The following is a 115,588-nucleotide window of genomic DNA, read 5'->3' as shown; positions in this document are numbered from 1 at the left end:
GAGGGTCCAAGGCCTGCACTTTGATAACACTGCCAACGACCTTACATTTCAGTGAGAGAGGAAGAAAAAATAGAATTAATAAGGATGTCAGTGGCACTTTGTAAGCTGTTTAGCTGATCAAGTTGAAGATGCACACACCTTGAGTCTGCGATTTTACCCTTCAGAATATGATCAAGAAACTTGTATGTGTGCCTCAAAAGATACAGATGGAGTGTTAAAACAGAGCTGTTATTTTCCTAGTTCTTTATACTTTTATTTCCAAATAATTTGCAGAAAAGTTGCAAGGATAGTACAACAACTCCTATGTATCCATGATCCACATTCACAAATAGCTAATATTATGCCAGTTCCTTTCTTTATATTTATATTTTCTTCTGAATCATTTGCGAGGAGGTTGCGTATATTAAGCCCATGTGACCCTTAATCTTTCAGTTTGTAGGTCCTAAAAACAAAACTAGACAATGATCAAATCCAGGAAATTTCATGTTAATAGAAGAATTTAATCTAAATTCCCTATTCCAGTTTTGTCAACTATCCTAATAATGTCTTCTATGTACATTTTCCACCCCTCTGGACAGGATGCTGTCCAGGATCATATATTGTATCAATTTGTCTCCTCAATGTAGTGGCCTCTAATCTTTTAGCGTTTCTGTTCTTCAGGTTTTCTCATTATGCCATTGACATTTTTCAAGAATACAGTTCAAAACAATGCGAGCCACTATACAACTAGTAGAATGGCCAAAATCCAAAATACTGAAAACACCAAATGCTGACAAGGAATGGAGCAAGAGGAACTCTTACTCACTGCTAGTGAGAATGCAAAATGGTGCAGCCACTCTCAAAGACAGTTTGACAGTCTTACCAAACTCAACATACTCTTTCCATACCATCCAACAATCAATTGCACTTGTTAGTATCTATTGAAATGAGTGCAAAATTTATGTCCACACAAAGACCTGCACAGAAATGTTGACAGGAGCTTTATTCATAACCACCAAGACTTGGAAGCAAACAAGATGTCCTTCAGTAAGTGAATGGATAAAGAAACTGTATAATTTATCCAGAAATGGAACATTATTCAGCACTAACAAGAAATTAGCTATCCTACCATAAACAGACATCGAGGAAACGTAAACGCATTTTACTAAGTGAAAGAAGCCAATATGAAAAGGCTACATACTCTATGATTCCAACTGTATGCTCTTCTGGAAAAGGTAAAACTATGAAGGTGGGCGCTCAAAGGGTCGGTGATTGCCAGGCACTGGGGGGACACAGGGATTAATAGGCGCAGCACAGATGACTTTTAGGGTGGAGAAACTATAATGGTGGATGTGTGTTATCATACATTTGTCAAAACTCATGCAAAGTACACCAGCAGGAGTGAGCCCTAATGTAAGCTGTGGACTTTGGGTGATGATGTGTTAATGCAGCTTCACTGATTGTGACAAATGTGCTGTTCTGGTGCAGAATTTTGATATTGGGGAAGGCTGTGCATATGCGGTGGCAGGGGTGTTGGGGGAGGTCCTCAAAAAACGTGACTGCCTGTTAGCCTGTGAGTTGAACACAGAAGGTGACTCACTCACTCCCTTGTCTTGCCTCTTCTGCTCCTGGAAGAGACTCCAAGGACACAGCCTTGAGATAGTGAGGTGGTTGGTGTTGAGAATACCTCTACAGTATACTTGACTAAGCCCATGTTAGACCTCTTTATAAACTTAAGACATGGCAGGCAAGTGTGGAGATCCAACGAGGCTGCCCAAGACAAGCCCTTGTATGTAAGTTCCCTTTGCCGTTAAAACTGCTGCCCACCAGTGGAGAGGCCTGCTTCTTTCTTCCATCTCTCCCTGCCCCCTCCCCTTGCATTCAGTGTCAGATTTCACTCAAGAAGCTCCCCAGAGGGTTGTGAACCAAGGGGGGATTGGGCAGCATATGGAAAATCTCCATACCTTCTACTCTATCTTGCTGCAGATTGAAAACTGCTCTAAAAATAAAGTCTATTTTTAAAAAGAATACAGGCCAGTTATTTTATAAAAGGTCTTTCACTGGTGTTTCTCTGATGTTTCCTCAGGATTAGATACACCACAGAAGCAATATTGACTTGAACACCACAGAAGCAATATTGTCACATGGAAGGAACACAATGTCTGCCTTTATCAGCGATGTGAATTTTGATTACTTTGCTGGGGTTGCGTCCATTTTTCCACTTCATTTTTTTTTATATAAGTAATAAGTGTTTTTGGTAAGATACAGCAGCTAGCAGAAAGCAGAAATAACCTATCCAATAAACAGAAGAGTAGATTTTTTTTCAAGTATGTGCCCATAGAAGAATATTTTATAGCAGGAGAATATGAAGGAATCAGAGTTACACCATTCAATTTAAACAATCTCTGACAAACAAACGCAAAGTGATTCCATTTGTCTAGAATGTAAAAATATGCTGACGTACACAAAATATTCTTTAGGAATGCAAAGAATATAGTCTGGTTCATACAAACACACAGAGAAAGGAACCGTAAACCAAACCTTTGGAAAGTGGTTTCCTGTAAGGTGGAAGGAAGGGCATGGAATTGGGAGAGAGTCCCATGGGGATGAGGGGATGGGAATGACTATGAGGATGCCCACTGTATTGTTTTTTTATGCCATATACTTTTTAAGATATTATTTTACAGTTACTTGTTATTTGAAAAAAAATTGTGAACTATCCCTTCTGAGTGGAGAGAAGGAGGCTGTGGAGAAAGCTGAGCTGGGAGTGGAGTTTGCCGGGTCCCTTGGGGGCTGCCTCCCATTAAGTCCAATGGATGCTGTGACGTCTACTGAAACATTGTTTGGTCCTGGTTGGTCACCATCGAGGAGTCATTTCTTGTTACCCTTGCCTAATCCCCTCCAAGTCCGGCAGCTCTATGCCACGTCCAGACCACTCTGCTTTGACAGTGGGGTTTGGGAAGTCTTTGGGAGCCACTTGGATCCCAGGCTACTCCCACATATTGCAAGCCAACCCGCCAGCCCCAAAGAAGATAACTCTAGGGGAGGAGCCACGAAGGGTATGAAAGGCTGAAAAAAGGCCACCTGGGGCTTGAGTATGAAGAGTTGGGGGAAGGGAGTGTGGAACAGTAAAGGTTCAGTGCACTGCCTTTGAGGAGTGAGATTGTGTGTGGGCAGGTGGAGGTGGAGGGAACAGTTGCTTCCCATAATAATTCAGCACAACTTGTAGAAGGAAATGAAACTGGACAGTTTTGTGTGGCTGACCACCGCTTATGGGTCTGTTCAGCCTCAACAGACCTATGTCTAACAGTGTCTCCTCATTAAGAGCCAATGTTCCCCAATGTGACTTTAATGACAAATTCTCTTTTGTATCATGAATTTATTCATTCTTTCAAAGCACTGTTCAGCATCTACTCTATAGCAGGTCCTGCCCTTGGTGCTGGAATGCAAAGTTGAATCATAGATACATCCTTGACCATGAAGAACTTCAAGTTGAGTAGAGATAAGACATCTATTGTTTTTTATTTGTTACATAAACCTGTAGTGAACTATTGCATGCCAGGTACCTATTAGAGAAACGATTAGCAACTTTTCCCTCAGAGAACTCAAAGGCTGGAGAAGACAGAGAAGTAAGCCTTCAATGACCCTCCCATTAGAGCTGGAGTGGAGATATGGACAGAGTGCTGTGTGGGCCCTGAAGAGGGCCTGGTAACCATCTCAAACTGTTCTGGCTGCTGTAACAATAAATGCTTTTAAACACAGGAATTTTTCAAGTATGGGTGGCTTTTAAACACAGGAATTTATTTCTCACAATTCTGGGGGCTGAGTAGTTCAACATTAAGGTGCTAGCAGATTCGGTTCTGGTGAGAGCCCACTTTCTGGTTCGTGGATGGCCATCAGCTCACTGCGTCCTCACATGGTGCAAGGGGCCAGGGAGCTCTCTGAAGTCTCTTCTGTAAGGGCATGAATCATATTCATGAGAGCTCTGTTCTCGTGATCTAATCATGCAAATGACCCGAGAGTCTCCACCTGCCAATACCATCACATGATGGAATATCTTCCAACACAGGACTTTGGTGGGTGGGAACATCGACGTTCAGTCTATGGCACTAATCTAGTCTATAGCAGGCAGCCTAGGGCTCAGGAGACGGGTGGTTGATGAATCTCTGGTGTCACTTAGATGGGTTTGATACAGCAATTATAATAGATCGTGATCACATAACCACTGATATTCTCTGACCTAGGAATTACAAATGAAATACCTCATGGGGATGTTCAGTTATATCAAAAGTGAAGTGCACCAGATATATGGAGATTGTTGCCTACTAGAGGGGCCAGCCCTGCCTAAAGAATGTCCCAATGCCGGGCACATGCGTGACTCAGTCGGTTAAGCGTCTGTCTTTGGCTTGGGTCGTGATCCCAGAGTCCTGGGATTGAGCCCCGCATCAGGCTCCCTGCTCAGTGGAGAGCCTGCTTCTCTCTCTCCCTCTGCGTGCCACTCTTCCTACTTGTGCTCTCTCTCTCTCTGTCAAATAAATAAATAAAATCTAAAAAAAAAAAAAAAAAAAAGTCCCAATGCATATCTCTGACTACTGTTACCCTGAAAGGGCCCAAGGATCTGGTGCCATGAGACCTTCTGATCTCTGAAGAGAAACTGGAAATCCAGATTACACAAATTCTCCTGATTAAAGGTTGACAGCTCTAGCAATAATACAAAATGTAAGACACTTTATAGACCAGGCATTCTGGCCATTGCTGGTTGCAACCTTTAACTGAGCTAGCAAATGACTCTGATCTTTCAGAGAAATGAGCCACAGCCACAGATCAGAGACAGTGGGTTGACTCCTCAGGCCCCTGGAGAAGAAACAACAGGCTTAAAGCATACAGGAGAGGGAAAGAAACACCCCAAAAAGTGCAGCTGAGACATCATGGGGAAGCAGATGCTGTTGACAGTAAGGCGACAGAAAGAGGATAGGAGAATGGAGTGTCTAAAACAAAGTCATCAAAATAAATAAATTAAATTTAATTTAAAAAGTCATCAATTTTCCCCCTGAAGTCAGGTCTCACTTGGGACATTTTGTTTCTAGACATCTCAAACTCCCAAAAGGAGGATAAGGGACATGGGGACATGGGAGAGGGGGATATGGGGACAAGGATATCCTAACACTTATGACTGCCATATAGCATGATCCAGTTCCTGATACACAGTTGCTGACTTTTATTGGAACCATGGACAAACTGTTGGCCAATTATTTCACAATTTTATCTTTTTATTGTTTCATAACCATACCCACCAGCTGGTTGCACAATCCAGCCCCAGGATACAAGTCTCAGGACTTTCTATGTCAGAAAACTTAAAGACATGGGAAAGATAAGGATTTGCTGCAAATTAGAAATATCTACATCTGTAGGCTGGAAACTTTATTTTTTTATTTTTAAATAACTTTGTATTTTGACATAGAATTTAAATAATTTTGTATTTTGACATAGAATTCCTATACCTAATTCATTCATTTGACATAGAATCCCTATCCCTAATTCATCAATAGTTAACATTTTGCCTTATTTGTTCCATAATTTGCTATTTGCTCTCTCATCATGGACATGTAAAGTATACATTATGTATAACATATAATTATATATATAAATAGATACACATTATTATTACCATTTGAGAATAAGTTATGTATCTTTACCCCTAAACGTTTCAGTGTATTTCCTAAGAACATAGCCATTATCAAAATTAGGAATTTTAAATATTTATATAATATTATTATTTTAATCCATAGTCTATATTCAACTTTGGTTAATTGTCTCAATAATGTCTTGTTTAGTGCTCCTCCACCCGCCTTGGTCCGAGACCATGCATTGTACTTAGGTGTCATGTCTTTTCAGTGGAGGCTTTGTTTTTTCCTTGCCTTTAGCACATATCGTTTAATACTCCTAAAAGCTATTCCAAATTATAAGTATTATATTTATTATTTTTTTTTAAAGATTTTATTTATTTATTTGACAAAGACGGAAAGAGCACAAACAGGGGGAGCTGCAGACAGAGGGAGAAGCAGGCTCCCTGCTAAGCAGGGGGTCTGATGCAGGGCTGGATCCCAGGATCCTGAGATCATGACCTGAGCCAAAGGCAGACACTTAATTGACTGAGCTACACAAGTGCCCCCCAAATTACAAGAATTTTAATAGAATTTTCTAAATATTAGAAAAGTAGGGGCATCTGGGTGGCTCAGTGGGTTAAAGCCTCTGCCTTCGGCTCAGGTCATGATCCCCGGGTCCTGGGATCAATACCCCAGCAAATTCTATGTGCACACTTGGACAGGAACTGAAAAATAAAGTATAGGCAGAAGCCTGTCTTTGTAAAAATAAATCATGCTCTAACGTCAGCCAGTATGACTTTTTAGAGCCTCCATTTCCTTCTAGCTCTGTGGTGAGTCATTTAACTCGTCTGTGCCTCAGTTTTCTCTTCCGTGAAATGTGGATAATAGTATGCAACTTGGATTATGAGGCAGAAGTGAAACGCTGATGACAAAGCATTCAGCTCCACTACAACACAAAGGCAAGTTCTCAAATCTCAGAGACAAACTACAATCCATACTCTTTGGGCAAGTTTTTATTGTAAAGTGCCAGATAAAAAATATTTTAGGTTTTGTGGGCCTTGAGGTCTGTGTATCAATGACTCCTCTCTGCCAGTACGCAAAAGCAGTTACACACAAAGCGCGGAGGATAGGAAGTGGCTGTGTTCGAATACAATTTTATTTGTGGACACTGACATTAGAATCTCATGTTGTTTTTGAAGGTCACAAAATACCATTCTTCTTTTGATTTTTTCCTCCAACCATTTAAAAATATAAACTTAATTCTGAACAAACAGGCCATACAAAAATAGGCAGCAGGCCAGATCTGGGTGGCTGGTCTTTGTCAATCCCGTGCCTCAATTCAGTTAAGAATGCCTGCTGTACATTATCACTTTGGATCTATTAGCTGGGAAAGTGGGAAAAACTGGATCTGCCATGTGATAAGGATTTTAAAAAATCTTTAACTTCATTTTGCAATAACTCAGACTTAGAAAAAAGTTGAAAAAAAAAAAAGCAGTCCAAAGAATTCCTGTTGAGTCCCCAAATGTCAACATTTTACTGTATTTGTTTTATTGTTTTGCATGTACCTAACTACTCATTTTTTTCCTGAACTGTTTGAGAGTTGTAAAGGTGATGCCCTTTTGTTTCCTAAAAACAAAGACACCCTCTTATGTAACCATAGGGCGAGTAACCAAATCAATAAATTAATACAAAAGTATTATTTAATCTTCAGACTTTGTACCCTTATCAAACTCAAGAAATTAACTTACAGGCCTAATTCTGACTCCATCAACTGTCCTACTAACATTCTGTATGTGCCAAATGTCTTCCAGTCATCACTCTGCTAACTTCCCCAACTACCCAGTGAGTTTGATATTATTTTACAAATGAAGTAAAATGATTTACCAATTTACCATTGAAGGAACTAAAGGCTTGGAGAAGTTAACTAAGGTACTCACAGTCACACAGATATTAAGTGGCATAGCTGGAATTTTAATTCAGGTGTGTCAGCTTCCAAAGCCCTTGCTTTTCCGTACCGGATGAGGGTTGCAGAGTTTGAAAAGGACTTCACCATACAAGGGGAAGCAGTTGGTGTTTTAGGCTGAGAAGAACCTGAGAAGGGAGGGCCAGCGACTATTTCTCAGTTTCTCAAGGAATTGCCCAGCGGGAAAAGAAAAAGGTATGAACAAATGGAACTTCAGCTATTTTCTTGCATAGTAGAAAAGGTTTTTGACACTTTTTAAAGTAAAATATAACTTTTTAATTTATTTTAAAAATACAGAAAGTGACACAAAATACATGACTTAATGAGTTATATTATGGAGAAAACCCTTGTAACCACCAGTTGGAGAAACAAAACTCTCTTGCCTCCCAACCCCCCGAAGCTGCCCTGCACGGGCTGAATCCCTATCTCATCTCACCACCCATAAGTAACCACTATTTTTGACTTTTATAGTCATTTCTCCCAGCATTTAAAGACCAAATTGAGTTTTTTTTTTTTTTTAAGGATCCACACGTTGTACAAAATAGTGTTAAAGGAAAAATTATTCTGACACTTGTTAAAATGTAAGGAAGACTTCTTTCAGGATGTTGTAATGGAAGGAGCAGCTGGGTGGTTCAGTGTGAAGCGTCTGGGTTTGGCTCAGGTCATGATCTCAGGGTAATGAGATCTGGGATGGAGCCACGAGTCAGGCTCCCTGCTCAGCCGGGAATCTGCTTTTCCCTCTGCCCCTCGAACATGCGTGCTTTCTCTCTCATAAATAAATAAAACCTTAAAAAAAAAAAAAAAAGATGTTGTAATAGGGGAGAGAGATAGGTTTCTTTCTTTTTTTTTTTTTTTAAGGTTTCAATTTTAAGTAGAGCAAAGATAAGGACAGCTGGGGATTTATAGCTGGTCAGCAGAGTAAGGGGGTTGTGGGTAGAAAATTACAACAGAAAATTCTTGCTAAGGGCAGGTCAAGGACTTAGAAGTCAAAGTTAGGGGATGAGGAACTTGATCCAGTATCAAGAGTCGGGGAATTTTCCCTAAACTGACTTAGCAGGATTCTTTGCTAAGACCAGACAATGCAGGCCAGGCAAGGACAGGAGGAGCCTAACTAAAGTTTAGGTCAGGAGAGAATCTGTTAATAGCATAATTTAACCTTACATTTTATTTTTCAAAATAAGGAATTAACAAAATAAAATATTTAAAAGAAATGAATTTTGTGCTCTCAGTTATAACTAATAAAGCTGGAAAAATTAAATATATGTATATATTTAAAAGTTTTATATATATACACGTATATAGAAAGCAAAATAGAACTAACTTATGATCCAGCAACTGCATTTCTGGGTATGTACGAATGTACTCAAGAATACAAGAACACTGATTCAAAGGGATACATGCACCCTTATGTTTGCACAGCATTATTTACAATCCAAGATGTGGAAACAGCCCAATGTCCATCAATTCATAAAGAAGAGGTCGTATTTATATATATATATATATATATATATATATATATATATATATATATAAATACTATTCAGCCATAGTAAAGAATGAAATCTTGCCATTTGCAAAGACATGGATGAAGCTAGAAAGTATAATGGCAAGCAAAATAAGTCAGAGAAAAGACAAATATATAATTTCACTCATGTGGAATTTATTAAACAAAACAAGCAAAGGGGGAAAAAAACCAAGAGAGACAAAGCAAGAAACAGACTCTTAACTATAGAGAACAATCTGATGCTTACCAGAGGGGAGAAGGTGGGGATTAGGAGCTCACTTGTAGGGATGAGCACAGGGTGATGTATGAAGTGCTGAATCACTATACTACACACCCAAACTAATATAACACTATGCTAACTAACTGGAATTTAAGTGAAAACTTTAAGTAAGTAAATAAACTGGAGAAAACAACAACAACAACAACAACAACAACAGCAACCAGAAGTGATTTCCCTCTGAAACTCAGTTTCCATTAGACCTGAGACCCTTACAAGTGTCAGTGAAGGGAAGTGGGATTTTTAGAGCTCCTGGGGAACCAGCCAGGAAAGGATTCTCTTAACTGAGGCTGCAGAGACCTTTTTCTTTCCAAGTGTAAAAAGATATAATACTATTTCATACTCATTTGACAGATTCCCTGCATTTCAAGGATGCTGGAGGTGTTGCTTCTTTTACCTCTCAAAACCCAACCACGAAGCAGAAATTCTGCAAACTTGGGTGCTTTGCGGGTTGGTATTCAAAACTGATTTTGTCACAGCTGAACCATACCTCTAAAACTATCAGTAACCTAGCACAATGGTTCTCACATTTTAGCACGCACTGGGCTAACCCGGAACATTTATAAAAATGCAGATTTCTGGATCCCATTCCGAGAGTTTCTGATTGAGACTTTCTGGGTGATGCCCTGGAACTTTCATTTCTGACAAGTACCGGGTATAGAGTTGGTTCCAGGGGCCACACTGCGGAGCCCTGGATTAGTTTTGCGGACAGCCGGGAACGCAGGGCTAGCATTCTATCTCCTCCACTTAGGTGTACCTGGTCTCAACTTCCCCTTCTGTGCCCTCAAGGAAGCAGGGGAGCCAAGACGACCCTTGTTAAAGTTCAACCCCGGGGCGCGTTATCAAGCTGCTGACAGTCAGGCCTTCTGACTGCCTGTCCAAAGGGTCGTGCGGTGAGGCAGCTGCAAGCTATCCGGGAGATAACGCTATCCGGGAGTCACGCGACCGCCCGCGGCCCCCCGGCTCGCCCAGGCCCCTCCCCGCCCCCACCCGCGGCCCTGCGGTCGCGGGGCGGAGCGAGGGGCGGATCTGCTGTGCGGCTGGCGGCAGGGCCGGTAAGGGGCGGCGCCAGGGCACGGGTCCTCAGTCAAGTGACGCGGAGCAGCTGGCCCGCGCGCTGACTGCGGAGCGGAGAGGCCGGAGGATGGGCTTGTGGGGGGTGTTTCGCATTCTCTCTCTACTGGTGCCGCTGCTGCCGGGTACCGCGTGCGGCCTGCGCGTAAGTCCACGGGACCCCGCGCGGGGGTTCATTGAGAGGGGGCAGGCTGGCGAGGGACCGGGCTGGGGCTGCGGCCGCCCTCCGGGGTCCTGCAGGGCGTGGGCCTGGGACCCCGGACTGTGCCGGGGCAGGCGGGCAGCTGGAGGAGCGCAGGCAGTGGACCGGCCCTCCCGTCGGGGGCGGGCCGGGCGGGGCGCGCGTCCTTCCCGGTAAGCTCTGTCGCTCGTGTGTTCCGCCCCGGTCGCCCCTTCCGCTTGGACCCACTTCCCCGTTGGTGCAAGACGGGGTGAGAGAAGGTGCGCCCAAACCTTTCTAGCTTTGCAGTTTTCCGGGAGGGAGATTCCAAGGAGCGCATGGCATTGCAGGGCGCCTTGGGCTGTGGCTTGAGGCGCCCTCCCTTGCCCAGTTCGGGTGCTGCGGAGCGCTCCGGAAGGAGAAAAATGGGGTCAGGAGAGGCCCCAGCGATGGGAATGTTGGATTGATTTCCTTCGAGGGGTTCTCCTTTCAAACATTTCGTCCCTTTCCCGCCACTCCCTGCTGCTGCCTACTGTTTTTGGCTTGAATTTTCCCGATCTTCAGTGTTTGGCGGTGCAGGCCAGGGGTGGGCAAGAGATAGGCTGCAGGTGGCAGCCAGCGTTGCTGGAGGTCCGGCCGAACAAGTAGGTGAGGTGGGGGCCGGGGGAGCAGTGCAGGATTGGCGGGAGGATAGCCTCAAATAGAGCTAAAGCATGGGCCGGAGGGGCCTCCATACCGCTGCCTGGGGAGGTCAACATCACAGCCGCGGAAAGATGGGGGGGGGGGGGGGCGGACAGATAATTGAAATGGGCACCTGGCCCTCCGTACGTTTAGCGAACCAATTGTGGCTCCCCCCAAAGTTTAGGTGGGCTGCTTGATGCTAGGGCGTGTTTTCAATAGAAGGAGAGGAAATTTGGGCCCATTTACTTGTAAATTTCATCTCTTGATGAAAAGCTTTCGGTAAGTGCTTAGGCAGAGAAGTCATATATTAATTTAAAATCAAGGTTGGAAATCTTAAGTTGTTGAAAAACAGTTGCTGAACATAGCTTAATTTGGGGTTCTAGAGAAAGGTCACCTTAAATTGAGTGCTAACTTCTGTCTGCCTACATCTCTGGTTTCCCTGCTTTTGTGTGCGTGTGTGTGTGTGTGTGTGTGTGTGTGTGTGTGTGTGTAGGAGCCCTGGGTGAGAGCTACCCAGCTCTGAGAACCACTGGCCAGGGTGGAGCCAGGGTGGAGTTGGGGAACGATGGCAAGGAACAGTGGCAGAGAAAATGGTAGGGGGGTGGCAGTGTGGGAGGAGAGAGATCAGGCAGGGTTTAGGGTTGAGGAGCTGGTGGAAAGGGCAGCCCAGTGGGGAACGTGGTGCCCCATCGTCCTGCAGGGGGGTGCCCAGAGCCTACACAGGGAGTCCAGCTTCACCCCAGGAATTTTTATGTCAGGTGTCTAGGTGGCCTTTCTGGCCTGGAGCTTCAGAAAGATACCAGCAAACTAGCTTTCCAGGGTTTCCTTGTTTACTTGTATGTAGAACTGCGGTTCTCAGACTTTAACTGTCCTAGAAATTAAAATAGAAACTTTAAAAAAATATTTATTAACTTATCTAAGAAATAATAAATCATTACATGTCAACGAACTATATCTCTTGAAAAATAACAGTATTTCTCCCCAAACTTGAGCCGGAGGAGTGGCACAGTTTTACATTTTTGCACACCTCTTTCGCGCCTGTCGTAATAGATGATAGCTGGGTATGTTCAGTTTTTTTTTTTTTTTTAAAGATTTTATTTATTTATTTGACAAAGAGAAATCACAAGTAGATGGAGAGGCAGGCAGAGAGAGAGAGAGAGGGAAGCAGGCTCCCCGCTGAGCAGAGAGCCCGATGCGGGACTCGATCCCAGGCCCCCGAGATCACGACCTGAGCTGAAGGCAGTGGCCCAACCCACTGAGCCACCCAGGCGCCCTGGGTATGTTCAGTTTTGCCATATCACATGTCATAGAGCCCCTGGAAAACTCCACCATACACTCATGAGAGAATGAGAATGCAAAAGGCAGTTATAGCTTAGTAGTATTAGGAATATAATTCTGAGTAAATGTACCTCCGGAAAGGGTCTCCCTGGACCACACTTTGAGAACCGCTAATTTAAAATAACACTTTTTTTAATCATTAAAAAAAAAAAGTTGACATGCTTTGTGGAAAAACTTTTAAATATTCAGAAAACTGTAAGTAAGAACATGAGAACTGCCCACCACGTTACAATCCACTGTGTTTGTATTTTAATAATAAAGCGTAGCAACCAACTGGTATTTGAGTGGCTTGGATTCGAGGCAGGCTGGGTAGATGTGAGTGGCCTTCAGGTTTTGAATGGGGACAAGGAAGCTCTAATATCCCACAAAGCTGATGCCGGTTCCTGGTTGCAGGCGGAGCCGACCTGGAAACTTCTGCTTGGCCACTGTCCTTTCTAAGGAACTCACCTTCCAGAGCCCGCCCACACAGAACTGGCAGGGGACCCTCTTAGGAGCAGAGACAATGGCGATCTTCAGGCAGCTGTCCCTGGGTACAAAGGCTGCCTTGGCTGCAGGCACGGTCTTCGTGTCCATGATTGTGTCCCGCTCCTATCTGGCGGGGAGCCTTGAGCTCAGGGCCTGGCGTTGGCTGTTCCGCCTGCAGCTGGCCCTGTTTGCCAACTCGCTCATGCTCATTGGCTCCCTCTACATCTGGCGTAGCGCAGTCAGCAACCTCAGCCACTCCCCTGCCGCAGAGTCCACCTGTTTTCAGCTTTGGAAGATGGCTGTTGGGGCATTTCTCGCCCTGGCCCATTCCAGTTTCTTCACCATGCTCTTTTTAGTGGCAGAGGAGCCCTATCTCTTTTCCTTGGCAGCCTACTCCTGCCTCGGGGCCTACATCATCATGGTCTTCTTTCTCTGTACCCTCAGTGGCATGGAGCAGGCCTGCCAGCTCTTGGCATGGCGCAGTGGTAGGGTTGTGGGCAGCCTTGACAAGACAAGGAAGCTGGCAGTCAGGCCGGCCCTGGCCGTGGCAGTGACTGCCGTGCTCAGCGTGGCTGGGCTCCTGAATGCCGCTCAGCCTCCAGCTGTGAAAACCGTGGAGGTGCCCATCCATCAGCTGCCTCCCTCGATGGACAGCCTCAAGATCGTGCTCCTCTCAGACATTCACTTGGGCCCCACAGTGGGCAGGACCAAGATGGAGATGTTTGTGAGCATGGTGAACATGCTGGAACCAGACGTCACAGTGATCGTGGGTGACCTCTGTGATTCGGAAGCCTCCGTCCTCCGCACAGCCGTGGCTCCTTTAGGTCAGCTCCACTCCCGCCTCGGCACCTACTTCGTCACGGGGAATCACGAGTACTACACGTCAGACGTCAGCAACTGGTTTGCGCTGCTGGAATCCCTGAACGTCAAGCCCCTTCACAACGAGAACGTGAAGATCTCTGCCACAGGGGCCCAGCACGGGGGTGGTGAGGGGGAGGACTGGATCTGCTTGGCTGGGGTGGACGATATCGAAGCAGACATCCTGCACTACTCCGGCCACGGCATGGATCTCGTCAAGGCCCTGGGGGGCTGCAGCCCAGACCACACCACCATCTTGCTAGCTCACCAGCCGCTGGCTGCCAAGAGAGCCCTGCAGGCTCGGCCAGATATTAACCTGATTCTCTCTGGGCACACGCATGCTGGGCAGATCTTCCCCTTGAACGTGGCTGCCTATCTCTTGAACCCCTTCTTTGCTGGCCTCTACCAAGTGGCCCAGACTACATTTGTATATGTCAGCCCAGGCACGGCCTACTATGGGATACCCATGAGACTGGGTAGCCGGGCGGAGATTACAGAGCTTATCCTGAAGCGGGCTCCCTGAATCTGTCCCTGCCTCACGGCTTTTCGGTGCCCTTGCCCTTCACCATCCATCCCTCATTAGAGTGGGTTGCCTGCTTTCCCCCCTCCAGCCTCTCCTGCCCAGCCCTGCCAATACATGCTCGGTCACAAGCCTGGCTTGAACAGTGGTTTGTGCTGGGGCTGCCTGTCAAGTCCAGGCTGGTTTACTCTGTAGGTGGCCAGTGGCTTCTTTATATGTATCTGTGAGACTACTCAAGTCACATGTAAGGACAAGCATCTATTTTCCACATGATGGGAAGTAAGCTCTGCTCCTCTGCAGAGCTCAGAAGGCTGAATGGAAACGTGGGGCTGCTTGAAAGGGATACCTCTAGAAAGCAGAACAGAGAGGAACACTGGCGTTTTTAAAACCCCTTTAGGACTTAGGCAGTTTTCAGGATCAGTGATCCAGAGCTTTCTGGGGAAAGGGCAGAGCAGATCTGGGAGAGCAGGCAGGAGGGAGGCCCCGTCTGGCTGCTGGGGAAGAATGTTTCCTTTTCCCTCTTGGTTCTGTCAGAGTCCCCGTTTATTGAGGGCATCAGCCAAACCCTCGGGGACGCAGGGCTCTGGCTGTTCCGGGCTCGTGTGCTGCTCTTTTATCGCCTGTGCTCCTGGGCCTTGGGCTGGAAAGAAGCAGAAGCACAGTTGTAGGCATTGGTAATGCACTGCTGCTTAGGGATTCAGAGGGGGTTTGCCTCCCTGGGCTCCTTTAATCCAGTACTTGGGTGAGGTAATTAGGGATAGGCTACCTTTCCCTCCTCGAAGGTGAGAAAAATGAGGCTGAGAGAAGCAGGGCGCTGGCAACATGACAGGGTATGGAGGGGACCCTTGGCCGAAAGCCAGGCCTTCTGCCTCCCTGTCCATGGTCTGGTGCTTAAGGAGGGGCATCTGAGACCAGTGAGTGCAGAGCTCAAACACATGCTGCTGTGCCAAGAGAATGAACAGGGCTCGAGAACCTGAGGGTCTCTCAGCCTGGAAGGGGTTTGGCTTGGTTCAGCGTAGGCTGGCTGTGACATTGGCAGAAGAGTTGAGAAAGTAGACCCCCCCACCCACCTCCCAGATTTGGGTCTGCGTTTTGTGAGATGCTGAGGCACGCTCTCTACCAGGAGAAGTTGAGTTTGCTGGGGGAAGGGGCACAGTTTTGTACTCTTGCAGGGCTGGGAGACCTTCCCTCCCCCTGGGCCCTGGCTGTGGACTGCTGGGACTGTCTTCCCGGCTGGGTGGCTTCCACGCCAGCACCCTCCTGTCCATCTCTCACCCTGTCCTGACCCCATCAGCATTGTCCTAGGGCCTGGACATAGAACCATAGCGCCATGCTGCTGGGCTCTGGACCCTGGAGTGACCCGCTCCCTGCTGGCCAAGCCTCTTGTGCCAGAGGCAAGAGACCCTTCAGCCCTGAGGTAGCAGTCAGTAAGCTCTCCTGTTGGAAAAGGCCTCACTGAGAAGCCCAGGGACCTCGGCTCAGCACTGACTTTTTGTAACCGAGAGTCTCTCCAACGGGGAACAAAAACCCCACTCGGCCTGGAGAAGCTCATCCTGCTGCTCTTTGGTCAGGTAGCATTAGGGGAATGACTTGACCTCACCAAGCCTCACTTTCCCTCACCCTAAAATGAGGATAATTCTGTCTACCTCAGTATTGTTCCACCAGGTTGGTATTAAGATGTGGAGTGAGGTACCTGTGGCCCAGGCGCACCGGAAGCGCTTGGTGGCGTTAATATTTAACCATCACAGGGGCCAGCTGTGCTGGGCAGGGGGTGCCCAGGGAACGAATGGAGTGGCCGAGCCTGGGGAATGCTGCCTGTGGCTAGGGTCCGGTGAGGTGTCAAGGCAGCACCTGCTGGGGGTCTGTTTTTCTTGGCCTGTGCCACAGTATCCTTGCACACACTGTGGCCTCAGGGAGTTCTTATATTTTCCTCCTGTCTTCCTGGTGTGTAACAGAATCCTAGGCGCTCCTGGAGACCCCCTTTCTCGTTGGCAGGCAGACGAGGTACTAACAGTGAGCCTTCCAGGCAAATTTAAAATCAGTCTTTGCGTTGGGATTTCAGCGGTTTCTTTGTTTTATCCCCTTGTGCTTAATCGTCCTGCAGCCAGGAGTAAGTTTCCGAACCCTCTCCTCCCTCCCTTGTGACCTGATCCCATTTTCTGGATCATTCCAGTTGACTTTCCAGCTCTCTATTGCTTAGATTTCACCAGACTCCTTGCTGCCATTTATCTTCCAGCCTTAGGTGCCGCTGGTGGCGGTTGACCTTTCTGGATATTCTTCATCTGTGTTCTGAGCTGCCTGAGATTAGCTTCCTTCTTTACTGTTTATCTTGCATCTTTGTCTCCTCTTTCTCCCAAGTACTGTCATTTTGCGGTCTTGTGTACCCTCACTCTTGTTCTGAAGTCCTTGCTTGCCTGATTGTTTTCAACTCCCAGAAGTAAGACAGGTCCTTCCTGTGTGTCCTGGTAAGACTGAGCAGCACCTTTTCCTGCATGGTTTAGATCCCGTGGTGAGGTGGAATTGTTCCCAGCGGAAGCTGCTCCATTACTGTGCAGATGTGGCCCTGGTGGGCCACTCTCCGCGGCACCCTTTGCTCCTGTTCCCTCTTCCTCGATCACTCACTTTCTTTGTTTTGTTCGTGTGTGGCTGGGGAGGTGGTGAGGAGCATACACTGGAAGCTTGGGAAGTCTTTCAGTTTCCTTTCAGTTTTTCTTTTAATTTGTTAAACTCAAAATGAAGCATAATGCTTTTTAAAAATTAACAGCAGCTGTAGTTTGGGTCTAGGTTTCGTGAGAAACTTGTTATAAAATCTTAATAAGTTAATGCTGAAATATATGACAGTATATTTCACATATGTCTGTTTTTATGCCAATACTGCACTGTATTGGTTACTGTAGCCTTGTGATATTTTTTGGAATCAGGAATTGTGAGTCTTCCAACTTTGTTCTTTTTCAAGGTCATCTTGGGTACTTGGGGTACCTTGAAATTCCATATGAATTTTTCTATTTCTGCAAAAAAATGCAGTGGAATTTTTTTTTTTAAGTTTTTTTTATTTATTTGAGAGAGAGACAGTGAGAGAGAGCATGAGCAAGGAGAAGGTCAGAGAGTGAAGCAGACTCTCCATGGAGCTGGGAGCCTGATGTGGGACTCGATCCCAGGACTCCGGGATCATGACCTGAGCCGAAGGCAGTCGTCCAACCAACTGAGCCACCCAGGCGTCCCTGCAGTGGAATTTTTTTTAAGATTTTATTTATTTATTTGATAGAGATTACAAGTAGTCAGAGAAGCAGGCAGAGAGAGAGGAGGAAGCAGGTTCCCCGCTGAGCAGAGAGCCCCATACGGGGCTCGATTTCAGGACCCTGAGACCATGACCAGATCCGAAGGCAGAGGCTTTAACCCACTGAGCCACCCAGGTTCCCCAATGCAGTGGAATTTTGATAGAGATTGTTTTGAATCTAAGATCGCATTGGGTAGAATGGACATCTTAATATTCAGTCTTCTAATGTGTGAACACAGGATATCTTCTATTTATTTATTTCTTTCAGAAGTGTTTTGTCATTTTCAGTGTATGATTCTCATCTCCTTGGTTAGGTTTAGTAAGTATTTTTATTCTTTTTGATGCTATTGTAAATGAAACTGTTTTCTTACTTTCCTTTTTAGATAATTTATTGTCAGTGTATAGAAATGCAGCTGATTTTTATATGTTGATTTTGTGTTCTGCAGTTTTGCTGAATTTGTTTATTAGTCATAGCAATTTTTGGTATTTGGTATCTTTTATTTCTTTTTCTTGCTTTGTTGCTCTGGCTAAGACTTCCAAAACTACGCTGAATAGAGGTGGTAAGAGCGGGCATTCTTGCCGTATTTCTGATCATAGAGGAAAAGCTCGTGGTCTTTCATCATTGAGTATGATGTTAACTGTGGACTTTCATATATGGTCTTTATTATGTTGAGGTGATTTCTTCTAGTCCTAGTTTGTTGAGTGTTGTACTGTATTGTTATTGAGTGTTGAACCTTGTCAAATCTGTTTTCTGCCTCAATTAAGATGGGCATGTGGTTTTTGTCCTTTATTCTGTTAACATGGTGTATTATAATTACTGATTTTATATGTTGAACTATCCTTGCATTACAGGAATAAATCTCACTTGGTCATGGAGTACTATCCCTTTAATGTGTTGTTGAATTCAGTTTGCTGGTACTTCGTTGAGGATAGTTGTGTCAATATTCATCAGACATAATTGGCCTGTAGTTTTCTTGTTATGTCTTGTCTTGCTTAGGTATTAAGGTAATGTTAGCCTCATAGAATGAGTTTAGAAGCATTTCTCCTCTTCCATCTTTTTGGCAAAGTTTCAAGAAAACTGGTGTTAATTCTTCTTTAAATGTTTGGTAGAATTCCTTAGTGAAGTCTTCTGGTCCTAGGTTTTTCTGTGATTTTCAGTTACTGATTATTTTCTTTCCAGTTATTGGTCTCCTCAGATTTTCTGTTCCTTCATGATTTAGTCTTGGTAGTTTTATGTTTCTAGGAATTTTTTCATTTGTTCTAGATTACCCAGTTTATTGGCATACAATTGTTCATAGTAGTATCTTGTAATCTTGTTTATTTCTGTGGCATCAGTTGTAATATCTCCTTTTTAATTTCTGATTTTATTGAGTCTTCTCTCTTAATTAGTTCATCTAGCTAAAGCTTTGTCAGTTTTGTTGATCTTTAAAGAAAAACCCAATTCTCAGTTTCATTGATTTTTTTTCTTTCCTATTATTTTTTGTTGTTGTTGTTCTGTCTTTCATTTATCTCTGCTCTGATTTTTATTATTTCCTTCTTTCTGCTAGCTTTGGGTTTAGTTTGTTCTTTGGTTTCTTGAGGAATTATGTCTCTTATAGTTCCTTTGTTTGAATCAGGACCTAAAAATAAAACCCATATACTCTATATGATATATTTCTTAAATCTAAGTCTAGAAAACATCTTTCCTCTTTATGTCATTTATTTGTTCAAGTTATCTTAGTATTTCCTACATTTCGGAATTGTGGTGGTTAATGTGTTCTATTATCCCTCATGTTGTCAGTGAGCTAGTAGAGATAGAGATCTGTAAAAGTTATAGCTAGAGGCTGGATAGTTTCAGGTTCACCATTTTTCTTTTTTGGGCAGGAAGACTTCATTGCTTTCAGTGATGCTAACACTGACCCACAGGTCTAGTGTTGTCAACTTGATCTGTCCACTAGAAAGTTCCTCATCATCTTTTTTTTTTTTTAAGATTTTATTTGTTTATTTGACAGAGATCACAAGTAGGCAGAGAGGTAGGTTGGGGGTGGGGGGAAGCAGGCTCCCTGCTGAGTAGAGAGCCCAATGCCGGGCTCAATCCCAGGACCCTGGGATCATGACCTGAGCCCAAGGCAGAGGTTTTAATCCACTGAACCACCCAGGCGCCCCCTCATCATCCTTTCGTCTAATGTTTCAGCAGTCATTGATGATTATGCCTTTTTTTTTTTAAAGTTTGCTACATTTATTATAGAATTTAGGGAGCCGGAGTACTAAAAAGGCTTTCCAGGAATAGTTAATTACCTTCTATATATTCAAGAAATGATGGTGTATCTTCTTTTATCTCTGTTCTGAATTCTGAAGGAGTTTTTGGAGTACTCAGAAATATAATCCTGCCATCAGCTCCCAAAATAGTGATTTTTTAATTGCATAATTTCTTCTGTATTTACTAACTATGGTTCTTTTACAAAGAACTCTCCTCATCAATTGGTTTCTGTGAAAAAGGGTATAACAAAGGCAAGACGGATGCTGGACTCTTCCCTATTATTCATCAATTGTCAGAATAAAGAGTTGATGCACCAGCATACCCCAAGGATGTCCAGTAAGCTTTTTGGGGTGGGAGGAAGTAACATGAATTTGGCTCTTTTCTTATATCTGATGTGCTTCAGTCTACTGAAGTGATAATTTTTTTTTTAGATTTATTTATTTATTTGAGAGAGAGAGAGAAATCAAACAGAGGGCGTGAGAGGGAGAAGCACTCACCCCAGCAAGCAGAGAGCCCTGTGCCAGGCTGATACCAGGACTCTGAGATCATGATCTGAGCTGAAGGCAGATGGCTAACTGACTGAGCCCCCCAGGCACACACCCCTGCGTGATAAATCTTTTGATGCTCAAAATCTCCCACCTTTGAGCAGTTGGGGCCCTGCTTCTCTATCATTTTGTTGTGACCGGAATGGTTTTTGATAGTTTTAGGGTTATTTTGTACATATTCTGGCCTAGACTTGGACTAAGTAATTTCCTGAAGGAGCTCTGGTTCCTTTTAGTGGGAAATACTTAGAGACCATAATTTAAGTGCTAGAGGAGCTAGTGTCATTTCTAAGTCGTTTCAGTGTTTATTGCTAGGAAATAAATATTTTTTTTAGAAAGAAAAAAACTATATTAGAATTTCCAATTTAAATGTCAAGTTAAGAGTTTTTTTGAAAAATAAACTTTATTTTTTAGAACACAGCAGACTTGAATGGAAGGTACAGAGATTTCTCACAGAACCCTGGTTACAGGGTTTTTACTTAACTTTCTTTGATTTTATGTTTGTTTCCATTTTACACTGAAAATTCTGGTTCCTAACAACCAATGTAATTATTTATTTACTTTATTCTACCTACATATATTAATGGATTCAAAATAGCAATAAACTATTATTACTAGGATGAAATTTACTGGATACAGTTTTGTTTGTTCATTTGTTTGACCTGAATGCAGCTTAAGATACATTTTTATCCTTAGGCTAAATATCATCAAAATAGTCTTTCACATTCACCTGACATGATTCTTTCCTGTGTGGAAAGAAACTTAGGTCTGATATTAACTTTGAAGAACTGTTTTATAATTTTAAGATTCATTTTTATTATTATTATTTTTAAGACTATGTACTTACCTTTTCTCTGAGCTGAGGAGGCAGAATTAAATCTGTAACTGCCTGTGAGTCCTGGAGGATTTGGGGAGCTGGTCCCAAGCTGTGTTCATTTCTCCTCCATTCTGCCATTTTCCTTCCTCTCCCGCTGTAATTTGTGTTCCATTGTCATTGACGCTCTTCATCTGCTGTCTCTTGGAACACTGAACAAAAATCTTTGCGGAACCAGAGAGGCAAACATACATAACAACACTGATAAAAATAGGACGCATAAGCCAGAGCAGGTCATCCACAACTTCCTTCGGATCTGCATTGATTGTCACTCTTCCCTGTGGCTGTTTGCTTCTTCAGCCTGTCTCATGTCTGCTGCTTCCCTGACACCTGGCTGTTTGAAAGGCTGTTAGCTCTGGCACAATCAAAGTTTGTTGTATAATCATTGGAAATACCTCTCTGTCTTTCTGTTCTGTGAGCTGAGGGGTCTGGGAAGCCCATGTGTATCAGTACCCTTCTATCACCATCTTCTCCACTCCCCTTCATCCCTTGTCCCTCAACCCTAGGGCATTAGCAGCCTAGGAACGTTGGGTCTGTGCCACTCCCGAGCTGAGCACCTCCTGTCAGGAATTCTCCAGGCTCTTGGGCCCCGGGGGTGAGTGAAAGGCCATACAGGGTGCTGGGGTTACAGATCCATTGAACAGGTGCTTTACTAGGGTCCTACTGAAGGGCTGGAAGATGTTGTGTCTCCGAATGGTCAACATGACCCCTAACTTGTGACGTCACTGAGCACCTTGTTTTTCTTTGTGTTGAGGAATGTGCATAATGTAATGCTAATATAATGGTTTTTAGTCCTGAGTATTAGAAACCCTGGGCGATGTTCACCTTTCCTGGTGACATAAATATTGGTATTGTGTTGAGTTTTCTTAAAGAGATGCTTATTTACCACTGAAATAATCTAAACAGAATAACTTTCAAAATGTTATGTCAGACAGTATTAGGTCTCTGCTGTATAAATGGTTCAAGGGTATTTTGTCTGTACTGCTGTCTTTTTTCTCCAGTATTATATGCATTATACACAGGGGTCTTGGGAAGGTGGGTGGTTTGCCTTGCTTGCAATTGCTTTTTCTAAGTTTCTGTGACCTCATGCATTGTAAACAGTGATGCTGCAACACCCCTGCACGTGTGTAATAAAATGATAGCTCTTCAGTATTCCATTCCCGTGCCAATTAATTTAGAAGGCGTGGAATCTGACCACAGGTCATATTTTTTGTTCTTTTGTATTTGGGGGGGACTAAGCTCTGAAGGCGGTTTTCCCCTTTCCTTCTCCCCTGCCATTTCTCAGTTGCTTCACTTCTGTCAGAGGTACCACAGCCCAAAGATGTTAAGGAGGCCGGCCCTTTTAGACTAGATCCCCTCAGGTCCTTCAATGTTGAGAGGAGTCACTTTGGAGCTTTGAAGCGGATTTTCCCTATTTACCTTGGCCATGACAGCCACCATTTGGAAGCTGTCTCTTAGGTGATGTGGCTTCTGTGGCTGTCCCCATCACTCCACTGTGGGCTACTCTTCCAAGCCTCAGTTTCAGGGACTTGTCACAGTTCCTTGGGTCCAAATAACATGATGTTGTTTATCTGTCAGACCAGCGTGACATCCCATGAGATGTGCTGATGACCGGGGTCTCTCGTGGGAGAGAGTGGGGCAGTGGGGGTGGGGTGGGGGGGCTGGGACTAGAGAGAGAATGTGTACTGCTATCCTGCCCATTTACAAACAAACCATTCTTGATCCTTTCTACTGAGAGTTTTGAAAAGAGTAGAACATTAGCCACAAACTCAAACCCTGGGTTTTCCACTTGGCTCTTCCCTGCATAATGCCTCTGACTTGTGGTGGGGGTTCAGGGTCTGTTAAGTAAAGTCATCCCAGTTTGCACTCAGGACAAGGGAAATCACTGTAGGATAGGTGCTCCTTGTTGGACCCATGTAGAAGGGCCTGGGTGGGCCGTGGCTCCCTTTCTCCCCAGTCTCCTAAAGAGCGGTAACTGCCATCACATTTTGGGACACCTGGTATGTCCACTTAGGTGTATCCAGCCATCCCCAGAAGGCCATTTTCCCCAGGTACCCCAGTCCTAATGGGGAAGGCATCACAGGGTTCTTCCTTGAGAGATCCATGCAACCCTCCCTTCAGTCAATTGGCATTTGTTGGAGAGGCTGCCCCAGAGCTGGGAACTGGAGGAAGGAATCACAACTTTCCTTTGCAGTGGCTGATGTCAGCCTTTTGCTCAGGAGTTCTTGATTTTTTTTTTTTAAAGATTTTATTTATTTATTTGACAGACAGAGATCACAAGTAGGCACAGAGTCAGGCAGAGAGAGAGGTAGAAGCAGGCTCCCCGCTGAGCAGAGAGCCGGATGCAGGACTCGATCCCAGGACCCTGGGATCATGACTTGAGCTGAAGGCAGAGGCTTTAACCCACTGAGCCACCCAGGCACCCCTCTTGATTTTTTTTTTTCCTTGTTAGACACGTCAGGCAACACCCTAGCACAATCGTCCCACCCACTGGAAGTGCTGTGGTCTGTTGCACTCTCGCCTAGCTGGTCATTGTGGTGCTTATGTGGTTCCTTACTGGGTTTCTCAGGGGTACCAGGGCCCTCCTCAGCATGGCGTTCCTTCCTGATGGGAGTGTACTCTAGCCTGTCCTTGGGGATATAGTCAGATGGTGGGTTGTCTGGTCAGCCACATTCTCATCTCTTTGAGGCATCTCACAGTTCCTCAGGATGCCAAGCCCATCCTGGCATGTCCACTTCATTTCCCGTAGGCCAGCATCATGCCCAGGTTCCAAGGATCCAGATTCCAACAGCGTCGCAACTAGGTTACCTTTATCTAGATGGTAACTCACAAGTCATGGAACAGTGCACTCTGAGAGTAAACTTCCCTCTAGCCGGCCTTACGGTCTGTCCCTCAAGGTCCTCTCCCAGTGTGCCCACATGGCTAAGTCCTGAGCCTTACCCTTCTAGCTGGAGACAATAGTCTCTTTAACAATGGCCACAGAAGCCTCTGGCATCACAGAATGCCTGCTGTGGATGTTGATCCCATCTGGCAATCTTTCTTCAAAGCCTCCAACTGTGAATAAAAATCAGCCAACCTCACAATCCTTTAATTACCAGTACCTCCCACCACCCCGCGCCATTCCAGGGGTAGAGCTAATGGAGATGCCAACTCCTCCCGCTCCGCCTGTGGCTTCTCTCAATCCAGCACAGGTGAGGACCTAGAATTCGTATTTGCATAATGTGGGGTGTCCCCACCCACTTAACACCAGCCTGCAGGGTTCTTATGGCTGTCTCACAGATGTAAGAGATCCAGGTCTAGGTTCACAGCCTGAGGATCTGCTCTTGAGGCCAATCCTGGTACCATTGCCTTAATTTGGGTTCTTTAGAAGCAAAACGTGAAGCAAGGGCTTGAGTGCAGGTGATCTGAGAAGTGATCTGAGAATGCAGACGTGAAGCACAGGTGGGAAGAAACAGGTCTGTATAAGGATGTGTTGTGGTTCTCGCTGTGGGCAGTAGGGCCAGGGTTCTGTCAGCATCTCCTGGAAGGTACACAGAACATCTCCAGCATTGTCCACCTACAAGATGCAGCTGTCCACCCCATTGGCTGAGGGTTGGCCCAAGGAGCATGGGCGCCCCACCAGTCCTGCATCCCTGGATGAGCAGGTTTCTGTTTCAGGGCAGGAAGGCACAAAGCCCCAGGGTGTGGGTCTGAGCTGAGACACTGTCAGCACAGAGCATACTGAGCTCACACACGACTGGCCACGGGCTGCAGCTGACATAGGTATGCTTTAAAAGAGCCCTTCTTGGGGTGCCTGGGTGGCTCAGTGGGTTAAAGCCTCTGCCTTCAGCTCAGGTCATGATCTCAGGGTCCTGGATAGAGCCCCATGTTGGGTTCTCTGCTCAGCGGGGAGCCTGCTTCCTCCTCTCTCTCTGCCTGCCTCTCTGCCTACTTGTGATCTCTGTCACATAAATAAATAAAATCTTTAAAAAAAAAAAAAAGCCCTTCTCAGCCTTCTCTTTTTACTCTTGATGTATGGAAGATCTTTCTGCAAGGGCAGGAGCATCTCGTCAGTCTCAGAAGCCGCGTCGTGCTCCATCATGCATGTGTGCGCGCCTGCGTCCCACTCACGGTCAAGGCTTTTACCGCAGAAACCAGCATTTATTTCATCAGGACACTCTTTTTTAAAGATTTATTTATTTGTTTGTTTGGAGAGAGCGTTCGCCCGAGCACAGGCACAAGCAGGGGAAGGGGCAGAGAGAATCTTAAGCAGACACGTGCTGGGCATGGAGCCTGACCCAGGGCTCGATCTCATGATCCTGAAATCATGCCCGGAGCCAAATGAAGTCTCTCGCTCAACCCACAGTGCCACCCAGGCGCCCTTCATCAGGGCGCCTTTTTAGTTTTATTTATATGTATTTTTCCAGTTTTACTGACAAATGACTCTCCTCACTGTATAAGTTCAAGGTGTACAGCATGATTTTACTTACATATACTTGATCACCACAGTAGCTAATGTCAGTCTTCTCATGCCGGACACAATGGAAAGGAAAGAAAGAAAAAAGGAAGAAAGGAAAAAGTTTTCTCCTTGCCATAGATTTTGTAGGATTTACCCTCCCCTTTTTTTTTTTTAATCTAAGATTTTATTGGTTATAAAGCGTGCCTGGGTGGCTCAGTCAGTTAAGCAGCCTACTCTTGGTTTTGGCTCAGGGTCCTGGGGTCGAGCCCCACATCGGGCTCCTTGCTCAGTGGGGAGCCTGCTTTCCCCTCTCCCCCACTCATGGACATGCTCACTCACTCTCAAATAAATAAAATATTTTTAAAAATTTATTTATTTTGGGGGGATAGGGAGAGGAGAGGGACAAGCAGATTCCGTGCTTAGTGCCGAGCCTTATGGAGCTCAATACCAGGACCCCAATATTACGGCCTGAGCCAAAATCAAGAGGTGGACATTCAACCAGCTGAGCCACCCAGGCACCCCTAGGATTTACCCTCTTAACAGCTTTCCTGTATATCACACAGCAATGTCAACTGTAGTCACCAATGTTGTACATTTTGTTTCTAGTGTTTATTTATCTTTTAGCTGGAAGTTTGTATCTTTTGAACTCCTTTCTCCAACCCCCTCTTTTTAAAATTTTGTCAACATTTTATTAGGAAAATTGTCACACATAGAGTTGAAGGAATTTTATGCTTACCATCCGGATTCTACCATTAACATATTACTGTCAGTCTATCCCTCCATTCATCCACCCATCAATCCATCTTATTTTTTAGATGCGTTCCAAAATAAGTGGCAGGCATCAGTGTACTTTCCACTCCAAGCGTGTCGTGTATCATTAATTAGAGGTGAATATTGTTTATAGCTCTTTTTCTCCTGTTAAGGTGAACTTTACAATGAAATATACAAATCTAAGGGTACCCTTTGACGAGTATTGAGAAATGCACACCCTGTGTAATCTGAAATCCATATTCAGCTAGCTTACCATTACCCCAGGAAGTTCCCTCATGTTCCTTACCAAGCAGTCCGTGCCTCTCCTGCCCAAAGCCAGCAACTACCCCTGATTTTTTTCCCAGCATGGATTAGATTTGCCTGTTCTAGAACTTCATATAAGTGGGCTCATACAGTATGAACCTTTTGTGTAGGGCTCAAACTCAGCATGACAGTTTTGAGATTTATCTGTATTATTGGCCGTACCCATCATTCTGCTTTATTGCTGAGCACACTATTGTATGAGCACACCAAGCTGCGTTCCTCCTGCTGATGGATATTTGCTTACTTCTCGTTTTAGGCAATTATGAATGAAGCTGCTGTGAACATGTGTTACACATCTTTTCATGAACATATGCTTTTGTTTTTCTTAGAACCAAGAAAAAGGCCTTATTTTGAGGTGCGATTTGGTTTTTTAACAGTGTGGCAATTAAAACAAACACACAAATGAACAGAGAATATCTTGTGTCCATATCAGGTTCCACAGTGATCAGCTTGGCTCCGTGTGCTCTTTAATTTGCTCTTTTTCTTTTTCATCTGTAATAACCTCAGAGTTTGTCCTTCCACCCAGAAAGACTTCTGTATGTATGTCTGATGAGAAGTTTTTCTTTTGTGTAATCAGCATGCTTTTGTTTTAGCCAACAGAATGAACAGTAATTCTTTTAATTCCACCTCATGCCTGGTCTCTGTTCAGACTTTCCGTGTCTCAACATTGGATTTTTTTGCAGTTCATTAGAATCAGGATCCAAACCAGATTCCCATGTTGCATTAGGTCATTATGCCTCTCAAGTTCTCTTTTATTTTCTAACAATATTCTCTTTATTTTGTCTGATTTTAATGCCATCTGTCTATTGAAGCAACTCTATCATTGGACTTCTAGAGCGTCCCACATTTTGGATTTGGCATATTTTACTTCCTTGAGCTATTGGTAGACTGAGGTTCAGTTGAGGTTCAAGTTCAGTAACAAGGACTGCTTCTAGGTGGGACTGTACTTCCTGTTGAATCACAGCATGAGGGACATAATGTCTGCTTGTTCCATTTTTAAGAGGCTGACATGAACCAAGGAATCATGTACTTGTAACTCACAGGGGTTAATATCTGTGCTGTCTTTAATTTCCCTTCAATTTCCTCTTTTAAGTCTCTCTCCTTTTTTAAATGCCCCCAGTTTTTCCACCTGAGACCAGCAGGAGCCTCTTCAGGTTAGCCCCTGTGTCCTACATCTAACCACCACCCCTTGGTCCTGGGGGTTCCTCCTGTCCACTGCCCACTTCACTGCCGCCACCATGGTCCATGACTCTGCTTCCTTTTGCTGCTCCGGGAAAAGGCCAGAGTGCACGACATTTGAAAACACACACTTTCACATGACCTTCCATGTAAGTTGCTCTCCACAGCTCTTGGCGTGAAGCCCAGGCCCGCAAATGTGCATGTCAGGCGCGTTTAGTCTGGTTCCTGTCCGCCTTCGGTTCCCTGCCATGCACTGTCTGTATTGAGGTACTGGGGCCCCTTCTCAGCATCCCACACACTGTCTCCTCTTCCTGTGTCCTTCCCCTTGCCCACATCTTCCTTATCCTGAGGCTTAGCTTAAGCTGGTAGTTCCCAACACTGTCTGCACATGATCATCATCTGGGCAGTTTTAAGAAATGCCAATGCCTCCACCCAAGATCAATTAAAATCTGAATGTCCAGGGGTGAGTCCTGACTTTGCTATTTTTAGAAGTTTGCATAGCCGATTCTGATGCGTGGCCAAGGTTGAGAAACAGAGTTCCTCCCTCTGAAAAATTTGTCCTCACGCCTCACTCCCGGGTTACATGCCATTTATTACCACTGCAGCATTCCACTCCAGCCCTGACCCCAGCTTTATTGAGGTATAATTGATACTAATACTGTGTAAGTTAAGGTGTGCAGCATGAACAATTTATCCGTTAGCATCTAGGCCTCACAATGTTGATACCTGGTCTAGAAAGAAGCTTCTTGTAGATTGTGGCCACATCTGGGTGGCTCTTTCTGATACTTCTTATAAATGGACAGTAGGGAGATATTTGGGCTGGATTCTGGGGTAGTTTGAATGCAGAGAAGGTGCTCCACTGAGTGGGACAAAGGCCAGAGTCCATTGTCTGCTAAGATCACATCTTGGCAACTTCATGTGCTCCTCTGAGCCCTTTCCCCTAGACAAGCAGGCTGCAAAGAGCCCCCTGCATTTCCCAGTGGCTTACCCCCTTTCTACCTGTCTAAAGAATTTCCCCACCTCATGTGCCACCTCTGTACTCACAGAATGGTAGAAAACCCTTTTTTGGCACCTAATTACATACATGCTGTGAAGATGTTTTTAAAATCATCCATTGGGGCACCTGGTCTAAGAAGTAATTTATATTTTTCATGAGTTTCTCCAGGAGTTTCTTGCCTTTACTAGAACAAAGTGATAAGCGATTGACGCTCTGGCCCTTTCTTTAGAAATGTTTTTTTTTTTTTTTTTTAAGAATTTGTTTATTTATTTGACAGAGAAGAGAGGACAAGAGCAGGGAGCGGCAGGGAGAGGGAGAAGCAGGGAGAGAGAGAAGCAGGCTCCCATGGAGTAGAGAGCCTGACATGGGGCTCCATCCCAGGACCCTGGGATCATGACCTGAGCCGAAGGCAGATGCTTAACAGACTGAGCCACCCAGGCACCCAAGGAATGATTCTTAAATTAGCGGGTTTTTTTTTTGGTTAGCTTTACTGAGATGAACTCACATATAGTACAGCTTTCCATTTGCCTCTGAGAGGTTTACTCCAAGTTGTTTAACTTTTCATCAGAGTGCTTTAATTCCGTGGTTAGCTTTCAGGCCGAATGTCTAGGACTTCGGGTCTTACAGTTGTTTCCATATATGACTTCAAGGGAAGCCTTCAAAGCTGTCATGGACTGTGGTGCTGCTATGAAAAAAAAAACTTACCAAAAAAAAAAAAAAAAAAAAAGCCTAAAGCTGCACAAGGAATCTTACCAACAATGAAGGAAAGCAATTAACTGGTTTCTTAGGGCGCTGGTCTTGTTGGCACCTGTGACCCCTCACTGTCTTTTCCCGTCCACCAGAGGGCAGTGTTCTATTCTACCTAACTGTTGGCTTCCCTTTCACATCCTAGCATTTCTGAACCAGTCCCCAGTGTTTCTCGAAATTTAATTTGCCTAGATTTTTTTATTTTGCTAGACATACACCTTTCATTGCAGCCCAGTGGAGACCTACATCAGGTGCAACTCTATATATGTATGTACAACAGAATCTTCGTAAAATAATACTTGTCTTTACCAGGTGCTGTACACTGGATATTTTCTGTTCTCTTTCATATAAACAAGTGCCGATCAAAAAAAAGTTTTTTTAAGTGTCAGTCATCACCTAAATTAGGTTCATGATTCACAAATTGGATTGCAGCCCATAATTTGAAACAGACTGCCTTCAAGTTCACTTAGTCTAACATCCTGCGTGTTTGTGGAAATAGAGATGTGGGGTTAGGAAGGGTGTTTGCCTCATCACTGCAGGACTTGGAGCCCCAGCTGGGATGGCTGACTTCTCATCTCTTGCTCTCAGCCCAGTGACATGACTGTCACGGTCCATCCAGTGCTCCAGCCGATCACAGCCACAGGGAAAGAGGGTGTCTATATATGTGTTCTGTTCCCAGCACACTGGGCTTTGCTATACCAAGAAGAGACTCACCGTCAGCAGGGTTTTCTCTTTGGTAATATAATTTCTGTGTCTCAGCCGTCGATTGTCACACTGGTGCTGGACAGGTAAAATCTTTGGAGTCCTGCCCATGGGTCCTCCCTGATGATTTCTGTTGCCTGGGTGCATTAGCCACTGGCTTAGTGGTGCTCTGTTTTACAGCCCAGAACCCAGGCCTTAACTCCATCAGCAAATTCCGCAGATGAAAGAGGCAGGGGGCCACTTGCCACGGTCAGAGTGTCTGCTTACAAAATGCGGAAGGTGGAGGTTCTCACATGATCCCCTCCTTGCTCTGTAGAATGCTTCCCAGAGGACATTCAAGATCGACTACCATCACAACCGCTTCCTGAAGGATGGCCAGCCCTTCCGCTACATCTCGGGAAGCATTCACTACTCCCGCGTGCCCCGCTTCTACTGGAAGGACCGGCTGCTGAAGATGAAGATGGCTGGGCTGAACGCCATCCAAACGTAAGTAGGAGGGCACCAGGCTCTCCCCAGGGCCAAGACACCCACACCTGGACAGAGGTACAGCCCCATTCCCAGTGCAGCTAGCGGTTTCGTTTCTTGGAATGGGACATGGTGTAATCTGGTGTTCTGAGAGGGGCTTGGCATGAGCTCAACTAGCCCTTCTTTGGATACTTAACCACCCACTGGAAATCACAAAATGAATCTCAGCTGGTGAAGGCAAGGGGGAGTAATAGTGATTGAGCATTTGTCGTGTGTAGGGCACTTTCCATGAAGGACTCCATTTCTTCAGTCCCATCTACAGCTGGTGAAACTAGGATTTACCCAAGTGCGTCTTTTTGGCCAGAGGTCTCCCTAGCATTTAGAGATAACTGTGTGTGTAGGCAGCCACAACTTCCCTGAGCTCTTGGGGGCATAGGCCATGGTAGGTAGATTCCTGAACCCAGTTTCCCTTTGTGGTTCTGCGGGGTAATTCTAGAGCCTCGAGTTACAGAATTACCCCAATAACGATCTCTCGTCATGTCTTCTGCTGTTGCATGGTGACTAACTGGGGAGAAAGTTGGGGCGGCTGGCCACTCTGGTTTTTACACTACTGATGAGGATTGCAGATAGCCTCTTCAAGATAAGGGGTGAGAAAAATGCAGAGGCAGATCCCTGGGGCCGGGGACCTACCTTAGTGCAGTTTAACACTTAGCTCTGGGGGACTAAGGCCATGGGATTGTGGGAAAAGGCCACGAGCCAGGGGTCATCCGAGAGACCTCTGTGATGGCATTTGTGGCCTAGGCTGAAGGCCGCCAGGGGAACGGGTGGAAGTTTTTGTCATGGCTTCCTGTGTGCTGTTCCTTATAAAATCTTTTGCAGGAGGATACAGGGTCAGAGGTTTGGGGTTTTTGTTGTTTTTCCTTAAAAAGTATTTTCAAGAAAATAAATATACCTCTTATTATCTTAGCATGGATATTTTCATTTTCCCTAGGCCTTACACAGGCATAAATAATTTTTATATAGTAGTACTTCATGTTCATGTAATTCTGGTTTTTTTTTTAAGTCATTACACAGGAACAGGGCTTCCTTGTGGGTCATAAACTTAAACATGTCCTCGCCACCAAGTGTGGTTCCATTGGGAGGCTGCTGGAGGGAGCCGTGTGAGCATCTGAGGGCTTACACTTATACTGATGGTTCAGAAATGCCCAGATTTCTGAGCTGTTTCCAGGAAGGGGCTGTGTGTGTCTCGGCAGGTACGTGCCCTGGAACTTTCACGAGCCACAGCCAGGACAGTACGAGTTTTCCGGGGAACAGGATGTGGAATATTTTATTAAGCTGGCCCATGAGCTGGGACTGCTGGTTATCCTGAGGCCTGGACCCTACATCTGTGCAGAGTGGGATATGGTGAGTACAGCTGGGCTGGGTTCTGCCTGGCTGGCGTGCACGACCAGCTGGGCTGGCGGCTGGAGATCTGGGGGACAGTGAGTGAGAGCAGTTTCAATAAGTCTCTAATTCCAGAGTGCACTGAGCCTGTCCCTGTAGCTGGGTTAGGTGTGTCCTTTACCTTGGAGGTGTCTCAGCAGAGAAGGGCTGGTAAGGGTCAGAAGGCAGGCGTCCCCCTCTTGGTGCTCACTCACATGGCTCGGTTTCCCCATTGTAAAAAAAATGGGTCGTGGTATGGGCTCTGTCTCCCACCCAAGGTAGTCACGAAGCCAAGTGGATAATCTATACAAAGGCTTTGATTCTCCAAACACGGCAGGTGTGTAAAGTCATCTGACTTTAACTCTTGTGTTTCCAATTTCCTTGAAAGTTGCAAACGAGAAAGCCCAGTTAATACCCCTTCTTCATGAAACTTTTTTTCTTCACTGTTAAAATCATTCCTATCCCCTCCCCCATCCCCAGACTTTATAATGGCTTTTCTCTTCCTCTTTTCTCCCCCATCCCCACCCCCATCCTAGGGAGGATTACCTGCTTGGCTCTTATTAAAAGAATCTATTATTCTCCGTTCTTCAGACCCAGGTAAGTTGTTACAGATGTCTTGAGATTACTTATGATATCTTTGGACATTTTATATCTAAAGTACCAGGTATTTGGAAGCTGGGGTACTTCTGTCCCTCTGAAAGCTTACTGGAAGTGTGAGGGTTAATCACTGTCCACTGCAGGCATTGCACGTGTGGGAAATAGGGCTCACTTGAACTATTTGACCAGATCTTGCTGATAAACTGGTAGCTTTGAACTGGCATTGGGCCCTGTTTGTGGTTTACCGACTCACTTCAATGCTTTCTCTGCCTACTTTCTCAATAAATTACATGGCCAGTGATAGCATCTAGCTAATCAAAATGGCAATTCATTTGTCTGCCTTTACAGAGTGATTTGTAAATGAAGTCTTTTGCTTATCTTTTTAAACAACCAGAAAATATTTTAGCTGTAAATAATCACCCTGATCGGTGAGAAGCTCCCATTTGGCTGCATTTCTGTCTTCTGAAGACTTCAGTTTTTCCTTGTGATGTTAGTGTTGGAGATGGTGATAAGAGCAGCTAACTTTGATTAAATTAAAATAAAATAAAATAAAATAAAAGGGAAAAACAGCCAGTAGTGCACTTGCTGGGCCATAAGATAGCTCTATTTCCAACCTTTGGAGGAACCTCTCTACTGTTTTCCAGAGAGGCTACACCAGCTTGCATTCCCACCAATGGTGTAGGAGGGTTCCCCTTTCTCCGCATCCTCGACAACATCTGTTGTTTCCTGACTTGTTAACTTTAGCCATTCTGACTGCTGTGAGGTGGTATCTCACTGTGGTTTTGACCTGTATTTCCCTGATGCTAAGTGATGTTGAGCATTTTTTCATGTGTCTGTTGGCCATTTTGATGTCTTCTTTGGTGAAATGGTGATCTGAAGGGGCACATGCACCCCAACATTGATAGCAACAATGTCCACCATAGCCAAACTATGTAAAGAGCCCAGATGTCCACTGACAGATAAACGGATAAAGAAGATGTGGTTCATATCTAAATGGAATATTACTTAGCCATCAAAAAGAATGAAATCTTGCCATTTACAATGAGTTGGATGGAATAAGAGAATATAATGCTAAGTGAACTAAGTCCATCAGAGGAAGACAAATGCCATATGATCTCACTCATATGTGGAATTTAAGAAACAAAACAGACGTGTATAGGGGAAGGGAAGGAAAAATAAAGACAAAAACAGGAGAGGGAAACCATAAGAGACTCTTAACTATGGGGAAGAAACTGAGGGTTCCTGGAGGGGAGGTGGGTGGGGGATGGAGTAACTGGGTGATGGGCATCAAGGACAGCATGTGATGGAATGAGGACTGGGTGTTCTGTGCAACTGGTGAATCACTGAACTCTACCTCTGAAGCTGACAATACACTATATGTTATTATATAAATCAAATTCAAATTTATAAACTTGAAAATAATAAAATAAATAAAAAGGAAGAAACAACCTGCCCTACTCTCACAGAGGGAAAGACACACCATTCAGGCATTCTTTTCTTCATTCAACAAACATGGGTTGGATGCCCCCTGGGCTCCAGGCTTGGAGTGTAGTGGCGAGGACAGATACCATGTCTGTTGTTCCTTGTCCACTGAGAGCTCATTGAGGAGGTGGCTCCTTGCAGGAGAACTTCCGTGAGACTTCCAGAGCACACAGCCACCCCGTTTTACATCATCATTGAAACCAGCATATCCTGGTCTCAGCTGCCAGCTCCAGTGTAATGAGGCGGACTCGTGTCTGTTTGCAGGAATAGGTATGGAGCGGAGTTAAACCTGTCTTGTTTTTCAGACTACCTTGCAGCTGTGGACAAGTGGCTGGGAGTCCTCCTACCCAGGATGAAGCCTCTCCTCTATCAGAATGGAGGGCCGATCATAACAGTGCAGGTAACCTCGGAGACGAGCAACAGCGGGCGGTGGGGCTGGCTTTCATCCATCTACAGTATATGCAGAAGTGATATGTCTCTGAGCCACACAGATCTGTTTCTTTGCGAGGCAATGCCACAGCTGGTGATTTTATTGAAGTTGCATTGTGGGGAAGCATTATCATTTTAAATGCTGCCATATACCAGGCTGACTGCGCTATAGATGCTATTCAGTTATTCCAGCCACCGTCTCTTTTAGTAGAAGAACTTTAGAGAGGTTGAGGGACTTAGCCAAGGTCACCCAGCCGGCAGGTGGCTGAATCTGGATGGCAGCCTAGGTCCCTTGGTCCACTGATCCTGTAGCCTCTTTCTCTAGTGTCTCTGGCTGCAGGGATGCAGGATAGACTGAATGCTCTGGTGTCTGTCCTGGTTCGGCTCTCAGTTCATGCTGGCATGGGAAGAGGATGCGGTGAATTGGTGGGCCGTTCTTTTTTCCCTCCCACTTCCTTCCCTCACTCCCCTTCTTCCATCTCTTCTTTGCTCTGTAAAGACTGTGGTATTATGGAGTAGATCATGTGCCAAGTATTTTCCTTGTGAAAAACTGGGACCTTGACCTACGATACTTTGTGATGTTTGCAGAATTCCTTAGGCTAAAACATTAAAGTGTGTCCATTGGTCATTTGCCAAGGAATAGATGTGATGCTGGCTGCATCCTGAAACAGTGGGGTGCTTGACGACAGAAGTGTGGCCAAGATTTCCTGCTTAGGGCCAATTCCAGGGGCAGTGGTAGGGACGTATACTGTGGGAAGGGAGCATGGCCGCTCTCTTTGCCTGCAGGTGGAGGTCGAATGAGGCAGTGAGAAGGTGGACCTGGCCAGAGGGACCATGCCGCCACTGCACAGTAAAGAGAGGCCAGGTTGCTGCTCCCAGAGGGGTGACCGGGGAGTGCCGAATGCCCCCACCTGTCTTGAGTCTGCACTGGTTAAGGTACAGGAGCCCATTTTTCTGTATGAGGACTTCAAGGCTGCAACTTGAGTTGCCTTTGCGTGGCTGGGTCTTCTTCTTTCTCTTAATCTCAGGTTTTCTGTAGTCTTTCTCGTTTTCTAGTCTCTGCTTCTTTCCAAGTCACTTTGAATTTTTGCTCACAACTTTTCTGTACCTTTTGGTTATCAAAATGTCACACACAAAAAGCATAATCAAACTCTGAACCCTGGCAGAGGAGAATGATGTTGGCTACACTGGGGACATTGCTTGCAGACTTGGACGGGCTGAACTTGACTTTGGGTCCTCCCCAGCCTCCTCCTCTTTTGCCTGTCACACTTCCACCTGCTTGACTGCCACCTAGTCCGTTTGCCCCTTGACCACTAACTAAGGAGTCAGTGAGGAAATTATAGAAGAGTATGAGAAAACAGAAAAATCCAAATTGTCACCTAAATGGCAGGAGCCAGAAGCAGAGCTCTTCGTATTTCAAGGAGATTTCCTTGAATTTTTTTCCCATGCCTTTAAAAAATTTCTTTTTACAGAGTCAGTTTAAACTGTGTGACCAGTTTCTTACCCGATTTTCCTATTTTAGTCTTATTTCATAAGCATTTTTTTTTACATTATTAAAAATTCTTTAGTACGCCTGGGTGGCTCTGTTGGTTGAGCATCTGACTTTGGTTCAAGGTCATGATCCCAGGGTCCTGGGATCAAATCCCACGTTGGGCTCCCTGCTCAGCGGGGAGTCTGCTTCTCTCTCTCCTTCTCGCCTTTCTCATGTTCTCTCTCTCTCCCCCTCTTTCTCTCACAAAGAAAATCTAAAAAAAAAAAAATTCTTCCTACTGTACACCAAATTCATGGGTGGCCTCTTGTCATTTGAGGGCAGTCCCAGTAGGCACTCTGTCTGGACACCTACCCAGTTGGCTTAGTTGGTGTCCACGTGACTCTCAGAACCTTGGTTAGTGCCTCTGTTTATGATGTACTTGTTGCGGTCTGTCTGTGTTCATCCCTGACCAAGGGCGTCTCCATTCTCTTCTGTGCCCCGTGTATGTGACTTGGAGCTGTGATGTCACGCCACAGGTCACTATTCCTCATATGCCCACCAGCTGGCTCTAGAATGGAATAGAAAGCCAATGGGTCAGAAAATTGAAATTGCTTTGCAAAATTCTGGTACGCAAAAGATTCTGTAAAAGCTGATTTCTGGGGACGCCTGGGTAGCTCAGTCAGTTAAGCATCTGTCTTTGGCTCAGGTCATGATCCAAGGGTCCTGGGATTGAGACCCACTTTGGGCTCCCTGCCCAGTGGGACCCTGTTCCTCCCTCTCCTCTGCTGCTCCCCCTGCTTGTGCTCTCTTCGCGCTCTCTCTCTCTCTGTCAAGTAAATAAATAAAATCTTATTTTAAAAAAAACAAGCTGATTTCCATCTTGTCTACATTCAGGTCATGGGGCAAAATGATGGCTTGACTCAGTTCACCGTGTTTGTGCTCTTGTCTGGGTGCCTGGAGAGTACAAAAAGACCCCTGTTTGTCTGCAGGCAGGGCAAAAATGAGGCTCTTGTCTTGAGGTGCAGCGAGCCAGCCTGGTCCTTTATTCATCCTAACGACCCAGCCATGTAGCAAATATTCTGTTCTGGAGGGATTAGCTAGTCCAGTGCCATCTAAGCTGAGTGGCCTGTGAGGATGTTCATCACAGTTTGTACCAAGACCACACCTAAGGTAAGTGAAGCCACTGATGCCTATTAATAATACCCAAGACGAAAATGATCAGGAGTGGGGCCCTTTCACTCACAACTTTGCTTCCTCTGGTGTATGGGGTATTCATCGCCCTACTTCTACCTGATGTTGTGGAAGATCAGTGACAGTAAAGGTCCCCAGTGCCTTGTGGCTTCATTAAGGAGCTCACAGGATGAGCCCGTTACTCTTTTTTTTTTTTTTTTTTTTTAAAGATTTTATTTATTTGTTAGAGAGATACAGAGCGCAAGCACAGGCAGACAGAGTGGCAGGCTAGAGGCAGAGGGAGAAGCAGGCTCCCTGCCGAGCAAGGAGCCCGATGTGGGACTCGATCCCAGAACGCTGGGATCATGACCTGAGCCGAAGGCAGCTGCTTAACCAACTGAGCCACCCAGGCGTCCCGAGCCCGTTACTCTTGATTGAACAAGGACCGCCGTGGCCTGTTTTTGTAAACAAAGGTACATGGGCACCCGGCCCCGCCCAGTTGTTCTTGTGTGGTCTGTGGCTGCTTTTGCACATCAGTAGCAGAGTTCAGCGGTACACAGAGACCCGTGGCCACAGACGCTAAAATACTTAACCTGTAACCCTTGACTGAAAAGGTTGACTGACCCCTTGCTCTAGAAAAATCAAGTGTTCCTCTGAATCTCACCATGACTTGTCTGTCTTTTTTTCCTCTCACCTTCCCTGTCTGCACACCACCCCTGTCTCTTTCTGGTTGACTCTAATGTCGAATATGAGTGTCCTCTGAGGAGCTCTGGGAGCCCTGACTGGGTGCCAAGCATTCATGAGGTGACTTGGCTAATCCTCATGACAGCCCCACGAAGGGGACTCGGCCTCTTACCAATGACGCTGTTTCACAAGCAGAGCCCCGTGGGCAAGAGATAGCACAGCTGACACTTGGGCACGGACAGCTGGGCCTCCGATGCCCATGCCCGCAGCTCTGAGCTGCCTTGCAAACATGGACCTTTTTTTCTAATCTAGCCAAACTGTATTCGTGCATTTATTATAAGCCTGTTTATTTTAACATACACTCCTGATAATAGTCATCATGATCCTGCATAGTCAAGGCTTGAAAAAATAAGTGACCTTAGGGGTGCCTGGGTGGCTCAGTGGGTTAAGCCTCTGCCTTTAGCTCAGGTCATGATCTCAGGGTCCTGGGATCGAGCCCCACATCGGGCTCTCTGCTCAGTGGGGAGCCTGCTTCCTCCTCTCTCTCTCTGCCTACTTGTGATCTCTACCTGTCAAATAAATAAATAATCTTTTTTTTTTTTTTTTTAAGTGACCTTAAATGAGCTTTGGGCTGGGCTGCGGTGGTGGGCAGACAGGAAGACGAAACGCAAAAGCTCTGGCCCACTTAGTTGCTCGAGCTGACCCTGGAGCTAGCTCTGAACTTGTGGATGGCCAGAGGACAAAGGAGCACATACCCATTTAAAGAGATCATGTTAAAAGAGGGGAGAAAAAGAAAATGAGGAAAGTATCTTGCCAGTATTTGCAAAGCTTTTCTTCAAGTGGCTCTCAATGATTTCCAAAGGCACACCTGTAGGATCAATCAAAGTGTCCGGAGCCCCAAGGAGGGGTTTCCTGCTCTGTGTGAGGAGCAAAGTCCTCATTTTCCAGGGTATTTCAGGACCAGTGAAGCTCTTGGCGCTGGGCATACTCACTACAGTCTGAATCTGCAACATGAAAGTATTATCAGAGGGATCCCCTCTGTCTGGGGAGAGAGTCATTCATCGAACTGTTGGGAAAGCAGCCCTGTGCAGAGGGGGGGTGGCATTCAGTTCATCTCCGCCCTTCACAGTCCTGTGCCTCCTCCCTGACTGTCCACGGGCCACACAAAGCTACTGGCCACACAAAGCGAGACAGGGAGTACTCGCTACCTGTCTTCTTCCCGGAACAGTGCCTCTGCCCCTACAGCTGCCCCGGGCAGCCCCTATAGGGAAGCTTCCTTACTGGTCTCTGCCAGCCACCTCTCTTCTGGGGGTTCCCAGTTTCTTGTGCTTATGTTTAATGACTCTGGATCCCCAGGATCACAATTTATTTTGCCTTAAGTGCAGGTTGAAATTGGATGGCCAGGTATTTTTCTCATTTTTGTAAAATTGTGAACTCGGACACCCGTGTGTGGTGTGATCAAGTATTAGGATGGGAACCACCGCCCAGTATGGGAACTAGCATGTGGTCAGCACCCGAGAAGTTTCCCTGGTGTCTTTTTCATGGCCATTCGTTTCTTGATGTTTCTATTTTTAACACCTGTGTATGTACCCAGAGTTACAGTTTGGTTGGGACCGTTTGAAGTTTCGGTGGGGGACATGCCGTCTGTATTGTTTCCCTCACTCAACGTTGCGGCTCTAAGACTCTTTCATGTATTGGGTGGAGCTGAAGGCCATTCATTTTATTGCTTTACAGCAATGTTTCTTCACCTTGTTTTCACTGTGGCCCCTAAAGAGTCTCTTTAGACACTTTTGTCTAATTCCCCCCCACCCCGAAGAATTGTAATGCTTTCCATCTCCTGTATAAGCGTATGTATATCGGTGCTTTACAGATAAAAAAGAGTAAGGTGTTCTTTTCTCCTATAAGAATCCACGTTCACCTCTTTCGGGGTGCTGTCCACCCCCATCAAGAACTCGAGAAAGTGAAAATGCGTGGCGTGGGACAGAGTCTCCCCCCCTCAGCACTGTTGCCCTCCTGCACCTGATAATCCTTTGTTGTGGAGGCTGGCAGGTGGGAGGTTTGGGAGCCTTCCTTGGCCTCTACCCACTGGGGAAGCCAGCAGCGCACTCTCTCACCTCCTGCCGCTTGTAACAACCCAGAAGAGCTGCAGACATTGTCATGTGTTCCCTGAGGGGGCGGGGGCGGGGGGAATAACTCCTGGTGGAAAACCACGGATGCTACTGAACACAGACTGAGCATTGGTGATGGAGTACGAAAGGGAGGACCGCCCAAATGTTTGGCAGTAGATCAGGGAAATGATGGTACATCCTTATCCAGCATTTGCCCTCTTGACTGCCATGGACATTTTGCATAGTGTGTTACAGTGCGGAACTAAGGTTACAAGTGGTGCAAGTAATAGGATACCAGTTCTGAGAACAGAGAACACTGACTGTATCGTGTATATTTAGGGTGCGTGTACATGTTTCAATCTGGAAGACTAAGTCGGAATGGTTGTAGCACTTATCTCTAGCTAAAGGAACTAACACATGATTTTTCTATTTTCTTTGCATTTCCCCGCATTTTCTAATATTCTTCCATGGGGAGATCTTATTCGTGTAACATTTAAAGTATCTATTATTTAGTATAGGCTAGAAAGTCACTCCAATCCGAAACCGACCTGGTGGTTTTTGTTTTTCTTTCTTTGGTGGAGTGGGAAGTAGTAGAAGGTAAGTTTTTATGCTGAGCGGCTCTTTGGAAAATGAACTCAGAGGATCAAGATTAGTAAGTATTTTTGGCAATCGTTGGGCCTTGTCATCTCACAGATGCCCAGGTACGGTCTGCTGGCACTAGAATGAGCATATTGGGCTCTCCTGATTCCCCCGCTTATTCTGTGATTTGTAGGTTGAAAACGAATACGGCAGCTACTTCACCTGTGATTACGACTACCTGCGCTTCCTGCAGAAGCTCTTCCACTACCACCTGGGCAAGGACGTGCTCCTGTTCACCACGGATGGGGCACTTGAGCCGTTCCTGCAGTGCGGGGCCCTGCAGGGACTCTATGCCACAGTGGACTTCGGACCAGGTCAGTGTTTGTAATCACAGTCAAACCCAGCTCAGGCCGTGCAGGCTGGGCAGTGAAACCCACCAGTCGCTCAGGGCAGCTGTGTTTTAAATGGGTACATTGAAGGAGATCTCTCAGATTTTCTGTTACCAAGGAACAGGTGAAATGGAAGAATGAATAAAGCAGCCTCCAGTGTACAGGTGATTTCATTTAAGCTGATTGGCACTTTAGGGGCAAGAGCTCTGTTTTTAGCACTGGTGAGCACACCTGGAGCCCAGAGCCCAGAGCTCTGTTGTCTTAGGGACTGCTGCCGGGAGCTCTGCCCCGAAGCAGTCACCTTTCGGGGCTGTCCCTTCGGGCCTGTCCGCCCGGAGTGCTGGGAACTTCCCTGCCCTCCTGTTCTGAACTCAGCGCTATGAACAGTGAGGGCCCACAGGTGGTCAGTAGATGCCACACAGATTGTCTCCTCTGGCTCTGGAGGCTCTGGGAGCAAGGCTGGTGGGGGGCTCCTGGCTGTCGTAAATGTTAAGACATTTAATGTTAAGAAAGCAGCTTTCATGAAGGACCTGCCACCGACAAGGTAGCGTGTACTCCTGAAAAGGCTCCCAGATTGGACTTGCTTTTACCTTGCTATGCTGTGAAGGACGTTATTGGGACAACCTAATTTTTTTGAATCAATTCTGTAGATTAGATAATAGGATTGTCTCCATGTTAATTTCCTGTTTTTTATAATTTTATTGTGTTTATGTAAAGGATGCTCTTGCTCTTAGGGAACGTGCACTGAAATATTTAGGGGTAAAGGGCCCTCCTGTGTGCAACTTACTGACAAATGGCTCAGAAAAAAATAAGTGTGTTGAGAGAGAGAGAGACAGAGACACTGATAAAGCAAGCGTGGCAAAATATTAACAATTGGGGAATCTTGGTTCTTTGGGATTATGAGTTCTTTATTCTCACAACTCTTTAAGTTTGAGATGATTTCAAAATAAGTGTTAACTCCCTTCCCGTCTCCCCTAAAAAAAAAAGGCCTGCTCTTCAAGTACCCTGATGACCCCACTGCCTTGTTGGCTGAGAGGTACGACAGCCCACTCACATTCCACATGCAGCGCTGGGTCTCTCTCTCAAGACAGGTGTACAGAAGACTGAAGTTGAACTTTGATTTTTAATTTTTTTTAATTTTTACTTATTTTTTTAAAATTTCTTTTCAGTGTTCCAGACTTCATTGTTTATGCACCACACCCAGTGCTCCATGCAATACATGCCCTCCAGGGACGCCTGGGTGGCTCCATTAAGCCGCTGCCTTTGGCTCAGGTCATGATTCTGGGATGGAGTCCCGCATGGGGCTCCTTGCTCGGCAGAGAGACTGCTTCTTCCTCTGCCTCTGCCTGCTTGTGCTCGCTCACTTTCTCTCTCTGACAAATAAGTAAATAATAAATAAAATCTTAAAAAAAAAAAAAGTACGTGCCCTCCATAATACCCACCACCTGGCTCCCCCAACCTCCTACCCCCCCGCCCCTCCAAAACCCTCAGATACTTCTCAGAGTCCATAGACTCTCATGGTTCATCTCCCCCTTCAATTTCCCCCAACTCCCTTCTCCTCTCCATCTCCCCATGTCCTCCGTGTTATTCCTTATGCTCCACAAGTAAGGGAAACTATATGATAGTTGACTCTCTGTGCTTGACTTATCTCACTCAGCATAATCTCTTCCAGTCCCGTCCATGTTGCTACAAAAGTTGGGTATTCATCCTTTCTGATGGAGGCATAATACTCCATAGTGTATATGGACCACATCTTCCTTATCCATTCATCTATTGAAGGGCATCTTAGCTCTTTCCACAGTTTGGCGACCGTGGCCATTGCTGCTATGAACAGTGGGGTACAAATGGCCCTTCTTTTCACTTCATCTGTATCTTTGAGGTAAATACCCAATAGTGCAATTGCAGGGTCATAGGGAAGCTCTATTTTTCATTTCTTAAGGAATCTCCACACTGTTTTCCAAAGTGGCTGCACCAGCTTGCATTCCTACCAACAGTAGTTTTAAAGGCATTCCTCTACATTAGCAAAAAAGAAAAGGACTACTAGCTTTAAGTGAATCTAGTGTTTCTAGACACAGGATGCGTGGCAGCGGGCATTTGGTGGTGAAATAACACATCTACAAAGAGTGGCAGAGGAAGTGGCCCGCTGGTTTCCTCCCGCTTTGGCACTTTTCCCACCACAGTAATGAAGACGTGCATTATCTTTCTGTTGGGAGAAACAATGGGAAGGTTATTCTGGGTTTGTTCGAAGCAGTACATGTGTGGGGTGATGGCGCAGTGGCTGCGGCTCTGGGATGAAGGGCGGCCCCCTGGAGGGCCCGTGGACTTGGGGCATGTGGGGCTTATGGGGGCCTCATTCATGTGTGTGGGACGGGGGCAGTGCCAGGGTCAGGTCACAGGAGGAAGTGCATGAGATCAGAACGGAGAGATCCGGATGCCGCCCGATGCTTAATAGTAGGACATTCACAGCCATAAAGTAAAGAGGATTCCACTCTGGATGGGCACGTTCTACCCTCTGAAACCTGGCCTTACAGAAAGCAAGAGGTTATTTGGAGGTCTTGTCTGCTGTAGTCTCCACTCTGGGTACTTGCTTTGGGAAGTGGATTGTGAAGTCTGGGGCCAGGGTGTCCATGGTTTTGGCTAGAGAGACACCCTTTGTGGTTGCTCGGTCACTGAAGAAGGGCAACCTGCCCCTCTGTGGGTAGAGCTTCATTCCGTTTGGGGGGGGGGGGACAAAGAAGACCCCAGGGGCAAGCTCACATGCAGGCATCTTAATGGGATATTTTAGAAGGAAAACTTAGGAGCACGTAGCCTGGGATGTCTGATGATGTACAAATTCAAAATCAGCGTATATGCCATGATTCTGGCAGAAAGACCACATCCAACCCTTTGATTTGTTAATTACTGGGCAGATACCCATGTTACTATTATTTGTGTGATGCTGTGGAGGTTGCAAGGAAATAACCTCAAAGCAAGCCCATCGGGGCACCTGGATGGCTCAGTGGGTTAGATCGTGATCTTCGGCTCAGATCGTGATCTCAGGGTCCAGGGTCCTGGGTTCAAGCCCCACATCAGGCTCTCTGCTCAACGGGGGAGTCTGCTTCTCCCTCTCTCTCTGCCTGTGCTCGTTCTCTCAAATGAATGAATAAAATCTTTAAACAAAACAAAGCAAGCACATCCTATAGGAAACATCTAGGTCAGATGTCTATTTGAAGAGCGAACACAAAACATGTGTCCAGGCCTTGGGGAAACTCAGACAAGCCTGTGACATGATCTCCTGAGGCAGTGCAGTCAGGAGAGGCTAAGGGCACCTCTCAGAGAGGAAGCAGCATTCCGTGGTCCCCACATGTCTAGTGGGTGGATGGTCCGAAGCCAGCCTACAGCTGGCTGGTAGGTGTTCCAGGCCCACAGTGTGTGGCGAAGGGGGAGGCCTCAGGCTGAAGGTCTGTGAAGGGCTATTTTTACTTAACTTCTTATCATTCCAATGACTGACCTTTCTTCTCTCTCTCATCATTTTCAGGTGCCAACATCACTGCTGCTTTCGAAGTCCAGAGAAAGAGTGAGCCCAAAGGACCATTGGTAAGAACTGGAGGTGAGGTGTGGGTTGAGGTGAGGTGGCTTGCTACTAACTAGGGGGGTGAGTCCTTGCTTTCTCTGGCCGTGGGGTCAGGCTTCCCCACCTGTGCACAGAGCCTCTGCTGCTCAGTGAGCCATGGAGAACCTGCATTCATAGACTCGGGGTGTGGTGGGGGGGATTTCCTAGACCCTGAGACAAGGAGGCCCCAGAAGACATCCAGACTTCTTTCTCCTTCTTGAGACAAAGGGCGTGGCAGGGTAATTGCTCAAGAGAAACATGAAGTGAGTGGGGCCCACCTGGCAGAATACTTGGATGAGTTCCCCTCACCTTAAGTCAACCTGGGACTTAAAAATCTGGACTGACTTAAAAGGCGAACTTAGATTGGATAATTTTATTAAAATATTTTGCCACCCAATTCTTTTGCCCAACGAATTTTCCTGCCTCATTTAAACTCAGGGTTGGCTGACAGAATTTTGTTGCAGGACAACTTTTCGGGAATATCTGTATTGTCGGCACCTAAAAACTGTATTTGGGCAGTGCTGTCATTGGAGCCCCCCACCCCTGGTCTCCCAGCTCTGGGCTAAGCAGGACCTGTAACGTGGTTTTCCACCCGTCCTTTGGTGGAGTAGAGAGGGTGAAGGGTACTGGGAGGTGCCAGGCTCCGAAGGTCCTAAGTCCATCCTAAGCTCCATGTCCTCTTGTCCTTCTAGGTGAATTCTGAATTCTATACTGGCTGGTTAGACCACTGGGGCCAACCTCACTCAACAGTGAAGACTGAAGTGGTGGCTTCCTCCCTCCATGATATACTTGCCCGTGGGGCGAATGTGAACCTGTGAGTGTCCATTTCTGGAGGGCAGGGCCCCCTCCACAGCTGTGGGCTCACAGTGAAGTATGTCTATTCTCTTGTTTCCTTGTAGGTACATGTTTATAGGTGGGACCAATTTTGCCTATTGGAATGGTAAGAACAATCCTACAGGTTGTGGAAGCTTATGCTAGAAGGTTTCTGGTGCTTGATTTGAGGGTAGGGAGTACCTACAGACAATTTTTATTTTCTATTTTTGTTTATTCCCAAATTTCCTGATATTTTAAAAACTGCCTATATAATTTTTTAAGTCATTAAAAAAATTTTTAAGGAACATGTGCACTTAGAAAACTTACTGGTTTTTTTTTTCCTAATTTTTTAAACTTTACTTTTTTTTTTTTTTTTTTTTTTTTAAATTACTCTCTACACCTGGTGTGGGGCTCAAACTCATCAACCTCGAGATCAAGAGTCATGTGCTCTTCCAACTGAGCCAGCCAGGTGCCCCAGCAACCTTATTGTTATAAAACAAGTAGCTGGGCAATAGTTTACTTGCCCATGTATTCTGCTATGATCTTTTTCTTCTTCTTCTTCTTCTTTTTTTTTAATGTTTTGTTGACATAGAATTCACACACCATAAAAATCACAATTTTAAAGTGTACCATTTAGTAGTATTTAGTATATCACAAAGCTCTGCAACCATTACCACCATCCAATTCCAGAACGTTTTCACTACCCTAAAAAGAAACCCCTTACCCGAGAAACTCCCTACTCCCCATCCTCCCAGTCCTTAGCAAAACTCATCTGTACTGTCTGTCTTTATGGATTTGCCTATTCTGGACATTTCTCATAAAGAGAATTATACAATATGTGGTGTTTTGTTTCTGGCTTCTTTCATTTAGCGTAATCTTTTCTAGGGCCATCCGTTTTGTAGCGTAGGTCAGCACTTTATTTTTTTTACTGACAAACAATATTCTATTGTATCAGTGCACAGTGTTTTGTGTATCCGTTTGTCAGTTGATGGGCATTTGAGTTGTTTCCACTTTTTGAGCATTATAAATAATGTTGCTATGAATGCTAGCACGGAAGTATTCATTTGAATCCTCGTTTGACTTCTTCTGGGTGTATACCTCAGTGCAATTGCTGGGTCATGTGATATAACTAACTCTGCTTCGTGTTTGAGGAACTGCTATGGTATTTTCTGAAATGACTGTACCATACCATTTTTAATTCCTATATGGTCTCTTTTTATTTATTTGTATGTTTAACATTATTATTTTTTAAAGATTTATTTATTTAACAGAGAGAGACACAGAGAGGGAACACAAGTAGGAGGAGTGGGAGAGGGAGAAGCAAGCCCCCTGCCGAGCAGGGAACCCAATGTGGGGCTCGATCCCAGGACCCCGGGATCATGACCTGAGCCAAAGGCAGATGCTTAATGGCTGAGTCACTCAGGCACCCTCTTTTTATTTTCTTTAGTAGGAAAAATAATGACAAAATTCTCTTCATTGCCCTTGATTTTTGCAGACACACCACGCTATGTTCGTTTTCTTTCCCCCCTCCAGCTCATTGCTCACCCCTCTCCACACCTGCATTTTTCTCTCTGAATCATTGAAGATGCCCCTCAATGCTGAGTTTTGGAAGCTTCATTTGGGCCTGAGTCTCCGAGGATCTGTAATTGGGTGGTACAGCTCCTGTGAACTGCTGTCTTTCGTGCAGGGTAGGATGGGCTAGGAGAAGACTTTGCTTACAGGTGTTACTGATGTTACTCCTATTACCAGAGCCAAGAAATGGAGATACTGCAAAACTCAAATGTCACTTCTTAAAAGATCATAGTACACCAGGCTTGCTCATTGAAGTCTTAGATCATGTCTGTGTGTCCATGCCTTTTTCATTCAGTAGATAAGGATTCAACCTACCTTCCATTCATGGAACTGTGCCAAGCATCCAGTCCAGGAATAAGGACTGATATTTTTGGGAAACTTTACAGTCCATGGTACTATTTTTTTAAATTTTGTGTTATTTTACTTAAAATGATATATTCTTCTTTTTAAAAAAGTAAGATAAGAACAACCACTCAGAAAATGGAAGTTGTCCTTCCAGAAAAGGTCCATTGCATTGCTCCCAACCCTGCCAGAAACCATAAAATTCTCTTTTCTGCCTCTGTTTTCCCATTTAGGCCTCATAGCAGTCTCATCTGTGCAGGAGATTATAGACCCATTTTACAGATTAGAAAAGCAGGGTACCAAAAAAAGCCCACATGTTTTGCCTTCAGCTGGCAGAGGCTAGGGCTGGCTCAGACCTGGGCCTTGAAAGCTGGTCGTGGGCTCGTATCACCTCCTGCATCCTGAAACCCCACACCAGCCCCACCTGTGTTTGTGGGTCTCTCTCACCTGCCCCAGTGCTTGGCCTCTTTGGGGACAAGGAGGAGGGCCAGTCTGTGCTTCTTAGCAGCTGCTCTTCAGGCCAGATCCCCACAGAGAGTAATGAGAGCAAAACCCTTGGCGGGGAGCTCCCTGCCCATTCTGCCCACAGTTGCTCCACTTGCTCACACAGGCACATGCACCACACTCTGCCAGTGTGCATCCCCATCTGTGAGTTACATCGTTCAATTCAACTTGGTAACCACTGAATGAGCTCAGCGCAAGTCAGTGAGGCCACACCTACCTCGAATGTTCAGGAGGCTAGTGTGGTGCCATGAATATGTGCATAGGAACTGGGGGCCTGGGGTAGGGGGGCAAGGTGACTGCCACATTAGAGCTAGAGGAGGGGCCGCCAAAGGGGTGAGCTCCTCACAACAAGGGATGTGGTTTTATTTTCCTTTGCATCTCACAGCAAAGGATGTGCTTTAATGTATGTATCCCCACAGGCCGGTGGACCTGTTGGCAGGCTGCTGCCTCTGATAATACAAAAGATGGGAAAGGTCATAGGACTGAGTCAGTTCAGTTGCCTGAGTGGTCCAGGTCCTCCAGAAGGGTGGATTTTGTGCAAAGAACTGATGAAACCATGAGCTGATCGTCAGCCTAGCTCATCTGTCACCTTCCCCACCAGTAGGCTCACCCAAGGCAGCTCCATCATTTGTGGGCTGGAGGATTGGTCAAAGGAACTTACTACTAAATCATAGATGAACGATCAGATTTTGTACCTCATTTGCTTAAAAATTAACTTGGCTCTAAGATGATCCAAAGGCAGCTTTATTCTCATACCCTTGTGTTGTCAAATGCTCTCTGGAGTAGAAGAAAAAGGGCTGGCCCAGAGCCTTGGTGGTTTGCGGAGGGCAGCATCAGCATCACCTGGGAGTCTGTGAGGAATGCAGAGTCCCAGGTCCCACCACAGACTTACCAACTCAGAATCTAAGGTGGGGTGGGGCTCAGGAATCTGGACGAGCTCTCTGTGTGGCATGGGTGAGTTTTCTAATAGGAGCAGAGGATCACTGCCCACTGTTGGACCCAATCTCCTACCTGTGAACGTCTGTGACAAGGGGAGGAGCATCTGCTCGAGGCTCTGTCGCTGGAACGATAATTGCCAAGCCATCTACTTTTCTCGTCTTTTTCAGCATTAGTTCTCAGGCTCTGTTGTGGGTTTCATCTCCTGGGAGACAGACTGAGGGTGCCCAGCAGGAGGTTTTATTGGGGCGCATTCACCTTTCAAGAGTGTGGGTGGCAGACGTGGGCAGAGGAAGATGTTGAGCAATGAGACAGCTCTGAAGGTGGCTCAGCTGGTTCTAGAGGGAGGTCTACAGCTTGGACAGACAGGACCTGGGTTTTGCAGCACCCCCTTGGTCAGTCATTGGGTATGGGCTCTCCCCGGAGGGCCATAACCTAGGCAAGGCCACACAGCAGAGGCCTGGGAGCAGAGGGACACATCTGAGAGCCAGCAGCAGCTAACCCTCCTGGCAGCTGGGGCCATGAGGGCTTGACGTGCTCCTGAAGGGGATATGAGAGGACACCGCAGCACCTCTGACTGCAGATGTTACAAAGACCTTAGGGTTCCACTTGAATCTGGGGACCGATGTGTGTTTCCGTCATCTTCCACTTTGTGTGTTCTGATAACCCCTCGGTTGTGTTCAGCTGATCCTTGGTCCGAGGGCATGGAAAAGATCCCAGACTTCAGGGTTATTAGTGAGAGGTGTGGGTCATGCTGAAAGCCCTGCCACTCCTGGTTGTGAGACATGGAGCTGGGTTCAGGGAGAGCTTCAGCTTTCCTGCTGGTTCAAGGGTGGTGACATCCGCTGAGATCTCTGCTAAGAACTCTGGCTGAGAGAATGGGTGGGGACAGGGCCTTGTAGACTCTCAGGTGCTTGGTGAGGGCCACATGCAGGAAGAAATGCATTTCTCTAAATCCTGACTCCTCAGGCCCCTCTCTATTGCTTGACAGTTGGTTTTTAATGTGTCCTTTATTTTCTCTCTCCATGGCCCTGGGCCCGTAAATCCCAAAGAACTTGTCCCGGGGGAAAGCCTAGTAATTAGCTGGTAACTAGTGGCATATTTTTGTCTTCTAGGAGCCAACATGCCCTACAAAGCACAGCCCACCAGCTACGACTATGATGCCCCACTGAGCGAGGCAGGGGACCTCACTGAGAAGTATTTTGCTCTGCGAGACGTCATTCGTAAGGTGGGTGCTTGCTGTGGGCTGGTCTGGGACCAAGCCTGCTTTGGACCAGGCTGGTGACTGCCTGGTGACTGCCATTCTCTCAGCCAGAGTTCTTAGCAGAACTTAATAAAGGCTGGTGTTTAAAAGGGCCTATGAAGGGAGGCCTCAGATGGATTTGGCCTTGAGTCTTGGCCTCTATCTGATTCAGAGTGAGTCTGTGGGTGCGTTCCTCCACTAGTCTGTTCATCCTAAAACCGGAACAATAGCGCCTTGGTTAGTTATCAGGATTAAAAGAACGGCCATTGGCGGGGCACCTGAGTGGCTCAGTAAGTTAAAGCCTCTGCCTTTGTCTCAGGTCATGATCCCAGGTTTCTGGGATCGAGCACCACATCAGACTGTCTGCTCCGCGGGGGCCTGCTTCCTCCTCTCTCTCTCTGCCTGCCTCTCTGCCTACTTGTGATCTCTGTCTGTCAAATAAATAAAATCTTAAAAAAAAAAAAAAAATGGCTGTCGGGCATCCAGGATGGACCCAGCATGTCTGTTGTGCACCAGGCAGTAGCCATTGCAGTTACCTGTACTGAAGGTGGGAAGGTGTGTGTCCACACACAGAGCTGAAGCATGCCGGAGAGCAAATCCGGGCTTTTGTGAGGCGCCGTGCGAAGGGGAGCTATCAGCAATACTTCACTTTTTTCATTTGGGGTAAGTCATTTGCTGCTTCCTTTCGGCCTGCAAGCTCAACTGCTCAGTCCCACTAACGTTGTGACCTTTTGAGGCATCCAAAGCACCCAGGTGGGGTTTCCTGTCTCTGCTTTGGTTAAAAAAAAAATAAAAGAGAGAGAAAAAAACCCACAATTTTTCTGCTCAGTCACCTGAGTTTTGAAGTTAAAAAACAAAGGTTTTCTGCCTATAAATGGTATGGACTTTTGTTTTAAGTATGCCTTAGTCTCAATTTAAGACTAAGTGTTAAAAATTATATTAAGGAGGGCATGAATTGTAGGGAGCAATCCATGTGTTATACGCAAATAGTGAATCATGGAACACGACATCAAAAACTGAAGATATACTGTATGGGGACTAACATCATAATCATAAAAAAATTATACGATGAAATATTTTAAGCATATTGAAAAATATCAATATGTAACTACTCATAGAATTTGTCCATTTCATCTGGATTTTCAGATTTGCGGTTGAAATGTTGTGCACGCTAATTTTTACCATGGCTTTCGTCTCTGCACAATTTAGAGCGTTGACTCCCAAATTCTCTCGTATGTTTATTCTGTTTCAAGCCTCACTGTTCCTATCTTTGGTGTTTCCTTCCTTTATCTGAAACTTTGTAACCCAGCCTTTCTTCTTCCCCCCTGTAAATATTTAACGTTATGTATTTCTTTCAAGTACCTCTGTAGCTCCAATTCCTGTATTGATATGTAGTATATTTATTATAATTTGCTTCTAAAAATGCCTATTTGGATTACTCTTTGGACCTGGAAATGTTCAGAAGTAGTTCAAAAGTAGCAATTATTAAATATAAGTATTTTTTCTGGTTCACTGGTTTCTAACATACGTGCATTCTTGATAGAGAATGTGGTCTGTATGATACCAATCCCTTGAAAGGTCTTGAACCCAGTCCTAGAGCCTGGCGCGTGTCAAATTGAATCAATGTTCCATGCTTTCTTGCAAAGACTGTATGTTTTATAATTGTTGGATAGAATCTATGTCTGTGTTCCTTAGATTGAGTTTATTCATAGTGCTGTTGATATCTTTAATGTCCTTCCTGGCTTTTTGTCCATTTAGTCTGATTTATTGAAAGAATAGTGTTACATATGTCTCTTTATACTTGTGTCAGTTTTGGTTTTTTTTTTTTTAAAGGTTTTATTTATTTATTTGAGCGAGCACAAGCAGGTTGGGGGGCAAAGGGAGAGGGAGTCCAACATGGGGCTCGATCCCAGGGCCCTGAGATCATGACCTGAACCAAAGGCAAACACTTAGCCGACTGAGCCACCCAGGAGCCCCTAGTTGTGTCAGTTTTGAAGCCATGTTATGAGGTATGCAAACTGAGAATTAAATTCTTCAGTATCATTTATTTAGTATCATTATGTGGTAACCCTGTATCTCTGATAACGCCTTTTGTCTTTAAGTCTTTTTTGTCTAATACTAATAAAGTTTACCTGCATTCTTTTGGTTAATATTTACCTGGTGTATCTTTCACAAGACTTTAATTTCAATCTTTTTTTTTTTTTTAAGATTTTATTTATTTATTTGTCTGGGTTGAAGCAGCAGGCAGAGGGAGAAAAGGCTCCCTGCTGAGCAGGGAGCCTGATATGGGACTCGATCCCAGGACCCCAGGATCATGACTTGAGCTAAAGGCCGATGTTTAATCAACTGAGACACCAAGTGTCCTGAATTTCAGTCTTTCAGTATCTTTTTTTTTTTTAACATGTCCCTCATTAACAAGAGATAATTTTGAAAAATTTAGTTTGAGCATTTTTGTTTTCTAACTGGTGCATCTATTCATTCTCATTCATTATGATTCTTGATACACATTGATTATTTTCAACTGTCTTATTTTATAATAATCTATTTTTCTACCTTTTCCATTTTGTCTTCTCTTGATTACTTTCTGAGTCTTTTTTTTTTTTTTCCTTATTTTATCCCTCATCCATGCCCAGCATCTTCCTCCCAGTTTGGAAGTTATTCACTATATTTCTGTTCTTTTAGTGGTTACTTGCTAAAGTGTAAAATATGTACCCCCACCTCCAAAAAGCACAACTCATAAATATCCCACTCAGTGAATTTATACAAGGTGGACACACCCCTGTAACCAACACATAGCGCCCCAGAGGCCATGCTCATGCTCCTCTCTAGTCATGAACCTTCCATCCCCAGAGCCAATCACTACCCTGACCTCTGTCACCATAGGTTAGTTTTGCCTGTTTTTTGGACTAAAATGGGTTCATACAGTATGCCCACCTTTATGTCTGACTCTCAAAACACTTTAAGATTCTGTTTTAGCTTATAATAATTTTTTTTTTTTTTTTTTTTTAAGATTTTATTTATTTATTTGACAGACAGAGATCACAAGTAGGCAGAGAGGCAGGCAGAGAGTGAGAGAGGGAAGCAGGCTCCCTGCTGAGCAGAGAGCCCGATGCGGGACTCGATCCCAGGACCCCGAGATCATGACCTGAGCCGAAGGCAGCGGCTTAACCCACTGAGCCACCCAGGCGCCCCGTTTTAGCTTATAATAATTTAAAAAACTAATCAGTACAACCATCCAACCAAAACTTTGTCTCATATTAACCCCAGTTACATCTCTCTTGACTTATATGTTATTAATGTCATGCAGTTTAATTCTCTTGGGTTTAGAGTTCATATATTTCAATTCTTTCTTGAAAAAACCCTGGAAGGCATTATTATAATTATTTCAGACACTAATTGACCTGACCCACATTGTCTATTTATTCAGAAGTAATTCCACAATTATTTAGCAAGTTCCCTCTATATCCCAGGCATGGTTTTAGCCACTCATTATATATGACACCTCCTTGTGGGTGAAGCAGGAGTAAAGACTTTAAGGTGGTAGGACAGCCATGTGGGACATCGAGGGTGAGAGTTCAAACAGAATGTCACCAGTAAGAGGGTGGGCATGCATCTGGCATTTTAAAGAATGAGCAAGGAGGCCAGTGTGGCTGGAGCCTAGTGAGCCAAGGGGAGAGAGGTAGGAGATGGTCAGAGACATAGCAGGGAACTGATCCCCTAGGGCCTTATTGACTTTTGGAGGATTTTGGCTTTGACTCTGCGTGAAATGGAGAGACACTGTAGAGCTGAACAGAGTCGTTAAAGGATTGCTCAGGCTGCTATGTGGAGACTAGACTCTGGGAGGCAAGACAAGGATAGAACAGGAAAATCAAAGGTTTTTGCAGCCATTTAGGTGAGACGGGATTGGACCAGTTCAAAGATAGCTGTAGAAAACTTTCTCGAAATGGAATGGGTCAATGTTTCTTGCCTCTGACATTCTGATTGATACTACTAAACGGCCCTTCAATGAAATTGTACTTCCCCATACTTTTACCAATACTGTGAATTATCAGGCTTTTTGACCTTGCCAGTTGATAGGTATAAAGGATCATTTTAAAAGAAAACACTGAATTTCTTTAGTGATGAGTACTAGAGTTGTACACCCTTTCATGCATAAATTGTCCATCCACGTTTCTTTTTCTGTGAACTACTTATGTCAATTCTTTCACAATTTCTCTGTTTGCCTGTTTGTTTTCTGTGTAATTTACAAGAGTTCTATTATTGTGGTGTTTTTAACAGTTTGGGGGTTTCTTCATCTTTTTTTTTCCTGTAAAAAGCAATCCTGAATTTTTACATAGTGAAATTTACCCCCTTCTCTCTTTCATGGCTGCTTCCCTAGTCTAGTAGTATAAATAAATTCCTGTGGAGCACTTAAAATTTTTGTGATTTCATATTTTATGTGGAAATATTTGTGTATATGGAATTGCTGTTTTTGCTGTTGGGAGTGAGGTAGGGATTTAACTTTATTCTTCTCTTAGATTATCAGAGACCTTTAACTGTCTCCAGGTCTGTTTTGCTCCCCAATCTCTTTCCACTGTAAACCATCACCACTATATTTTCTTCTTAATAGATAGGTGACTTTATCACCAAGAACATTAATGCTGTTGCATACACTCTGTTGAGGAACATGAAGAAAGTGATGTATTCAGATATGCATTTCAAAAAGGGTGTTGGATAAGGCAACAAAAATGAATGTGTATTTATTGTTTTTAGTAATCTCTATACCCAACAGGGGTAGATGAAGTCCCAAGATGAAGAGTCTTATGCTCCCTTAATCGAGCCAGCCAGGCACCCCAAATGTGTATTTAAATGAGTAAGAAAAATCATTACAAATTTAAAACTTTGAAGTTTAAAATAATCACAAACATCACAAAACTTAAAAAAAACCACACATTTTGGATTTATTAACTATTTAAAATATAACTGCTATCCTTCTTTCCTTACATTCTTTTGGCTGCATACTATTTTTTGTCTCTGTTATGTTTGTAATCTTTTCCTCTAGAGAGAATGGAAATCTTTCTCTCCGGCGTGGCTGATTGAACTTTGTCTTTTAATCTGTACTGAAAGTTTAGAAAACAGAAAATTTCACATTTTGTTACTGATAATGTTTAGGATCATTAACAAAATTGGGGGAATCTCCAGTTCCTTCCTACATGAGCTGCAGTATTTGGAGGAAATTGCTGCAGACAGGCTCTGGCCCTATACATTTGAAACCCTGTGTCTCCTCCAGAACCTCCATACTTCTGAGGCTGGGTGCCTCAGGGCACCATCAAGTGATACGCAAGTGAGTCAGCATATTGGGTATTAGGAATAATCTGTTACTGGTAATTTACCTATCCATGGAAGTGACAGTGAACTATGTAGATATATTTTACACCCAAATTAAATAAATCTCCACCTCAGCTCTCCTTTGAATTCCAGAAATGCTTTAGCAGGGTCTCTTACGTCAGTAAAAGGGTTATGCGACACAGAGAAGCTGGAGCAAAAGGAGACAAGGGTCTTGGCCTGTTGTGGTTAAATTATATTACTTCTGCAAATTTTATAAACACCTATGACCATGTGAGCGCACTGCCAGGATCCTCCCTGCAGACATTTCTGGAGGCAGAAGATGAGCTACAAGGCTGTTGCCATAACCTAGGAATGACATGGTGGCAGGGGCAGCAGGTATTGGAGAGGAAGTCTCTAGATTTGAACAGTGTTAAGGAGGTAAAATTGATGAGACTGAACACCTGCAGGTATGAGAAAGTATGAGAAATCATTGATTTGTCCAGGTTACAGCTTTGGTTGGATAACTGGATGGGTATTATGGGCAGCAACCACTATAGAGAATTGCAGACAAGATGCAGGCTGGGAAGGGGGAGGGGGAAGCAACTTCTCTTCTGGGCTTATGCAGCTCCAGATGCTTCTGGGGACATCCAGGTGGAGGTGTCTATCCAGCAAGTCCCTCTCTTAACTTAAGAGGGAGAAACTCCGGAAGAAGTCATTAGGACAGGGTCCTCAGTGGAAGTAGAGGCTGATGTCCAGGAGAGGTTGGGATTGCCCATGGAGAGTTCAGTAAGAAGGACAGGGCCAAGCAAAGGCAAACCCAGGGGATCACAAGCATTTAACCCCAGAGAGCATAGTAAGATGAACCCTTGAAGGAGACAGTCTTCAGAAAGCTTTCCCTCTTCTCTTCTTTTAGGTTTGGAAGAGAGAAATTAACTACTTTAAAAGTGGGCTCTTTCTTAGGAGACTTTGTAGATGTTCAGTTGGGTGTTTTGTTAAATGATACTCAAAATATTTGCTTGCATTGAGGAAAAGAATAGAATCATAAATACCCCTATATGTAGCTCTTCCTGTCTCTTCCTTCAGCAGAGACTTAACAAGTAGAATGGGTCTCTTTTTTATATCTATTTAAAGAGCAAGTTGGGTGTCAGTGGACAATATCTTCCACTAACATGGACGCCCAGGGATAATTTCCCATCAGGCTGCGCAGACCTGTGCTCAGTGATAAAAGGCTCCAGGTGGCCCTTTGCAAACGATTCTTTAAGGTATGACAAAGCTCATGACATTTGCATTTTCTAAGGTATTCTCTTTGGTGTGGGTAAAACTCAACCAGACATGGTTAACACTTTGACCTCGAGGATGAACCATAAGATGTAGGGCAGCAACCTCCTCCTCCCTACCAATCCCTGAGAGGGGCCTTACTCAGGGGTGAGTTTATTTTTGTATGCTTTTGAATGAATTTAAGACCCGTTTTTGAGGAGTTTTGTTACACTTCTTCATAGGGATTCTATGAAAGATAAAAATCCAGATGGCTTTTTGGAGATGGGTCATTTTACAGAAATTAATCAAGGTGTATGTTGAGGACCTTGATAATTGGAGCAAATCTTAGGACTCCTTGAGGTGGGCAATGGGGCTGGGTGGGGATTCAGAATGCTAAAATGACCACAGTGACTTTTAGTATTTCAAAGCTAAATGAAGGGTAGCCTGGGTGACCCACTTGGATAAGCATTTGCCTCTTGATCTCAGTTCAGGTCCATAATCTCAGGGCTGTGAGATTGAGCCCCACATCAAGCTCCGTGCTTAGTGTTGAGTCTGCTTGAGATTCTCTCCCTCTCCCTCTACCCCTACCCACCGCTCACACAATCAATCAATCAATTTTCCAAAAAAAGGAAACTTAATGAAGTTTGAAACTTGACCAAGGACCAGTCTGCACCGGCTGATTGATTGTCCTTCTTGTTTCATGGATGGAATGACATTAGCTCAGTGAGTAGACACAAGCTGTCTCTTACTGATCCATGGTGCTGTTGGAAACATGGTATTTTATGACTGACAATTAAGGATGACAAAATGAACATTACATAACAAATCGTAGATTTTTAAAGCATTGCCTACACTCTTGTGGCTCTAGTCTTTTCCTTTCCTACAAACTTGGGTTTTCTAGTCTGTCTTCTGGTCATTTCTCTAAAATGCTGATCTGATCAGGATGCCTTCCATGGCTTGGCCCCCTATTACCCTCAAGCTTCATTTTTCACTTCTCCCCTTCTTCTACCTTTCGGATGGAGGCATAATACTCCATTGTATATATGGACCATATCCATTCATCTTTTGAAAGGCATCTTGGTTCTTTCCAGAATTTGGCAACTGTGGCCATTGCTGCTATGAATATTGGGGTAGTGATGGCCCTTCTTTTCACTACATCTGTATCTTTGAGGTAAATACCCAGTAGTGCAATTGCAGGGTCATAGGGAAGCTCTATTTTTCATTTCTTAAGGAATCTCCACACTGTTTTCCAAAGTGGCTGTACCAACTTACATTCCCACCAACAGTGAAAGAGGGTTCCCCTTTCTCCACATCCTCTGCAACACGTGTTTCCTGTCTTGTTAATTTTGGCTATTCCAGCTGGTGTAAAGTGACATTTCAGTGTGGTTTGATTTGAATCTCCCTGATGGCTAACGATGATGAACACTATATATTTTTTAGAGATTTTATTTATTTATTTATTTATTTGAGAGAGAATAAGAGAGCATGCACAAGCCAGGAGAAAGGGCAGAGGGAGAGGTACAAGCAGACTCCCCACTGAGTAGGGATCTCAACGAAGGGCTTGATCCAGGACTCTGCAATAATGACCTGAACCAAAGGCAGATGCTTAACCAACTGAACCACCCAGGCGCCCCTTGGTATACACTAAATTAAGGTTCATATAAAATGCTCCTGTCATGTAACCTAGTAACTTCTCACTTGGGCCTTTATTAAAAAGATTTTTTTAGGGGTTCCAGGGTGGCTCAGTCAGTTGAACGTCTGTCTTTGGCTAGGGTCATGATCCATTGGTCCTGGGATTGAGCCCCACATCGGGCTACCGGCTCAGTTGGGAGCCTGCTTCTCCCTCTCCCTCTGCTGCTTCCCCTGCTTGTATTCTCTTTCTCTCTCTGTAAAATCATTAAATAAAATCTTTTTTTAAAAAAAGTATTTGGGGGGGGGGGGCACCTGGGTGGCTCAGTGGTTTTAAGCCTCTGCCTTCGGCTCAGGTCATGATCTCAGGGTCCTGGGATCAAGCCCTGCATTGGGCTCTCTGCTCAGCAGGGAGCCTGCTTCCCCCTCTCTTTCTGCCTGCCTCTCTGCCTACTTGTGATCCCTCTCTTTGTCAAATAAATAAATAAAATCTTTAAAAAGATATATATTTTTTGATTGTTGACATTTCTTTTTTTTTAAGATTTATTTATTGATTTGAGTGAGAGCATAAGCAAGGGGAACGGCAAAGGGACAGAGAGAAGCAGACTCCCCACTGAGTAGAGACTTAATCCCAAGACCTGGGGATCATGGCCCTACCTGAAGGCAGACACTTAACCAACTGAGCCACCTAGGTGCCCCAAAAGGATTTTTTTAAAGCAAGATAATACTGTAAACATAAAGTTGTTCATTGCAGTGGACGCCTGGGTGGCTCAGTTGGTTGAGCAGCTGCCTTCGGCTCAGGTCATGATCCCAGCGTGCTGGGATCGAGTCCCACATCGGGCTCCTTGCTCGGCGGGGAGCCTGCTTCTCCCTCTGCCTCTGCCTGCCACTGTGTCTGCCTATGCTCGCTCTCTCCCTCTCTCTCTCTCTGATAAATAAATAAAATCTTAAAAAAAAAAAAATTGGAAATGATTTAACTCTTAATACTGAATGGATGGTCATATCCATTTGAATATAATATGCAATAAATAAAATTATTGTCAATATTTGGTCATGCCAGAAGTACTTTAGGTAAGTAGCAGTAACAAATTGCTACTATCGGGCGCCTGGGTGGCTCAGTGGGTTAAGCCGCTGCCTTCGGCTCAGGTCATGATCTCAGGGTCCTGGGATCGAGTCCTGCATCGGGCTCTCTGCTCTGCAGGGAGCCTGCTTCCTCCTCTCTCTCTCTGTCTGCCTCTCTGCCTACTTGTGATCTCTCTCTGTCAAGTAAATAAATAAAATCTTTAAAAAAAAAAAAAAAAAAACAAATTGCTACTATCTCTAACCTTACGTGGTATATATGCATAAGGGGAGGGCCAGGAGGAAAAGTGAAAGAGAAAAGGTTCTGTGGGTTGTTTTTGTCTTTGGAAATATGTTTAGTTAATAGAAGATACTTTCTGTTGTACTATTATTGTACAATAAAGGAAGTCAGATGGAACTGTAGAAACACAACTTAGAGTCAGGAACCCAGCTCACTCCTTTACCCTCTTGATAATCTTGAGCAAGTTCCTTAGTCTAGCCTCTAAAAACAAAATACAATACTGGCTGTGAAGGCCTTTGTGAGTGGAAAATGAGATGACAAAACTCCAGAGAAGCACTCTATCACTGTGAATGAGGTTAATGGTGAATGGAAGTGAATAGGTGAATGAAGGTTAAAGAAGGATGTCCGTATAGTGAGTTTTTCTTCTAATATGGTAGTCCTTGTAGACTGGATTCTACTTTGACTTTCTATGTTAGATATGACGTGGTCACTGCTTTGTGCACGTGAATAGGGAACTTTGGAAAACAAATCAGAGTACTCTCAGGTCCCCTCTGTGGATTTGTGTTTTCTGCTTTTCTTGACCAGAAGGTGAGGTGGAGGAGGAAGAGATGGGTAAACGGCCAAAGGAGAATGAATGTGTTCTAGGACTGTAGGGAAGACTGGAAGAGAGCTTTTGTCTGTCTGTGATCAACAGTAATAACTCCTTGGTCTTGCATTCATTTTAATACAAATCATGAAGATCATTGTAATGTACTCTTTGAAAAATTCCACAGAAGTATTGATTCATAGAGTATTAGAAATATAAAGGACTTCTAGTTCAAGATGGCTGACTGACCACATACTAATCTCTTCTGCCTTTCAAATGTTATTAAATTATTTAAAAAAAAAAAAAAATTTTTTTTTTTTTTTTTAATGAAACCAACAAGGGTGCCTGGGTGGCTTAAGTGTCTGCCTTCAGCTCAGGTCATGATCTCAGGGTCCTGGGATTGAGCCCCGGCTCAGTGGGGAGTCTGCTTCTCCCACTACCCTTCCCCCATGCTCATGCTCTCTCTCTCTCTCTCTCACTCCCTATATCTCAAATAAATAAGTAAAATCTTTAAAGTGAAGCCAACAAGAAGGAAGCTATCTATGCATGAGAGATTTTAGAAACTTTCTGGAAACAAAAATAGGTGGAGGGGGCTGAGGAAGTAGCATGAGGAACTCTAGGTTCCCAGTGAGTGTGAGAGAAGGTTATAGAAACAGGTAATGAAGTAGATTGTCCTTAAAGAACCCCAGAGAGGGCACCTGGGTGGCTCAGTTGGTTAAGCAACTGCCTTTGGCTCAGGTCACGATCCCAGAGTCCCGGAATTGAGTTCTGTATCAGGCTCCCAGCCTCACCGGGAGTCTGCTTCTCCCTCTGACCTAGTTCCCTCTCTTGCTCTCTCTCAAATAAATAAATAAAATCTTTTAAAAAAGAAAAAAAAAAAAAGAACCCCAGAGAACCAGGATCCTAGAAGTGCAGGTGTGTCAAGAGACAGAATGAAACAGCTAAAACTAAGAAGGCTAATTTCCCATCAGGTCCTCCACTCTTCCACCCTTCTTCCAAACAAACTATCAGGGAAGTATCTTTTTAACAGTCAAAAAATCAGAATTTTAAATAAAAGTGCAGCCTGAGAGCAAAGACCCTACATATTATGTCTGACTCCCAAATTATCCTAAAACAGAGTTCCCCACTGGACAAGCCTTGCTTCTGCACATAGGGCAGGACTGGCATAGAGAGGATGGTTATGCAAGTGCTGGTGCCTTCATTTGCATTACTATTAAATGTGGTGGGATGGCCAAGGGTGGCCAAATGTTTGAGGACATCCATAAAACCTGTAAAGGGAAAGAGAAAGACCAAAATGAAATAAACAGAAAAATAACATAAAGGCAACAGAAGGCTCAGGGACAGGAATGAAAGATCTTAAGCAAAACAAAACAGAACCTCTCAAATTTATGTCTTTCAGAGACATGAAAAGATGTTTCCACAATATAAGAATGTGATGCTTTGAAAAAGCATATTTTTGTTCCCCCAAATAAAAAATAACCTCCTAGAAATTAGAACCGGAAGACAGAGATGGAAAAGTGAAAAGATGAGAGATAGGGACAATCTAGAATGTCTAATTTACCTTTAAGGGAAAAAGATGGAGAAAAAGAAGATACCAAAGAATTTTTTTCCAAAACAGAAAAGGATATTTGAGTTGCACAGAATACTAAATTTAAAATACATATCCAAACACATCCTTGGAAAAATTTAAAACAGAGAGAATAAAACACTTATAAGCTTCTAGGGAGGAAAAAGCCAATCACCTTTGAAAGAACAACAAGCTTGGTATGAATCATACTGGATGATACAGGGAGGACACATCTTCCTGTCTGAGGGAAGATGATTTTCAACATAGAATTCTGTAGTCATCCAAATTATCAGCTAAATGTGCCATTTTCAGACATTCAAAGTTTTAAAAAATTTTCCTTTCACATACCAGTACTTGGGAAGTACTTGAGATTGCTCCAGTGAAATGAGGTAGTTATAAGATCCTAGAAACAGAAGCTAAAACCCGGAGAACAATAAAGAGAAGTCCCAGAATATCAAGCCTAAAGGAGAGTCAGTCCCTCGGAGTAAGAAGACTTGAGAGTTCCAATAGGGAGTTTCCTAGGGGGGATGAAGTGTTTGAAAAAACTTGATACCATCTTTGGAAATTTGGAACAACCTATAGAGGTGTTAACCTAAAGGCAGACAGGAAAAAAGAAATGCAATTAGAAACGCCAGGTGAGGAAAAAAAAAAAACACAAAAAGCTGAACAAGATAGGACATGCCATCATGGTATATAATACTTAATTTTGCAGAGAGTCATGTTTTTATAATTATAATCATGTGAGCATGAGCACTATTGATTGATGTTGAAGTTAGAGTCAAAATAGAGGTGAAGGGAAGATGCATGGGTACCGGATAGACTGTTTTAACCTTGACAATATAAAGGTGTAGCTGATGGTGTGGGGTGGGAGTAGTGAAGAGAGCTCGGGGAAGGATGCAAATAGCCTTGACTTAAAAGGTACGGACACAAAAATAATCTTGACTGATGGAACTAAGGAATAAAGGTATATTACTTCAAGCTACAAAGGTGACCAGTAGAGAAACTGAAAATGGTGATATAACCAAATTGTCAAGAAAGAGAGATATCCAGAATAGTACAATGGAGCTAAGTTCTCATGTATTAAATCAATGATAATGTTTTAATAGATCAAATAAGAAATCTCAGATAAGTATATTATTTAGAGACCAGAATTGTGAAAATGGAACAACTAAATGAATTTAAAATGGTTTCCTCTGAAGACTAGAGCTCAGAGAATAGTGAGTCAGGGAGACTATTGCTTTTCATTACAACAGTCTCTTATCTTCCTTCTTAAAGGGAAACTGAGGGGCGCCTGGGTGGCTCAGTGGGTTAAGCCGCTGCCTTCAGCTCGGGTCATGATCTCAGGGTCCTGGGATCGAGTCCCGCATCGGGCTCTCTGCTCAGCAGGGAGCCTGCTTCCTCCTCTCTCTCTCTGCCTACCTCTCCGTCTACTTGTGATTTCTCTCTGTCAAATAAATAAATAAAATCTAAAAAAAAAAAAAAAAAAAAAAAAAGGGAAACTGAAAGGAAGAAAGGGAGGAAGAGAAGAAGGGAGGCGGAAAGAAATGTAAGGAGCCTGAAAGATCATAATGCAACCTACGTGGAGATGGACACAGACTTTTTTTTTTCTTAAGATTTTATTTATTTGTCAGTGAGAGAGAGAACACAAGCAGAGGGAGTAGCAGGCAGAGGGAGAAGCAGGCAGAAGGAGAAGCAGGCTCCCTGCTGAGCAAGGAGCCCCATTCGGGACTCAACCCCAGGACCCTGGGATCATGACCTGAGTCAAAGGCAGACGCTTAACCAACTGAGCCACCCAGGCATCCCTGGACACAAACTTTTAAGACCTGGTACTTACCTCTTCTAACTCTAATGTAAATGTGTGTGTGTGTGTGTATTTAATATTTAATTTTTATTTTAATTTTACTTTTTATTTAAGAATAATTTCAGAGTTAAAACCAAAGAGTTTTAAGAATAAAAGTAGTACAAAGAGCACTCGAGTATCTCACACCCAGATTTACCCATGTCAACATTACACTCTGTTGCTTCATCATTTGCCCCTCACCACCTCCTTGGGTTTTCTAAACCACTAGAGGGTTGCATACGTCATGATCCTTTATCCCTAAATACTTCAGTGTGTGTTTCATAATAGGTAGGAATATGCTCATATATAAACCACAGGAGATTTAACACTGATACAAAACTTTAATCTACCAGAACACTTCTCCCTACTAGGGCTACCTTCTTTCAGCTTCTGTCTTGCTGTGGGCCTTCTTCCTTTTCTCCCCCCACCCCATCTCATCTTCTCCCCCTTGTTTTTGTTGTTTCAAAGTCTTTTGTTCTGTAATTATTTGAATGATTCCTGGAGCTTAAAATGCAGGCAAAATACACAGGCACACACTTAGAAGTAAAACCTTTACCCGGTCCTGTCATGGAGAAAGTCTTTTATTCCTTTGCCTTTCCAAGAATTGCTGGCACTATTGTTTGAGTCTTTGAGCCTCCTTTTGAAAAATGAACTGTATCGCTGTGTTTCTGAGGGTTTAACAGCTTTTTATCTTCTCCTTTTTCCACTCCGGTTTATAGTTTGAAAAAGTACCAGAAGGTGTTATCCCTCCATCGACACCCAAGTTTGCATATGGAAAAGTTGCTCTGAAGAAGGTAAGAGGGCACGTAAACAGAGCTGTTGAGAGTGGGGAAGTGGAAATCGGCAGTTGTGAGTGAAAGTGTTACTCTGGGGCATTGGTTCTATTTTTCTGTGAGTTTTCTGTGAGACTGCTGGGGTGGGTGATGTTTCTGGGAAAATGGGGACGTGAGATGTGAGAGGGTATGTGTGCGCGTTGACAAGGTGAGCACACGGGGCATGAGCAGGGGGAGATGGGCATATGGGCATTCTTAGACCATGCAGGTCATTTTGGTTCAATGATTAGTCATCCAAAGGAGCTTCAGGAGCCTTTGTGGGAATAACATGGCACCTTGTTATGGCTGGTGAGGCCATAATTTACTTTTTTTCAGGGGTTCTCAAAAGTCACAGGCTTTTTCATAGATCTCTGCACAATTCAGTACACTCCCCTTCATCTCAAAATCATGTCCTAATTTTTGTGCCCTGTGGTTTATATGGTAAATGAGCAATCAAGGGGAAAAGCTAAAAATTAATCATAAATAAGAGACATTTTATTCTAGGAAAGAAAAAGAGGGGAGATTTCATTTCCTTCTCAGGAGTGACATAAACCAAAATCAATTTGTTTTGACCATCTTTGTTTTCAGGATTTCCCCTTTTATAATCCCTAACTCCTACATCTGTTAACTCACAAGAAAAAAAAATGAGCAGTTACATATTTCTTAAGAATCTTGATTCTAAAATAGTGTAAGTTTTTATCTTTAACCAAAATGCCAAACATGATTGTATAATTTTTCCGTTCCTAAAGCCCTTTGATATTATGGTTGGTTGAGCTCTCGTAACATTTTCCACCTAGTGTCAGATACGTGTGTTACATTCTACAAAGACTGTGGTCTGTCTGCCTGATAGGAATCTTTATTTAGTTTAATCAGACATTAATCACACTTGTAAAGGGAGCACCTTCTACTTTTTCAGTGCTGCTGCTACTTAAGGAAAAAGTTGATTTGTTTTGGAGCTGTGAGAAATTTATTTTTATGCAACAGAAAATAACTGCAAATATTTAATACAGCAACATGGCAAAACAAAGGAAAACCAATCTCGTTTTTTTAATAAGATTTTATTCATTTCTTTGACAGAGAGAGCTCAAGTAGGCAGAGAGGCAGTCAGAGAGAGAGGAGGAAGCAGGCTCCCCGCCGAGCAGAGAGCCCAATGCAGGGGCCCGATCCCAGGACCCCGGGATCATGACTTAAGCCAAAGGCAGAGGCCTTAACCCACTGAGCCACCCAGGCATCCCCGCAAAACCAGCCTTAATACCAAAAATGCATTCTGTTTACCATGAAGGAAAATTGTGTAAGCAGAAATTGCTTTTCATTATTAAGGAAACATGTACAATTTCAGGTAGCAAGTTAGCATACAACTGAATTAAATTAATGCTGGACATGGTCGTATAGGATAAAACCTTTTACTGTGAGTTGAATTTCTTTAGCTGTCCAAATAGAAAAACATCCACCTGAGTAGCTGAATTGATGGAATTGTACTTCAGATTTTATGTTCCTTGATCCCACACATCAGCAAGGTAAAGTGACCCTGAAAGTGTTTATGAAATTCACAACCAGTATCACGCTGCAGGAAGTCTGGGATTTGGAGCCAAACCTAACAGTGAGTGTCTCTGAGAACATGTTTCCTCATCACTAATGTGGGGATGGCGAGGGCAGCCTCCCTGGGTGGCATGAGCACTCCGTGAGGTGTGCGCATGGGGTGCTGTCGCCTGGAGTTTAGTGGGCACTCAGCGCTCAGTAGCTGTTATCATCCTTGGTACTATGTCAGAATAAGCTTCTTGGGGTGCAAGAATACACAGCCATTTGGACTGAATATAATAAGTATTTATTGAGTGTATACTATGTGCTGGGTATTGGGGGACACCATGCCATACAGACCCTGCCCTTATGGAGCTGGCCGTCTGGCAAGGACGGCAAAGGTAAGCAACTAGTCAGTGATGCAGGCATGGAAAATATGCCCCAGACAAGTTCAGAGGAAGGCACAGCCATGGTGACTTCCCACAAAGGTGCTGGGGAAGGCTTTACAGAGGAGGTGGCCTCAGAGCCTTGCTCTCCATTTTAAGGGCCTTCTATAAAAGGAGGTTGCATTTGTGAATAGATATGTTTGAAACTTCACGAATACCCTCGGTTGTTTTTCATCCAGAGCCCCTAACTCATGGATGGACGTGACTGAAGGTGACTGGGCAGCATTGAGCGGAATTTGAACCACTTAGATCCACTTAGGGATTTGGGCAAATCCCTTCATCTCTTTGAGAATTTGCCAATGGCATTGTCCTCCACCCTGAGTACCAGGGAGGGGTGACAGGGAGTGAGTGCTGCTTTTGTTTCTTCTCAGTTAAAGACGGTGGAGGACGCGCTGACCATTCTGTGTCCACCCGGGCCCGTAAAAAGCCTTTATCCCTTGACGTTCATCCAGGTGAAACAGGTAGGCCTCCAGAGTTCCTCTCCTTACAGAAATGTGCTTCCTGCCCTGCCTGGCAGGGCCTGTCCTGAGCCCAGGGACCAGAACTGTAGGCAGATAAATCACATCCCAGGTAAATTCACCACTGATTTCCAGGCTCTCTTCAGCGTTAAGTACTGCATGCTGGGCTGACCTTTCCTATCAGCCTACCTCGCTGTTGCTTATCATCACGCCAATAAGCTCGTAACTCAGCCTGATTCAGCGTGGTTCTGTAGTGCAAGCTATAAACTGAGCACATTTCTGATCTAATTAATCTTTATTACTAAAGGAAAACCACACTGTAATACACAAGACAGTTTAATTATTTGTCCTTGTTAGCTCAAAGGTATGGGACTGTGTTCTTTTTTTTTTTTAGATTTATTTATTTGACAGAGAGAGATCACAAGTAGGCAGAGAGGCAGGCAGAGAGAGTGGGGGAAGCAGGCTCCCTGTGGAGCAGAGAGCCTGATACAGGGCTCCATCCCAGGACCTGAGATCATGACCTGAGCGGAAGGCAGAGGCTTAACCCACTGAGCCACCCAGGTGCCCCAGGACTGTGCTCTTAATATATTAGTTTCTCAGAGAATCTCTTTCCTGCTTTTAAAGAGAACAGAGCAGAGCGTGTATGTGTGTGTGTGTGTACGTGTCTGAGTGTGTGTACATGCATGTATGTGGTTAAGCCAGGCGCTGCCTCAGATTTTTTTAATTTTTATTTTCTTTAAGTAGGCTCCATGCCCATCATGGGGCTCAGACTCCTGACCTGAGATCAAGGTCGCATGTTCTACCGACTGAGCCAGCCAAGCGCCCCTCATATGTATTTAAAAATGTTTCCTCGATTTCTTATTTTAGAAATTTTCAAAGCTAAATACGTTGCAAGGAAAGTATCACACGCATATCACTTTCACTTGGATTCACTAAGCACTAGCGGTTGCCTCGGAGCACACGTAGGCAGTCACCTGCTGCCTTTGAACCACTTGAATTTGTGGTCCATATCCTGACGCTTCACCCCTAAATAATAGAGCCTATATCTTTTAAGAAAAAGGACATTCTTCTATATAATCACAATATAACGATCACACCTAAAACATTTGACGTTCATATAATCCTATTGTTTAATATGCATTCTGTGGTTATGTATCCAGTAATGTCCTTCATGGTTAATTGTTTTCGAATCCAGTTTGTAGTCTATGATCACGCATTGCATTTAGTTACAATGTCCCTCTAGTCTTCCTTCATCCGTAGCTGTTCCTAAGTCCTGTCTTTCCTCTCTCCCTTTCTTGCAACATGGACATTTCTGAAGAGTTTGGGCCCGTTGTTTTGTAGCCTGCCCCTCGCGGACTAGACTCAGTAACACATTTTTGGCACGGCACGACAAAGGCGACGTGTCCCCCTCAGAGTGCCATGTCAGGATGCCTGAGAGGTTCCGTTTGTCCCTTTGTTATGATACTAAGTTTGAACACTTAGTTAGGAATTCAGCCCCATTTTTTGAAATAATGGAAACTTATCTGGGTCCCCCTTCACTGACTGTCTGTGGAGATCTCCTTCTGGAAGGCATCTGAACAATAAGGTGACAAAACAATGGCATATCTGATCTTAGTTTGGTGTATTTTGCCCTGGTGACTCTTTTTACACTTGTGATTTCGATTCCAACAACTCTGTGATCAGTGAAAGGAGTAGCGAACCCCCTCTCATTAACACTGGGTAGAATTCTTGCTCTAGCTCTGGCCGGCGCCAGCCATGTGTCCTTATCTTTGTCTAGAAAATGCAACCCACCTTCACTTAGCAGGGGAGCACCTCAGGCCAGATGTGGTCACTAGAGCAGCTGAAACCTGGGAAGTGAGTTCCAGGTCAATGTATAGACGCTGCATTCGTTGTTCTTGGCAGCCCCTTGTGCTTTGTGATCTCTGGCCGAGGCAGTGCTCTCTGACTGGGGGCTCCCTGGACCCTGGCTGTTTCAGGTCTGGGGCAAGCCTGCTGAATGTTCATTTCCAGCCAAATCCATGGAGGGCACAGGTGCAGGGAGGAGGTGTAGCCCTGCTCCCCCCGCCCCCGCCCCCCACTCCGGTGGCTTTAGTCACCTTCTTAGGGAGGACTGCGGCTTCCGCCCGCCTTGTCGAACCCCGTCACGAAGTGTTCCTCAGCCTCTGAGTTAGGACTTCCCACTCTGGTTACTTTGAAAAGGAAAAAAAGACAAGAGATGGAGATTTGGGCCTGGCGGGGAGGTGTCCTTGTGCCTGAAGCCTTGAGTGGTGGCCCCAGTGACATTTCTTGAGTTCGACCCTTTCCTGCAACACAGGAATGTGGGTTAATGTGGGTTGTTTTTTTTTTTCCAGCTCTTCCAAATCACCTTTGCATTTGCCGAGACTCACTCCCTTGCTTTCTGGGCCCGAGACGGGAGGAGCTTTTCCTCTGCCACATCTTGGACATCCATTGGATGCTCTTGTGTGGCGGGGTTCGACCTGGCTCACCCTGGCCAGTGTCCACAGCAAGAAGGGCGCCAGCTGAGGCCGAGGTGCTGTTGCGGGCGGGGCTGGTAGTCTGGCCTCTTCCTTTCGGACCAGGGACACCAGCCTCTCTACCACTGTTTTCTGACTTAGCGACAGGCTACACCCCCACCTCTCACTATCTCTGTCCCCACCACCCCCGGCCCTGCACTTTAAACGGTTTCTGATTGACTCTTGTTTTGTATGTTAGAGCACATGTAACCCAAGAACCTGGAAAATGTTTTACCGAACATTCTTGGCTTTGTTGTTGTTATTGTTTTAAGATTTTATTTTTAAGCAATCTCTATACCCGACCTCACCACCCCGAGATCAAGAGTCACATGCTCTACCAGCCGAGCCAGCCAGGCGCCCCCATTGTCTTTTTTGTTGTTGTAATGTGTTGTGTCATGTTTTTGAGATAACATCGATGACCTTTCGATGTGTATGATAGGATCCCCTGCGTGGTTCTGGGCACATCACTGAACATGTCCCAGAGTCCAGTCTCCTCGTGTGGGAAAGGGCTCTCCGATAAAATGTGGGTTCCTTGCTGTTACTGCTCTGCTAGTGTGTGATCTAAAGATGCCAGCCAGTTCCCTTCGTCCAGACTGAACTTTGGTGGGAGGCTGGGGAAACCTCTTACTCCGTATGATTTTAGACATGGCTTCACACAGGTCGAGGTGACCACGTTATCTCTCAAAGACTGATGTGTTTTTCTTGCATCTTTTACTAACCAGTATTTTGGGTTTGTGCTGTACCGAACGACACTTCCTCAAGACTGCAGTGACCCCACTCCCCTGTCGTCGCCCCTCAGCGGAGTCCATGACCGGGCCTATGTCGCCGTGGATGGGGTAAGAACCATCTCTGAGCTGTGTGCCTGTCTGCCCCGACAGACAACGTGTGGTCTGCACTTGGTAGCATGGCATTCAGGGCCATTGCCCACCTTTCCAGACTCAGGCGGTGCGTCTCCTATTGATGTCCCTTGGCTGTTTCCCCTTGCTTGCTGATGTGGTCTCCCCCATGCTCCCTCTCCTCCTGGAGTACACCCCCTCACCCATCTGAACCTGGAGGGGAGTACTCTCCCCAGGCTGCCCTCCCCAGTCCATGCCATCCTCTCTGCCAGCGGCAGAATGTCACTCATGTCTCCTTTGCTCCTTGAGGACGGGGTCCGAGTAGTACATGCCAGAGCAGTGATTCATTTAACCCTGTGCCTTCATCCCGCGTGAGAAATCCTGTTTTAAAGGACTGTTCCTGGTAACGGTAGCTACAGTCCACACAGACCTTTGTCACATAACACAGCAGAGAAACACTGGAGTGTTTCCACTCCTTCCACTGAAATAATCATGTAAAAGAACATGTGAAGAGATTTTTTTCTAACGGTGGAAATTTGCTCAGAAAATTTTAAATTAAAGTGTTTCCATTCTGGGGGCACCTGGGTAGCTCAGTCTTTTAAGCCTCTGCCTTGGGCTCAGATCATGATCTCAGGGTCCTGGGATTGAGCCCCTCACTGGGCTCCCTGCTCAGCGGGGAGCCTGCTTATCTGTCTTTCTCCCCCTGTGCCCCCTCTCCACTCCTGCTCTCTCTCAAAAAAAAATAAAATAAAAAAGTTTCCATTCTGTTGTGATGGAGGACTTTCATTTCAGTGGGAGAAGTTTCTAGGACATACGTGTATATTGCCCACATGTACATTGATGGCAGTCTCTTGAATTCCGTCTTAGGGGTTGTCTTAGTGAATTATAGTCAGTGTAACTTCAATTTTTAAAAAACCTCCCCTTTTAAAAAGTTAGGAGTATGTTGCTGCTTAAGTGTCTGTTGTTTTTCCTCACTCTGTTACATAATTTACGTGGTTAATGCTCCCCATCAGGTATCTTGAGGTGAGACTGCTCCACCTAACTCTGATTTTATCTCATTTATCTGATTTTGCCTCATTTCTCCACGTTGTTTAGAAGCCACTTTTTATGACTGCCTTTTGTGCTGTGAAACACAAAGCAGCTCCTGTGGCAGGAATCCCCTCCTGGAATTTTTGCCCCATTCCCTTCCTATTAAAAATAGACATGCAGCAAAACATCCCAGAGCCAAGGAAGCCAGCCTCCACCTCCCCTTGCCCTGAGCCACATCTGGAGAGTTGCCTGGTTAGGAAGCAGTGTTTGGGGGAACTTGACCTCCCAGCCAGTGACTTGGGCAAAGGGGCCAGCAGAGCATGGCCTCTCGAGTCCAGTGACCCTTCAAGACAGGAAAATGAGTGTGACAGCTGAGTGAGCTGTTCTCCGCTGACCTTCTCACTCCAGTTAATTCCCACTGGACTCTGACCCTGCAGGTGCCACAGGGAGTCCTGGAGCGAAGTGCTGTGACCTCTCTGAACATCACCGGGAAAGCTGGAGCGACTCTGGACCTTCTGGTGGAAAACATGGGGCGTGTGAACTATGGCAGATATATCAATGATTTTAAGGTAGGACCGGCCTCACTGTCAGGAGTGATGTTCAGAGGTTGACAGGACCGTGCCTGTGCTACCCAAGAAGGTTCCAGAAGGCCATTTAAAAACTCTCACATATGCATTCTTTTCCTCTAGCCCCCTTCACATAGAGGCGGTTTTTGAAAGCTTGCACTCTCGGCCAAGTTCGGCGAGTGAACCTACTGTGATTTCTTTTGCAGCTTCAGAATTGGGTTAGTTTGAAGACCTGTTTTCCTCTGCAGGTGATGAGAACGTTGTGCTCTGCAGAGAGAACCTTTCCCTGGTGTTCAGGTTCAGTCACCCGGTAGAGAGAAACAGACAGAGGAAGCTACTCCACCTCGCTGCTCCTTTGCTGAACAAACCCAGCTCGCTTTCGAAAGGCACTCGGGCGCTGACAAAGCCAGCCCAGCATTTGGTCTGCTCTGTGTTCTGGGTGTGGACGATCCATGACAAAGCCTTGAATCGTAGAAAGCCTTTTCCCTCAGTGCATGGCCTCTCACCCCTGCTGGTTACCCTATGTCCAGGTGTGTAGCCCAGATGTTGTTCCTTGGACAACATCTTCAGGAGCGTCGTACAGCCGACATTTGTTAAGCTCGTACTCTGTAAGAGGCTCCACAAGGTGCTCAGGGCGGGGGTGCTGCGGAGATGTCGAGATGCAGGCTTCCCGGCAGGTGGCTCTCCGTCTGCTAGAGGAGAGAAGGCCGGCATCCGAGGACTGATGGTACCACCCGCTCTAGGACAGAACCAGTGTATGGGGCTGTTTCCTGACCCTCTTGTTGGCAGCACAGTAGCAAGGCAGTTACTCTCTTAGAGAATGGCCATGCAGGGCAACCTTTACCTCCAAGAGAGATGTCCCTATTAAAGTCCTTGTGCTCGGGCTGTAGTTAGTGGCCTTCCTGCTTGGCTGTCACAGGCCATGTTGACACATGCTGTGACAGGCATTCTTGTGTAGTCGCTGGGTCCCCAGTGCCCAGCAAAGAGCCCGGCACACGTCTGCCTGGTTCACGTTTATTGAGTTACTAAGTGGGCAATTGAGGCTCGGTACTGAGAGTTGTCCTGGAACAGATTTGGGATCCTACGCGGAGTGGAGAAGTTTGCCACATGAGACGGGGGGAAGAGGAAGCTAGCTGAGCCATGAGCATAGGCTTCGATGAGGTGGCTGGTTCCGTGGACACCTGGCCTGCTGACCCCACTGGACGAGTGGCACAGCTGTTCGCCATCATCATCACTCCCTTTCTACTCTTTCACAGATATCAGTGTCCTCGTTTATGTCACCTCCCTGAGTCCTGCAGTGGGTACATGGACTCAGGTATGATCATTCCATGAGGGCTGCTGAGGGGCTCAATGCCAGGACTTGCTCCTGGTTATATGAAGGGGCAGCGTCTGTCCCTCCAACCCCCGTTACGGTGACTAAATGTTCTTCTTCATTCCTGACTGCGTTCATTCTCCCATGCCTCAGATTCCACCATCCTGTCCATTCAGCAGTGACTCTGAAGACTGGGGGTGTGGGGTCAGGAGCTCTGGCCTCCAGCCCAGCATCACTTTGATGTACACATGGTTTGAGTCTCACTTACTGTTGGTGTTTCATATCCCAGTGTGCTCTCCCCAAGGATTCAGGGCAGGGACACAGAAACACTTGAAGCCTTTTGCTTCCCACCCCAGCTCCTTGCTCTGTCTCTGCTTTACAGGGTCTTGTTTCTAACCTGACCCTCGGTGCCAAAATCCTCACGGACTGGATGATCTTCCCACTAGACACCGAGAATGCGGTGCACAGACCCCTGCAAGACTGGAATGGCTATAACAAGCGCCACCATAAGAAAGCCTTGGCCCACACCTCATCTAACTACAGTCTGCCAGCCTTTTATATGGGGAACTTTTCCATTCCCAGTGGAATCCCAGACTTGCCCCAGGACACCTTTATCCAGTTTCCTGGATGGACCAAGGTACGTGTCTTCGTGGAAAGCAATAAAGAGTCCAAAAGAGCTGCTAATGAGATGCTGTGTCACAGATTTCTGTGTTTACCCATTCCTCAGTAGGGGGACATTGGCCAATCTTCAGAGACTCAATGGCCAGCTTGAATGTTCCCCATTCTCACTGACTGACAACTTCCTTGAGCAAATGATGGCTTCCCTGCTTCCTCTAAGAAAAGCTGTAGCTCCTTGGGATACTGCTTATGAGGGACACTTTCTCTTTCTCTTGAAGAAAAGTTGATCCAGGCAAAGGGGTGGATCATTGGGAGAACTTGTTTTTTCTTTTGTCCATGTCTGCTTCTGTACCCCCGCAACACCCCACCTTCATACAGCCCTGCCCCTTGGGGGCATCCACCCTGGGGGCATCTCCATGATCCTCAGCTCTTCCTTGGCCATTTTACTTCCTGGTCACCCTCCCCCATTTTATTCTCTGAAAATGTTCATATGACTTCCTTCAGTCCTATTTTCATGCTGGGTGACATTACCATGACTTAGTTATTCATTCAGCAAGTATTTCCCAGTGGCCACTATGGGTCCAAGCTTTGTGCCAGGCACTAAGGAGACAATGATGAACAAAACTAACTATGAGTTTTGCCCTCATGGAACTTACACACTGGTTGGGGAGACAGACCCAAATCATATGATCACCCAGATTAAATGGGAAGACTACACCTGCAATGATTGCTAAAAAGGAATATGGGAGTTGATAATAACTGGGGCATTTGACCTTGTCAGGGAGGTCCATGAAGGCTTCCCTGTGGGAGTGAAGCTTGACAGAGATATGAAGGATAAGAAAAAGTTAATGTGGCAAAAGGGGGGAGGGAAACGTGTTCTAGGCAGAGGAGATGGCATGTGCAAAGGCCATGTGGTTAGAGGGGAAATGAGGAACATGAAGAACTGGTAAAGGACCCAGATATAGGGTTTGGATGTGGAGTGTATTTCAGAGAAGAGACTAGAAAGTGGGTAGAGGTGAGATTGGAATAGGCCAATTAAACCACATTAAAGTTTTGTCTTTGCGTTGAGAGCCTTTGAAGCAGGAGGGTGCAACGGTGCCGTGACATGATTATGATGGGACAAACCTCTCTGATCCCAGGGTGCAGAGAGGGTTGGGTGAGGGTACCTGTGGATCTGGGGAAGCTATCTAGGTAGCTGGACCATAGTCTCAGTGAGAGACTAGGATAGTGGAGCCAAGATGGGGATGACGTAAACTATCTAAGAGACATGTGAAGTTTAATCAATGAGATGTAATGATGGATTGGATATTGGAGTTTAAAGAGAAGGACATATCCTGGATGACTCTTAGGTCCCAGGGTGGTGACTGGGGAGATGGTACCATTTACTGAAAGAGATTTCAGAAGAAAACATGGACTAGGAGAGGGGAGATTGTGAGTTGGATTTGGACAGATTGAGTTTGAGAGGCCTTTGAGAACAGAGGAGAGAAGATACTGGAGGAGGGCTCTGGGTTCTGTGGATGGAGAAGTCGGAGGAGAGCTCTGGGCTGGGAATATATGTATCAGGTCATCTGTGTGTGGATGGTCATTGAAGGCATGGGACAGAGGAGATCCTCTAAGGAGAAAGGATGGAGAAGGAAGAAAAGAGGCACATATGTGGTGGGCAGAGAGTGAGGAGGAAAACTGGCATCTGTGCTGCTGAGGGGATGTGTAAGAGGAAGACCAAAGCCCTTCTTTTGGATTTAGTAACAAGGCCCCTCAGGAAGCAAAGCATCCACAGGCTGCATTACCTGCTGCTGAGGAATGTCAGGTAAAGAGACAACCATGTGAACATAAATGTGAGACTTGAGTATAAACATTCTTTGTGAGAATTTTGACTCTGAAGGAGAAGAGGAAAAAAATAAGTAAATCGCTAGAAGAGAAGAGGGTAAAAGATATGCACCTTTGTTTCAGGAATGCCTTTGGGGGGCTTTTGGGGAGTTCAGTCAGTTAAGCATCAGCTCTTGATTTTGGCTCAGGTCATGATCTCAGGGTCTGCACTGGGCATGGAGCCTGTCTAAGATTCTCTCTCTCCCCACCTCTCCCTCCCCTTTCCCCATCCTCTCTCTCTCTCTCCAAAAAAATAAGCTCATAGATTATTTAGAAATGTGTCATATAGTTTCCATTTATTTATGAGTTTGTTTTTTTAGCGTATCTTATTTTTACTGATTTCTAATTTAAGTCCTCTATAAAACTCTTCTAAGAGAAGGAAGAAAGTTTTTATGACCTTCAATTAGGCAAAGACTTTTTTTTTTTTTAGTTGTTTATTTATTTATTTGACAGAGAGAGAGAGACAGTGAGAGAGGGAACACAAACAGGGGGAGTGAGAGAGGGAGCAGCAAGCTTCCTGCTGAGCAGGGAACCTGATATGGGGGTTGATCCCAGGATCATGACCTGAGTGGAAGGCAGATGCTTAATGAATGAGCCTCCCAGGTGCCCCCCCATTCTATCATTTAAATTTAAATGACACCTAACAACTGAGCCATCCAGGCATCGCTAGGTAAAGACTTTTTACATTGCACACCTAAAGCATGATCCTTAAAGGAAAAAGTGATAAATTGAATTTCACCAAAATTAAAAATGTTTGCTCTTCAAAGGAAATCATTAAGAAAATGGAAATCCAAGCCACAGACCTGGGAGAAAGTATTTTCAAATCATATATCTAGCAAAGGATTTGTTTTTAGAATACATCAAGAATTCTTACAACTCAATAATAGGAAAATGCACAACCCAGTCAAAAAAAATGTGCAAATCTCATCAAAGGAGATTTCAAATGGCTGATACATACATGTGTAATGCTCTCAATGGCATTAATCATTAGAAAAGTACGAATCAAAACCACAGTGGGTGACTTGACACCCACTGGAATGGCTATACCAATAAAAGATGGACAATAACAAATGTTGGCGAGGATATAGAGAAATGAGAACTTTCCTGTGTCTCTTGTGGGAACATAAAATGGTACAAACACTTTGGAACGCAGTTTGGAGGTTTCTTCAAAGCTTAAACACAGAATTACCATAGGACTGAGGAGTTCCATTTCTGGGTGTATACCCAAAAGAAATGAAAACCTATGTCTACCCAAAGACGTATATGCAAATATTCAGAGCAGCATAATTCATAACAACCCCAAACTGGATATAATTCAGATGTCCAGCAATTGATGAATGGGTCAATAAAATGTGGCATATTCGTACAAAGGGATAGTGTCCTGAGTAAAACGGAACAGACTACTGGTACAAGCTACAAGTGGATGAACCTGAAAAACATGCTAAGTAAAAGAAGCCAGATAAAAGACCATTTGCTGCAGGATTGCATTTATATGGAGTGTTCAGAAAAGGCAAATCTGTAGAGAACAAAAAGGAGACTGATGGTTGTCTGGGGCTGATGGTGGGGATGGAGGGGGCCTGCAGGTTGATACGAGGTTTGTTTTTGGAGTGATGGAAATGTCCCAAAATTGAATCATGGTGATTGTTCCACGATCTTAAATTTATTGAAACTTGTTTCATGACCGAGCATATGCTGTATCTTGGTGAACACACCTCCAGAGTTTGAAGCTGTGATATCCCCTCTCTTGCTACATGTCTCTATCCCCCAAACTCTGTCTCCCCAGACTGCTCTTGGATCTTACTGATGATCTGAAAATCTCCACCATTAAGGCCATAGTTCTTCCCTATCCAGTCTAGATGTCACCACTATTCTTCGTGAAAAGCCATCATCCGCTGGACCCTTGACCTTCCGGTCTTCCAGTCTGTCTCCTTGTTCATCCTCCATTTTTGAGTGGATCCACCATTGGCCTTTACTCCTCCACAAGTGACTGAGCACTGCTGGGGGCCTCTCCAGCGTGTTCATCAGGGCTCCAGTCCCCTCACTCTCTCCAGCCTCTGGAGGCCCCCAAGTTGCCAGCAGTCTTTGGTGTCTTCCCCCTTCCCCAGCTGGTCTTTCTAACCTTCACCTCTCCCCGAAGCCACCGTACTTCCCCCCCACCCCCTCACCCTCCTTGACTGCTATCAAGTGTAACTCCTTTGTTCCCTCAGCTTCCTGTCAGACTTATCTCTGCCTCTACCCTCACTTCCTGCCTGGTGGCCCTAGGAGGAAGTCTAAGCTCTGAATCTCCTCCCCACCTTCCTCCTCCAGGCCAGGATCCTGCTCTCATGCCTCCTGTCCTGCATTTTGTCAGCCTTTCCGTCTCTGTCAGCTTCCAGGCTGCAGCCAAGAAGTGACACCTGGGATCCCTAAGACCCCAAAACAAACTAAAACCCTCACCGGATCTTCCCATTTCAGCCGCAGGCTTGTCCTTCTTCCCCTGCTCCTTGCTCTCCTCCCCTCCTTCCTTGTCCCCTTTTCCCTCTTGGTGGCCTGCTGTGTCATAGATCTCCTTTGTTCATGCTTGTTCACTCCCTCACCCTGCCCACCCTGCTGTCTCTATTTAGCTGTCACCACCAGCCTTAACTCCTCTAAGAAACCTTCCTAGACCCTTAGTCCGGGAAAGGACAGGCCCACCACCCCGTCTGTGCCCTACCCAGACTCCGTAATTTGGCGAGCCCCTCGGTTTCACCCACTAGGCCATAAGCTTCACAAGAGGCATTTTTTCAAAGTGCTCGGCTTCTTCATCATCCTGCTTGCCTCCTGGGACCTGGCTGCTCTGTAAATGCTCTAGGTGGAGGGGGCCCAGGTGGCTGTGCTGCTGAGCTCCCCCATCCCTGGCTACCCCCTTCTCCCCCGGGAGAAGAAAGCAGGTGGGAGGAGTGGAGGCCCTCAGGCAGCCCTGTTGGTGATGAGGGGCTTTGCAGGGCCAAGGCAGACGAGAAGACGAACACTGCTCCCCAGGTGGTGCCAGTTTTGTGCTTTAAGAGAGAGAACTTGGAGGAGATGTGAAGCAGAGAGAAACTGTGCACTACAGGACCCATGAGAAGAGCAAGGTGGCTCGGGTGGAAGCAGACCTGACAGGCGGACCACCCCTCACCAGAGTCAGAGGGAATTTTGTAAGGGAGGGCGTTTTAAGTGGAAGAACGGTAAAGGCCAAGGTGCAGACATGGAAAAGCATGAACATCTCTGGAAGTCAGAGGGGCCTCATCAGGTCCTGAAGGCATCCCACCTGAGAGTGCCTGACCCAGACATTGTGTTCCACACTTTGGAGACATGAGCTGCATCATGGCCAAGAGAGCAGGCGTAGTATGATGCCCTGTTGTTACCTCCAGTTTGCAGAGGAGCAGCTCGAGAGAGCCAGGGAACTTGCATGAGGAGCAGAAGTAGGTGGTAGCACAGCTCCCTGAGCCCGAGGTCCGTCCGACCTGCAGGCCCACATGGAAAGGCAGGCCGCAGTGTACAGAGCCTGAAAGGCCAGTGAGGAGCTGGGCTAAGTGCGTAGACCAGGGCTCCGTGCTCATCTTGTCAGTCCCATGGCTTTTTCACTTCCTGTTTGGAAGGCACATGGACACATGATATTTACAAATGTGTCAGAAAGTTTGGAACCCTAGAAGCCCACCAAATGTGTATATCTCCTCAAAACCTAGGACACAAATGGTCACAGTAGCATTATCCAGAATCAGCCAACAGGTGGAAAAGCTCAAATATCCATCTACTGATGAGTGAATAAACAGTCTATTAGATGTGTAGTAATGGAAAATAAATTTGCCATAAAATGAAGTAATCCTATATGTTACAACATGGATGGATGAACCTTGAAAGCATGTTAGGTGAAGGGAACCAATCACAAGCCATATATGTGAAAGGTTCCATTTATATGAAATGTCAGAATAGGCAAATCTACAGACACAGAAATATCAGTGGTTACCTGGAGCAGGGAAAGAGGGGTATTGGGAGGGAGGATGGAGAGTGAATACTAACAGGTGCAGAGTTTCCGCTTGGAGTGATGTACATATTCTAAAATCGACCGCATAGCTCTGTAGTGTTCTCACAGCTAACTGAATTGTACACTTGAGACGAGTGAATTACATGGAGTGTGACGTACATCTCAGTAAAGCAGATGGGAAGGCCCATCTGTGGGATTCGTGGACCTGGGTTAGGGGAGTCCAAAGGTCAGAGGACTTACACGTAAGACAATGCATACTGTTTTCTGTTCTTTTTTTTTTTTATGATTTTATTTATTTATTTGAGAGAGAGAGAGGACACGAGCCAGAGGGGGAGGGAGGGCATAGGGAGAGATGGTAGAGGGCATAGGGAGAGAGAGAAACAGATCACACCGGGCTCCATCCCAGGACCCTAGGATCATGGCCTGAGCCGAAGGCAGCCGCTTACCAACTGAGACACCCGGGTGCCCCTCTGTGGTCCCTCTTACTGAGGAAAGTCCCAGGCCAGCTCCTGAAGTTTTTAAAGATTAGCAGATGGAGAACAGAACCCACCCCTCCACAGACCACTGAGTTCTGACTTTTGAGAGCATGAACACTTCGGCAGATGTGGGGGTCGGGGGGACCAAATGACACTTGAAGCCAGAGCCATTCCTTGGACCCTGCCTCTGGACACACCAACCCTCCTCCACCCTCCATCAGGGAGGTCCTGTCCCAGCCTCTGGGCTTGTGCTGTTCAGTTGATACAAAGAGACTGCCTTGATTTAGTGAACAAAGTCACTGATAAGGGTGATTCACGAGATTTTTTTTTTAAATCCCTTCTGATTTGGATGTGGCTTTCTGGTTAAATGCCCAACCATCAAACTGGGATTACGGCAGGAAGTGGTCAGGCATGTTTTGCCCTTTCCAGGAGACACAGGCCTGCGTCTGGTCTGCACAGAACTCTTATCTGACAAGTTCCCTGAGATGGGTGGTGTGCTGGCTGTGTCACGTGTGCTATCTATCGCTCAAGCGAGGTGTTCCGCCAACGCCATGCGTCTCCACACTTTCTGTCTCCTCCATGGGCAGTGCGTGGTCCCAGAGCAGCATCTGCCGCAGGCTTCTTGCATTTATTAGCCTCTCAGGGTGGGTTCCGGTGGAGACGAGAGCGTGGAGTCACGCCCTCCTTTCCTCAACCCGAATTATTATACTTTGAAAGCTGAAGTTGCAAATAGAATACTGACTAAAAGTAATTTTGTTATTTAAAGGCAAGTATTCCCTCTCTCAAGATGTAAAAAGTCACAAGATAAAAGAATTTCTAACAAAGGGCTGACAGGGCCCCTGGGTGGCTCAGTCAGTTAAGCATCTACCTTCAGCTCAGGTCATGATCTGGAGCCCAGGGATCAAGCCCCAGGTCCACGTCCCTGCTTAGTGGGGAGCCTGGTCTCCTCCTCCCTCTGCCACTCACCCTGCATATGCTCGGTCTCTCGCTCGCTCGCTGTCAAATAAATTTAAAAAATAAAAATAAAAAAGCACTGACAAAGATCCCTTCATCTATTTAAATTATTTCTGCATCTTGCTTTTAAATGTTTCAATACCCTCATCATTTGACTTTCTGGTGCCAGTGGGGCCTGATCACCAGAAACACCAAGTGATCAAAGGATTGGAACTTTTGGCTCTACTCCTCAACCTCTGACTTCTTGGGGTAGGGATTGGGGGCTGGAGATGGAGCTCTGTAAAAACTCTAGAACTTCTGGGTGGGTGAACACATCCAGGTGCTGGCAGGTACACCTGGAGAGGGCAAATGTAAGTAAAATGTTTTCTTGCATTCTGTGCACCATTCTAGCAAATTATTGAACCTGAGGAGGAGGTTATGGGAACCCCCAATTTGTAGCTGGTAGTTCAGAAGTGTGGGTCAGAGCCCTTTTAAACTGTGGGATCTGACCCCAGCTCCAGATAGATTATGTCATCGTTGAATTGTTGGACATGCAGCCGGTGTCCAGAGAATTGGAGAATCGGTCAATGTCACAGAAAACACCCTAGAAGGAGCCAGGGAGTGGTAGCAAGTGCAGTGGGAAAGGTGGCTTTATGGCCTCATGTATCAAGGAATTTGGGTATTACCTTGAGACCTTTGTAGAACTAGGGGCAATTTTAAGCATCAAAGTGATATGATCAAATATGGCAACAGTGTGTAGAAAGTACCAGAAACTATGAAGTACTTGGGGACTGGTATTCAGCATGTGAGCAGGCTAGGCAGGACACTGCTACTGGGGAAGACATCATAAGTAAATGTTATGATCTCACATAGTGGTGACAATTAGGAAGAAATTAAATGTGACAGTGTGACCTAAAGTTAGGAATGGGGTTAAGCTGTTGCTATCTTATATGGCATAATAGTTACCTATTGCTGTGTAACAAATTTTACCCTTAAATTTAGTGGCTTAAAACTATGATAAGCATTTTTTAAGCTCACAGTTTCTCTGGGTCTGGAACTTGGGACCAGCTTGGCCTAGTGGTTTTGGATCAGGGTCTGTCATGAAGTTATAGCCGCTGCCTGGCTGGGGCTGGCTGTTGGCAGGGGTTTCACTTCTTCCCCAGAAGGCCTCACCATAGGTTGGTTGAGTGTCCTCCTGACATGACAACTGGCTTTCCCCAGAGGGAGTGATCTAGGAAGGAGAGAGCCAGGCCGAAACTAGCCTAGGAAGTCATGTAGCCTTTATCACATCCAGTTAGTCAAAAGAGAGCATTGAGTCCAGTCCCTGTTCTTGGGATATTGGGTTCTGCCTTTTGAAGGGAGAAGTGTTAAGAATGTATGGATTTCTTTTGAAGCCACCGCATAAGGAGTGGTCAGGGGCGCCTCTCGGAGAAGGTGGCCGTTGAGGCCTGAAGGATGAGACCACATGAGGAGCCAGAGGAGGAATGTTCCAGAGTCAGGGAGCCGTGTGTGCAGAGGCCCAGAGAGAAAGATCCTGTGAGCAAGGGGGAGAGTGTGGGATACGAGGAATTGGCTCAGGAGGTGGAGATTTTGGCTTCTCCTCATTCTGGTGGTAGCATTAAGTAGAGAGTCAAAGAGCTGACTGGCTATTAAAGCTCGAATCTCAGTGGGAATGGATTATAGGAGAGCGAGGCTTGATGCACGAATTCCTGATGGGAAGCTAGTATGGCAATCCTACAAGGAACTGTGGGCTTGGGTGCTGGGGAAGACAAGTGCAAGATTCGTACTGAAAAGAAAAGGCAGCGTTTGCTGAGGGATCCTGTATGGTGTTCAAGAGAAAGTAGTCAAGGAGGACAACAGAGTTTGGGGCCCGTGTAATGGGAGGGGAGGGTGAGGTTAGTTTCTGAGGTGGGAAGGCTGGAGGAGGGCAGGTGGGGTGCTGGCGGCGATCAGAAGCTCTGTTTTAAATATGTTCAGCCTCAAGTACTTACTAATCATCTAATCTCCAAGAGGAAGTAGCCAGCAAGTCTGGAACATAGCAAGAATAAGTAAGTAAAGCTACATTCAATACAATGAAATAATGTTCTCTATGTTGCGAGACCTGATAGCCTATAGAAGACCTGGGAGTCTTGGGTCTATAGAGAGTTGGCTCTACAAATCAGGAGATGGGCTGCAATGCAAGTTAAAGGTATATATTCAGGGGCACCTGGGAAACTCATTCGGTTAAGCATCTTGATTTTGGCTCAGGTCGTGATCCAGAGTCATGAGATTGAGCCCTGTACTCAGCACAGAGTCTGCTTGAGATTCTCTCTCTCCCTCTACCCCTCCTCTTTCCTCCCTCCCAGCTCATGCTCGAAATAAATACAATCTCAAAAAAAAAAAAAAAAAGTATCTATTCATATATTCAGTGCTTGTAATGGGAATGCAGAAGTGGGGTAACTGTCCCAGTTTGGAGCTGCTGGGAAAGGACTCAATCAGTAGAACTCACTCCGGAGTGGGGGCGAGGGTCCTACCATGGGAAATTACGCCAGCAGCTGCATTGAGTAGGATGCTCACTGCATGTCACCAGGCTGCGTGCTCATGTGTGTCCTCCCACTTAGTCATTTACAACAACCCCAAGAAGGGCACACGTGCCACCAGGCAGCCCTGACAGGATCTGGTGACTGTTTAGGAAAAGAGGAACTGAATACTAGAAAATTACTCTACTGGTTTTTTTTAAATATTTTATTTATTTATTTGACAGTTGGAGATCACAAGTAGGCAGAGAGGCAGACAGGAGAGAGGAGGAAGTAGGCTCCCAGCTGAGCAGAGAGCCCGATGCGGGACTTGATCCCAGGACTCTGAGATCATGACCTGAGCCAAAGGCAGTGGCTTAACCCACTGAGCCACCCAGGCGCCTCTACTGTTTTTAAATAGGGTTTATAAACCTCATTTCCTTTACTGAAAAGTGGCACGCTAATGTGTCTTGAGGTGTATTGGTTAGCTTTTGCCGTATAACAAACCATCAGACCTTCCTGGTTTAAAGAAACAATAATTCATTCATTTGGGGTGTTGGCAAACTGGGCTGCTCTTCTGCTGGTCTCAGCTGGGCATGCCTTTCTAGTCAGCAAGGAGGCTGTTCTCACGGAAGTTAGCTGTCTGTCCACTGAGGTGACCGAGGAGATTGGGCCATGTCTCTCTCATCATTCAGCTAGCTGTCCCAGACTCGTTCGTGTGGTGACCGGCCGTGTTCAGGGGAAGACTGCCAACTTAGAAGACTTCTTAAGGCCCAAGTCAGAAATCACAAGTCGCTTCTTCCATATCCTTCGGCCAGAGCAAGGCACTAGACCAGCCAGATTCACAGGAGGGAGGAACAGATTCTGTCCCTTGATGGGGGACAGCGCCGAGAACTGGGGCCATTTCTGTAGCCTGCCCCATGAGTCTTAGCCCTGTTGACCCTACTTTCATTCTGAATCTGAGATGCTTTTTAAACTTTTGGGTCCTGATTTATGGTTATTTTTACCCCCGACAAAGTCTACTATTTCCATCTAACTCATTGTTTCCTAGTCACAAGCCCTATGAGCTAGGAAATTAGACAATCAAATCTCTTTTCAATGATATGTATTAATTTGGGACCAAAACTGGGTGCTGGCTGGCTCACTCCATAGAACATATAACTCTTGATCTCGGGGTCATGAGTTCAAGCCCCACATTGGGCATAGAGCTTACTTTTAAAAAATCAATACAATGTAAAAATGTTTTAAAAATTTAGTAACAACCTTGTAAGAATTATGCGTAAACAGGAGCAAAGAGGCTCTGAGTTGAAGCGAGGTGTGTGTGGGGGGGGTCTCCTGCAATTTTGAATATGTGTTATTTTGTAGCAAATACACAGCAGTTTTCACTCAGTGGTTGTAGCTTTGTTCCAGAAACTCGAGGCATCGTGTTGCCCACTGTTAGGTGAGGTGCTCTTAAAAAGGTCAAGCAGTTCTGGAACTTTGGGGACTGAGAAGAAAGGAATTTGTGTGGGGTTTGAAAAAAAGGAAGAAATGATTCATCTTTTATGTAACATTTTATGTTTTCATGGCTTTAATTCTAGTTGCGTCTGTCATAAAATACAGGGAGATCATAGGATTATTTATTGCTCCAAGACCAAGGAGGAAGCAAGGAATGTGGGCTGCATCAGCTGTGGAAAATTCATTTTCTCCCTGGCACTGAGATCTGCACAGTGAGATCTCTTTACCATCTTATCTAAGCAACCCCCTCACTATTTTACCTTTTTCAAAAAAAAATTCCTTTTCTTTTGTTTTCCCAAATTAACATCACAATTACTCATTAATTGTGTGTGGTGAGAGCCTTTTCACCTTGAGAAATGGACCTTGGTCTGTTCCACTGTAAGTCCTCCAGCTGTCTCCGTGACTTCTTTCAGTTTGACAGAGTCAGCGTTCAACCAGTTTCTTGTTTTTGAAGGAACACCAGAACACATTTGAAATTTCAATTGTGACTTAAAACAGCATCGAAATTTTTGCTTTAAGTTCTTAGGAGACAATTGTGTTTATCTGGAGAATCTAAAACAGACACACAATTTGTCTGATTAACAAAGAAGCAGGTCACACATTTCTGGGAAGCTAACATTTATTGAACTATTATCACCTTGGTGATAATAGCAGAGTGGGGAGTCTGCCAGGGGTCAAGTCATGGTCAGAGAAAGTCAGACTTTGTCAGGAACTATTTTAGCTGGGACAGCCCCCATGAAGCCCCAGAAGTCATTGGTATTCACTCTAGGAACGCTTGGCCCCAGTGGGGCTCTCTGTAATTAAGAGTCTACTTTTACTAACATGAGCATACTCTCCGCCTGCCGCCAATAATTTCAGCATAACTTTTTTTCTTTTTTTTTTTGACAGACAGAGATCACAAGTAGGCAGAGAGGCAGGCAGTGCGCTGGGGGTGCAGGCTCCCTGCTGAGCAGAGAGCCCACTGCAGAGATCAATCCCAGGACCCTGAGATCATGACCCGAGCTGAAGGCAGAGGCTTAACCCACTGAGCCACCCAGGCGCCCCAAATTTCAGCATAACTTTTTAAAGAGAAAAATAATTAGAGTATGTATATTTTTAAATTAAATTTTTTTTAATTTGACTTTTTTTTTTAAGATTTTAATTATTTGACAAAGAGAGCACAAGCAAGGGGAGCTGCAGAGGCTGAAGGAGAAGCAAGCACCCCACTGAGCAGGGAACCCAACACGGGCTTTAATCCCAGGACCCTGGGATCATGACCTGAGCCACCCAGTTGCCCCCCAAATTTGAGTCTTTTAAAGTAATTTTTTACAACTAAAAATCACAGTGCTAATCAAGGAGCAATGCAAATATTTTACTTTTCTTCCAGTGAACAGGATTCTCTCAAACTGTTAAGCTGGGAGCAGAGGAGCCTGGAATATTCTTTCAGTAGGACATCATGTCACCCGTTCCCAGAATCTGTTCTCAGACAGAATCATCAGCCAGTCTTCTCTAACAGGGGCTGCCAGGTATAGACTGAGTCCCACTTTGCTGAGCTCTGAGAGTCTCACTGTGAGCAAGTGAACCAAGATTATTCCTTCGTAGAATCTGTGCTGGAAATAGCAGATAAGCCAATAATCAAACAAATGATACAGATAGGAAACCGTGACAATAACTAGAAGAAAAAGAAGAGCCTGAGGGGGTAGTGTGTGACCTGGACTGGAAGGCGGGGAGTTGAGGATGACCGCAGCTCCCTCCCTGAGGCGCTGGTGGGGATGAGATCTCTGCGCCCTCGGAAGGCTTAAGAGCTAGGAGAACAGCCCTCCGGGTGGCGGGAACAGTTACTGCACAGGGGAAGGAGCTTGGTGTGTCCAGGTGACAGTGGGGGGAAAGTCCAGTGGGGGTCTGAGTGGGCAGGTGTGGGGAGAATGGCGAAGACAGCGGGGAGGAAGCAGGCACTGGGTCTTCTGGGGCCCTTGGGAGGAGGTCAGAAGCGAGAATGAGCAAAAATCATCTGATGTTCATTATGCTGCTGCTAATGAAGCAGTCGCCGGACCTGTGAGGAGGCTGCAGGAGTCTGAGACAGCATCGATTACGACTTTCTCTAGAAGACAGCCGTGAGGGCGGAGAGAAGTGCAGACGTTGTGGTCTGACAGTGTAATGTCAGGCACCTCACCGTTCCTCCACGGTGCTGGCCACATGTAGCTGTTGAGGTTTAAATGTGAATTAATGAAAAGTGAAAATTCGGCTCCTCACAGTAGCCACATTTTGAGCCCTCAGTAGCCATGCCGAGTGCGCGTGGCTGCTGTGTGGGGCGGTGCGGAACATTCCGTCATTGCATATGGTTCTGTTCAACCCGGTGCTTCAGAGCTATGGGCCGGTGACCCATTCTTCCCAGATTCCTTGTTTGTTCTTTCCAAATGCTTTATTCCTGTCCTAGCAGGGCAACCAGGCCACCCTAAACTTCATTTAATGCCCATTCTGTTAGGAGCAGAGTGGAGGGTCATTTTGTCCTGAAGAAATTCGTAGCTTTCCAGAATTAACCAAGGCCATGGAAGGTATAACCCTGAGTTCGGGAAATGTTAGAGGGGATGTGCAAGGCACGATCTCTACATACTGGGGCGTCATCTGGGTGGGCCAGGAGGTAGAGTTCATATGAGAGTGGATGGCCCACAGTGGGCCTCAGGTGATCATTTGGGGGAGAAAATGGGGGCAGCTGGGTGGCTATGTCCAGAATTAAGGAATCAGTTGGAGAAAAATTGTATCAACTGTGATCAGCAACTAGGAGCCACAGTTTGGGATCTTGTCTGTCTGTCACAGTGCAGTCTATGGAGATGAGTATTCTCTAGTAGGAGTAAGACCTCAAACAAATGTGGAATGAGCCAGAAGAGTGAAAGCTGGAGAGGGGCCAGGAATCAAAGATCCCTGCCAGGCTGTCAGGCCGGCCCCAGGGGCTTTCCGAAGCAAGTCTAGCTGCCAGAGTAGTACTTTGAGGAGCTCACATGGAGGTCTTTGGGACTGTTGCCCTGTGAGGCTACTGCACAGTTGGTCGGCAGAGCAGCATTTAGGGAGATGAGCCAGACATGCAGCAGAGGACCAAGGACAGGCTGAACCTGTGGATGTCCCTGGTTCTGTCAGCCCTGTGTCTGAGATGACCACCTCCCACAAAAGCAATGGCCTCAGCTTGCCTTCCACGAGGCCAGTCTCAAACAGGGTCCTCTTTTGACCAATTTTAACCCAAAACCCTCTGGCAAAGGGGATTCAGGAAAATGCTTTTCAGCTTTCCAGATGGACCTGCCCGATTCAGCACAAGGGATGTGAGAGACAGTCCCTTGGATCCTCACAAAAGGGAATTTCAGGTGAGAGGAGGCATCAGACCTCCTCATTGTCTACCTCGTCACTGGGTTAGGGGTGGGCTTGGCTTTCGTTAGGACACTGTGAAGCCCACATGCTGCTCGTAGCCCACCTGCTGCTCTCCGTCTGAACCTGTCTCCCCCTCAGCCTCGAAAGTCAAGTGCTGCTCTCCTCTGCACTGCAAAAACAAGACACCGGCAGATCCTCATCTGATAAGAAGCTGGTAAGGCTGTCATGGCCCATGCCTGGTAGGAAGGCTAGAGATAGCATATCCCGCGGTAAAAACAAGGGTAAAACAGTTCTGAGAACTGTGACACTGTCATCCTTTCTCTAAATGACTTAATTCAACAGACAGATGGTTTTCAATCACTGGCCTCCTATGTAGGCATGTGATCTGTTTTATGGTAGTTTGAGGAGCTCTGTTGCTCCCTGGGCTCTGCCCCTGGTGCCAGCCCCCGGACAGCGATGCTTCCTCCCTCTGTCCCCAGTCACCTGCCCTACTGCCCGGCAGCCGGGAAGCAGCAGGACTAAGACTGGAACCAGGGAAGGAAATTCAGAGGGAGTGAGGCTAAAGGGAACACCAGGAGACTGAAAAATACCTAAAGTGAGCAGCTGAGTTGCTCTAGGGGAGCGGCTGCAGCTGGGTCGTGAAGCCTGCAGGGACCAGGGCTCAGGGGGTGACAGCATAGCTGAGCCTTCTCCGAGGCCCCCGTATATTTGGACCACTGTGGATAGAAATTTCTTCACTTCTTTCTCCTTCCCTTCTCTATTCCTTCCTTCCTTCCTTCCTCTCCCATATATTCGTTCTATGTGTGTCTGTGTATGTGTGATCTCCCCTCCTCCCCCCACTTTCTCTGTAATAGAATGTTCCACTTATCAGCCGTCTGTTAAGTCCTCCCCTGTGAGCAAACCCTAGCCCATGCAGGTGTCCGAGGGCTGTGTAGACACACCCAAACGTGGTCCCCATTCTTCAGGCATTTCTGTTCTCTCAGTTTTATAGGGGAGGGAGCTTCTACTCACAGAAATGGTCTTTGTAGCATACAGAGCAAGCTGGGAGCAGGCGTGGCCTTCCTCGTGTTTGAGGGTAGCTCTTTGGTGACCCGGGTTCCTGAGCTGCTGCAGACCATGCTCATCCCATGCACAGAAACAGCGTGGCCGAGCCCTGCCTCTGGGAGGGGGAGCGAACAACTAGAGCGCGTCTCCTTGGGGGACAGCTCAGCAGTTCTCCTCTGCGGACAGAGAAGTCAGGGAAGGCTTGGCCTATGGGGGCAGCGGTCCCCCGGGACCCAGGACAACATTCCAAAACCCAGTGAAACTGCCACAGTGCTGTCCAGTACCGTCCAATACTGCCCAGGCAGAGGAACCAAATGTATGCCGTCCTGAGGCAGGAACAGGTGTTTGGGGCAATGTTTTGTTTTTTTCTGCCCTCCAGCCCCTGCCACTTGGCTGGTCATCTCAGCAGGGTGCGGGAGCCGAGGCTGGTGTGTGCCTGGGTCTCAGCCTGGGTCTCTGTGGCTGGAGAGCACCTTTGTGAGGGTGCTTCCTGCCTCTTCTGCTGCTGGCCCCTTGAGCCAGACTCCCCAGGGCTGAGGGTGCAGGTGGGCCTGATGGTTCTCTCTCTCTCTCTCTCTTTCTCCAGGGTCAGGTATGGATTAATGGCTTTAACCTCGGGCGATACTGGCCTGCGCGGGGACCCCAGGTGACTCTGTTTGTGCCACGGCACATCCTGGTGACATCGGCCCCCAACACCATCGTGGTGCTGGAACTAGAGCGCGCGCCCTGCGGTGACAGTGGCCCAAAGCTGTGCACCGTGGAGTTTGTGGACAGGCCGGTTATCAGTGCCACCTCGACCTCCGGTCCTCACCCTTCAGGCCTGCCTGACTAACCCTTGGGACTGGACTACATCTGAAGGCTAAGCACTGTGACCCTTTGGAGTTTGGGCTTGCACATACCTCACCTATTTTCCCATGCAACGCCAGCACTCACTGGAAAGTGCGATTAGAAAGTAGGGTCAGCATGTGCATTTTCTCCAGAGGTTTCCAGGCAGCCCCGTGGTGCCCAAGCCTCCACCAGAGTTGGGGGGTGCACCACGAATGCAGGAGGAGCTGGGCGGCACAGGAAGGCGTGATGCGTCTGCCCGGTTGGAATGAAAGCTTTAAAGGTGTTCCTGATTTTTATCTTGAAGGAATCATGTTGTCTTTTTATGAAATAAAATTTGTATTCAAATGCTGTTACTGTTTCTCACGTTGAGCTGCTATTAAATTATAAGTTCTGATTTAAATCATAACTAGACTTGAGTAGGTTGAATAAGCCACTTCACTAACTTGTGGTTCAAAGGAATGGAAAATCATCTTGGTTTGATCTAGTGGACTGCTGCTTCTCTGATCCTCATCTGACTTCCTTTTTTGTTTCTGTGATGTCTACGAGGGGGCCCATCATACAACTCAAAACCATCCTGTGAACCACTGAAATGGTCAGCCACGGAGAGTGTATGTAATGTGGCGTCTGCTCACTGGGATGCCAGGGAGCCCCAAAAATGCTGACGTAGATCTGTAAGTGCGAACTCTTTCGTGACCTGCTGTGTTCAAAAAGCTGATTACCTTAAAAATAGTTGCATTTAGTGTGTTTAGACATGAGAACGGTACATACCTGCACAACTCGGGCCGGAACTCATGTCAGCAGACACAGACACGCACACACATGCGCATACACAGACATGGGGGGATGTGGCATCTCAGAGTATGTGCGTCCTGCCCCGGGGCGGTCACTCTCACTTGCTGAGCGCTGGTCTGACACCACGTGCAGTTCCGAACATGCTGTCTATTTCATTCACTCCTCCCTCGGGAGAACTGCAGAATGTGCTGTCGTCCCCGGTTTACCCAGCCACACAGCTGTTAATGTTAGAGACGGAGCTGGAAGCCGAGCCGCCTTGGAGCAAGTGTCCAGGCGCACACGGCTCACATAATATATGAATACATGCTTGTGTTCCCACGGGGAAGGATTGGAACGATGGAAACCGGAATGTTACTAGATCATATCTGAGTGGTAAGGATTTGAGAGACAGTTTACTTTTTTTTTTTGCTCACCCCTATTTTAAGTCCTTTATAGGAAAGATGTAAACGTTTTTAAGGGAGGAAGAAAGGAAAGGTTTTTGATGCTAATCTACAATGTGTTTTCTTGTTAGAGTCATTTTCCCTGTCTCGTGGACATCAGTAACGACTGCAGCAGGGGGTACCGGAGCTCTGGTTGAACCAGCGGAGGGAGGCATCCCTGGGTTGAGACAAACTGAGACTAGAACTTTATTTAGGACTGTTTTCTGTTACATTTTTGTCTCAATGTCCTGCATGTGATGTTTGAGGCATAACTGCAGGGCGAAGGAAGGGCTGCCTGGACTCCTGTTCCCATGACTTTACCCCTCCTTTCACATACAGAATGGTACTCTGCAACTGTGCTCAGTTACAAGCTCCAGAAAGAAATGTGAGGCACTTCCTTGCAAAGCACCTGCACTGTCCCCGTCAGGGCTCCAGAAGACTCGGGCGGCGGAGCAGGGTCTCCTTGCGAGAGCGTGTGCTTGCTTTCTGGGCGCCCCATCTTCAGAACCGTGATCAGGTAGGCAGCGGCAAGCCCATCTGACACATGAAAATATGGAAGGCTTCAGTGAGAGGCGGGGCTGGATTGCAATCTGGTCTGTCGCCATCCAAAGCCAGTGTTTGGTCATCTCCTGTCCAGGGTATCCTGTTCGGGAAAACCAGATCTTGCTACATAGATTGTGCCACCCTGGACTCCTCTCATCAGCCCCCCCAGCTCTCCATACCACCTCAGAGGGGCGTAATGTCACCTATAGTGCCATTCTTAAAATTGGGGCGCCTGGGTGGCTCAGTGGGTTAAAGCCTCTGCCTTCGGCTCAGGTCATGATCTCAGGGCCCTGGGATCGAGCCTCGCATCGGGCTCTCTGCTCAGCAGGGAGCCTGCTTCCTCCTCTCTCTCTGCCTGCTTCTCTGCCTACTTGTGATCTCTGTCTGTCAAATAAATAAATAAAATCTTTTTAAAAAAATGTGATTTGGGACGCCAGGGTGGCTCAGTTGGTTGGACGACTGCCTACGGCTCAGGTCATGATCCCGGAGTCCCGGGATCGAGTCCCACATCGGGCTCCCAGCTGCATGGGGAGTCTGCTTCTCCCTCTGACCTTCTCCTCGCTCATGCTCTCTCTCACTGTCTCTCTCTCTCAAATAAATAAATAAAATCTTTAAAAAAAAAAATGTGATTTGCCTTGGGGCGTGTGGGTGGCTCAGTTGCTTAAGCAGCCTACTCTTTGTAGGTCATGATCTCAGGGATTGAGCCCCATATCGGGCTTCCTGCTCCACGCAGTCTGCTTGTCTCCCTCTGCCTCTGCCCCTCCCCCTGCTCTCTCAATCAATCAGTCAATCTTTAAAAACATGATGCACCTTCAGGCACTCCTGATTTCTCAACTCTCTTTGGATGCTTCCTCTAAAAATAATAAAAGCAGTGCCTTCATTGCCTGCTGTGTAAAATTAAATTTATCTTTAAGCTGATTTTAGTATTCTTGGGCTTTCTGAGCTGACCATAACACCAGTGGTGTTAGAATATTAGCACATTCTCAGTCACCCTTGTGATGAACATTGTGAGCTTTTTTTCCTTTGTACCCTTATTTAGATGTACCCCAGATTTGTATGCCCTACAGAACATCTTGTTTTAAATAGCTTTAAATAGCTTGGGTGGCAGGGGTTGGAGGGGATGCACCTGGGTGGCTCAGTAAGCTAAATGTCTGCCTTCTGCTCAGGTCATGATCTCAGGGTCCTGGACTAGAGCCCTGTGACGGGCTCCTTGCTCAGTGGGGAGTCTGCTTCTCCCTCTCCCTCTGCCTCTCCTTTGCCCCGCTTGTACTCACACACTCTCTCTCTCTCAAATAAATAAAATCTTTTAAAAAACAATAAATTAATAGCTTTATTGGGGACACCTGAGTGGCTCAGTCAATTAAGCACCTGATTTTGGTTCAGGTCATGATCTTGGGGTCTTGGGATTAAGCGCTGTGTCTGACTCCCTGCTCAGCGGGAAGTCTGTTTCTCCTTCTGCAACCTCCACCCACTGTGTGCTCTCTCTCTCTCATTAAAATAAATAAAATTTTAAATAAATAAATAGCTTTATTGAAAAGTAGTTTACATACAAAAAAATTCACCCATATGAAGGTACAGTTTGATGACTTTTACTAAATTTATACAGCTGTGCAGCCATCACCACAATCCAGTCTTAGAATACTTCACCCCAGAAAATTCTCTTGTGCAGGAAGTCTTCTTTCCCACTCCCACAGTAGGCAACTGCTGACCCGTTTGCTGCCTCTGCGGTTGTGCTGTCACTGGGATCAAAATAGGCAGGCTTTCGTGTCCAACTTCTCTCAAGCGGCATCATGTGTTTGAGGCATGGCCATATTGTATGTAGCGCGTTCAAGAATCTGTTCCTTTTTATTGCTGAGGAGTATTCCATTGGGCAGACACAACACCTTTTGTTTATCCATTTGCCGATTGATGAGCATTTAAGTTGTTTCAGGTATGGGACTATTCTGAAGAGTGATGGTGTGAACATCCATCTCCAGTTCTTGGTGTGGTCGTATGTTTTCATTTCCCCTGAGTAGAATTGTTTAGTCATACAGTAAACATGTGCTTAACCTTTTAAGAAACTGCCAGACAATCTCAGAACATCATTTTTGAGGCTAGTAAGGACCGAAGAAGCAGCAGTGTGCGCTATGCAGGATGCCGTTGGTCCGGAGTGGTCCTCTGTCCTCTCTCTTCTCCCTGCTCCGCCCCTGTGAGCGTCTCTCTTTTTGTGTCTGTTAACCTGTCAGTCTTTGTTTCTCAGCAATCTCAGTTTATTCAGAATGAGATTATTTAGTGCTCTTCTAAGTTTGGTTTTTTTTCATTGTTTCCCCAACAAGCAACGTATCTTCTGTCAGATGACACAAATAGGAAATGATCTTGTGTGATCTTTATTTCTTGCCTTAGGAGAAAAAAAGTCATTTTCTGAAATCGCTTTTTTAGTCACTGTGAAGGATTCTGTCTGGTTTGTGGTGGACTAGATGGCTGATGTGAACCACTAACTCGTGGGCTGTGGGAAAAGTCCAGTCAGTGTCCAGACAACAAGAGGGGGTGGCTCTGGGTTTGAGCCCTGGCCCTGCTCTTGGTCTGACTGAGCACTGCATTCTGGGTCATCCCTGGCCCTCCAGCCTTCTGGCGGTGATGTTTGTTAACTGGACACCCAGCAGCCATGTAAATGCCCCATGAAGATTCTGAACAGATTCCCCACCACACAGTAGCTCTGCTTGCATTCCAAGGGGCTTTCCCACATGTGAGAAAGCCTCCCACAAGCTTCATTCCCCTGAACTCCCCAAGCAGAAGCACTGTGTTGCCAGGTGAAACAGGACAGGCTCTGGGACAAAAACACAGGTTCCTGTTCCCACTTCATCACTTACCACTGGCATGGTCTCAAATAAGCAATTCACTTATAAGCTTCAATTTCCTTATCTCCTACGTGTAGGAGTAATCATATCAATGCAGTAATCATAAAACACTCGAGATGGCACTTGTCATGGACTAGGTGCTTACTGAATGCTAGTTGGATCCTTTGCTCCACAGAAGTTGATAAGCCATCATCTGGTAGCCTGAGAGACAAGGAGGAAGAAAGACCACCTAGGAACCACCACCCTTACTGTATCCCTTTGTGTTCAGTTCAACATGCTGGTTTTCCTGACCAGGCACTGTGCTTGGCTGAAGGATGCAAAGGGGAAGGAGACTGTCTGGTATAAAACATGGACACTGGGCACCTGGGTGGCTCAGTTGGTTAAATGGATGCCTTTGGCTCAGGTCATGATCCCCGGGTCCTGGGATTGAGCTCCACGTCAGGCTCCTTGCTCAATGAGGGTCTGCTTCTTTGCCCCTCCCCTGGCTTATGTGCATTCTCTCCCTTAAATAAAATCTTTAAAAACAAAAAACAAAAATGAAACATGGACACAGATTGTTGGCAGTAGAGGAAGTTCCACAAAACACAAGTGTGTGTAGGGGCACCTGGGTGGCTCAGTGGGTTAAGCCTCTGCCTTCAGCTCAGGTCATGATCCCAGTGTCCTGGGATTGAGCCCCACATCAGGCTCCTTGCTCAGCAGGGAGCCTGCTTCCCTCTCTCTTTCTGCCTGCTGCTCTGCCTACTTGTGATCTCTCTCTCTGTGTCAAATAAATAAATAAAATCTTAAAAAAAAAAAAAAAGTTAGGGTGTGTCAACTGTCAAGACCCTCCAGCATTGCAGGGTGCTGGGGGGGAAGGGGTGGAGGCTGCCCCAGCCTATGGAAAAGACTCTTGTTCTCAAAACCTAAGTAGGGCCCTTCTGCTGCAGCAGCCATTGAAGAGAAGCAGCCATGGCTCTGCGCTACCCCATGGCCATGGGTCTTAACAAGGGCCACAAGACAACCAAGGACATGAGTGAGCTGATGCATAGCTGTCCCCAGCACCTCACCAAGCACGCCAAGTCATGCAGGATGGGTTCAGTGGGTGTGCTGCTTTGCTCCCTATGAGCAGCACACCAAGGAACTGCTCAAGTTCTCCAAGGACAAGTGGGCACTCAAGATGATCAAGAAAAGGACCAGACTCACATCCACACCAGGAAGAAGTGAGAAGAGCCGAAGAATGTCCCAGCCGCCATAGGAAGGTTTCCAAGGCTGCCAAGAAGGACTCAGTTCCTCCTCCAGCTCTGTGCATAACAAAACCTTAACCAAAGAAGAGGAAGGGGTGGGGGGGCACGGACTTCCAGGGCCAATGTGTTAAATTCCTAGCCCAAAGGGCATTTCTCATCATTGCATCCTGTTTGGGTTGTTGTCTGTTTATTGTATATAAAGCACTTCAATAAAGTTTGTATAACTGGCAGAAAACAACTATTTTGTGATGCATGATTCTAGGGACCAGGAACCTGTACATGGGCGGTAGGATGGCCTGTCTTTGTTCTGTGATAGCTGTTGGATACTGGAATCATCTGGAGTTTCCTTCACTCACACCTGGAACTGGGGCTGGGATGACCTGAAGTCTGAGCTCAGGTGGGACTTTCACTGAAGCAACTACGTAGGACCTTTCCGTGTGACTCCGGCTTCTCCAATGCGGTGGCCAGGTTCTGAGAACATGAGTAAGCTTCCCAGCAGAACCAGGCGGAACCTGCATGCCTCTGTAAGACCAAGATTCAGGAGTCACACAATCCCACTGGACTCTGCTACACACCTGGATTCAAGCGGAGGGCACAGAGATCCCACCACTTGATAGGAGGAAGGACAAAGAATTTGTGGCCATTTATTTATTTATTTATTTATTTTAAGGTTTTTATTTGACAGGAGCGCCTGGGTAGCTCAGTGGGTTAAAGCCTCTGCCTTCGGCTCAGGTCATGATCTTAGGGTTCTGGGATCGAGCTTGATGCTCAGCGGGGAGCCTGCTTCCTCCTCTCTCTGCCTGCCTCTCTGCCTACTTGTGATGTCTGTCAAATAAATAAATCTTTAAAAAAAAAAAAGGTTTTTATTTGACAGAGAGATAGCACAAGTAGGTAGAACAGCAGGCAGAGTGAGAGGGATAAGCAGGCTGTCTGTTGATCAGGGAGCCCAACATGGAGCTCCATCCCAGGAACCCAGGATCATGGCCTGAGCCAAAGGCAGACGCTTAACCAATTGAGCAACCCAGGCGCCCCAATCTGTGGCCATTTAAAAAATAATAATAACCCTCTCACAAGTACATATAGTGCTGGGCGTAACATAACCAGTTTTCTCTCTTTCTGCCCATTCCACTAAAAGTCTAAGAACCTTTTGAGCATGAACTGAGACCTAATTGCCCTTGGCCCAAGCCCCCCCGGCAGAGCAGCGTGCTTGGTTCACAACACGTACATTTAGCCTGTGTGTAATGAATTGAATCCCTCTCTTTTGCAGGTTAGCTGGCCCCTGGTGATCCCGCAAGGTATTAACATAAGGGGAATTGTGACTCTGAACCCAGACTAGAAATCCACTGGGTAAACCCACCACCAGCCACAGTCATGCCGGTGTGAAAAGATGGGCACTGCCCTTAGACCTCAATCTGATTTCCCCCTTTATTCTCTTTGGGGACATCTTTCGATCTAGATTTCTGAGCAAGAGGTGCCCTCTCTCCAATTTGCTTCCACTTTAATTCTTGCTGAGCGATGGGATCTTTTTCCCAGTGTGCTCAGGCTGCTGTGGCACACATGTCCTTTGAAATCATGAGGTGTCCCGAGAAGTGCCAGTGAGGAAGCCCTAAGGTTTCAGGTCTGATCACGGTCAGGGGTGAGTGGGCTCCTCAGCTTTAGCCATTAGAGTGGGCTTTTTTTTTTTTTTCCATTTACTCACTCAATGTTTATTCAGTACTTACTCTGAACCCCACGCTACTGAGTAGGACACCTTCTGGCCTCTCTTACACGGGTGAGTAAATGGACAGCGTGACTTTGTGCTGAGGATACAGTGCTGAGGAGTAACACCAGAGCCCTGTGATATCTGGATCTATTCGCAGACTTGATGTGGAAGCCGGGTTGCTCAGGGCTGGCTTCCTAGAGCTGAGCCAGGTGGGGAGTCAGAGGAGGAGAAGAGGTAGAAGTGAAGACAGCACAAGGTGCTTGGGGAGGGAAGCAGTACCTGCAGAGATCCAGGGTCTGGAGAGATGATGGAGAATTCCAGAAACTGATGCCACGCAGCTCAGTCTGACTGGAGTTCCGAGTGGAGAGAGAGATGCAGGGATTGGAGCTCTCTCCACCCGGACAGTAGTGTCCTGAACTTAGTGTCCACCCATCTGTCGTTTGCGTGTTTGTGGAGATCAGAACAGCCCAAATATGTGGGATCCCAGTGGACACAGGTCAGTTTCTGGACACAGGCGAGGAGGCCTCCACACCAGGCGTCCCTCCCCAGTAAAACCCACTGTTGTAGAGCATGGCCTTAATCTGTTCTTTGACACTCAGCAAACTCCCCCAGAAACTGAGCAGGAAGGTTTCGTGAGCAGCAGGTTTCTCTGAAAGGGGTGAGCAGAGAGAGACGTGACATGGGAATGCCATTGAGCAGTCAGATGGTGACTGACACTCCCTTGAGCTGAGCCTGGCTGAGAAGACTGGGCCAGATGGAGAAGCACGGCTCACTGAATCCACTGAGCCCTTGGGATGATAAAAACCTCGGAACTCTCTATGTGGGTGACTGGCCTCACTTGCCCACATTCCGCCATCCTCAGTAAACAACAGCACACACATCTGCAAAGAATGAACAGAGTAAAGCACTCAAGCAGACACACTGACAAGGTCATCTGAGTGGACCACAGGTGGTCGGGCTCCTCCCAGAGCCCTCAGGGACCTTGATGAACCTTCCACCGTTTTGTACTTGGAAATCGAGATGGCCTAGAAGCTACATTCCAAATCTTTTTACTAGATGGGACTTTTGCCGTTTTCAGGATCTGTAGGAAGAAAGCCAGAGGAGAGACAACTGGGTAGAGGACCGGCTTTGTCTTTCTTTTCAAAGATTCTGTGATTTCCTGATCAGCTGATACAAGGGAGGTGTTCACTAGAATCCATTCATCTTCAGGGCCTTGTCTTGAGGTTAGCAGATTCAAGTCAGACTTGTTACAGACTCTACAGAAACCAGCCTCGTTGGTTGGAAGACGGAATTCTGATTGTTCGGGAGGATGGAGAAAGGAGATGGCGATGATCATCCGATTTCTTTCCACTCTGAACTCTTACCAGCTGGGAAGGAGCCTCCCATCTGAGGCGGTCAAACAGAGCAGTGCTGTCGAGAATAGCCACCTTCTCCTCCTGCTGTAAAAGTACAGTATTGGGGGGCACCTGGGTGGCTCAGTCGGTTAAGCATCTGCCTTCGGTTCGGTCGTGATCTCAGGGTCCTGGAATCAAGTCCTCTTCTCAGTGGGGAATCTGCTTCTCCCCTGTTCATACTCCCTGCCTCTCTCAAATAAATAAAATCTTTAAAAAAAAAAAAAAAAGGGGCGCCTGGGTGGCTCAGTGGGTTAAAGCCTCTGCCTTCGGCTCAGGTCATGATCCCAGAGTCCTGGGATCGAGCCCCGCGTCGGTCTTTCTGCTCAGCGGAGAGCCTGCTTCTTCCTCTCTTTCTCTCTGCCTGCCTCTCTGCCTACTTGTGATCTCTGTCTGTCAAATAAATAAAATAAAATCTAAAAAAAAAAAAAAAAGAGCTCCGTGTGCACGGTCCTGTACGGGAACAGATAACATAACAGATAACACTGTGCAAAGGTACGCACCTCACGGTGGGAGCAAACCAGACTTTGAACCCCTCCCCACTGAGCAGGAACTTTCAATGTCATCTTGTTCTCGAATGCTCCTCTTTCTCTTGGTAACAAAATTCTGCCATTTTCTGCTCCCATGTTTTTCTACACTGATTTGTCCCTTCTGTACAAAAATTCTATCACTGAAGTCCTTGGTCTCTGCACCTGAAAAGTCTCCAAGATCCATTCTCTGTGGAAACGTTATTCGTCTGCTATATGCCCTACAAAAGTGCTTATAGCCTGTGTCTCTTGGCTCAATCCAGGTCAGTGCTCATTCATGTCCTCAACTCTCAGTGGGGACCTCGTGCCTGCTCGGCATTGAAGATAAAATGGTAACCACTTAACCATCCCCTCTCTCAAGAGCATGGAGCTACTCTCAGTAGCAATAAGAACAAGTCCCGTGCCTTCAAGAGGTTTATAGTTGGCAGGAGAGGTAAGTAAACAGACAGACTCCATGCATGGTGACCAGCTGCATGGAACTGTCACCATGACCGGAACAGGACTGTGGCAGAGCAGCGCAGGATGGGCTCACAGTCCAGGGGCCAGCAGGACCTCAGACAGGAGCTCTAGTGCATGGAATTTAGCCAAGGAGAGAGGGAGTGAGGGAAGAACATGGGTCGGGGAATGAAGATAAGCCAGGAGACTAACTTCAGCTGAGAACAGCCACTGTTGACTCAGTTCGCAATTCTGCTGGGCAGTTCTGGTCTGGACGGGGCTCTGCCGCTGTTGGCTGGGCTTACTCCCATGTCTGAGGTCAGGCGGTAAGGCAGTTTGGGCGGCTGGTTCCAGAGAAACACATGTACTCATTGTACCACAAAGTTGATCTCATCTTGAGTCAGGGCGTCCAGACTTATTACCTGAAGCCATGCCAGCCAGCCATTGACTGTAGGCTGTCATGAGAGCAGCCGCCTAGCTGTGCTCTGAGGAACTCATGGAGGGGAGCCCAAAACAAGGGGAGAGAGGGGCATTCGTGAGGTTGCAACCAGTACTCACAGACGCTGGAGACTGGGTAACCACTCCCTGATGGAGACTTGGGCAAGCATCTTCTGCATCTGCTGTAGGTCTCTACCTTGAAGCCTAAAGGATAATATTTGGCCACCTGAAGTGTGGGGAAAGTGTGCTGGGTAAAGCTGACCATACTTGCAGACGGCCAGAGCCATGAGAGAGTAAGGCCAGTCCCAGACTTGTGAGTGATGGGGATGGACAGTGTTGAGAACATGTGGGCTGCAGAGGTGTTCAGGAAGCTGATGTGAAGTGTCTCATTTGATTGTATATAATGAGGATAACACTGTTGAGGCGTTAGCCCAATATTTCTGTGTTGGTCAGTAAAGACTAAGTTCTATCCCATAACAAACGACACCCAAATCTTTGTAGTTTAAAAGGAGATTATTTCTCATTCTTGCTACATCCTTTGCCATCAGTTGGGGGTTGCGGTTCCCTGTTGTTTTCACATAAGGCCCCAGGCTGACAGAGCAACCACCATCCACAGCATTCCTCCCGTAGTTGCCAGAGTGCAGTGATAGCCCCCACAAACAACAAGAAAAACCAGACTTTAATCTTGAAAGCATCTTTAGGAATAGAAAGTCACCACAAAAATGCTGAAATTACTCCTCATCAAAGAGATAGGTCAGTCCTAAACATGTATCCATAAAATAAAATATATAAAGAAAAAAATGATAGAATGATAAAGAGAAACGGACAACCCTTTATTGGAGAGCCCTGAAAAACTGACGCAACAGTAAGAAAGAGATAAACAAATCCTTAGAGACATGTTTGCATTTGGCAATCTAAAGTAAACCAGTGGTGAAACTAGAAACTGTCTTGGGGTTTCTTCGTGAGACGTGGGAGCAGGGGTCTTCAAGGTTGGGAGGTCCAGTGGGAGTCAGGCCCACATTACGCTGATGGGCTCTGATCCTTAGGATCAAATGGAAACCACCTTCCCTTGTCTAAATCCCTGGGGATGTAGGGACAAGAGCGTGACTGTGCAGTGAGATAAGAATAAGTGATATGACCCCTCCCTGAGGTTCTGAGCACAGGCCAGCCCTTGTGTGGATCTTTGGACCTTTGTGGATCTGTGGTCTAAACTTGCATCACTGAGGTAGTCCACTAAACATCAGGCTGTGAGCTGAAGTCCTGTGCAAAACTGGTAATGCCCCTTTGTGTCTGACAGAAGCAGTCCTCTTTGGAATAAGGACAGCTTCATCCCACACCTTGGGAAATCCCCCCAAATAATCTTCAGGTTCAAAGAACAGTCATAGTCAAATATAAGCACGCACACACACACAAAAACAAAACGATATAGACTAGAACCAGCAGAAGCAGACCCACCCAGGCTTCAGATATTGAAATTACAAAATGTATTTTAAAATAAATACAATATTTAAAGACCAATAAACAATGTCTGCAGGGGATGGGAAACTATGACAAGATCTCACAGATTTGTGAGAGAACTAAACAGAACTTCGAGAACTACAAAACAAAATAGCCGAATTTTCATCTGTACCATGAAGGCAGAGAACTTTGAGTCCAGAGAGGGGAAACGCAGACTCAAAGTCACACAGGCAGTCAGCGGCACAGACAAAGCCCAGGCTCAGGCCCGGCCTCCCCATCCTCTGTCCTCCCCCAGTGATTCCAGCAGATAAGCAAGGCCTCCACTGGGCAGAGCTACCTCTCTCTGCTGAGTGGTCTCAGAGAGTATTTGGATTTGTTCATCCATTAAAAAGAAAGGGAAGGGGGCCCCTGAGTGGCTCAGTTGGTTAAGCATCTGCCTTTGGCTCAGGTCATAATCCCAGGGTCTAGAGATCGAGGCCTGCATCAGGTCAGAGGAGAGCCTGCTTCTCCCTCTCCCTCTGCCTGCTACTCCCCCTTCTCTCTCTCTGTGTCAAATAAAGTATTAAAAAAGAAAAATGAAGGGAAGTAGAAGCTAGGACTTTTTGCAGGAATTTTTGTTAACAAAATTCTTTTTGTGTCAGGATACCATGAATTCCTGTTGTAGGAATCTGTAAGATGCAAGCTTATTTCCTTCTTCAATGCCTGAAACTTACAACATTTGTTTTATTTTGATTGCTGTTATTATGGAAAATGGAGGGGGAGAACTGTTCTTTCCAACTCCCACTTGGAGAAAACATGTCCCCCAAAATCCATACATCTTCAAACTAAATGTACTGAGAATCTCATGGTCTCTTTGGGACAGAGGCCCCTCTCCAAAAAGAGCCTGTTGTTCTTGGTCCTAACTCTAGATGCTAAGGCAGTTATCTCACCCAGGGGTTTTTGAGATGAGGGGCAATTTCCTGTTTTGGAGACACTGTTGGTAATAATTCACCTGTGCTCGCCCGATGTCAGCGAGTGGTCCTCATGGAGCTTCTGCAATGTGGCCCTGGGCTCCCCAAGCAGTAGCCCACGATGATCACAGTACCCGACAAAGAAGAGAAACATCCCACTTTTAATTAGGCAGAGGACACAAGTAAATATCCAGGGCACGATGTCAGAAATGCAGACTTGCAGATTAGGACCGCGCTGGCAAAATGTTCAGTGAGCCTTGGGTGAAGAAGAGGAAATGTGTAGGACAGAGAACAAGCTCCCACATGTGCTCCAAGAGCTAGGCTGCCCTCAAGTTGCTTTGTGCAGGGGCTGCTAATCCCTTCTGCAGTTACATCCCTCTCTATGGCACGTAGCTCGAAATAGGCCACGTGTTTGTTTTCCACTGCCCAGTTCCATGGGACCTTCATTTATTTTTTTTAATTTTATTTATTATTTGACAGACAGAGATTACAAGTAGGCAGAGAGGCAATCAGAGAGAGGAGGAAGCAGGCTCCCTGCTGAGCAGAGAGCCCGATGCGGGGCTCGATCCCAGGACCCTGGGATCATGACCTGAGCCGAAGGCAGAGGCTTTAACCCACTGAGCCACCCAGGTGCCCCGGGACCTTCATTCTTGCGTCCTCGGTACCCATTCCAGCACATCTAGCCCCTAGTAGGTTCTCAATCGATGCGTCATGGGTGAAAGAGGCCTTCCGTGACTGTGTCCCCAGGCAAAGAGGGCGTCCACATGTCTCCAGCATTCCTTCCGGCAGGTCTGACACAGACCTGAGAGCAGGTGTCCTTCTGTTGAAGAATCTGATAAGATCTGTCTTCAAAACCTTCCCAAGTTTCTGTGAACTGCTCACAGCAGGCTTCCCGCTGGAGGGCTCACTTTCTCAGTTTCCTCTGGCTAGACATTCTACCTCTGCTTCCACTGAATTGTTTCAGTTCGTGAATGATTTCACCATCCCACACACCCTGCTGCAGTATCTTGACTCAAATGTGGAGCCGAGTCCCTTGAGTTTCACAAAAACCTCACCCACATCGGTGAGGTTATCTTTAGAACTTTATAGAAGCTTTGAAGAGATTGTGGGCTAGGGGTAGTCTATGTGGCACAACATAAGCTCAGTAGTTTTGAATATTAGATATTCCAGGGTGTTTTTTTAAGGATCTTATTTTCAAGCAATCTCTAGACCCAATGTGAGGCTTGAACTCACAACCCCAAGATCAAAAGTCACTCTCCCTTCTGACTGAGCCAGCCAGGTGCCCCTAGATATTCCAGTTTTCACAAGACATTTTCCTGTCATCCGTATAGGTTGTCCATCCTTTTATCTTCTCTCCTCTTCTTTGTCTACTCCAACCTCTGAATTAATTAATTAATTAACTTATCTATTTATTAGATTTGATTTATTTGACAGAGACCGAGAGCATAAGCAGGGGGAGTGGCAGGCAGAGAGAGAGGGAGAAGCAGGCTTCCGGCTGAGCAAGGAGCCCGATGTGGGGCTCGATCTCAGGACCCCAGGATCAAGAACTGAGCTGAAGGCAGATGCTTAACTGACTGAGCTACTCGGGTGCCCCCCACCTCTGAACTTCTGATCGTTTTTAACATAAACATGTCCTGTCTGTATTCCTGACATGACACATGCTCACCTTCGCCCTCCAGGTTCAACTTCTTTGGAGGAGGCCCCAGAGGCAAATGACTTCGACACGCCGAGACAGCGGAGGAGAGGAGTCAGAAGAAAGCAAAAAGGGCAGATTATGTGAGCATCCCTGAGTCCTGAGAAGATTTCTAGCATGGCTACCTCCCATGACTAAGCCCTTGGGGTTAGGCAGCATAATAGCATCCCTACCAAGGTTTTGATATCTTAGCAAATGGGGCTTTTTGACCCATCATTCCCAAGGCCAAGCTTGGGGAAGAAGCAAGATCCTTGAGGTCCCCCTCACGGGGCAGGTGGGGAGACAGCATAGCGTGGATGTCTACACATGGGCCAAGGCAGCCTCCAAGGGTTCACAGGACCCAGAGTGGAGAGCAGTAGGAAGGTCTCCCATGCCAGCTAGAGCAACATGAGGTAGCAAAGGTCTAGACAGCCTCACTAAGCCTCCTGAGGCCACAGAGGACCACAGGAGAAAATGGAGTGTCTCCCGGGTCACAAGAGGAGTGCCAAAGGATCTGATAAATCCTGGATGTAAGGGCCTGTCAACTCAGTGGGTCACTCCATGGATGGATGCTTGAGGCTCCGACAGGCTGGAGTGTATCTCCGCAGGTCCTGACATCAACAGATGACGAAGACCAGAGTCCCTTTCCCAAAAAACGTAACACCACACGGAACTGAGGAGAGGGGGAATAGGTGAGACACTGAACTGACTGAGATTATGTCTTTGCCTCTGAGAGAACTGGGGTCTCAAAATAGAAATGAGTTCCGTTCTAGAAGGAAGTTTACTGTTGACACCCATGTGCATCTCGTTTAACACCTCTGGTAGGATCTGCCCTTCCTGGCGTCAGTAAATGATTTAGAATCTTTTGTTATTTTAGTGGGTGTTATTACTTCCTGAAAAATAGATCAGCACATTTATTGGAAAGTATTTTCTTTTTTTTTTTTTAAGGTTTTATTTGTTTATTTGACAGAGAGGGAGAGAGACAGAGATCACAAGCAGGCAGAGAGGCAGGCAGAGGCAGAGAGAGAAGCAGTCTCCCCGCTGAGCAAGGAGCCCGATGCGGGGCTCGATCCCAGGACCCTGATCATGACCTGAGCTGAAGGCAGCGGCTTAACCCACTGAGCCACCCAGGTGCCCCATGGAAAGTATTTTCTACACTATTATATTGAGTTCATCTCAAGTGAGCTCTTGATTTTTTTTTTAAGATTTTATTTATTTATTGACAGAGAGAAATCACAAGCAAGCAGAGAGGAGGAAGCAGGCTCCCTGCCAAGCAGAGAGCCTGACGCGGTCCTCGATCCCAGGACCCTGAGATCACGACCCGAGCCTAAGGCAGAGGCTTAACCCACTGAGCCCCCCAGACACCCAGAGCTCTTGTTCTGATTCTTGATCTTGCTCATTGTTTTAGAATTATATTTTTTTCCTTGGACTATGGAATTTGGTTTTGCATGCTCATTTTCACTGGGAAATTTTCTGTTAGTTTGTCATAAAGATTTGTTTCTGTCTGTCACACACTCTCTCTCTGTGCCCCTCCATCCCTCTACAGAAATCTTGAGGTTGATTCTGTACAGAATGTTGTTGGTGCCCTACCCAGAAGCCTTTGCCTGCTGGTGCGCCCCTCCTCTATCTGCTGTGAGCTTTGGATGCTCCCTTCCCTGGAGAACTACTCTGGGCTTAATTTAGAAGATGCCTCACTGACATGGGGACACAAAAGACCAGACCAAGGGTGACTCAGTCAGTTAAGTGTCTGCCTTCGGCTCAGATTGTGATCCCAGGGTCCTGGGATCAAGAACCACATCGGGTTTCCTGCTCAGCGGGGAGTCTTCTCCCTCTCCCTCTGCTCCTCCCCCCAGCTTGTGTTTTCTCTCTCTCTCTCTCTCAAATAAATAAATAAAATCTTAAAAAAAAAAAAAAACACCAAAAAACCAGACCCTTTGCCTCAAAGTGGGATTAATTTTGTGATACAGTTCATGCCTAAGAGGCCCTGTAGGAGCAAGCCCATGCTGGGAGTTTGTGATGGTTCATTTTATGTGTCAACTTGATTAGGCCATGGAGTGTCCAGACATTTGGTCAAACACAATTCCAATGAAGGTTTCTGGATGAGATTAACATTTGAATCTCTAGGGTGAGAAAAGCAGATTGCTCTCCCTGGTGTGGGAGAGCCTCATCCTATCCATTGGGGAGCTGAATAGAACAAAAGGCTGACCCTCCCATGAAAGAGAAAATTCCTTCAACCTGAGTGCCTTCAAACTAAGACATTGGGTTTTTCCTGCCTTTGGACTCAAACTGAAACACTGGCTCTTCCTGGATTTCAAGCCTCCGGGCCTTCAGCCTGGAACTATACCATCGTTTCTGGTCTCCAGCTTGCAAACTCACCCTGCAGATCTTGGATTTTGTCTGCCCCAGAAGCACATGAATCAATTCCTTAGAGAAGTTCCCTAGACAGATGATGATGGATGGATGGATGGGTAGGTAGATAGATAGAAAGATAAAATCCTATTGGTTCTGTTTCTCTGGAGAACCCTAACACACGTCCTTGCTTACTTTCTTCCCCTTTCCTACCCTACACCCTCCCTCCCCTCTCTGCATAGTAGCCCCTAGTAAATCGCTTGCACCGAAATCTCTGTCTCAGACTCAACTTCTAGAGAATTCAACTTACCACTCCTTCCAGTTAGCAGGTTACAGTTACAGTCCACAACCAGGTCTTGATTCAAATCTCAAGTCCTACAGTCCTACAGTTCTGGAGGTATCACAGATCTGACTCCTGAGCCCTGTTCTTGAGGCTTAGTTCAAATTTTAGCTGTGAACCTGTGTTCATTCTCCAGCCTATGAGGCCTACAACTGTCAACCAGCAGTTCTTCCCTCTTCTTTCAGAGGCCGGATAGCTCTGCTCTGATCTAGCCTCCGGCTTCAAATGCTCCCATATCCCATGGAGTGGAGTTACCCCGCGGGATCAGAGCTCCTGGCAGCTGCTGACAGCCTCAGGTCCCAGTACCCAGCCAACTTGAGGTCCTAGCTTTGCTCACTACTTTACTTTCATTTCCCAGTTCTGGTCCTCTGAGATATTTAATCCCAGAAATTTTCTGCAATATTTTTTTATTGGTGTGTAATTTCCATGCCATAAAATACGCATATTGTTAAGTGTATAGTTCAATAAATTTGATAAATGAATCTCCCCAGGTGACCCACACTCAATAAGATACAGGAAATCTTTATCACCAGTACTGCTCTGCACTCATCCACAGCTGATACTCCACCACACGCCAAAGGCAACCGTTGTAATTTTTGTCTCCGTAGATTAGTTTGGCCTGTTCTAAAGCTTCATATATGTAGAATCCTACAATATGTGCCTTTCGGTATCTGGCTTCTTTTGCTCGACATAATGTTTCTGAGGCATACCAATGTTTTAAATTACTTACTCCTTGATTTACATTACTAATAAGCATTGCGTGAATATACTACGCCTGTTTATCCATTCTCTTGCTAATGGACAGTTGGATTATTTCCAGTGTTTGGCTATTGTGAATAAAGCTATTATACACATTCTTCTATTAAATATTTTTATTGCTATATATTCACATACCATAAAATTTACTCATTAATGATGCACAATTCAATGATGTTTATTATATTCACAGAGGTATGCGGCCATCACTATAATCTACATTATGAAGTTTTTCATCACCCCCAAAACAAAACTATGTTTTCTTCTAAGAACTTTACAGTTTTAGCTCTTACATTTAGATCTGGGATCTATTTTAATTTTTTGTGTATGGAGTGGGTAGCAGTTCAACTTCAATCTTTTACATGTGGATATCCAGTTGTTCTAACATCAGTTTTGAAAGAAACCATTCTTTCGCCCCATTGAATTGACACCGGTGTCAAACAATCAATGAGCCACAAACATGCCGGTTTATTTCTTGACTCTCAACTCTAATCCCTTGATCTATATGTCTATCCTTATGCTGTACCACATTGTCTTAATCGCAGTAGCTTGGTAATAAATTTTGAAATCAGGAACTTTATTTCCTTTCAAAGTTATTTTAGCTCTTCTGGATCCCCTTCATTGCTATTTCTAACCCCCCCCCAAAATTTTAAAAGCCAGCTGGGTTGTGATAGGGATTTTATTGAATCTAGAAATCTTTTTTTTTTTTAACTCAATTTTTTTAATTTAAAAATTTTCTTAATTAACATACAATGTATGATTTGCTTCAGGAATACAGGCTGTGACTCATCAGTCTTACACAATTCACAGCACTCACCATAGCACATACCTTCCCCAATGTCCATCACCCAGCCACCCCATCCCTCCCACCACCCTCAGTATTGACATTTTTTAAAGATTTTTAAAATACCAAATCTTCTTTAAAAAAAAAAAAAAGATTTTATTTATCTACTTGAGAGAGAGAGAGCATGAGAGGGGAGAAGATCAGAGGGAGAAGCAGACTCCCCATGAAGCTGGGAGCCCGATGTGGGACTTGATCCCGGGACTCCAGGATCACGACCTGAGCTGAAGGCTTACCCAACTGAGCCACCCAGGAGCCCCAATACCAAATCTTCTAATCAGTGAGCACAGAATGTCCTTTTATCGATTTAGGGCTCCTCTAGCTTTCAACCTGGCACTTTTTTTGGTTATATTTATCTATGTTCTTGTACATGGAATTTTTTTCTGATTTCATGTTTGATTATTCATTGCCAGTATATAGAAATGGAATTGATTTTTGTATATTGATGTTGCATCCTATAATTTGCTCAACTTATCTGTTCTAATACTTTTCTATAGATGCCTTAGATTATGTCATCTTATAGATATAGTTTTACTTCTTCCTTTCCCATCTGGATGCATTTTATTTCTTTTTCTTGCTTTTTTTTTTATTGACCACAAACTTCCCATACAATATGGATGGAAGAGCAGACATACTTGTCTTGTTCCTGACCTTACGAAGAGGAAGGCATTCAGTCCTTCACCATTAAGTACGATTATGAACATTCTTGAATAAGTTTTTTTTATAGATGGAGGTCTTCATTTCACTTGAGTAAATACTTGGGTCTAGAATCCCTGGATCACAGGGTAGGTATAGGTTCAACTTTACAAAGAACTGTCAACCTGTACAGAACCATCTTTTAAGTTTATTACGTGTTTCAGAAGACAAGAAGAACCCCCCAAACTGGGAACTTCTGCTGCACCTTCATTAGAAGTCTTCCCAGTGAAGAACTCAGCAATCCTGTGACCCACAAGAAGTTTTCAAGGCACAGTTTGTACATGTCCGTTCGTAAGCTCCTACTTTGTCCACAGCACAAAACCCCCTCTAACTCGTCCTCAGTTATTCCCCCAAGAGGAGCCCAGCTGGACCACAAAATGCATCCTGAACCAGTGTCCATTTTGTCTACATGTGATGTTTTCATGGTGATGTCATCAAAATTACGAGGAATCCCTCTAACCAAGGCAACCATGGAGAGGAGGCTATATAGTGCACGATGATGGAGATATTTTCCTGTCTAGCTGGGCTCCAATTATAGTCCCATTTCTCTACAGTGTGATCCAAAAAAAGCAAACATTCTGCAAGTTCCTAATGCTATCTTGCACACATCTCACACCATGAACTCTGCTACCCATCCGACTGACATCAGTGTCTTCTTCAACAGAACTGACGTAAGCGTCTTCTTCAATGCACTGACATCCTCTGTAGGCAGGCATCAGATCAGGATAAGCACCTACTTGCTCCCCTCACCTGTGAACCCTCCTTTTTAGACTATCTCTCTGTGGTTCATTAGTCAGCTTTCCATAATCACAAAGATTTCCTTTTTTTTTTTTCTTTTCTAAAATGGAAATATTTCTCTTGTTTCGGGAGAGTGTAAAAGTAATCAATGTTTGTTTAAAGAAATAAAGAACCCCAGGTGTGCCTAGGTGGCTCAGTCATTAAGCGTCTGCCTTTGGTTCAGGTCATGATCCCAGGGTCCTGGGATCAAGCCCAGGTTGGGCTCCCTGCTCCACGGGAAACCTGCTTCTCCCTCTTCTTCTCCCCCTGCACGTGTTCCCTGTTCCACTGTGTCTCTCTCTGTCAAAAAAAATAAATAAATAAAATCTTAGAAAGGAAGGAAGGAAGGAAGGGACCTGGAAAGTATAAAGCATAATTCTTCCTTCTATGAAATGGCTAACATAAGTAATAGTTTGGTAAATCCAGAAAAATTTTTTAATGACCAACATTTTTGGAGGTTAACTTTGAGGTTTCTTCTTCCAGGTTTTTAAAATGCTGTTAATAGTTCTCATAGAGAGTCTAATGCCACCATTGCTTTAATCCCCCAATGTCCCCACCTCCATAGCCAAGGAGCTGTCTACAGCCACGTCCCACACAGAAGATGATGTCTACTGCCTTGTCAGGAAGTGCTCAAAATGCCCACAAGGACCCAGCCTAACTGCCATGAGGGAAAGTGGAGTACAATGTCCCCTCTGTAGTGGAAGTGTGACTAGAAGAGAGAGAGAGAGCATGTCCTGAATGGGCCTTAGACCTTGAAATTATCGCGAGGATGTTTTCGAACAGCTGCAGATACTATGCAAAACAGACTAAACTCTACCACTTGAGGCATCATTCCAAATCTTGTAAGAAGTATCAAGATGAATATGGTGCTTCCTCTATCATTCCAACATTTCAGATATCTCAAGATTCAGTAAGGAACAGTAATAGGAGTGAAAGATCTACATCTGATAACACAAAAACTTATCAAGAGAATATAAGCTCTTCTTTTTTTTTTTTTTTAAGTAGGCCCATGTTGGGCATGGGCATTCATGACTCCTAAGATCCAAAGCCATAAGCTCAAATGACTGAGTCAGCCAGGCATCCCTAATGAGTTTTGTTTTGTTTGTTTTGTTTTTTTAAAGCAGGCTCCATGTGAAACCCAATGCGGAGCTAGAACCCACGACCCTGAGATCAAGATCTGAGCCAAGATGAAGAGTTGGATTTTTTTTTTTTTAAGATTTTATTTATTATGTGCCAGAAAGAGAGACAGCGAGAGAGGGAACACAAGCAGGGGGAGTGGGAGAAGGAGAAACAGGCTTCCCCCCTGAGCAGAGAGCCCGAAGCGGGGCTCAATCCCAGGACTCTGGGATCATGACCTGAGCAGAAGGTAGACACTTAATAACTGAGCTACCCAGGCACTCCAAGAGTTGGACTCTTAACTGACTGAGCCACCCAGTAGTCACAAGAATACAAGTTCTTCTGGGCATCCCACCCGGAAGAGCCGCTTGTGTCAAGAATCATGCTTTACAGACAACATTTCCTGGGTCACTATAACTGTAATTACCTATTCCAGATCCTTCCTGTGATGTGTCCTATTTATAGGTCTCTTCCTTGGGGAGATCCTAGCTGGATTACTGAAAATTTCATTAGTTGGGGCGCCTGGGTGGTTCAGTCAGTTAAGCATCCGACTCTTGATTTCAGCTCAGATCATGAGCTCAGGGTCCTGGGATGAAATCCCATCTCTGGCTCTGTGCCCCATGAGGAATCTGCTTGTCCGTCTCCCTCTGCTCCACTCCCTGCTCACATTCTCTCTCCCTCTCAAATAAATAAATGAATAAAATCTTTTTTAAAATTTTGTTAGTCATCTATCAAAGATGTCAGTTTGATTATGGAGAATTTGTGAATCCTCAGCTAGATAAGGAAAACCAATATCAGACTTTTCAAGTAAACATCTGAAGGCTATAGACATCTCAGCATCTTTGTACCTGCTAGTACTGTCTTTAAGGGGAAAACCATATGAAGTCACCTTTCAACAACACAATGTGTCTATTAATATAAGTAATTCAGTCTAAAAACTAAACTAAACTAAACTAAAATAAGATGCTGTTAATACATCATGGATATTTTTGCATGACAGTAAGTATCTAGCTGGAAAGCATTTGTTTTAAAAGCATCACATTGGGCACCTGGGTGGCTCAGTGGGTTAAGCCGCTGCCTTCGGCTCAGGTCATGATCTCAGGGTCCTGGGATCGAGTCCCGCATCGGGCTCTCTGCTCAGCAGGGAGCCTGCTTCCCTTCCTCTCTCTCTGCCTGCCTCTCTGCCTACTTGTGATCTCTCTCTGTCAAATAAATAAATAAAATCTTTAAAAAAAAAAAATAAAAAAAAAATAAAAGCATCACATTCCATTGTATGGAATTAATTAACACAGTAATTAATTCATTTTTTATTATTAAGTATTTCAACCATATAGAAAAGTACTGAGAATACGACATAAACATGCATGAGCCACTTAGTTATTAGAGAAAAAGTTCAGTTGCATATAAATATTTTCCCCATTTTGTTGTTTGTCTTCTGATTTCTCTTTTACTGATGTTTGTGTTATGCATATTTTTATATTCACATAGTTGAATTTATTAATCTTTTTTTAGGACTTCTGAATTTGAGAAAGACTTTGACCATGCTGAAATTATGAGGAGATTCTCCTCTTTTTCCTTTTAGAAGTTTTATTGTTCCAACTTTTACATTTAAATATCTTTTTGAGGTTAACAATGTATGGCAAGATATAAGAACCAAGCTTAATTTTTTCCTCAGATGATAGTCCATTTGGCTCACTCCTTAAATAAGAAATTTATTGTATTTCCTGCTTGACTTAAAATGCCATCTTTAATATATGCTAAATTCCCATATATGTTTTGATCTAATACTATATTTCCCATTCTGTGCCACTCAATTTTCTGGTCCATTGCCATAGTATTTTAATTAGCTAATTAATTTAAAATACATAGTAATTTATAATATAGTCATCCTTATTGCTCTTCTTTTCATAATGTCAATTTTTTATTCATTTTCACAGGAATTCTTAAATCAGTGTATGCAGTTTAAAAAGAACCATTAATCTATGTTTTTTTGGAAGATTTTATTAATTTGACAGAGAGAGAGATCACAAGTAGGCAGAGAGGCAGGCGGAGAGAGAGAGGAGGAAGCAGGCTTCCCGCTGAGCAGAGAGCCCAATGCGGGGCTCAATCCCAGGACCCTGAGATCATGACCTGAGCCGAAGGCAGAGGCTTTAACCCACTGAGCCACCCAGGTGCCCCCAATGGTATGTCTTGAAGAGTAACATTGGATTTAATCATTTAACTTGGGGAGATCTGTTTTTTTATAATGTTGAGTCTTCTTGGAAAAAAGTATCTAGGCCTTTTCATCTAGATTATTTTGATGTTCAGCAACAGTGTTTTCAAGTGGGGTTTTTTATATTTCCTATATATTTCAGATATAATATGTATATATTTTTTAATTTTCAGCATAACAATATTCCTTGTTTTTATAATATATATCTTAATTAGGATTTTTTTTCTATTCTCTTTCAAAATGCGGGTCTGTTTTTCCATCACATCTTGTAAACAGTGGTTATTTGTAAATATAAATATAAGTCAGTTTTACACATTAGCACTTTCCCGTTAACTCACTTAATTGTTATTCATAATAGTTTTTGCCGGTGATTCTCTCGAGTTTTCCAGTTACTCAATACTGTCATTACAACTAGAAATACTTTTTTTCTTTTTCAATTTAAAAAATAAATTTTAGGGGCGCCTGGGTGGCTCAGTGGGTTAAGCCGCTGCCTTTGGCTCGGGTCATGATCTCAGGGTCCTGGGATCGAGCCCCACATCGGGCTCTCTGCTCTGCAGGGAGCCTGCTTCCTCCTCTCTCTCTCTCTCTCTGCCTGCCTCTCTGCCTACTTGTGATTTCTCTCTGTCAAATAAATAAATAAAATCTTTAATAAATAAATAAATAAATAAATAAATTTTAGGGGCGCCTGGATGGCTCAGTGGGTTAAAGCCTCTGCCTTCGGTTCAGGTCATGATCCCAGGGTCCTGGCTCTCTGCTCAGCGGGAGCCTGCTTCTCCCTCTCTCTCTCTGCCTGCCTCTCTGCCTACTTGTGATATCTGTCAAATAAATTAATTAAAAAATAAAATAAAATAAATTTTATCTCTTAAAACAGTTTTAAGTTTATAAAAAAAATCATGGAGAAAGTACAGAGAGTTTGTGGGGTACCTGGCTGGTTCGGTCGGTAGAACATGTGACTCTCCATCTGGGGTCACGAGTTCAAGCTCCACACTGAGTGTGGAGCTTATTTAAAAAGAATTTTAAAAAACGGAGTTTGTGAGCTTTTTAATTCATTCTTCCTGCTGTTATTTTACAGGTCCTAGAGAAGGTGAAAATGCAGACTTCTGCAATTATGCTCATAGCAAAAGTCTTAATGAAGTAATTTTTCACCCAAAGAACACCCACTGATTTCTGGAACTAGGAGGCAATTCAATCAATCTTTGAACTCTGTCACACGAAGTTTTATTAGAAACATAGTGGGGATTTTGGAGAGAGGACCGCTAAACTTTGTGTAGTGAAATAGAAACTTGAATTGCCAGTGTAGAGGACTTAATTAAGAGATTAGGAAATTCACTCACTCACTAGAAAATAATTGAGCAACTGCTTTGTGCTAGGCATTTTGCTAGGCAGTTAGGTGCTGGCTACTGTTGGAGTTAGTCTAATTCATGATTAGAATATTATTTCCCCTGAATCTCTGTGTCTTGGGGTAAATCCAACCTTATCTACTTTACAGTGAACCTGAACTGAGTTTCAGTATATGAAACCCCTTGGTGGATTTCTGCTTTTCTGAAAGGGGAATTTGGAGTCATTATAAGCTTTTAAGGAGTAAAGTACTGTGACCACAAAAATGGGTAGAGCTTGTGTCTGGTTCATGTGAGCCCAGCAAGTCTCTGACCGCCGGTACAGAATATAGGATGTCAGGTGACTAGAGCACAACCTAAGGTAGAGGTGGTCCATGACCATAACAGGAGTGGAGAGGGAGATGCCCCTGGTGGTGAGGCAGGCCAGT

At 45.5% G+C, this 115,588-nt stretch overlaps 1 protein-coding gene and 1 pseudogene across 8 annotated transcripts; both read left to right on the top strand.

The window, feature by feature from the left end:
• The first annotated feature begins 10,358 nt into the window (after window positions 1–10,358).
• Window positions 10,359–90,705, top strand: TMPPE (transmembrane protein with metallophosphoesterase domain). Of its 8 annotated transcripts, none has more exons than XM_032301684.1 (16): window positions 10,359–10,548; window positions 30,811–30,980; window positions 32,213–32,363; window positions 32,918–32,978; window positions 34,766–34,860; window positions 41,095–41,275; window positions 44,808–44,866; window positions 45,575–45,696; window positions 45,782–45,822; window positions 50,165–50,277; window positions 64,498–64,572; window positions 66,926–67,015; window positions 70,248–70,361; window positions 71,828–71,959; window positions 73,651–73,905; window positions 90,108–90,705. In XM_032301684.1, exons 1-16 carry the CDS (start codon window positions 10,474–10,476, stop codon window positions 90,351–90,353), a joined length of 1,980 nt encoding a protein of 659 aa, XP_032157575.1. In that variant the 5' UTR covers window positions 10,359–10,473; the 3' UTR covers window positions 90,354–90,705. The 8 variants fall into 8 exon arrangements, with proteins under 8 accessions (XP_032157575.1, XP_032157735.1, XP_032157889.1 ...); XM_032301766.1 differs by lacking the exon at window positions 10,359–10,548 and adding an exon at window positions 10,772–10,844; XM_032301844.1 differs by lacking the exon at window positions 73,651–73,905.
• Window positions 90,706–95,888: 5,183 nt separating this feature from the next.
• On the top strand, window positions 95,889–112,430 carry LOC116589558 (annotated as a pseudogene).
• The last annotated feature ends 3,158 nt before the right edge of the window (window positions 112,431–115,588 follow it).

This window comes from Mustela erminea, chromosome 1, assembly GCF_009829155.1.
Source record: "Mustela erminea isolate mMusErm1 chromosome 1, mMusErm1.Pri, whole genome shotgun sequence".
NCBI classification, from domain to species: domain Eukaryota; kingdom Metazoa; phylum Chordata; class Mammalia; order Carnivora; family Mustelidae; genus Mustela; species Mustela erminea.
Note: the sequence above shows the minus strand (reverse complement) of the source record. Positions and strands in the feature narration are given on the sequence as shown.

What these genes read in the sequence shown, in the direction of transcription:
- TMPPE (XM_032301684.1), top strand. Translation starts at nt 10,474, where the DNA reads ATGGGCTTGTGGGGGGTGTTTCGCATTCTCTCTCTACTGGTGCCGCTG. An exon ending in TCTGTGCAGAGTGGGATATG is followed by an intron (nt 32,364 to 32,917) that starts GTGAGTACAGCT and finishes CCCCCATCCTAG; the next exon opens with GGAGGATTACCTGCTTGGCT. An exon ending in GAAAAGTTGCTCTGAAGAAG is followed by an intron (nt 64,573 to 66,925) that starts GTAAGAGGGCAC and finishes GTTTCTTCTCAG; the next exon opens with TTAAAGACGGTGGAGGACGC.